The sequence below is a fragment of the Oncorhynchus masou genome, chromosome 9, assembly GCF_036934945.1.
Source record: "Oncorhynchus masou masou isolate Uvic2021 chromosome 9, UVic_Omas_1.1, whole genome shotgun sequence".
Classification (NCBI taxonomy): Eukaryota; Metazoa; Chordata; class Actinopteri; order Salmoniformes; family Salmonidae; genus Oncorhynchus; species Oncorhynchus masou.
In genome coordinates this window covers 35,306,405-35,450,583 of record NC_088220.1, presented here as the reverse complement: position 1 = coordinate 35,450,583, position 144,179 = coordinate 35,306,405, and the positions used below count along the sequence as shown (strand labels likewise).

Below are 144,179 nucleotides of genomic sequence, written 5' to 3'. Positions count from 1 at the left end.
TGTCAGTGGCCGTCTGCAGGCGTCCTACCCAACCTGGCTTGCAGCAGTACCACCCAGCGCTGTCGAAGGCTCTAAATCTCGTCTGCTGCTCTGCTGATGAGCCAAAGGCGTCCATCTCCCACAGACAAAAGCTATTAGGTTTCCACTGAATCCCCAGTATACTGGAGGACAGGAGTTTGCCTCTCTCCATCCAGCTCTGAATCAAACTCCATCCTGTCAGGCAAAGGGTGGTGTGTTTGTGTGTGTATGCGTGTGTGTGCGCGTGCGCACGCTAAGTTCATAGCCATTAGGGGCATTCTCTGTGTTCTGTCATTTCACTATTACGGACAGTAGACAGAAGTAGGGCAACAGGAAGCAAAACATTTTTGGCCAAAAACACTGGTCTGGCTTACAGGCAGAAGTAACGTTTTTGGTTTGGTCCAAAATCTGAAATGATGTATCTCAGAGAGTATTTTCTAGGCCAGTACTGTAAACCAGAGTCATAGCAAAACACACTAGGCCTGTAAGGAAGCAAATCCATCTTGGCATTTCTCTTCCTGCAACACCAGCACAAAGCCTTACTCTATATGTTCTTGTCCACTCTTGCATGTCTAATCGGTTCCAGAAGTTCAGAAACATCTGCTGTCAGAGGTTAGCTTGTGTCAAACTAGGCTGGCTGCAGTGAGTATCAAACAAAACGTCCGAGTCGAGATAAGCATGGTGCTGGGAAATGAAGAGCAGTAGAGGTCCACCAGCTGACACATTCTCGATCAGAAGGACTGGGCTGTAAACAGGGGTTAACTAATTCAGATCTACTGATAGTGCCCATGAGAAATGCCTCCTCATTGAGGTTGTTCAGAGGGAGAAAAAACATGTCTCTTAACGTTAGACACTAATATTTGTTGAACATACTATTTTTACATGGTACGGGCAAAGCATCACATAGATAACATGATACGACATATGGGCAGCACACCAGAAAGTAATGGACCAGCTTGCATTTAATTAAAACCTCTACAGGATCGGTGGGTCCCCCTCGGGACAGTTGAGCTAATGTAGGCTAATGCGATTAGCATGAGGTTGTAAGTAACAAGAACATTTCCCAGGACATAGACATATCTGATATTGGCAGAAAGCTTAAATTCTTATTAATCTAAGTGCACTGTCCAAATTACAGTAGCTATTACGGTGAAATAATACCATGCTATTGTTTGAAGAGAATGCACAGTTAGGAACTTGAAAAGTTATAAATAAACCAATTAGACACATTTGGGCATTCTTGATTTAAAAAAAATTGAACAGAAATGCAATGGTTCATTGGATGAGTCTAAAACTTTGCACATACACTGCTGCCCTCTTGTGGCCAAAATCTAAATTGTGCCTGGGCTGGAATAATACATTATGGCGTTTCTGTTGCATTTCAAAGATGATGGTACAAAAAAAAACACAAACAACTGTTGCTTTTTTCTTTCTAAACTCAGCTAAAAAGAATGTCCCTCTTTCAGGACCCTGTCTTTCAAATATAATTTGTAAAAATCCAAATAACTTCACAGATCTTCATTGCAAAGGGTTTAAACATGGTTTTCCATGCTTGTTCAATGAACCATAAACAATTAACCTCTTACACTTATGGTGGCGCTATTTCATTTTTGGAAGAAAAACGTTCCCGTTTTAAACAAGATATTTTGTCACAAAAAGATGCTCGACTATGCATATAATTGCTACTGTTCGAAAGAAAACACTCTGACGTGTCCAGAAATACAAATATCTTCTCTGTGCGTGCCCTTTAACGTGAGCTTCAGGCAAAACCAAGAACCAAAAAGAACCAAAAACTTGGCATCCAGGAAATGACAAGGATTTTTGAGGCTCTGTCTTTCATGATCTCCTTATATGGCTGTGAACGCAAGAGGAATGAGTCTGCCCTTTCTGTCGTTTCCCCAAGGTGTCTGCAGCATTGTGACGTATTTGTAGGCAGATCGTTGGAAGATTGACCATAAGAGACCACATAAGAGGCCAGTATTTTTCTATGGGGCACAGAGAGAGAAGCAAGCTTCCATGAACTGCATGTCAATGAAGAGATATGTGAAAAAACACCTTTTAAATATTGATTCCAAACAACGTTTGCCATGTTTCGGTCGATATTATGTAGTTAATCCGGAAAAAAACGTTTCACGTTGTAGGTGACTGCATTTTCGGTTCGTTTTTATCTTTAGCCAGGCGCAATGTAGAAAACGGAACGATTTCTCCTACACACAGACGCTTTCTAGGAAACACTGCGCATTTGGTATGTGGCTGGGAGTCTCCTCATTGAAAACATCAGAAGCTCTTCAAAGGTAAATGATTTTATTTATTTGGTTATCTGGCTTTTGTGAAAATGTTGCGTGCTACATGCTACACAAAATGCTATGCTAGCTTTGCATACTCTTACACAAATTAGTCAATTTCTATGGTTCAAAAGCATATTTTGAAAATCTGAGATGACAGTGTTGTTAAGAAAAGGCTAAGCTTGAGAGCAAACGCATTATTTTAATTTTATTTGCGATTTTCAGAAATCGTTAACGTTGCGTTATGCTAATGAGCCTGAGGCTTAGTCACAATCCCGGATCCGGGATGGGGAGTTTCAAGAGGTTAATGAACATGCACCTTTAGAACGGTCGTTTAGACACTAACAGCTTACAGACCGTAGGCAATTAAGGTCACAGTTATGAAAACTTAGGACACTAAAGAGGCCTTTCTAGTGACTCTCAAAAAAACTAAAAGAAAGATGCACAGGGTCCTTGCTCATCTGCGTGAACGTGCCTTAGGCATGCTGCAAGGAGGCTTGAGGACTGCAGATGTGGCCAGGGCAATAAATTGCAATGTCCGTACTGTAGACGCCTAAGGCAGTGCTACAGGGAGACAGGACGGACAGCTGATCATCCTCCCTGTTGTAAGGCAGGTCCTCACCAGATATCATCGGCAACAACGCCGCCTATGGGCACAAACCCATCGTCGCTGGACCAGACAGGACTTCCAAAAAGTGCTCTTCACTGACTATTCACGTTTTTGTCTCACCAGGGGTGATGGTCGGATTCGCGTTTATCGTCGAAGGAATGCCCATTACACTGAGGCCTGTACTCTGGAGAGGGATTGATTTGGAGGTGAAGGGTCCGTCATGGTCTGGGGCGGTGTGTCACATCATCATCAGACTGAGCTTGTTGTCATTGCAGGCATTCTCAACGCTGTGCGTTATACAGGGAAGACATCCTCCTCCCTCATGTGGTACCATTCCTGCAGGCTCATCCTGACATGACCATCCATCATGACAATGCCACCAGCCATACTGCTCGTTCTGTGCGTAATTTACTGAAAGACAGGAATGTCAGTGTCCTGCCATGGCCAGTTTAGAGCCCGGATCTCAATCCCATTCAGCACGTCTGGGACCTGTTAGATTGGAGGGTGAGGGCTAGGGCCGTTCCCCCCAGAAATGTCTGGGAACTTGCAGGTGCCTTGGTGGAAGAGGGGGTGTAACATCTCACAGCAAGAACTGGCAAATCTGGTGCAGTCCATGAGGAGGAGATGCACTGCAGTACTTAATGCAACTGGTGGCCACACCAGATACTAACAGTTTTTTAAATATTTTGATCCCTCCCTTTATTCAGGAATACATTTCTGTTAGTCACATGTTTGTGGAACTTGTTCAGTTTATGTCTCAGTTGTTGAGTATTATTATGTTCATACAGATGTTAAGTTTGCTGATAATAAACGCAGTTGACAGTGAGAGGACGTTTCATTTTTTGCTGAGTTTATTATCTTTTACCAGATTGAATATGTTATATTCTTCTACATTCATTTCGCCTTTCCACAAACTTCAAAGTGTTTTCCTTCAAATGGTATCAAGAATATGCATTTCCTTGCTTCAGGTCCTGAGCTACAGGCAGTTAGATTTGGGTATGTCTTTTTGGTCGAAAATGTAAAAAAGGGGCGGATCCTTAAAATTTTATTTTTATTTTTAAACTAGCTAGCTACCAATCCCACCTGCTGTGTACCTGAGTCCTATCTTGCTCACTAGCTAGGTAGAACCCAGTGTCCTAAAAGCCTGCCAAACTACAACCCTCACCAACAGCGGGAGCGAAGAACACTGTTTACCGTTGTCCTAGCTAGCTAGTTATCGTTGTCGCCCCGCCTCTTCTTGTGTGGGATTTATCATGGTTGGTATCCAATGTTATGGTGCATTACCGCCACCTACTGTACTTGAGCATCCCTGCCTCTAGCCTGTGTACCATAGTCCTAGCTTAAAAATGGACCAATAGAGTATAAAGAGGGGCTCCTGCAGATGCAGGAATGCCCAAAATTGCTGGAGGCAATTGCACACTTCTCAAATTTCTAGGCAGGACGTCAAAATTGGCATATCCCAATCCCATGTATCTTTTGCCGATTAGGCTATCGCATAACACCTGGAGGCGCAGCAAAAATGCTGAAATATTTTCCAGAAGAATAAGGAATAACTTTGTGAAGTGTTTTTGTTCACCAAATTATGTTCAAATTACTTTTGTATGAAATTTGAATTCAAATGTTGAGCAAATGGTGTTAATCAGCCCGTTCCCAAGCTAGCTAGCTAAGGCAATCTCATCGTGAAAATTGGCTATTTACAGATGAACAACTAAACTAACTAATCAGAGTTTCTGCAATGTGTCAATTGTCAAGACCCGGACAGTTTTTAAATCATGAATCAGTGAACTTGCTAGCCAGCTAAAGACATGTAGCAAATAGTTTTTTCCCCCATTTGTTTTCAGGGACTAAAGTCGGCACCTGATCGCCTTTCACTCTATTGCATTGGCTTGGTGGGAGAAAACATTCCTACCCCACTTATTGTTTTAGGTAATACATTTAAACAACATCTGATGAAAAGCTTATGAAATGCAGGCATCTGTGTTCTGTTCAATCTAGGCTTACTAGCCAAGTTATTATTTGTGCATTCTGTTGATGTGTCTGTTTTACTAGCTGCATGCAGTGTCTGTTTACCTAGCTAACGTTAGCTAACTTTCTCTTGCCACTTTCCCTTCCCCTATTGTGTTGCAAATCAAATCAAACTTCATTTGCCACATGCGCTGTAACGGTCTGAGTGTAGTGGGTGAGGAGTTAGGCGCTGGAAGCAGAGAGTTCAGGGGAGTGCTATTTTAATGCACAGAGAAATGGCAAACATAAGCCAACCCCCACGAAAACACAGGGTGTAATGAACAAACAAATGCCCCAAACAGGGGGACTTAAACTGTCCAGAAAAAAAAACACAAAATGGGAAACCACAAAACCCATAGACGTGCACACAAGTACACCAAACAGACGGTCACAATAATTAATCCCGCACAAGGAACCAGGCAGTCCGGCTGACTAATAAAGCCTTACTACTAACTACCGAACTCAAAACAGGTGCACTCAATAAACACATAAGGAGGGGGAGGAAATAATCAGTGGCAGCTAGTAGGCCGGCGACGACGACCCCCGAGCGCCACCCGAACGGGAAGGGGAGTGTCCTTCGGTCGGAGTCGTGACATGCGCCGAATACAAGTGAAGACTTTACCGTGAAATACTTACTTACAAGCCCTTAACCAACAGTGCAGTTAAAGAAGAAGAAAATATTTACCAAGTAGGCTAAAATAAAAAGTAATAATAAAAAGTAACACAATAAAAGTAACAATAACGAGGCTATAAACAGGGGGCACCGGTACTGGAGTCAATGTGCAGGGGTACAGGCTAGTTGAGGTAATCTGTACATGTAGGTGTGGGCAAAGTGACTATGCATAGGTACCAAACAAACAGCGAGTAGCAGCAGTGTACAAGAGGGGGAGGGGGTGTCAATGTAAATGGTCAGGTGGCGATTTTTATGAATTGTTCAGCAGTCTAATGGCTTGGGTGTAGAAGCTTTTTGGTCCTAGACTTGGCTCTCCTGTACCGCTTGCCTTGTGGTAGCAGAGAAAACAATCTATAAATTCTGTGACTGGAGTCTTTGACAATTTTATGGGCTTTCCTCTTACACCGCCTATTACATAGATCCTGGATGGCAGGAAGCTTGGCCCCAGTGATGTACTGGGCTATTCGCACTACCCTCTGTAGCGCCTTACGGTCAGATGCCGAGCAGTTGCCATACCAGGCGGTGATGCAACCGGGTAGGATGCTCTCCTTGGTGCAGCTGTAGAACCTTTTGAGTATCTGGGGACCCATGACAAATCTTTTCAGTCTCCTGAGGGGGAAAAGGTTTTGAGGTGCCCTCTTCACAACTGTCTTGTTATGTTTGAACCATGGATAGTTCGTTGGTGATGTTGATACCAAGGAACTTGAAACTCTTGACCCGCTCCACTACAGCACCGTCAATGATAATGATGGCCTGTTCGGCCCGCCTTTTCCTGAAGTCCACGATCAGCTCCTTTGTCTTGCTCACATTGAGGGAGAGGTTGTCGTCCTGGCATCACACTGCCAGTTCTCTGACCTCCTCCTTATAGGCCGTCTCATCGCTGTCGGTGATCAGGCCTATCACTGTTGTGTCATCAGCAAGCTTAATGATGTTAAGGATCAGTATGGCAGATGTGTTGTTGCCTACTCTTTCTTACCAACTGGGGGTGGCCCGTCAGGAAGTCCAGGATCCAGTTTCAGAGGGAGGTGTTTAGTCCCACAGTCTTTAGCTTTTTGATGAGCTTCGTGGGCACTATGGTGTTGATCGCTGAGCTGTAGTCAAACAACAGCATTCTCACATAGGTGTTCCTTTTGTCCAGGTGAGAAAGGTCAGTGTAGAGTGAGACTGAGATTGCGTCATCTGTGGATCTGTTGGCGCGGTATGCAAATTGGAGTGGGTCTAGGGTTTCCGGGAGGATGCTGTTGATGTGAGCCATGACCAGCCTTTCAAAGCACTTCATGGCTACTGGCGTGAGTGCCACAGCGGGGGTAATCCTTTAGGTAGGTTACCTTCGTTTTCTTGGGCACAGGGACTACGGGTGTCTGCTTGAAACATGTATGTATTTCAGACTCGGTCAGGGAGAGGTTGAAAATGTCAGTGAAGACACTTGAAAGTTGGTCTGCGCATGCTTTGAGGACACGTCCTGGTAATCCGTCTGGCCCAGCGGATTTGTGAATGTTGACCTGTTTAAAGGTTTTGTTCACATCGGCTACCGAGAGCGTTATAACACAGTCATCCAAAACAGCTGGTGCTCTCGTGCATGTTTCAGTGCTGCTTGCCTTGACGCGAGCATAAAAGGCATTCAGCTCATCTGGTAGGCTCGCGTCACTGGGCAGCTTGCGTCTGGCTTTCCCTTTGTAGTCTGTAATAGTTTTCAAGCCCTGCCACATCCGACACGAGCGTCAGAGCCGGTGTAGTAGGATTCAATCTTTTTCCTGTATTGAGGCTTTGCTTGCTTGTTGGTTTGTCTAAGGGCATAGCAGGATTTCTTATAAGCGTCCAGATTTGTCTCCCGCTCCTTGAAAGCGGCAGCTCTAGTCTTTTGCTCGATGCGGATGTTGCATGTAATCCATAGCTTCTTGTTGGCATATGTACGTACAATCACTGTGGGGACGACATCATCGATGCACTTATTGATGAAGCCAATGACTGAGGTGATGTATTCCTCAATGCCATTGGATGCACATTTGAGCAGTGAAGTGAATTTCTCTCCCCTTGTCTCTGCTTGTTCCAGGTTGAAGGACGTCCCACCCTGACACCCTGTAGATGTAAACAACTTGTGAATCTCGCCGCCACCAGGATAATCCCAGGATATTACTCAGGAATGTGCACCAACATCACAAAGTTAGATAGAAATAGATTCACCCATGTTATTGTTTATCATGCAGATTTGTCAGGACATTGTAACTTAATAAACTCATTCTAAAATACTGACATTATTTCTGTCCCAGGGATTGCACGGTGTGCAAGTCTTCAATTTCAACCACAATTAGTTGAATTTGGTGTTAGTGAAGGGCTGGAACAAATACCTGTTAACTCCTGTCCTGTCTATTAAAAGAAAACTGCTGGTCATGATAAAATTGTGCCTCATGTACCGAACAAGATTATGAATGTTCGAGGTTGATCTCCTTGATATACCTCACTTGGGAATTACTTATTTTGTGCAATGGACTGTGTTTTAAGGACTAATGCACAGATACAGGAAAATCAGTTCAAATATTTTAATTTCTAAAATAGTTGATGTCTCCACATTTTTCTGGTTTTGAGGCTTGGGTATCTGGTGACTGCAGTTCCGAAGCGTGCTGCTCAGACCAATGCACTATGGCAGTTCACAATGCTCTTGCAAGCCGTGAGAATACTTGATGACACCCGATGGTATGAGGTCGGTTGGTTTGCAGAGCCTTCCCCAAACCATAGCCCCCTAAGGACGATACTGCATTGTATAGCCCACAAACACTGCTTCCAGCTGCTCCCTGGCAGCAATTCTAAATATTAAAAATGAATTCTCCTGCTGCAGGACTATTTTCCTCCTGCAATGAAATGGGTCATATTAAGATCCAACATCTGTAATGCGTGACTCATGCCTCTTTGATGTCTATTTATGCAGATCGTGATCTGGTCTTGCCAGTCTGTGTGATCTATATTTCCATGCCTAGAATTGTATAATTGCAGGCTATGCTGTTTCTATTTTAGATGCCTCTTTAAGCCGTGATGGCCCAGGGAGAACAAATGTAGACCATGCTGTAAAGAACCACCCAAACTGACTGAATAGGGAATATACTGAAATTGCTGTACATCAAAACACAGCTTCAACATAGAAATGTGAGAGTGCTTTATAGTGATTGAAATCTTTGTTGGCTGCCATACATTCTAAATCCTTTCAGTATTGCCATTCAACCTTGGATGTGCCTCAGCACGATGTTTGTTTGGACTACAGGAGAGAGTGTTTTGATGTTTGTCTTGACTACAGGGGAGAGCATTTTTAATGGTTTACCCACTTGGCACAGACATCATTTCCATATCTAGTTTTGATTTAAATTTGGTTGAGTTGTCAACTAACATGAATTCAAATACTTATGGTAATATATATATATATATTTTATATACATGTAAATAGAAGTTTATATGTATATAAAGTAGCTATAACCATATGTCAAGAATCAACGAACATCAGTGTAGTGGTAGTAATACATTTAATCTATAATCATTTTAGCAACAGCATATGTGTGTGGGGGAGCAGTAGTTCTTAGCCAACAGTCTTATGGCCAGGGTTAAGAGTCTGTTGGTCTGAGCCTTGATGCACCGGTACCGCCTGCTGGATGGGACCATGGAGAGCAATCCATGTCTCGGATGGCTGGAAATGTTGTGATTTTTTGTGTCTTTCTCAGACACGGCCTGAGAAAGAAAGTCCTGGATGGCTGGGAGATCACCCCCAGTAACGCGCTGGGCAATCCGCATCACCCTCTGTAAGACCATCGAGGGCTGTGCAGTTGCCATACTAGACGGTGATACAACCAGTTAGGATGCTCTCCATGGTGCAGTTGTAAAAGTTCCTAAGGATCTGACAGGACATGCCAAATTGTTTCAGCCTTCTGAGGGAGAAGAGGCACTGCTGTGCCTTCCTCACGAGTGTGCTGGTGTTAATTCCTCAGTGATTTAGACACTAAGGAACTTGAAGCGCTTGATCCTCTCCACTGCAGCCCTGTCAATGTGGATGATGGTGTGCACCTGCCCCTGTTTCCAGTGGTCCACGATCAGCTCCATGGTCTTGAGGGAGAGGTTGTTGTCCTGGCACCACACTGCCAGGTCTCTGACCTCCCCCTCTCATCGCCGTTGTCATGTCATCAATAAACTTGATGATGGATTTGAAGTTGTGCATGGCACATCATCTTATGTGAATAGGGAGTACAGGAGGGTGCTAAGCACACACCCCTGGAGGTGCCCGTTAGGAAGTCCAGGATCCAGTTGCAGAGGGAGGTGTTCAGTTCCAGGGTTGTAAGCGGGACTTCTTGTACGCTTTTGTGTCCACAGCCGTAGCCCAGGGGTTGGCTGCGATTGCCCTGTGATTGGTATCTCTGTCCTTCAGCTAAGCGCGTACCTCTGACTTCAACTGTATATGAACACATGTCTACAGCCAATTGCTGGCTTACAATACAGGACGTTAGTATGAGCCTCCATATCAACATTGCCTCCGGTTATACTCTATGTAGAGAATAAAACGTCAGTATCCAGGTTCTTCAGACACCCTGCTATAACTCTTGTTATGATAAACAGTCTTGGTGTGTCATTGTCAGGGAATATTTCATTCAGCTCCAAATCTCCCCTGGGACCAAAACAAATCTTCATCTTTAGATTTCTACTATTCAGCAAGTTGTTTGTGTTTTCCACCACAAACAGATCCAATTCTTCTCAGAAAACCGCTCCAGGGCATTTGTCAGATGAACATTCAGGAATCCCATTGTTGCAATGGCATAAAACAAAATTCAAATGCCCTAATGTAAATACATGGCACTTTATCTATGTATTATGTATTATTCCCCTTTATAATGAGCCATAAAGTCAACAGCATCTAGTGAAAAGCCATTGGAATACTAAGGGAACAGGGTTTGTATTCTAGAGCCTACACCTGCTGCTCTTTGCTGAGCTCCATCATGAATGAGCTGGACTCAGACACCACAGGACCAGGCACGTACTGTAGAGATGAATGTACATCTCACACAGTGCATTATCAAGGCCAGACCTCACTCGATTGAATTTCAACTCGGCACTCGCTGATAGTGTCTGTCAGTTTTAATTGAGTTGTTTAGTATCTTCAAAATGGCAATTTAATCCTGGTCTGGATGTGAAAGGCTCGAAATGAGGAGCCTGGCCTAACTCACCGATTAGGAAATTAGGTATTTCAGCTATGTTTTAATTGGATATAATTCTAATTACGGGCTGAACTCTTAGGGGGGTCAGGGGATTAACATTTTTGTTGAGCATTTAATTGAAATGGTCACTCTTCGTACGTTCACACAGAGAATAAGTCTAAATTGATTGTGGAAAACAAACAGAACCTTAATCCTTCTTAATTATACAATACTTCTAAATAAGATATTGGCCAGTCAATTTGATTGAGGGCAGTTGCTTCATGCGGTGTTATTCTCTGTGACAGAACCACAAGGCTTTTCCTTTCAAACTGGATTGCTGGTGCAGGATGTTAGCCATCTTATTAACGTGGCGTGTCCAAGCAAACAGTGAATTGATCCCACCACTGCAACCTCCCCAACACCCCACCGACACCCTCTCCCTCACCTCTGGGAAATGTAATTGGCTGGGTGTCAGGTTTGCTTACACTCCTCTGTGGGCTGTGGTAGGTGTATATCAGCTGAGAATTAATAGCACACGGAGGTCAGCCCATAATCACCCTGATGAATATGGAAGAGGACCCTTTGGGTTTACACGGGATGGCTGCCAAAAATGATAATGACCCTCTTTGTGCCTCTTCTGGGGTCTATATGTCCTCATCTCAAGGTTGGGACTGACACACAGCCACTGGCTTAAGAGGAATGGACACTGTTGCCTTTTTAGTCATCTGTTGGTCGCCATTTTGTTAATTTGCTAAGAAAATGAAAGATATCTACCTGTAACAGAATGTGTTCATAAAAGTATTAGCCATGCAAATCTAATAACTATCTCATGGTCGGATGAGCGAAGTGTAACAGTCTATACATCTCTCATCACAGGTTGCGAGGAAAACTGTAGCATACCAAAGTGGTGTGATCAGGGGTCCTTCATTTTTCGGTTGATTTTGCCTAGCTACCGGTAAAGTAGGCGGCTGTGCCAGATCAACTGTGAGTTATACGGGCTAATTAATGTGGGCGGCGTGCTGTGACAGGCTGAGCGATGGTGTCTCTGGGCACAGTCATTCCCCCTTATCTCCATCAGCCACTCCTGGCCACTCATCAACTTCAGCCTGCTTATTCATGCACCCAGATGAGAGATATATTAGGCTGAGTGAAAGCGGTCACAGCTGTCCCAAATAGCTCCATGAAGATACTACTTAGCTGCTACCATGCCGTTCCTCTGTCAGCCATTTTGAGACGTTGACTTGTTGGAAACAAGAGGGCTGGTCAAACTGACTAGACTTCTCCTGACCGGGTAAACGGTTAATTTCCTTCCAATTCTGCAACTTCATGAGGTGAATTAGAATTCAGTTTGCTTGCCAGCCATATTCACATATTAAATTGCCTTCACTCTGCTCCAGACTATCAAGAGAAGCATTAAAGATGTCGAGGTCAGCACCTGCATGACCCACGTCGCTTTCCATTTGAAAATTATTCTCAAGGAGAATGTACCAAGCTTCAAAGTCCGACAGATGAGACTCTGATGGAAGAACTCATCACCTTCCACTCTGATTAGGGAATGAACTTTATGAAGTATATGGCTGCCAATGTCAATAAATGATGCACCGAGGAACATGACTATAATCAATATTATCAGCTGATGGAAGTGGGGCATTTGAAGGGCTAAGGTAGCACAGTATGTGCACCAGTGGATTTACTCTAGGATAGCTTCAAGCCAATATTGTGCCAGGGAGGAAGGTTATAGACACAGGAGAATAATTTTGCAGTAGTTGACATAACGTCAAAGCAGTTAGGTGACATGCTGCAAAAGTCCCCATGCATTGGGACCATCTTCTTTTTTTGTGTCTGGTCGGAACATATTCTCACTGTGCTTTCGGGGGTGTCCCATCTGACTACTATCACATGGCTTGGTATGTAATTAGCTCTGAGGAAATGAAAAGGCCTGGCCCCCATCAACAGATGAGATGCCCTGTCAGGGTCGACCACACACAGTCCTCCACCACCCCACCCAAAACAAGCCCTAGTCACACTAAACATGGTTGCTTTTTTGCTTATGTTGTGATATTTCAAAACACTTACTCTGTCAATTATTAACTGAATTGTCCTTGTTGCTGACTATACTGAACAAAAATATAAACTCAACATGTAATGTGTTGGTCCCATGTTTCATGAGCTGAAATAAAATATCCCCAAAATGTTCCATACACACAAAAAAGCTTACTCTAAAACTGTTAGGGAGCATTTCTCCTTTTCCAAGATAAACAGTCCACCTGAGAGTTGTGGCACATCAAGAAGCTGATGAAACGGCATGATGATTACACAGGTGCACCTTGTGCTGGGGACAATAAATGTGCAGTTTTGTCACACAACGCGATGCCACAGATGTCTCAACATTTGTGGGAGCGCACAATCGGCATGCTGACTGCCAGAGAATTTAATGTTATTTCATAAGCCTCCTCCAATGTTTTTTTTTGGAGAATGTGTACGTCGAACTGGCCTCACAACCGCAGACCAAGTGTAACCACTCCAGCCCAAGACCTCCACATCCGGCTTCTTCACCTGCGGGATCGTCTGAGACAGCTGATGAAACTGTGGGTTTGCACAACCAAAGAATTTCTGCACAAACAGAAAACATCTCAGGGAAGCTCATCTGCGTGCTCGTCATCCTAACCCGGGTCTTGACCTGACTGCAGTTCGGCATCATAACCAACTTCAGCGGGCAAATGCTCATCTTCGTTGGCCATGGCATGCTGGAGAAGTGTGCTCTTCACAGTTTCAACTCTACCGGGGCAGATGGCAGACGTCGTGTGGGCTAGCAGTTTACTGATGTCAACATTGTGAAGAGAGTGCCCCGTGGTGGCGATGAGGTTACGGTATGGGCAGGCATAAGCTAGGGACAACGAACACAATTGCATTTAATAGATGGCAATTTGAATGCACAGAGAGATCGTGATGAGATCCTGAGGCCCATTGTCGTGCCATTCATCCGCCACCATCCTCTCATGTTTCAGCATGGTAATGCACGGCCCCATGTCACAAGGATCTGTACACATTTCCTGGAAGCTGAAAATGTCCCAGATCTTGCCTGCATACACACCAGACATGTCACTGGATCCATCTGCTAGATTGATGTGTGTGACAGCGTGTTCCAGTTCCCGCCAATATCCAGCAACTTCGCACAGCCATTGAAAAGGAGCGGGACAACATTCCACAAGCCACAATCAACAGCCTGATTAACTCTATGCGAAGGAGATGGGTCATACTGCATGAGGCAAATGGTGGTCACACCCGATACTGACTGTTTTTCTTATCCACGCCCCTACCTTTTTTCTAAGGTACTGTATCTGTGACCAACAGATGCATATCTGTATTCCCAAATCAAATCAAATCTTATTGGTCACATACACGTGATTAGCAGATGTTACTGCGAGGGTAGCAAAATGCTTGTGCTTCTTGCTCTGACAGTGCAGTAATATCTAACAAATTAAACAACATATACCCAATACACACATCTAAGAAGGAATGAATTAAGACTATATGCATATGGACGAGCGATGTCAGAGCGCAACGGACATAGATGCAGTAGAATAGTGTAGAAAACAGTATATACATATGAGATGAGTAATGCCAGATACTGTATGTAAACATTATTAAAGTGACTAGTGTTCTATCCCTTAAAGTGGCCAGTGATTCCTAGTCTATGCCTATAGGCAGCAGCCTCTAATGTGCTAGTGATGGCTGTTTAGCAGTCTGACGGCATTGAGATAGTAACTGTTTTTCAGTCTCTCGGCCCCTGCTTTGATGCACCTGTACTGACCTCACCTTCTGGGTGATAGTGGGGTGAACAGGCAGTGGGCCGGGTGGTTGTAGTCCTTGATGATATTTTTGGCCTTCCTGTGACATCGGATGCTGTAGGTTTCCTGGAGGGCGGGTAGTTTGCCCCCGGTAATGAGTTGTGCAGACTGCACCACCCTCCGGAGAGACTTGAGGTTGCTGGTGGTGCAGTTGCCATACCAGGCGGTTATACAACCCGACAGGATGCTTTCATTTGTGCACCTCTAAAAGTTTGTGAGGGTTTTAGTTAGCCTCCTGAGGTTGAAGAAGCTCTGTTGCGTCTTGTCACCACGCTGTCTGTGTGGGTGGTCCATTTCAGTTTGTCAGTGATTGTGTACGCCAAGGAACTTGAAGTTTTCCACCTTCTCCACTGTTGTTCCGTCAATGTACATAGGGGGGTACACCCTCTGCGGTTTCCTGAAGTTCCCGATCATCTCCTTTGTTTTGTCGACGTTGAGTGAGAGGTTGTTTTCCCAGGCACCACAATCCCAGAGCCCTCACCTCCTCCCTGTAGACTGTCTCATCATCGTTGGTAATCAAGCCTACGTGACTTCCCAGTCATGTGAAACCCGTAGATCAGGGCCCAATACATTTATTTCAATTGATGTATTTCCTATGAACCGTAACTCAGTCACATCTTTGAAATTGTTGCACGTTGCGTTCATAGTTTTGCTCAGTGTAAATTATCCTCTGTTTATTTTCACAGCAACGAAACAACCCATGAAGGAAGCCAACTGATCCTGAGAGCATAGGAAATGAATCTGACATCCGTAAATGATCAAATAAAAGTTCTGCATATGATAACCATGTCATGTCTCCATGTTTGATATTCATGTTACATGGTGGCTCTTTATTCAGCTACTCCAGTAACAACCACGTAGGCACAGCTGTCCTTTTCACGCAATTATCTATTCGACCGCTGTTCAACTGTTCGATGTCTCACCTGCTCTCCAGTGGTTACAGCACCTGGTATCTTCTTTCATCATGCTACACAACTTGGTATACCCCTCCAACTCACCTTCGTTGTGTTGTACAGGAACCATTAAACTTGAACGCAAAACCGCCTTTTTCCAAACAAGCCCATTTTAGGGCTCGAAAAATGCCTTAATTCTTAGTGTCATTGATTACTATTTCATCAACCTATGGATCAAATATATTTTTACAAGCAGTTCCCTTTGCTCTAAGAAGTCATGTGTCCTCAACAACATGTATTTATTCAAGTATCCAGAGTCAAAATCCTTTAGCGTGTTTAGTAGGCTGAATGTAAACATATCAGACATGCAGCTCATTTGAGATAGGAAAAAGAGCCATTCCAATAAATCACTCATCTGTATCCTCTCCTCGTCCCTACCCCCATATGCACAGAGCACACAGTAACCTTCCTCTGGGAAATAAAGGAAATGCTAAGAAAATGAAGACGTCATCAGGTGTGCTCTCTGTAGATCAGGCCAGTACCATTGCTTTGGCATTATTTGTACAAATATGTATCTTTCTTTTATGAACCCCCACCCCCCAGATCATTCTACAGTGCCCTCAGAAAGTATTCATATCCCTGGATTTATTACACATTTTGTTGACCTACAGCCTGAATCAAAAATTGAATAAATTGATTTTCTCTCTCTCACGCATCTACACACATTACCCCATTATGAACAAGTGAAAACATGTTTATAGAAATATTTACAAATGTATTGAAAATGAAATACAGAAATTTCTCATTTACATACAGTAAATGGACACACCTACTCATCTTTATTTTTAATATGTTCTTCCTTGTAGAATAATAGTGAAGACATCAAAACTATGAAATATGGAATCATGTAGTATCCAAAAAAGTGTTAAACAAATCAAAATATATTTGAGATTTGAGATTCTTCAAAGTAGACACCATTTGCCTTGGTGAAAGCTTTGCACACTCTTCGCATCCTCTCAACCAGCTTCATGATGTAGTCACCTGGAATGCATTTCAATTAACAGGTTTGTCCTGTAAAAAGTTCATTTGTGAAATGTCTTTCCTTCTTAATGCATTTGAGCCAATCAATTGTGTTGTGACAAAGTAGGGGTGGTGTACAGAAGATAGCCCTATTTGGTAAAAGACCAAGTCCATATTATGCCAAGAAAAGCTCAAATAAGCGAAGAGAACAGACAGTCCATCATTAATTTAAGACATGAAGATCAGAAAATAGGGAACATTTCAAAAACTTTTAAAGTTTCTTCAAGTGCAGTCACAAAAACCATCAAGTGCCATGATGAAACTGTCTCTCATGAGGACTGCCACAGGAAGGGAAGACCCAGAGTTAACTTTGTTGCAGGGGATAAGTTCATTAGAGTTACCAGCCTCTGAAATTGCAGAAATTGCAGCCCAAATAGATTCTTCACAGAGTTCAAGTAACAGACACATCTCAACATCAACTGTGTGAATCAGGCCTTCATGGTCAAATGTATGCAAAGAAACCACTACTAAAGGACACCAAAAATAAGAAGAGACTTGCTTGGGCCAAGAAACATGAGCAATGGAAATCTGTCCTTCGGTCTGATGAGTCAAAATTTGTCATTTTTGATTCCAACCGCAGTGTCTTTGATAGACACAGACTTGGTGAACAGATTATCTCTGCATGTGTGGTTCCTACCGTGAAGCATGATGGTGTGCTTTGCTGGTGACACTGTCTGTGATTTATTTCAAATTCAAGGCACACTTAACCAACATGTCTACCACAGCATTTTTCATTGATACGCCAGCCCATCTGATTTGCTTTTTATTGATTTATTATAATTTATTATTATAATTCTTATTTACAATGACGGCCTACACCGGCGAAACCCGGATGATGCTGGGCCAATTGAGCGCCACCCAATGGGACTCCCAATCACGGCTGGTTGTGATACAGCCTGGATTGGAACCAGGGTGTCTGTAGTGACACCTCAAGCCTGAGATGCTCAAGCACTGAGACCGCTGCGCCACTCTGGAGCAGCTTAGTGTGACTGTCATTTATTTTTCAACAGGACAATGACCCAACACACCTTCAGGCTGTGTAATGGCTATTTGACCAAGAAGGAGAGTGATGGAAATCTGCATCAGATGACCTAGCCTCCACAATCACTTGACTTCAACCTAATTGAGGTTTGGTAGAAGTTGGACCGCAGAGTGAAGGAAAAGTAGCCAACAAGTGCTCAGTATATGTGGGAACTCCTTCAAGACTGTTGGAAAAGCATTCCAGGTGAAGCTGGTTGAGAGAATGCCAAGAGTGTGCAATGCTTTCATCAAGGCAAATGGTGTCTACTTTGAAGAATCTCAAATATAAAATACATTTTGATTTGTTTAACACTTTTTTGGTTACTACGTGATGTGTGTTATTTAATATTTTATGTCTTCACTATTATTCTACAATGTAGAAAACAGTAAGAAAAAAAACAAAAAAAACAACCTTTGAATGAGAAAGAGATTCCCACACCTGGATTGTGCAACATTTGCACATAATTTTTTCAAAATCCTTCAAGCTCTGTCAAATTGGTTGTTGATCATTATTAGACAAACATTTTCAGGTCTTGCCATGTATTTTCAAGTAGATTTTTGTCAAAAACTCCAGTGTACATTTGGCCTTATGTTTAAGGTTATTGTCATACTGAAAGGTGAATTCATCTTCCATTGTCAAGTGGAAAGCAAACTGAACCAGGTTTTCCTCTAGGATTTTGTCTGTACTTAGCTCCATTCTGTTTCTTTTTTATCCTGAAAAACTCCACAGTCCTTAACAATTGCAAGCATACCCATTGAATGATGCAGCCACTACTATGCTTGAAAATATGGAGAGTGGTACTCAGAAATGTGTTGTATTGGATTTTCCCCAAACATAACACTTTGTATTCAGGACAAAAATGTTAATTGCTTGTCCAATTTTTATTGTAGCATTACTTAAGTTCCTTGTTGCAAACATGATGCATGTTTTGGAATATTTTTTATTCTGCATAGTCTTCCTCTTTTACACTCTGTCAATTCGGGTTAGTATGGTGGAGTAATTATGCCTAACTATGCCTAGCTAAATAAAGGTTACAAAACAAATACAACAACAATACAACTAAAATTTTGTTGATCCATCCACAGTTTTCTCCACAGTCTTTAAACTCTAACTCACGTAAATGTGAAAGTCACCCAGTAAAATGACCTGGAATGCCCAGGAATATTCTCTTGATAAGTGTGTGAATTTGACAATTTTCTTGTCCTGCTAAGCATTCGAAATGTAACAAGTACTTTTGGGTGTCAGGGAAAATGTATGGAGTAAAAAGTACATTATTTTCATTAGGAATTTAGAGGCGTAAAAGTAAAAGTTGTCATAAATAGTAAAGTACAGATATCCCCCCAAAAAACGACTTAAGTAGTACATTACAGTACTTTTACTTAAGTACCTTACACCCCTCCATCTACCAATAGGCGTCCTTCTTTGAGAGACATTTGAAAACCTCCCTGGTCTTTGTGATTGAATCTGTGTTTGAAATTCACTGCTCGAATGAGCAGCATGTGGGGGTACAGAGATGAGGTAGTCATTAAAATATCAAGGTAAATACTATTATTGCACACAGAGTGAGTCCATGCAACTTATTATGTGACTTGTTAAGAACATTTCTACTCCTGAACTTATTTAGGCTTACCATAACAACGGGGTTGAATACTTACTGACTCAAAACATTTCAGCTTTTCATTTTCAATTAATTAGTAAAAATTCCAGTTTGACATTATGGGGTATTCTGTGTAGGCCAATGGATTTTTAAAATATTTTTTATTAATTTTACATTCAGTCCTGTACCACAAAAATGTAAAGTGTGCATACTTTCTGAAGGCACTGTATACTTCCTGCGTTCTACTCTATTGACTGAGCTTCTAGAACATCTGAGTTGATATCATAGTAAATCTCACGAAAAATACTGTTGACAAATGACAACATCAGTTTCAATTAGCTCACAGTTTTCACGTATCATATCATCATATGTTTCGGTGCATTTATTAAGTGTGTGTAAACCCCAAACTGTATGACAACAGCAACCACAACATGTCAAGGATGGTTAATGGATGATTGGTGAATTATGAGATAAAACTTTTTTTTTTATAATAACTTAACATTTCTCGGATTGTAAAATGGTATCCAATAAAGGGAACTGTAATTTTATTTCCAGCAGTCGCTGTTCTGATTTTCTCCCTCTATGAGTTAACGAGGAGGGCGGTCTATCGAGGCAGTTTCTACTACTGCACTTACGTATTGATCCTCTTCAATAAGTACTTAAAGATGTGTCTTTGAGGCAAGATAGACTCAGGAAGCTGTGGGTTTGACATGGACGGGCGGAACTATTTGCTGTGACTGATGAGACATAGCGAATTAAATAACTGTTGGGAGAGATTCGATAGATTGGTGGCAGCTAGGTCAGATGAGAGTAAAACAACATGTCTGTCCGTATTAATGTCTTATAGGATGTGTGTATAGGTGTGTGTGAGAGAAGCATAGCTGGTGACATTAGCAAACGTGATTTCACTGACAAGTGTATTAACTGGAGAATTGCAGAATTGATCAAAGGAGACATTCATTATTGGTAAAGAGGCAAGAGAAGGCCTTAACATCATAGGAGCATGTACAGCGTCCTTAGTCATTTTATTCCCTGTGAATCGACTCCTTCACAAGACCGTTGGTGTTATAGCTGAGTGTCAGTTATAAATTGGGCTCTGTTTTGATCAAATCCAGCTGTTTGCTCGTCTCTAGTAACAGGCGTGCGACATCAATCTTGCGAAAGGACTGAAAAATCGGATGCCGTTAGGGGCTGATTTAAGAAGGGAAGTCTTTGAGCAGCTGTCTTGCCCGAGGTACGTGCTGCTGAGTACTGGATGGGCAATCCTTGACAAATGAATAAATGATTTGTGCATCTCTCTGTACGCAGCAGTCGGGAAGCCTTTGCATATACAAACTGACACACAAGAGTCCACAATGAAGCACCGCAAGAGAGAAATAGTGGATGCTGTGTTGTCCTAGTCAACCACCACACACACACACACGCGCACGCGCACGCGCACGCGCGCACACACACACACACACACACACACACACGCACACACACACACACACACACACACACACTAACACACACACACACACACACAAACACACACACACACACACACACACCATCTACTTCATTTAGACCACTCTCCATCACTCTGAAAGAGGAATGCTTTTGGCAGCTGTTTGAGTAGGCTTGAATCTGAACATTCGACATTTACTGAGATAAGAGACAAATGGAATGTATGTGCTGTTGTTTTGAAATGAGCACTCTGTGTTTGCTCTGCCATTGAGTAGATTATTGCTAACACTCTACAATGTAGGCCTGTCGTGTGGGCCTGCACAATGCATATGTGAAATTGTTCTCTTCAGATAAGGAACAAAATAATACATTCTGTGTGAAACAGAAGGGAGTTTGCTAATATGGTAGTCCAGTCCAAATGTATGTCCTTTTGAATCAAGACAGATAGCCCACCTATAGCGCAGAAGGAATATCAATTTTGCTTTCCCCCTACACCTGTTAACTGTGTTTGATTCCTCCAATCTTTGAGGATGTTAAAAAGGAACATGAGCAGGATAAAAGGTGCACTGTTCGATATCTGAATAGTTACCTCTGTTCACGCTGCCTCCGGGCATATGCACCTGGTATTTCATTACACTCGTTTAATAGACGGGCTGCGTTTTCTTTCTCAACCTTAGGTGTTGCTGCCATGCTAGCAGAAGTGCAGAGGTGTCACATTGTTGCGCTGAGGGCAGAAATGATCTCTACACCGGGTTCCAGAGACCACACAGTCTTGTTCACCACATTCCACTTGCAGCGAAGCTGGTTTTGATTGACACCTGAACCTAGTGAGTCACAGGTAGCCCGGGTCTCCCTTGGTCGTCCACACAAAGACAGCCTCAGACTGCGGTAAGGTAATCTGACAGCCATCTACCCAGCCTCCCCTTCTCCCCTCCTTGCGTCACCACCACCCCGCTCACCTGGGCTGCCAGCTGACCTCAGGCTATCTTAGTCACGGAGGACTGACAAACACACACACACACACACACACACACACACACACACACACGCACGCACGCACGCACACACACACACACACACACACACACACACACACACACACACACACACACACACACACACACACACACACACACACACACACACACACACACACACACACACACACACACACACACTCACACACACACACACACACACACACACACACACACAGAGGCAACTGCGAGTCATACACTTCAGACAACGCGTGTCTCTCATCGCTCCTCTTGACAACACGAGAGATGCAGGAGACTTGTCGTTTTGAGTCCTCAATCAAAAAGCGCTGACAAATGTTGATGCCTAAGGACCCGCACAACGGCCTTAGGGATGAAAGAACACTTTCCTGCTATTCACAGGGGCCACTGTTCCTGAATACTTTATCATGTTTTGTGTAAACAATGGGAAAATCTCTCCTTTAATTAGCAAAGGAGCCTGATTTGCCTTGATGACAGTTGGCTCAATGGACCTAATTGTGAGTAATTTCACAGAGGAAAAATGAGTTGCTTGGCTGATGGCCCAAATGCGTCTATTTTACACAATTATGAACTCTCTGTTCTCTGTAATGGAAAAATGATAATACAATAGTGTTTCTCCGGAGTACACCATCTTGATAATAACCCACATCCTTCTTTCACAGAGTGAAGAAAACAATGCCATGCCATGAGTTCAACGCTCGTCACTTAAACAGTGATTAAGTCACTTAATCGACTCCCAAAGGCAAATGTTGTATAATGGCAACACTGTATCAGAAGATATGCTTTGAAGGACATATTTTTAGCCATTTGATTTGTGTGGTCTGGTCAGATTGCAATTGCTAAAATCCATGTGTGGGGTAACAAGAAAAATGCTGACTATAAATGTCACGGTATAAAATAAATAAAGAGAGTCACACACACTATATATATATATATATATATATATATATATATATATATAGAAACTCCTAGTAATTTATTGAGTAAAACACCAACGTTTTGGCATCACTGTGCCTTCTTCAGGGTTATGTCATGAATGCTTGAACCACAATAGTGAGGGGCGTGTCAAGGTATAAATGTCACAGCAACAACCTAATAAACAGGTAACAACCTAATAAACATAATACTAGGATTACATTTCACCAGTAATTACATACTACACATACTGTACAATATTGGCATTAACCTACGCTGACATATAATGCTACACAAACCCTAGTTCCTCAAAAGAAGTTTAAGAAACAAGGGATCATTTACTGAGACTCCATCGGAGCAAATATGATAAATGTCCTTGTTTCAAGAACAATAGCTGAAAATCAAATGTATTTATAAAGCCCTTCTTACATCAGCTGATGTCTCAAAGTGCTGTACAGAAACCCAGCATGAAACCCCAAACAGCAAGCAATGCAGGTGTAGAAGCACGGTGGTTAGGAAAAACTCCCTAGAAAGGCCAGAACCTAGGAAGAAACCTAGAGAGGAACCAGGCTATGAGGGGTGGCCAGTCCTCTTCTGGCTGTGCCGGGTGGAGATTATAACAGAACACGACCAAGATGTTCAAATGTTGATAGATGGCATTCATATTTCCCAACAGTTCATAATGCACACTCTAATGTAGCTACATATCACTATGCAGATGTTTCTCAAAGACGCACAACAAGAACTTACATCCGATACTTAGTACTATTGAAGCGGGACATGAAAGCTGAATTACTATGGAAAGCGCTTTTCTTCAACAGCTTTATTATTACAGATTACAGCTGTATGAAATGAACTATGAAAATAGTGCAGCGAGGTAAGATATCTTGCTGCATCACTGAGGCGTAAAGAAGCATCTGATAGAGCACAGCTGTTTTCACATGTTGGACATGAAGAATGGGACTGAAGATACACTCAAGGCAAGAGGGTCTACACCTTTGATCAAAGAGATTCTGTACATGCAATGCATTCATGTGATTAGAGGGTTTTGTGTTTGTACAGTGACATTGAATCGCAGTTTAGGGATTTTTCCAAGGAATGTGAGAGAGATAAAATGAGATTTGTTACATGATACCCATCTGCGTTATGGTGGGAGTATTGCATGTTATTGCCCCCAAACCAAATGAATTTCTTTCACAGACAGGGGTGGAAATGTCTCTTCAAATTCTTATCTGTTTTCCAAACGAAACAAAACAGGCTGTCATTAGCATTGAATTCTATTCACCCAAATTCACCTTCTGAACCTGTTCTGAGTCACAGTGTTCTCCATTAGCTAGTGAAGTCAGTCTGTCAACGTCATTTAGTTCAGAATAGACATGAGGTTGTTCAACTAAGCATTCAGCCTTATAGCCACACTCTACAGTATATAGCTTTTGGCAGATTTTGTGCCCATAAGTTCTCTATGTCCAGGGGTTTGTCCCTATGTCGACAAACATAAAGTGAAGCTAAAGAGGAGGAAGCCCTCACAGAGGCCATTATTGCACCTTACCCAGTGACTTCTGTGGAGCATGTATTTAATTAGAGACATGACAAGGAGGACATGGGGGAGTTCAAATGCACAAGTTTGTCATCTGAAGTGGAAATCACACCCTCACCACAGGGCAGGCTGAACACATTAGCCGGGGGTCGGAAATTACAGAACATCTCCCAACCTCAATGGAACTCTGCATGCGCTTGCCAAACTCCTGGACCCACTTCCTGGACTCACTGAAACTCCTGTTTCCTTCACATTTGGGTAAATAGAGGGCTTTGTCCAGACATTATTATTGGCTTATTGACCAGAAATGTGATATTTATTTTGCTTCGTACAGTAGCATGCCAAATTTGATCTTATTAATTGATTTCTATCCTAATGGCACTTTTAAAGTTCATGGGATGTTTGGCAGAATGTCCCGTTCATTCTATCTTTTAAAAAATGTGTTGGGTTGCAGTACATTTGACACCGGTGAACCTCCAAAAATGCTTACATGGTTGAACATGGCTCAGTGGAGTGCCTCAGGGATCAGTTCTTAGCCCAGCACTTTTTCACTCTGCCACCAGTGAGGATATGTGATCACTGAATCAGGGGAGACAGATCAAAGGATCCTTTCTTTCCTATGAGACTTGTGTGCTTGCCCCCACAGTCAGCACATTAAAATAAGGCTCTTGGGCACAGCTTTTCCATGGGTGTAATATTATCAAAGATATTATATTCCTCCTCGAGAAATATGTAATGCATTTGTTGGGTGATTGTAGAACTGTGGGACATTATGAAAAGGAAAAATGGTGGAATAAAATGAAGCACAAAATAACATGAGGCAATATTTGAATTACGTGAAGGCTTTTAACCATCATAACACCCACATAGAAAAATACGAATTGCACATTTGAATACTGAAAAGGTGGAAATATGGACACAAACAACACAGCGCTTCCATCTGGGTGAGAATGAAATATTTCAAGCTCACTGCCATTGATAAATAAAAAGTGCTGTAAACACCAAAGGTGCTGTACTTCTATCATCAACAGTTGAATTGTAGACATAATTGCTCAGACTTATACACTATAACTATAGCAGCCTTAATCATAACCTGGTCCCCTGCCACATTTCAATCAGAACCTAAACGCAGCGTTAAGATTACAATCAAAGATTTGTATCTGTCATTAAACAGCCCTAAAAGAAAACCCCTTAATGCAATATCTTTATGGCTTGCAAAATGATGCCCTCGACATGGCATACTACAGGTCCACTGCAGTTTTCTTCATATCAAATATATGTGGTAGTGGAGGGTAAGGGTGGTGGTTTATGAGACCAAGAACTAATTTGTATTCCTGCAAAGTAAAGCATTTACGAGCTGCGCCGAAGCCTGAAACCTACTTACAGATGGGGGGGGGGGAAAGACCCTTAAAAATCGATTTACATGTCTCCTGCGATCACTCAACATCTCCAACAACTGATTCAATTTGCAGATACTATCCTCAAACAAAATGAATACACATAAAAGGAAGCATTATCACGCTCTCAACTGGATTGAGAATACTGGGAAGACAATGTCTCTCCATGTACAAGCTCTCCGTGTACAGTTTCTCGTCTGTAGCGCCTACTGTGAGGTGCCTTTGAAAATGTTACTTTCTCCTTCTTTTCTGTCCCATTGACTTTGTAAATACAATTCCCATTCGTCTCATTATCAAGCCACTAGCCCCGTTTATACCTGCCCGCTAACGTGCGTCCTTCATTCTGATCTTGTCCCAATTATGTCCTGATCATGCCCGTTTTTACATCAATATCAGTTCACAGTTTGTCTCTCAAGTGTCTACACCTGTCTACAAATGTGGGCACAATCAAAATGTGGACAGGATCAGGACAAAGGACATGTTGGAATGTGTACTTGGACACTGGAGCTGCATACATTAGAACTTGAACATGACAGTTGGTAAAGCTAATCCTTACGCTGCACCTCAGGTTTTTCTAAACGGAAGTTCTACTCGGGGTTTGAAGTTTGAAAGGACATCCAAGGAATCAATATTATCCACCCCCAACATGAGTGTGAAATGGATACGTACTTAAAGAACAGAACCCCACTCCAACTGAAGCAATTTGTCACTGTCCTCCTAAATCCTTTGAGGCTGGCTTTAAAGTTTCAGATGATTATTCAAAGGGATAACATACTGTGATCTGTATAATCGTTGTCATTATCTTATCTTGAAATGTGATCGTTCTTGTGAACGGAGCAATTCAAATGACATTTCTGTGCATGGATGGAGGCCTGATAAAGATGACAAAAACATTCCAAGCACACCACCCTCTCCGTTATTGTTTGTGGAAGCATGGAGTTGTTTTGCATGGTGATACAATGGTGACATCTGGTGGGTAAATGCAGACATAGTGATTTAAAAAAATACATATATATTTAACTAGGCAAGTCAGGTAAGAACAAATTCCTATTTACAATGACGGCCTATGAACAGTGGGTTAGGGGCAGAACAACATATTCTTAAATTGTCAGCTCTGGGATTCGATCAAGCATCCTTTCGGTTACTGGCCCAGGGCTCTAACCACTAGGCTACCTGCCGATTTTGGTACGATATGGATTTTCTTTAAGATATGTAGGCCTATATCAAGGGAGATCTACTAATCAATAACATTTATATATGAATGGACACTAAGGCTCTTGCAACAAACAAACACAAATCTACATATTTCTATATCTCCTCCAGTCCACAGAACAAATGTCTGTGCAATGTTAGACAACACAAGTGGGATATCTCTCCAAAATATGACCACGATATTGTGGCTGAGGAGCTCTTATACCTGCAACGCACATGTATTCCACCGAGTTGGCTGATTGACATACACACGTACAGTATATCCCGGTGCTGAGACCCGCTAAGCACAACCGGCCAGGGAGATGGAAATTCAGAGCTTGTTGGGTAACAGAAGGCCCTTACATTCTACTTATCAACGAGGGGTCCGGGGAAAATCCCTGATAGAGCCTGGATGACAATTTAAAACCTCCAGGTATGATAAACAAATACAGACACGCAATAGATCCACTGTCAGCGTTAGATCCTTGCCATTCACAAACGGATTTGAAAAGAGGGACTGCTGTTTCACTGGCTCGCACTTCCTGGTTGTACAACATTTTTTTTGTTGTTGTTGTCATACAGTGCTTCAAAAAGTAAATTAAAAGGACTTTCACTTGAATTTATTCGGCCCTTGCCTGCATAATAAAATAGATTATTCTACTGTGCAAAGACTGTGTCTACTTAAAGACTGAGTTGAAAGAAAGCCTTGAAACTATGTTCCAGTCATTTGAATGGAAATACTGTGAATAGAATCTTATGAACAATACATTTGCACTGTATCTGTCGTTCTCCCATTGAGTTAACTCCTCGCTTTCATTCCCGTTCTGTCTGCAGCTTTCAATGAGGCACATGTCTGTTTTGGATTACGGCACTCTTTCATCCTCTCATTGACTGCTGCATTTGATCTTTATTACTGGGCCTTGGCTTTACAGTATGTTGACAGATTTTACGATTACATGTACTGCAGGGTTGTGCTCATGCACCTTTTTTTTTTAAGGAAACAGGCTACATTATTCCAGTCCTTGAGGGGGTCCAAGGTAATCAGATTACGGGATTTCACTTTTGATTCTGAGACGATAGCTGGAGAAACATCTGTTTTAAGATGTCTACAAATATGGTGGTAATGTGTTTAGATTCAATAGCCATGACGATCAAACAAATTATCACTGTGATAAGATGATATTGCCTGTGCTTTTCCAAAAAGTACACAATAAATTGTGCACATTTGGATTGAAAAGTCACAGAAGCCAAAGTCAACGCTCAAATAACAGAATCTGCATGTTGCTTGAGGTGTTTAAAAGCATTTAGCAGCCAAGAAATGTAGCCAAATAGTAATATATATTGTCAAAGGAGTACATTTTTGTTGGTTTGTTTGGGTCTTTGAACACTGAGCCATCTGAAGCATTTCTGCTAGGCCGGATTTCCAATATTAAGAAGGGGGATCGCACATTTTTGCGTTTGGAGTTGTTTTTTTGATCGTGGACTAGACTGATTGGATTTTAAGACTAACTTATTTATTTTAGATTTGAACTTTATGAACTTTATTTTGGACTCTAATTTTTAATTGCATGTTTTACTTGTCTAAAACTCTGATTGGTGACAATATGCTTCTTTTGCTCTTCATAACACTTTGTCTGTTTTGTTTTTGTTGCTCTAATATTGACACAGTATTTCCTTGAACTTTAAACTTGTAACTCAGTTTGAGATCCAATCTGATTGTTACAAGAGGTAAGACTTGGGTCAATTGGTCATCTGGTTTTGGATTGAAAACCGGCAACTCTGAAGTAAAAGATGAACACATCAATCTGAGCTAAAAATGTTTTGCATAAACACAATAACAAGATGATTTTTTTTAAATATAAAAAGCATCCTGCCAGCTTCAGGCTTAAGCATAATCAAGTTAACTGGCTGGCTGGCAGGGCAGGAAAGACAGCGTGGGATGCTAATCTGCCTTGATACTGTTAGTCTATGTCTGTTAGGCTACTGGAACACTGAATGGGTGCGTGCATTGGCTGTCGGTCCATGCTGTCTGTGCCAACCTTCCCCTGTCTGTAATTCAATTAAGACGGTTGAGTCATGTCCTCTCTGATTCTGCTCCACAGCGATGTCCTGATCACGACCTCATTGTGCAAAAAATGGTCATTGGTCACATACGACTGCCACAATTGAGTAGACAGTTATGGTTGAAAATTAAATGTTTTAGATGTCATTCAGACATTTTGAAGATATATTTAGTCACTGACAAGCTCATTTTTTTAATTAATTAAAAAATCGGTTACACGCCATTTACGTGTTGGAGTCATTAATCTATTGGAGACATCTATTCCGTCACTTAAGAATTCAATTGGAACGTTATTAACCTGCAGTATATGCGATATTTTATCTGCATTTTGCCTTGTATCATCACCCATAGGTGGAGTATCATTGTCCAAAACATTAAGGCTGCTTGATGATTAAATTAAGACACTAGAGGGCGCAATGTACCCATATGTAAAATACACCGCATAAGAAGACACATGACACTGATACATTTCCAAATTGCAATCCTGTTTCGCATTTTCATCGTTAGGAGTAACAACAAACATAAAACCGTTTGCGATGCATTACGAACATCTCTGTTTAAAACGTGTGACAATGAGAAAGGCTATTGGTAATCTTTCTATTCAGAGTTTTAAACTAGATACCTTTCTAATGAACCTGGCCTATGGGATTCAGCTGGGTAAATACATTCCAGATTGAAACCTTATAGGCTGCATTTGTTATCAAGTTACCGGAACGTGATAAAGTCAGAACAATGTAACAAAATGTAGGCCTACATTTAGGCTACTTTGATGAATGACCACATTTTGAAGTAACTATATTAAAAGGAAATACATTTTTTTAAGACAAAACTTCTACAACACATTTTAAGTAGACCTGTGTTGCAGTTATCCTAAACCTGTCACTTGTCTCACATGCCACAATGACTGATATTTGCTTTGATTGACATTCGCTTCTACAAGCCACGACAAAGGCTCCGGTTTACAATAGTAAGGAATGGCAAGTAGGGCGAGCAGAAGCACTGTTATCCAATGGGATTACAGGTGGGAGGGAGTTTGCCTAACTCTAGTTTTGTTCTAAATTACTAGGGACCAAAGCGTATGGCTGAAGCTTCTGCACCGTTATTCCATGGGACATTGCATTGGTAGCCTACAGCTGAGATATTTGTGCCTGGCTTTCCCTATTCTATCAATACAATTATTGAATTACTTTTAACTTTTGGATACACTTTTGACAACTGAGAGGAGATATTCACATGTATGTTTCACTTTTGTATTTCCTATGCATCGGGAACTTCATTGCGCAAATTAACCATCCCGAATTGCCGCTCACAGATGCGTTTTGCTACATGGGAGCGCAGTGGTGAAACTTCATTGACAAGCAAGGGGACAGAACACTGCAGATTCAATTACAACATCAAGATATTCTAACACGGGACAAAATAAGAGTCTAACTTCAGGGAACTCAAACTGTGGAAATATCCTTAATCATCGCTGGAAATATGAATAATTAGTGCATTTTTGGAATACAATGCTTTAGTGTTGGCCAAACTCGAATAAAGTTGATGCATCTTCGTCATGGACTTTTTCTAATAAAGGTGGACTGGGATTTTGACCATGGCGTTTACAGGTAGGGGCTTAGGCCGGTTCCATTTGATTTTATTAATGCTATGGACTTTGTCGCAATATTCTTCATCCAGTCAAATCCGTCAAGAGTTTCGGGTATTGGAGGAGCAACCGATTGGTACCTACGTGGGAACGATAGAGACGAAGCCCAGCTTCGCCTATCGCTTCAGTGAAAACCACAAACTTTTTGCAATTAACGGCACCACTGGAGTCATTTACACCTCCTCTGTGATTGACAGGGAAACTTTGCAAAGTAATGTCATCAATGTGGTGGTCCTCTCCAGCCAACCTACTTATCCTACCGAAGTTAGGATTGTTGTACTGGATATAAATGATAATTCGCCAGTGTTTCCCGACTCATCAATTGTAGTTTCGTTCAAAGAGGACGCCAGCAGTGGCAGACAAGTGATTCTGGACACGGCTACAGATTCAGACATTGGGAGTAATGGAGTGGATCACACCACCTACAGAATAGTGAATGGCAACGAGCAAAGGAAATTCCGTTTGGATATTACAGTCAATCCTAGTGGAGAGGGGGCATTCTGTCACCTCGTTTCAACTGGAGGCTTGGACAGGGAAGTAACTCCCTTCTTCCAACTCTTGATTGAAGTAGAGGACAAAGGAGACCCTAAGAAGTTTGGGTACATGCAAGTAAATGTAACTATCCAAGATATCAATGACAACCCCCCTATGTTTGATCATGATCAATATCAAACGAGTGTTTTTGAAGACACAGCAGTTGGTTCTAGTGTTCTGCAGATAATAGCATCAGACCGAGATGAGGGCGCAAATGCAGATATCAAGTACTTTTTAGATGAGGGAACACCTTTTCAAATCGACCCCAAAGCAGGGACCGTCATTATAAAAGAAAGTTTGGATTATGAGCGTAAGAAAGAATACTCTTTGACTATTCATGCTATGGACAACGGGGTACCTTCTCTGTCAGGTAGGTCAGAGGCCACTATCAAACTACTGGATGTCAATGATAATGACCCAGTTGTGAAGTTTAGATATTTTCCCACCACATCTAAGTTTGCCTCTGTTGACGAAAATGCTCAGATTGGTACAGTAGTAGCTTTATTGACAGTCTCCGATTCCGACTCGCCCACAGCTAATGGTAATATATCTGTCTCAATATTGGGGGGTAATGAGCAGAGACACTTTGAAGTGCACACTTCCCCAGTTCCCAACCTAAGCTTAATCAAAGTGGCTAGTGTTCTAGACAGGGAGCGCATTTCCTCCTACAACCTGACTGTGTCGGTATCAGACAATGGCAAACCCATGGCCAGGTCCTCTTTTGCCAGCCTGGTTATTTTTGTGAATGATATCAATGACCACCCGCCCATATTCCAGGAAGCCCTGTACAGAGTAGATATCAGTGAAGACATTCCAAAAGGCAGCTACATTAAAGGGGTCTCTGCAACAGATGGCGACTCCGGGCAGAATGCCAACCTTCGCTACTCCCTGGTGTCTGGAAACGGTTTGGGCTGGTTTGCCATCAGTGAAAACAGTGGTCTGGTTACCAGCGCCGCTTTGTTGGATCGGGAAGTAGCATCTGAAATAGTGCTCAACATCAGTGCAAAAGACCAGGGGCTGCAACCCAAAATATCCTACACTAAATTGATAGTCAACATAACTGACGTGAATGACCAAGTGCCCACATTTACACAGAGCACATATCATGTGTCCCTGGTGGAGCACTCTCCAGCCGGTGCTGAGCTCCTATTGTTGTCAGCGTCAGATGATGACCTTGGAGCCAATGGAACTATCCGGTTCTCTTTTGACCCGGAGACCCCATCGAATGTACAAGAGTTGTTCCGCCTGGATGTTGTATCAGGCAGGTTAAGCACAGCCACAGAACTGGACAGGGAGGACCAGGGGAGTTATTTACTTTACATCCAGGCTACAGACTCCGGTTGTCCCCCTCTCCACTCCATTGGTAAAGTAAACGTCTCCCTGAGCGATATCAATGACAATAGGCCAGTCTTCTACCCAGTCCAGTACTTTGCCAATGTGAAAGAGAACGAGCCCTCTGGCTCATTCGTAACCACTGTATTAGCCACAGACCCTGACCTGGGGAGAAATGGCACTGTAAAGTATATCATAACTGCTGGAGACACATCTAAATTCCACATTAATAGCAACTCGGGTCAAATCACCACCCAGGTGCCGCTGGATAGAGAGGAGAAGACCGCCTACCAGCTACAGGTGACAGCAGCAGATGGCGGTGGACTCCGTTCACACACCCAGGCCATCGTCACCATTAATGTCATAGACACACAGGACAACCCCCCTACCTTTAGTCAGAACGCCTACAGTTTTGTCATGTTTGAAAATGTGGGCATTGGCACAGTTATTGGCACTGTATCTGCCACCACTGTCGATCTGAATTCAAACATCACATATTTAATCACCTCAGGGGACCAGAGGGGGCTGTTTACTGTCAGTAGTGCAACAGGTCAAATCAAAGCATCCAGTCCGATAGACCGAGAGGAGCAGTCTTTTTATCAACTCAAAGTCATTGCCAGAGGTGGGGAGGTAACAGGCGAGGCCCTCGTCAATGTCACAGTGAAGGATTTAAACGATAACGCGCCCCATTTTATCCACGCCGCCGAGCATGTCAGTGCCGTGGAGAACTGGAGCACAGGGCACCTGATATTCCAGGCCAAAGCCTCAGACCCTGACGAGGGCACCAATGGCATGGTGCTCTATAGCCTCACGCAGAACCCCAAAGGCCTGTTCCACATCCATGAGAAACATGGGCTTATCACACTGACCGGGCCACTGGAGCTCACCACCAGCTCCTACCAGGTGGAGGTTCTGGCCTCTGATCTGGGGGTCCCCCTGCTCACATCCCGTCTACTGCTAACAGTCAGCGTGTACGATGTCAACGACAACGCTCCCGTGTTTGATCAGCTCTCGTACGAGGTCATTATTTTAGAGTCTGAACCTGTCAACAGTCGCTTTTTCAAGGTGGAGGCCACTGACAAAGACTCCGGCCTGAATGGGGAAGTGATGTATGACATAGTTGGCGGGAACACAGGCGATGTATTTGGGATCTTTCCGGATGGGCAGTTGTATATTAAAGCTGAGCTAGACAGAGAGGTCCAGGACAGATATGACTTAGTGCTGGTGGCCACAGACAGGGCAGTGGAGCCACTAAGTGCCAGTGTCAATGTCAGTGTAATTCTAGACGACGTGAATGACAATCGCCCCCTCTTTAACAGCACTAATTATCTGTTCCACTTTGAGGAAGAGCAGAAGAGAGGGTCACTGGTAGGGCGAGTGTTTGCAGTGGATAAGGACTTTGGCCCCAATAGTGAGGTCAGGTACACATTTGAGACTCCACAGCCCAACTTTGAGCTGAACGCCATCACGGGGGAGTTGACCAGTACTCTGCAGTTGGACCGCGAGTCTCTCATGAGACAGAGAGGCGCCACAGTGTTCAGCTTCACAGTCATCTCCTCAGACCAGGGGCTCCCCAAGCCCCTGAGAGACCAGGCCAAAGTGCAGGTTTACATCCAAGACATCAATGACAACCCGCCCAAGTTTACCAAAGACATTTACCAGGCCTCCATCTCCGAGTCGGCCCAGAACCTGACGCAGCTACTGAGGGTGTCTGCCGTCGATGTGGATGAGAGCAACAACGGACGGGTCCTCTACCACATAAAGGAGGGCAACGAGGAGAGCCAGTTCACCATCGACCGCAGCTCTGGACAGGTCACACTAGTGGGAAAGCTGGACTATGAGGCGACGTCCTCCTACTCATTAAAAATGATTGCTGTGGACTCTGGAACCGTGCCCCTCTCCTCCTCCTGTATGCTCAGCATTAGCATTCAGGATGAGAATGATAACTTTCCCTCTTTCCCCAAATCTGCCATAGCCGTGGATGTTCTGGAGAATATGAGGATTGGAGAGCTGGTGGCCTCTGTGACAGCCACGGACTCTGACTCGGGTCATAACGCTGACATAACATACAGCATCACAGCCACAAACAACCACGGGACATTTAGCATTAGCCCCAACACAGGGAGCATCTTCCTTGTGAAAAAGCTGGATTTTGAAACTCAGGCTTTTTACAAACTGAATATCACTGCAAGAGACAATGGGAGACCACCAAGGTCCTCAACAATTCCTGTGGTCATCCATGTCAGAGATTTCAATGACAATCCTCCTATATTTACCCCCGGTGACATTTTTAAATCCATTCCTGAAAATATGCCCCTCTCTGCATCAGTAATGACAATCACTGCTCATGACACAGATGCAGACATCAACGGACAGCTGGAATACTCCATAGTTCAACAGACACCCAGGGGAGGTCACTTTAGCATTGACCCCAACAGTGGGCTCATATGCACAAATAAGGAGATTGACAGAGAGTTCTCAAATCTCTTTGAGTTGACAGTTAAAGCCACCGACCAGGCAGTTCCTGTGGAATTCCGGCGCTTTGCCTTGAAGAATGTCACAATATGGGTGACAGATCTGAACGACAATGTCCCCACTTTCGTTTCCCAGAATGCTCTGGTCGCAGAGTCCACCATCGTCATCGGCTCCATTCTCACAACGGTGGTGGCGTTCGATCCTGACGAGGGCTCTAATGGCGAGGTGGAGTATGAGCTGGTGAAGGGAGACTCAGACACGTTCATCATGGACCGCTATAGCGGGGATATCCGGTTGGCTTCCCAGCTGGTGCCGTCTTGCCTTATCTACAGCCTGACCGTGTCGGCCACCGACCACGGCTCGGACAGGAAGACCTCCAGGACCGAGCTTACCATAATCCTCCAGGGTGCCGATGGGCCCGTCTTCTCCCAACCCAAGTACATCACCATCCTGAAGGAGGGCCAGCCTCCGGGTACCAACGTCATCTCCCTGGACGCCTCCAGCCCCAGAGGCTCAGCTACCAAGGTGGAGTTTTTCATAGTGTCGGTCCGCGGCGGCGGCAAGGCCGTGGGACGCCTGTTCACCATAGGCCGTCATACTGGAGTGATCCAGACCGCAGCCGAGCTGGACCGGGAACAGGGCTCTGACCTCTACCTGGTGGATGTGTACGCCATCGAGACAGACGCCAGTCAGCCCAGGACACAGAGAGCTGAGGTTAGTAGCCTGTTTATTTTTCTTCACTTAATAGAGTTCAATGGCTCCTTCGTATTGTGGTCGATTGCTGCCAGACAGCATAAATTGAACCCGTACAGATGTTGAAGTCGTTTAGTGGGAATAAATGAAATGAGATCAAGTTTTCGACTGGAAAACCCGGGAGTGAAAGGAAAGTGTTCAAGTCACACCTAGTCTACCTAGTGCATTCGTATGCACATTAATTACATTCCTCTTTTTTTTTTACTATATTGCTAAAAGTTCTGTGTTACATTACATCTAAATTGCCTTGGACATAAGTAGGCCTTGTTTTTTTGGCAAGATAATTGTATTGTTTCAGTTCCAAAAAAGGGCTGGCCATAATAATCCGTCTAGCGTTTTGTCTGTGTTTTCTGGGAAAGGGCCTGCGTATCCTGTGTTGTTGCTGTGCTCGTGCTGTTATGAACTTTGATATTCTTATCAGTGAATAAGAACGACACAAATCCAAATCAAACACTTTTTTTTTTTTTGTTGCTGCTCATTGCAGGCGTTAATCATGCTGGGTTGCTTCTTATGATGGGCTTCCGTGATAAATTGTTCTTGGTTTCTATAGATAGTAATCGAGCACATAATGAAAATATCCGGATGACCTAGTGCATGTAGACTATACTATACCAGGGTCAGTATTACGTTGGTGTTTGGAGCCTGAGGCTGTTTTGGTTTAAGGATGGTCCTGTTGTACTCTCCGCTACCACTGGGCCAGGTTCTGCTTGAAATAAGTGACCATCAAAATTGGGTGACCTCTTTAGACTCTGTGAAACGATTTTTTGGGAAGAGGAAAAAGGGGGGAAAATCTGGAAGACTGAAACCTAAGCTCTCTATTTCGTATGCATTATGTGATGCTGCACCTCTTGGGCTTCGTTTTAACTTTCCGTTGGGGGTGGAGTTAAATTCTCTGAAGTTGAGCGCTGAAACCCGAGACCCAGTTTTGGGTGGCTAAGCTCTAGCCACCCCTCAAATGAAAAACAAATGTGATTCTATAGACTGTATATGTGTTTTGGGAAATTTCAACTGGAACCAAGAATTCATGTTATTACAGGCTTGATGACACAGGTTTATACATTTGAGTTTTCTGAGTGCAACCAAAAAGGAGCCCAATGCTGCTTTTGACAGTTTTTGTGGATACCATTTCAATCATAACAAATACTGAAATTGAAATCCAATCCAATAATAGGTTATTTGGAGGCAAACTCAGATATGATTAAAATCAAATCAAATCAAATTTATTTATATAGCCCTTCGTACATCAGCTGATATCTCAAAGTGCTGTACAGAAACCCAGCCTAAAACCCCAAACAGCAAGCAATGCAGGTGTAGAAGCACGGTGGCTAGGAAAAACTCCCTAGAAAGGCCAAAACCTAGGAAGAAACCTAGAGAGGAACCAGGCTATGTGGGGTGGCCTGTCCTCTTCTGGCTGTGCCGGGTGGAGATTATAACAGAACATGGCCAAGATGTTCAAATGTTCATAAATGACCAGCATGGTCCAATAATAATAAGGCAGAACAGTTGAAACTGGAGCAGCAGCACGGCCAGGTGGCCTGGAGACAGCGAGAAGTCATCATGTCAGGTAGTCCTGAGGCATGGTCCGAGGGCTCAGGTCCTCCGAGAGAGAGAGAGAAAGAAAGAGAGAAAGAGAGAATTAAATTCACACAGGACACCGAATAGGACAGGAGAAGTACTCCAGATATAACAAACTGACCATAGCCCCCCGACACATAAACTACTGCAGCATAAATACTGGAGGCTGAGACCGGAGGGGTCAGGAGACACTGTGGCCCCAACCGAGGACACCCCCGGACAGGGCCAAACAGAGATTATTTGCAAAGAATTATGCTGTCATTTCACTTAATGTTAGTAGGGTCAAATGGGGATGTCAAATGCTCTCTCACTTTGCCTGCAGCACCACAGATACGAATCTCTTCAATGGAGGGAAATAATACACGTCACATTTCTTAAGTTTTCCCTGTACAAATCCTGTTCTCAAAGTCCAGTGAAGTTTTTCACCTTTTCAGTCGTCTGAGTGATGACTTTAACATACCCTATGACTGTCACACTCTATTGTTCATTCTTAAGTGTAATAGCTAAAGCCACTTTGATGGTTTTAAACGGACTTTCCTTTGGGTGAAATGGCCTTCTCGATTTGCCCTGCTTTAAAGCAGTCTCAGGTACTGCTCGGCAGTGTGACATAGGAAAGGCTAAGGTTTTGGGCTTAGACTGACACATTTCAAATCAAAACGTCATATTTAAGGGCCCTTTCAAAGGGCTCTTCGTATTGATTGTTAAAAAAAACGTTGACCCTCACTTTTCTTGTGCTTTGCACTGTGTACAATGTTTAGGAATGACTTAAACGGAACAGGATATATATATACAGAATGAGTAAGCCTTATCAATGATTGCTATCATAAACAACCTGACATGGCGCTAAGCTTGCTATGAAACAGAAGTTGCCGCTGAAACAGAAGTTGCCGCTGACTTGTCTTGGAAATGCCTCTTGGTATCTGATTAAGTTAGTATAAATACCATTGATTGTTGATTGGTTTCCGTCTTTTGGGATTTGGAGTTGGCTTTGATAGCAGAACATGATGTAACAACCTGCTCTCGCTCTTAACCTGTCAGCCAATATTGTTCAGGGTGTCTGGCCCGCTCTCTCTTTCTGTCTTTCACTCACTCTCTGAATCTTCCTCCATCTGCCAACCCCCCTCTCTTTCTTTCTTTCTTTCTCTCTGTTTCTTTTCATTCTCTGGCTCTGCATCTCCCTCCCTTACCCTCTGCCCTCCTCTCTCTCTCTCTCCACTCCCAAAACCACTCCCTCTCCAGCTCCAGCTCAATTGTTTTATTTTGCTATTGGTGAAAAATAATGGAGCTTTTAGGAGAGTGCCTGAAGTGCTACATCACTTATTTCCCCTCGAAAGCATTGTTCCTCCTGGAAATAAACACTGCCGATTCACAACAGTCCTTCCTTTGTTTTGCCTTCACAGATATAGTGTTGCTCCCCTCTGGCATTGGTTCAGTGGGCTCTGTTGTCTTATGGACTGTGCCAGCATCATTCACTGACAGATTTAGGGTTGTGTATGGGACCCCCTCCTTTCTGACAGAGGAATAGGGAGGGACTTGGGAGAAGTTTCGGATCATCTCACAAACTGAGGAGGGGAGCATCAGCATTCTGCCCGCTGGCCTGATGTTCTTGGACTGGACATAGCAACAGGGGAATACAGATGGCTAGATAGATGCCTCTTATTAGTGCTTATCTTACTCTAGACAGCGGAGTTGACCGACTTCTTTCATTTCTCTCTCTCTCCCATCTTTAGCTCCCTCAAACTTTCTGTCGCCCCCCCCCCCCTCCCACTGCAAGGCCACTCCAAAGCAAAATTAAACAAAGCAAAACCGTCTACCCTCTTGTAAGCGTTGAGACAGTTGGGGAAAGACAGTTTATTTATGTTATGCTGCTGTTTTAAGCAAGCTTATTGGGCGTTAAATGGATTGCGACTCAACCTAAAATGCCTTACCACGGTTGGCGTCACTGCAAATACTCTGAATACTTTAGCTGTGTTCGGATTGAGGTTGCCTAGCACAATGGAACCAATGGAATAGACCAAAAAGTACAAACCCCGTCCACCTGGCTCTCCCGGCAGGCTTGGTCAAACGCTCAACGTATTTGAAAGAAAACAAATGCTATTTGAACCCATAAACTCCTCTACCTTGAACCCTGAGGAAATGTGAGTAGGGCATTAGTGGAGTGCTTGATGTAGTGTAGAAGCACTATGAAACACAAAACCTCTACAGGCAGGTCAACAAGGTAGAGCGAGGGCTGCGCTGCCCTGATACCATATGATATGTTTGTTGGCGTGGGGGGGGATGAAGGGTTTCTGAGGCGAGCGAGACAGTAAATTCACGGGGTAAATTGGCTGGATATGTGTTTTGTAGCGGCCATCACCAGGGTTCCTCACAGCCTTCATGGAGTTGATGCATATGTTGGTCCTCCCATGGTGGTCCCGTCTGAGGTCAAAGTTCAGACAGGCCAACAGAGGATTCTCTCTAAGTGCCTGTGTCTTTTACGAGACAACCTATAAACCCTTCCTCACATACATGCAGCGGGAAAAGCAGACACACACACACACACACAGCTGCCCTATTATTTTGTTGTTAATGTTCACAATTAAATAGCTGGATTACAAGGCGCGAGGTCAAGTTCACACACAGTATCTTCCATGCCAGGACAGCAACACTCCAGTTTTCATGCTACCACTTTAAAGCACTTCCCCTGGAAGAATGACTCTAACTGTTACAATATCAATGCTGAGACAGTGATAGCATCGTGGGGCACGTCCGTGGCTGTCTCTGTCCAGAGACCTCACTTGTTTTCTGAAATGTTGAACTTTTTGTTTCTCTATCTCGCCCGGTTTCAAAGCTAACGGCCACATTGGCTCACAATGAGTGTCTGTTTAGCCACGATGATACCCTCAGGGCTCAGGTTGAAAAACAAGGCTGTGGGGTCGTTATCCAGACCATGTGTCACTATGTAGGCAAGTTGTGTCAACTAACGTCATGACACCCTCCCCTCCACAATATTCCCACTCTTTTCCTATTCTTTCTTCCTCCCTCTCCCTCCCGTCTCTCTTTCGCTCTCTCCCTCTTCCACTACAGTATATACAGCAGAACATTTGCAAACACATCAGCGCATCAAACAAATACATATATATATATATATATATATATATATATATATATATATATATATATATATATATATATATATTTGTTTGATGCGCTGATGTGTTTGCAATGTTATGCTGTATATACTGTACAAGATATACACACACACACACACACACACACACACACACACACACACACACACACAGTGGGGCAAAAAAAGTATTTAGTCAGCCACCAATTGTGCAAGTGCTCCCACTTAAAAATTTGAGAGAGGCCTGTAATTTTCATCATAGGTACACTTCAACTATGGCAGACAAAATGAGAAAAGAAATCCAGAAAGTCACACGATTTTTAGCATTTTTTATTAATTTATATGCAAATTATGGTGGAAAATAAGTATTTGGTCAATAACAAAAGTTTATCTCAATACTTTGTTATATACCCTTTGTTGGCAATGACAGAGGTAAAATGTTTTCTGCAAGTCTTCACAAGGTTTTCACGCACTGTTGCTGGTATTTTGGCTCATTCCTCTATGCAGATCTCCTCTAGAGCAGTGATGTTTTGGGGCTGTTGCTGGGCAACACGGACTTTCAACTCCCTCCAAAGATTTTCTATGGGGTTGAGATCTGGAGACTGGCTAGGGCACTCCAGGACCATGAAATACTTCTTACAAAGCCAGTCCTTCGTTGCCCGGGCGGTGTGTTTGGGATCATTGTCATGCGTAAAGACCCAGCCACATTTCATCTTCAATGTCCTTGCTGATGGGCGGTTTTCACTCAAAATCTCACGATACATGGCCCCATTCATTCTTTCCTTTACACGGATCAGTTGTCCTGGTCCCTTTGCAGGAAAACAGCCCCAAAGCATGATGTTTCCACCCCCATGCTTCACAGTATGTATGGTGTTCTTTGGATGCAACTCAGAATTCTTTGTCCTCCAAACATGACGAGATGAGTTTTAGCCAAAAAGTTATATTTTGGTTTCATCTGACAATATGACATTCTCCCAATCTTCTTCTGGATCATCCAAATGCTCTCTAGCAAACTTCAGATGGGCCTGGACATGTACTGGCTTAAGCAGGGGGACACGTCTGGCACTGCAGGATTTGAGTCCCTGGCGGCGTAGTGTGTTACTGATGGTAGGCTTTGTTACTTTGGTCCCAGCTCTCTGCAGGTCATTCACTAGGTCCCCCCGTGTGGTTCTGGGATTTTTGCTCACCGTTCTTGTGATCATTTTGACCCCACGGGGTGAGATCTTGCGTGGAGCCCCAGATCGAGGGAGGTCTTGTATGTCTTCCATTTCCTAATAATTGCTCCCACAGTTGATTTCTTCAAACCAAGCTGCTTACCTATTGCATATTCAGTCTTCCCAGCCTGGTGCAGGTCTACAATTTTGTTTCTGGTGTCCTTTGACAGCTCTTTGGTCTTGCCATAGTGGAGTTTGGAGTGTGACTGTTTGAGGTTGTAGACAGGTGTCTTTTATACCGATAACAAGTTCAAACAAGTGCCATTAATACAGGTAACGAGTGGAGGACAGAGGAGCCTCTTAAAGATGAAGTTACAGGTCTGTGAGAGCCAGAAATCTTACTTGTTTGGAGGTGACCAAATACTTATTTAAAGTGTACTTATGATGAAAATTACAGGCCTCTCTCATCTTTTTAAGTGGGAGAACTTGCACAATTGGGGAGCTGACTAAATACTTTTTTGCCCCACTGTATATATATTATTATTTTTTTACATAAATTCAATAGTCAATAAAGAAATGTCATTGGTAATGAACGCTCTGAGCACCACATTAGGTCAACTAATGTCGACCAAGAGTCAACCTCAGACGACAGACTGGCCAAACGTTTCAAAACGGTCTTCAATAATCATTCTCCTTTCTCTGTCTGCTGCCTATCTCTGCTGTTTGACTCGGTCGTCTTCCGGAGAGAGAGCACACGTTTTCAGTTGGAATAAGAAATGAATGTGGCGGGAGCTCCAAAGAGCTATCATATGGCCTTTTTTATTTTTAACTCCAGAGATACATTTCTCTGGTTCTGTGGATTTGATTGTCAGGCCTCATCACTCCTCGCATATGTTGTCTGAACACGGAGGCTGAGCTAGTATCATGCCCACTGGGGGACGCCCTGCTGCTTTGGACTCTGGGACAATTGATCAAACAACAACAGGACCGGAGGCTTAATGAGTTTGTTCTCTTGACCGGAACCTTGATGAGAAATGCTCCTATCGAGTGCACAGGAGGTTGGCGGCACCTTAATATCGGGAGGACGGCTTCTTGGTAACGGCTGGAGTGTAATAGGTGGAATGGTATCAACTATTTCCCCCCCAGAAGCCTCCACTCATTTGATTGGCCAGCAGTCCAGGAACTCCGGTTTACTGGGTGACTTTGAGTAGAATGTCTTGACTGGCTTTCCGGCGTAGGTGTTACAGGTTGTTAGCATCCAGCCGACATTGAAACTGGTTCAAGCAGATAGGCTGTCTTCGGGTGTTGTTTACTTTATTGACGTTGCATTCACGTTAGTATTGTGTAGTACTAGGATCTACAATATCTAGTCATCTGCAATATAGGTATTGTAATAGCTGTGCTGCTCAAGTCCACCTAACTTGCCTGGTCTATGAAGGAACGGTTAAAATTTGTTTCCAGCAAAAAGATTCCACTACTTAGGCTAGTAAAAAGTTAGAGGAGTCAGACCCAGAGTGTGCTTGGGAGATTGGGAGGAGGGGAAAGTCGAGAGGGGAGTTGATTTTGGCACATTTTCACTGCAGTAATAATGGTTTCCAGCTACGGAATGATTTGTTCTACACGTGACACACACACACACACACACACACACACACACACACACACACACACACACACACACACACACACACACACACACACACACACACCAAATGTATACAGCTCCCCCGAAGCCTCTATTGTTTTCTCTGGACAAAAGTGCACTGCAGCAGTACCTTTAGGCACATCTTCATTTCATCTGGGAAAAAAAAGGCTTTTAGGGATTTCGATTGACAGACCCTATATCACCACCCTGTATCATCAGCACCAAGTGCCATTAAAGGAATTGCAGGAAACGGGATGTGCGTTTTTTTTTTTGCGCCCTCTGCAAAGTCTAAACCCCCTCCTCTTTTCTTTGAGCCTGCGGTTAGCAGAGATGACCCCAAGGCAAGAAGGCTATCTCCCACAGGCAGGCAGATAATTGAGGAGCAGAGAGAGAGAGAGGAGGGAAGGGAGGAGGAGGAGGAGGGGGGAAATGAGGTTTGAGCTGTGAGAGGGGGTCAGAGCAAGCTTCAGCACCATCAGGCCTAGAAACAAGGAGGGATAGATTGGCACCAGAGAAGAAAGTTCACGTTATTGTTGTCTTCCCTCTTATTTTATGAGTTTTCCATCAAGAGAGGGGGAAAAAGTGCAGAGCATACTGTATCCTGGCTGGTCGAACGGTTTTGACGGGAAGCGTGATTTATGTTTTACCTGTTTATTTTCAATTATGTATGGCGTAGTGTGCGTGTGTGTGTCTCTCTAGAGTGCCTTGAAGCATCTCTCTAAACTCTGGAGAACACTTTTTTTATTAGGTTTCATTATACATGCACACCAGCGTGTAACTGAATAGTTGTGCCTTGTTTGGCACTTGAAAAAAAGAGGAACTTCTCTTGAAAATATGTTGGCCTTTTCATATCATATCTTACATAATGCAGTATTCAAAGTGAACTGAATTCAGCAGACAACTTTGGCTCATGAGATATTTTCAAATTCCGACAGCTATTCTCCCAAAACAAGTTTGTGGTGTCCAAGAGTTACTAAAAAGGATTTGCTTGTGTTTTAAGGATGGCAGCACGAGTTCCATTCAAATAGTCTCATCTACATTTTTCTAAATCTAAACAAATGTATTACATTTGCACGGCAACAAACAAAACTTGCTTTAATAATAAAACAACACTTTTGTTTACACAAAACTGAAGTCTCCAGTTTGAGAGAGAAAAAGAGCTCTCCTCTTTAGCTGGCCATTTCGGTGAGTGCGGCCCCCTCTGGTAGGGCTGGCTAATTGAAAACATCTGGGTGTACATTTTTTGGGGCAAGCGATGTTCTGGCCAGCCAACGTGACTCAAGCTCTCATTTTTGATTGGGTACCTGAGCAGCTCTCTCTGAGCTTTGTTGTCAGGCAAAAGTTCTGCTTTTATTAAACCTGACGATATCTCAAGGAGCAATGGGAAACGTTTAGCTGTTTGTGCTCTGTACATCGGGACACAGAAACAGTTTCTCTGGTTTCGATTACACGCATTGACATTGTGCAAATGTTACTCTTCCCCCCCCCCCTCTCATCTGTTTCTCCTATGCAAATCGCTGGAGTGGCCTAATTAGACCAGCTGTGCTGTATCTGATTCCTTTACCGTAATTTAGTCTCACGTTGAATGTTGTCATATTTGCCATTTAGCTGTGTGCGCGTGTGCAGTTGTGTGGTTAAGTCAAGAATCCCCTGTATTTTGGCCAAAGTTGCATACAATGTCCAACAAGCAAAATGGAAAATATGCTGGCTACTTCATACTGAAACACTGTGTTCTGATACCCCCCTGGTGATAGGGACGTCCTCATGAGGTTTGCTCTTAATGGGAGTAGCTTCCCTGAACATCATGCACTGTAGTCATGCATTAAAAGTGACCCCATACAGTATGTACTTCGATCTACTCTACAGGTCTGTGCTGAACTTGCTCTGTGGTAGAACACACAGCAAAAACCTACAAGTCCTGGTGCATTGAATTTGTGTCATTTCTCTGCAATGGAGCCTCCTCTCCATTGGAGCCAGGTGATTTATCAAGATCAGGCCAAGAATGGGATTTCCTTCAATATTTGTTCCTCTACCGTATAAACAGACACATACTCCCATTGCGGTTGAGTCTTCATTCCGCGTGTTGGCGTGAAATGGATTACGTAAAACTTTTCATTAACATGATTCTGGTCACGCATAAATGAGAGGGAGACGTATGAGTTGGCTCAGTCTTGGTCTGATAACGAGTTAATTCCCTGAGGGAAGGTGATGAACGTTCACACCGCAAAGGGTCAGGTTGCCAGTGAACGTAGCGACGTTTGACTTGCCCTTGGCAGAGCCTGCAGAATTTGCAGAATTAGCGGAAGCAATGTCCCTTGGCAGCTGAACCACTGCGCCAGCTGTGTGTGTGTGGTCATTCTTGCGTGTGTGTGTGTGTGTGACATGGCCCTACAGTGCTGGAGACCCTGACCTCCCCATGACGTCTTTATGCATCTGAGACGTGTGACAAGGCTGAGACGCTGTAAATAATGATGTGGTTATTACGTCCCATCACGCCTCGCTGCAGGCCGGCCTATGAAATAGCTCCTTGTGCTCCTTTTGTCTCTGATTGGTTGCCCATGGAGCAAGTAACGTTGTCGTACGCACATCACATTATGCTCATACTCAGGGCCAGGTGCTGGGTGGAAACGTTATGAACTTTATAAAGACCTACTCCTTATTCCTTATACATTGATGATGTCATCCTGACATGTGTTTCAACTATGTTGTTTTGTTTATGGTTGCCTTGCAGAAGTTCCCTTTTCGATTGAGTAAAAGCACAGGTATTTACACCTTTCTAAGTCTTCAAACCTTTCAACATTGCATTCTGAGTGTGTGACAACTTAAAGTATTACAATTGTTTGTACGTTCTGTAGATTTAATCATTGGAATGTGTGTTCCTGCTAGGTTAAATAGCGCACATGCTAGTTATCCCCAGGTTGCTACTCCATATATCATTCATATTCATTTTTTTTATTTCATCTTTATTTTACTAGGCAAGTCAGTTAAGAATTAATTCTTATTTTCAATGACAGCCTTGGAACAGTGGGTTAACTGCCTGTTCAGGGGCAGAACGACAGATTTGTACCTTGTCAGCTCGGGGATTTGAACTTGCAACCTTTCGGTTACTAGTCCAACGCTCTAACCACTAGGCTACCCTGCCGCCCCTCATTGGCTGTCTATTTCCGAGGTATGAGGTCTGGCCACAATAGTAAACGCACATCAGATTCAGATTTATCTTTAAAACCTAATATACCATCCTACTGTCAAGTTTCTCGTAAGCAGGCCAACAAGTGGTTGCCCTAGCTTGATGTCTTGGCATTATCGGTCATATGGAGTCAATCAGAGAAGGCTCGTGTTTTCCCCCCTCTGTCTGTCAAATGCCCTGTCTGACCCCTGCAGTAGGTTTCATAGCAGCTTTAAAGACACTGTGCTGTTTGGCATTAGAGCCATTGGGGACTGTGGTGCTTCTTAAGGTCGGGATTGTAAACGTGCCTGCCTCTAAGATTTGCAAAAACTAACAGGGGAAATGTTTTTCAGTGCTAATCTTGGACATGTGGTTTTGACTATGCTGTTGTCGTGATGTTTTCACCCCGTTCACTTACGCAACTGAATAGGACTTTAAGAGGAATTGTGACATGGACCTACAAAAGCATTCGGTACGAAACTCTGTTGCAATGTAGGCTACTACAATGTTTGGCGAAGTATAAATTATGCAAAGATTATGCAAAGATTATGCAAAGAACAAGCCGTGGATACAGTAGCAACCTTCCACCTCATTTTAGATCCACTTATCTTCAAAAAGACTTATTTTTCCTGCTCATTAAGCATGCTAGTCTTCGGATATCCCATTCATATCATTATTACATAAATTAGCCTCTTGGATCATTATCCTGTTGTTGTTGTTGATGTTGTTTTTCCACTCCGCATACATCATTTTGAGTACCACTTTAATTCATTTCTTACCCGATTCAGCTCTAATAAAATAATCCCAGGATGATTAATTTAGGGTGGTATGATTAGGACAAGCAGCAAAGATCAGAAGCTCTTTTTAATCCTTAGCACCAATGTTAATTCATCCTCCCCCCTCAACCCCTGCCTTTTCTCTCCATAGCTTCATAATAGTCAATTCCGCGGTCTGGTTTTTATTCTTAGCGATCACTAGACCTCCATCGGAGTTGGATGGAAATGAGGCTGGCTCTCTCCGTCGCTGGGGATTTGCTGGTCGGATGGATGGATGGATAGACTCATCTGGAGGTCTCCTCTCCAGGCCTGTGGCTCGTAGGCCATTGAGAGGAGATTACATAGCCCAGTCGGTGGTTGTAAAACGCCGGCCGCCCTGGCAGACACCAAACGGGACTCGCAGGAGTCCTTTCAAACATCACTATTGTTAGCCAGGGATTATGCTTTGAGTTGTTATCCCATTAAACACTGTAATGGTAGCTATTTTCTGCTTAGGATCCAGAGATTGTTGGGGAGCAAAACATTCTGGAATGTTCTTGAATCATTTATATGTCATCGACAATCTGTAAATAAATAGCAGGATTAGATATTCATAAGTCATTATTTTGTTTCCAGTTTTAGACATCAGTATTCCTGCTTGTTTTCCGCCAAATCCAATGAAATATGTTTTATTTGTAATATATGATAATATCGACTGGCAGTTAAACATTGTAGAATTAGCTGTAAGTCTCTTACTTGACATAAGAAGACCTTGTTTAATATTCTTAAAGCAGTGGGAATGGATAATTTGCTTAACTCCAGACTGAAAATGGAATTCCTTGGAAAGTCAAATTCTTGCCATTTTCAGGGTAATAATTTTTTCTCCTCTCAAAGTGAGCGATACGACTCTCTTTCTTTTCTTTTTTTTATTAAACTCTGCCGTCAACAAGGCTTTTCAAAGTAATGCTCTTAGCAGGTCATTAAGCTTTTTGAGAGTTTTTCTGTAAGTTTGCCCAAACACTAAAACCCTGTGTCTTTCACTTCTGATTAGTGACACTTTAATAAAGTCGTTTAAAGTTCAGTGGTCTGAATTTCCCACCTTTTTCGAATGTTTCTATGGTCACAGGGGAACGACCTGCATTCAGGCATCTATGCCATCTTTTAAATGCAAATCCTTTAAAAGTAACTGTGTAATTCTGTGTATTGGGGACTCTCCCGACTTGGCTGCGAGAGAAAGTGTTTTTAATTTTTTTTTATATAAAGCAACCGCGGCTGTTTTTCTTTCTGTCTTCTTGATCTGACAGCAATTGACTAAACCAGCCCTTAAAGCGTGACAAAAGCTTGGCAAAATCTTTACATTTATTTTCCTTTTTTCACTCTCACTGCTGCACTTTCCTTGGTCGGCCAAAGGTAGACAAAAGCTGTCTCTCTTCCACTTGATTGGGTCGTAAGGCTGAAGTGAATGTTTGGTTGAAAATCTTCTTAACATTCCCTGCATTTTGTTTTTCCTCTTCTGGGGAAGCCAGGAAGACTATGTCGAATCAGCCACAATCAAATCATTTACGGTGAGCTCACAGAGAAGGAATTAATGCATTTTATATTGGTTCCCTCCGTTGGAAATGATGGCTGTCATCCACTTCACAAGGGGAGCAGGGAAGCAGGTCATTGACTTGATTTTCATGGGAAGGCTGGTTCGGCCATTCAGGGCCTGATAGGTCCAGTATTGACAGCCTCGGAGAGGGGAGGTGAGCACGCCGCCTTCATTGTACCATGGTTTGCTGATGAAAAACAAGAGAGGTCCAGAGACAAAGCGCTCAATGGGAACAGTAGCCCCTGTGTCCCCGCTTCTGACTGCTGCCGGGGCTTGTGTCTCCCATTCGGCTGAAGTGCTACTCCCCCCCCCCCCCCCCTTCCTTTTTCACTCACTCTGTCAAGTGGCTGCAGAGGTGTTGCAGTCGCTCTCCCTGACACTGAGTGCAGAGGTTGTGTTTGCCTTCCTCATTTATAGGGAACTTGGCATTCTTTAATGAGGTTGTACTGTTCTCTGGCTAGACTAGCCGTATGTGTATCAGCTCTTCTTCTCAGACACTGGCACTAGTTTCCAGCGAGTTACTGTTAGCCACCGCTCACCTTGGCTATATTATAGTTTGGGTTATCAGTCCAGGTTTATCAGGCCAGACTTTGAAGTTAAGTGGTGGCTCTGTTTGCCTTGGATAAATACATTGGTTTGCTCGGGGCTTTGGGGCAGGACTTGCGATACATGAAATACTATCTAGTAAATGTTTTGATGTTTTAGGAAGTATCTTTATCTGATAACAAGATAAGGGTTACATATATTCTCTAATATCTCTAATATATATTGTAGGCAATCAGAATTACTTTATTATTGAAAAATACCTTTTTTTATAATGGGGTACAAACTCGATACAATTGTAAGAAGTTGGTCTACTCTTCTCACAAGTGATCGGCTGCATGCCGTTTTCTATTACCAAAGCTGCATCTTTGTTCTTGTCAAACAAAGATTAGGATAATGGTGTTACAGTAAACAAACGGGGAGAGTTCTGAGATTATAAGAGATGATAGAGGATGACAAGAGATCACATTATTTATTTTTTTTGGCGGTGGGGTAAACCAAAGGGCTTAAACCTTGTGTTTTTTAACTGAGGAGGATAAATAACCATGACTGTGTGGGATGAACTCTGACCCTCCCTGACAGGGCTTCCGACCTCTCGGGACACTCTTTGACCTTTTTAGTTCTCTGGCCAACCCGGGAAACTGCGCTTCCCACTGACAACCAATCAACACAGACCCTATTCCCTTGCTTCCCTTTCATTCATTTGGTTAAAGTTATTACGACCCAACTGATAGCAATTAGAGGCCATTCAAAAAGTCACATTTTCAAAGAGAAATAGTTTGGGAGAGAACATACCACATACTATTTCAACATCCTAGGTCCCTGTAAGGTTTTTTTTAGATCTGAGGACCACAGTGGCATTGTGGACTTGAAGGACACTGCCCCCCCCCCCCCCCACACACACATCCCCCCCTACCCCCACCTCCCACTCCCACTCTGTCTAAGAAGGGGGTTCTTTTGAAGTGTGGATTTTATGGAGAAGTGTCCCCCCCCCAAAAAAATCTGTCGATTGATGTATTGAGCCTGGCTTTCAAATGGGGATATAGTTCTCTCTATTTGGTCGTGAGCTCTTTATCATAATATACTGTATAAGGGAGTGCTTCCCTCTGGTATGTAAGGATTTGAGAGGGCTGGTCATGTGCTGGACTGATTAAGAAGTTGGTGGTGACCCAAGGTTAAACCCTCCAAGGAGGGGGTGGGGGGAACACGAAAGCAGAATGAATCAAGCAGTCCGAGGGAGAAGCTAAAGATGGGTCAAACCCAAACTGATCAGGAAGATGTGAAACTTCACCAGGACACGAGGGGTTCCTTTCACCTTCCACCTTTACTGTCCCTCTGTCCATTTACTTCGAAAAAAGGGACTCTGTTTTAGATAATACCATTCAAACTGAACCTCAAGCCCCTTTTGAGTTATCAACGAGGCCCATTTTTCTAAACACTATTACTCTCTTCTTATCAAATTCCATTAATCGAAGATCACCTCTCGCTTTTTTTTATCCCTCCTCCGGCTATGGGTGTAATTCAAGTCACAGCCGGGTTGTGTTCGTAGCTGTTTTATCTCTGCAGACGATTTGGACGTCCTGAATGGTGACAGGTTTGCCAGCCAGGCTGTTGCGGTGCAGTGCGTCTGTATTGAGTCTAGCCTGTTTTTTTTCTCTCCCCTTTTCCAGTGTCTGATGGGAGTCAGACGAGCCAGGGCTTGAGTAAGTACAGAGGCCAGCTCTGTGCTCAGGCGCTGCCCGCGCTAGTGGCACAGCCTGGGACGGCCCAGATTATGTGTTACCAGGCCGAGATGTCACAAGGTGATGGGGGCTTTTGTTGCCTTCCAAGGGAAACTTGGTCATTCTTTTGCACTATTCATTATCATCAGCATGAGGCGAACGAACGACACGGCCAAAGAGAGAGCATCATGGACGTGCAACCTCTGTGCAAATGCAGTTGACATGCTCATTCATTTTTTCCATTCATTTTGTTGTTACTGGCCAGAGACAGGGGCTCAGCTAGGAGCTCTTTTTTTTTAGGATTTCCGCTTTCTTTCTGACAGTTAAATGAGTGCTGCTGTCCTTCCTGGCAATGCATTGGCATTAAAAGTCATTGACCCGTTTTGATGGTTAACGCGACCCAGCTGAGCGACGCTTGTTTCTTCAAGCAGATGTCACGGTATGTTGCGTTTCATTTGGAAAAACCGTGTTAAAGGCTAGTTTATTTTAACTTAAATCGTTATCGTCAGAACTGGATCGGAAATACTTATCCAAGACAAAATGGAACTATAGAATCACCTTTTTACTGCGTCTACAACATAAGGTTTACAAAACCCGGCATTACGTGTGTTGTGTAGCAAAGAAGAAATACGTGTTAACGCTGTCTTCATGAGCCGTTTCTGCCTTCCAATAAGCACTGAAAACCTTGCAAAATGGAGGCACTGTAAGTGGAATTCATTAGTGACTTTTCCCTAGGAGGCCCTTCCCCCTAGCCTCTCTCTTTGTCTGTTAAAGTGAATGTCTTGCACCACGGCCCCTGTGCCCTGGCACGGGCTCGCCAAGCTCTCTCAGGTCCAACAGGTAATTCCCAGGCATTTCCCCCCCTTGTTTGGCTAAGGGAAAAAAATGCTCAGCTTCATCCCTGTGTGTTTAAATCATCAACGGGACAGGGGGGGGAGAAGGAGGTTGTGGTTGCTCTGCTCAATCCTTAATGCTCATTACTTCATTCAGAAAGGACGTATCCATCCTGGGAAATGTTTCAAACTGAGACATGGTGAAGAAGAGACGCCCCATATCTAAATGGCGTAGTCTTTTTGATGTCTGTCACGATGCACTTAGCTCTTGGTAATGGGAATACGGTTTACACAGACTGGAAAATGTATGCGTTAATCGCCCAGCGTTTCCATTTGGATTCTGTGTATATTTAGAAATAAACAGTACTTTTGATACAATCAGGCCTATATCTCTAAAGCACTGAGATGGATGACCACTCTTTAACAAAATAGCATTATTAATCCGACCAAAGGCTCAACGTTTTGTTTACAGGATCCCTTGATGGTCCATCCGTTTTACGAGAACCGCTCATGCCGATTTATCTCCTGGACTGAACATCCCCTACTCCATCGCAGACACACTTTCACCGCAAAGAGAGGGAGAGTGCTCTTCCTTCAGTCTCCCGGTCATACAGATACTATAGATACTTGCACCACCACAGTCTTGGACACTCTCTGTGTGACGGCAATTGTTTTACCATACGGCCACTGTGTGTGTTTGCGCTTGTGGGATGCATATGTTTGTATGATGTGTGGCGTGTATGTACGTGTGTAAGGCGGAACAGCGGGGGTCCTATGGGCTATGGCTGGGATCCACCCGGGGGCCCGGTGGTGAGAGGAGGATGATAAAAGCTCCTTGGTGACACTGAGCCACCGCTTTCGAGGATTTCCAAGGCCTTGAATGGCAACTGTGATAATGCAGGGACAATTCTGCCCCGGTGGTCCCCCCATTGGCACCCCTTAATAACTATATTAGTAATTAAAGGACAGATCCCCACGGACCCTCCTCTCGCCTCCGGGAGACACATTTGGTTAATGAGCTGTGGGAAGACTTTATCCCGTGTACCACTCTCTCCTTTTCTCTCCGTAACAGATAACCCATGCACAATAGATAATGTCCGTTCACTGTGATAATGGATATGTGCACTGTTTTCTTTCAGTCAACTTCAGTCATAGATTGGGGAGTGTTATGTACAAAGGGGGGTGGTGGAATGAAATATTGAAACTGGGTGTGAGAGTTGATATCTTCAACCCCCTGTTTCAACACATGGAGTCACCATGAGTGATGAACTCTTTGGCCCGAGGGGATATTTTGTGGAATTGTGGGTAACATTCTTTCAATATAGTAACTTGAACAATTTTAACGTTGGCTAAATCTGCAAGAGGATCACTCGCAGGCTTAATGGATGCTCAGGCTTTTGTGTAAGTCTACCCTGTTGCACTCAAACCCCTGGTAAACGTCACGTACATTAGCTGTGTGAGCCAAAGTGTGTGTCTAATATTACACTCATGGTGACCCCTTGGCTTAGTCTCCAGTGAATAACTATTTTGACCAGTCTTTCCCCTCGTGTCTATGTCTACGTGAGCTAAACAGTCTCATTTAAAAACAGTCTCACTTTTATGGGTGTAGGGCCTTTATGTCTCTACTTGTCTGGTTGTGGCGATACGGTTCAAGGATACATGATGTGTGATTTTTGGGACATTTTCTTTGAAAAAACTACGACTTTAAAAGCTGTTCTGTCGTCAGCGTCAGGGGGATATTGTCATTGCTCCTCTCTGTTGCTCTGACACTTTTTGTCCGCGACCCAGACCCTCTCACGCACTCCCCCCATCCCTCCCCACCACCGCTCTGGTCAGCGAGAGTTAGAAGTTATGGATGAGCATACTGATTATGCTGACAAGCCCCCTAATAGGAACAGAGGATTCTATCCTCCTCCCCTGGGCCCGTGATTGGGTAGGGGAACAGGGATGACAAATAAAAGCTGAACTCTTGAATGGCAAGGTTCTGCTTCCCGTGGTTCTGTTTGCAGCGTGGACCCCAGAGGCCATAGCTCTGCCGCCCAGGGGGTTGTCAGTTACTGATGGCACTGTTGTTGGTTCCAGTGTGAAGGGGGCCGAAGAAGCCCCCACAATCCTGCTTGTTAAATAGCATGAATTAATGAAGTGGAGGAGCTGGGAACTTCCTACCCCCGAGCAACAAAAAAAGAGCCACTTCCTTAGCATTTCTATGGGCCCCCAACTTCTTTTCATCCTGTCGGTGTTTTTTTCCAACCCCAAACTTTTTATTTTTTTTAAAAGTCCTTTAATCCTCGGGATTTATGCTGGGTGGAGAACGGTAACTGATAAGCAGTTCTCAGTAAGCACAAATAAAACCGGGTCTTTTTGCAGATGGAGTCGTATGTAAATGCTAATGTGAACAGTGGTCATGGCTATCGGCATGAAAAGCTGAGATGAAAGAAGTCGCCGATGTGAGATTTAGTGTGTTTCTATTTTTCAACCGTACACAGCCCACTTCATACTCCTAATTTATTTTGCAGTTCACTAAATGTTCATGCTCAAACTTTAGTTTTAGGTTTTTTGTTTTTTTTGTGTGCATGGTTCTGTGGTACACTGGACCACAATCCAAGCATCTTATGGTCATAGTCAAAACAACTGCAAACCTTATGCCCATGACTTTCAATAATACATTTAAGTTGCAGTTGTAATGCTCGGAGAATTAAAACGAGCCAGGCTCTGTAAGAGATATTCCCATGGCACATTGCTCTCTTTTTTTATGGCCATCTTGCTTTCTTCATTTACTTTATTTATGAAAGTCCTTACATTTTACTTGGCAGTTTGCAAGTTTTATGTAACTTATGAGCTGGGGTCCTAGACACCTGATTTACAGACAGGCAAAGACCGTGGAACACTTTTATAGAACTGTAAACTGGTCCAATGATGCTGATGGATTAGACTAGCAGCAGACCATCTTCAGTGTAGAGCAGACCTGGTTGATTTAGTGTGGATTTAATGCAGTCAGTATCTAGCACACAAACTATCAGGGTGGCAGGTAGTCTAGCGTTTAAGACCGTTGGGCTGGTAACCGGAAGGTTGCTGGTTCAAGTCCCAGAGCTAACTAATTTCTCCTGTAAGTCGCTCAAACTACAATGTATTACGCACCAATGTGGTACTTGAAGGAAGAACACACGGCTCAACCAATTCTACCACCCCATTTTTTTATTTTTTTATTTTGGTGTCATTTTTATGAAGCTGGATTGGCCTGAGAGGCTGTGACTATGGCTGACGATGGCCTGCCACAATGGCCCCAAGTCAAGGGGTAACAGAACAGAAGTCCTGCAGTGAATCTGTCCAGTGCAGACCCAGGCGCTGGACAGATAACACAGATCCCTTTGAGGTAATGCTGGTTGGCCGCCAGAGCCTAATGGGATCATGTTTATACTTTGGGTTTATCTCCCGTTTTCGACTTGCGACGACCCTCCAACGTACAAAGGCTGGAATTCGCCTCGTAAAGCGGATACCGTGCAAGCAAAATAAATAAATAAATAAATAATCACAAGGTCGAGAGAGAGAGAGAGAGAGGGGGAAACAATGCGGCACGGGACGAAACGCTCGATTGGTATCTCGCTCTGGACACATACACATGCACGCACCGTGCATTTTGCCATGGCGAGGGTTGTAAACATCATCTGAGGCTCACATCGGTTCCGCTCTGGCAGGGGAAAACACTTCTCCAAGTTTCAGACGCCGATTGCGAGCCGCGATAAGGTTTCTATTATGCTTCCTTTACGAGAGCGCTCTCTAACTGATGTAGACGAGCGGCTGTCTGGCTGCACCAATTTCTAAGGCGCGCATTAAGTGCAGCCATCAAGCAATTATATGCTGTAGAAGGATTGCCTTCGTGCTACACTGTACAGCCATGGTTTGTTAATCATGTGTTATTTCAAGCATATTAACTCTTCTTCCAGTACCCACATGGACGAAATAGCTTGATCTGATACCAAGCAAATATTCAGACTGTAATATAACTGGAAATGATACTACGCAAAGATACAGACTTGTGTGCACATAGGCTATGCAAATTTTCCATTGCAGTGTTCATATCCATCCATCCAACCCACTCCCTGGAACCCATGGTGTCACTTCAGGCTGAAATGACAAGTAAGGCAATGGGGTCTTGCCCCTGGACAAAGCACTGGAAGTGACCAGCTCAGACTCCACACAGACTTCCCCGTCTGGCCTGTGAAACTAGACTCTGGCCATTATATCCTCTCTGTTTCTCTCCAGGCTCCCCCGTGGTCTCTGTCTGACTGCCCCCCCCCCCCCTCCAACAAAGACCCAAGGAACTGCAGGTAGCGATGCTTTGCTTCCCCTCAAAGCCCTCGCTAAAGCAGGGCCTTTTCAAAAGGAAGCCTCATTGAGGCCTCTTTTTTAAAAAGGTTATGAAATTAGTCAATTAGAATCTGCACAGGGAAGATAGAGAGACAGAGCGAGGGAGGGAGAGAGAGAGGGATGGATGGAGGAGAAAAGCCTCTCTTACTCTCCCAAAGCCCCAGCATGGATTAATCACCCTGTCTGGAGAATGAATGGCCGCTCACATCCCCGGGCCTGTTATTTACAATTAAGTAGTTAGACAATAAAACTCACGCCGCAGAGTCTGCTCAAGCCCTGCCTGCCAGCTCTCTCTTTTAATTTTTTTCCTCCCTCACCCTCTTCTTTATTTCTTTCTTTCTTTCTCTCTCTCTTTCTCTCCCTCTGACTGGCATTCTGACTGCCGAGAAGTAACAGAACCCGTGGAACCAGATAATGGGGCGAGGAATGTCCCGGGCCTTTATGTTTTGACTTGTATACCTTTTTTTGTCGTCGTTGCATTTACTTCGAGCCCTGTAAAAGTCACACACCCTCGTGCACACATTTCTACTAATACACTCCTCCTGGTAAAGCTCGAGGGAAGGCGGTGTCAGAAGGTGACTGGTGTCAGACATGCAGGGTCAGTCTAATCCCCCTGGAGGGAATCAGCATTTACTACAAAACAAATAACAGGAAAGCAGGCCGCTCTGCAACATTTCCAACCGTGGTATTTCTCCCGCCCCTCCTTTCTGTCTCTGTGGTGACGCTTATTTTTAGGACTTCCATAGACTCATATCCTTGTTGTCAAATAATGCACGTCTCAAGGTGTGGTCTAGATGTTTTGACAGGAGGCTGCATTGTACATTGTTTATTGTTTTATCCAGTGCGATACAGTTTCCTAGGCCCAAATTTGGGTCTAAAATGGCATAGAAATCAAGTAGTTATATGATGTAGTGTCAACATACTCATCATGGGCAACCCTGAAATAACAAAGACACTAGAGGGAATGTATAGTGAACCCCACAATCTCAGACTGGTAGCATTGGTTACAGCATGAACTAAGTCAAACTCACTCCTGTTTATTCTCCTGATTTGGATGCAGCTTTGCTCAAATTAGCATCAATAGTGGTTTCATTATTCCATTTGTTTTCATGTCAGAGGTTAAGTGTGGCATAGTGCGTAACGCAAATAACAAGTGTTACACTTGTGGAAAATGACCAGAATGCACTACCCTGTAATTTGGAATCCCCACACTCAAGACAAATGAGTATACCCTCCTTGATTAACTGGCAGAAGCGAGTTAATTCTTCTCTCTGTGTTTATCTTACTCTAAATGTTGTTACCAGAGGGCTCACTCGTCTCGGTATTCTAATCATAATACGAAACCCAAAAGTTTTTTGGGGGAGGCCTAATGTTTCATACTTAAACATAAAGGAACATTGGACAATGTCATCAAGCTCGAAATAGACGGTCGCTGCTGGCAAAGCGGAGGCGGAGAGGGTTTGGAAAACTGATTACAGGCCTTAGATTTGAGCCCACTCTTGACCAAAGAATCAACATATTCAATGTATAACGTTTCAGGAATAGAAGAAGAGAAAAAAAAAGACAAAAAAAGGGGGGAAAAAGCGAGAAGAAAACGTTCAACAGGAAATAGCATCACTCTTTTCGATTGCCAGTCCAACGGTGTTCGCCAAGAATAACAACGAGGGAGTCTGTAGTTAAGAGGGAGAACTCCTCGCTGGGGGGAAAAAAGAATAATATTATAGCCTTTGTTGAACTCCACCCAAGAAATGTCTCCTCCTTCTGTCGCGTTCTCAATCACGATGGCTCCACTGTGTGAAATGGTTGTGGCAAAGCTCCGTTTATCTCATCTTTTTCACTTACAGAGTCTAGAGTTACCTCTTAAAAACCATATCTGCCATCTTGTGTGTTTCAGAGTTAATGTTTTACAATGTGTGTATATTTGACCTCGGTTTGACTTATAGAAGAGTAATTGCACCTGTAAACAATGGGGAGTGGACCTGGGGGAGAGAGTCAGAGATAATGCAGACTTCATCTAGACTGAGAACTCAGATTAGGTGGAGGAACCATGTTGAGAGATCCAAATTCTGTGTTGTCTTACGGAATGGTGTTTTGGATCGCTGAAAAAAAAAATTCTAGACTACAAATGATTCTCCGCATTCCCATTGCGGCCTCGAGTGTTAATAGATTATTATTATTTGGATAAATAACGTGTACAGCATTGTAATGGAACAGAAGTTGTACCCAAAACAAGCCAAGCATAACTTTGAGGTATGACGGTCATTGGCAGACATTCACCACTGTGTTTCATTCCACTTTGGATAGAGACTATAATGGATAGTGATGAACTTTGGTCGAGGCTTCAGAACATGATCTATTGGCCAAAGACAAATGTCATGACTGCTTCTTTTACAGTACTTACCATGGCCAAACTATAATGAACACCTGTAAAAGACAACATCTTCATATCCTTTTCCAGCACGTTCCACCCCATACAGTAAGTGAAATCACCATAACCATTCTCCTTCCCTCCCTTGCTCCATTGTGCCTCAATGACATGTCTCCGTTGGCAGTGACGAGACACAATTCATTAGTTCGCCAGAGTTTCTAGCGGTGTGGAGTCTATTGTAAACACAGAAGATGGAGGGGAAAACCGAGAGCCGTTTTCATGGGCTTCCCGGCTGCCAATGCTCTAAATTTGTAGACGGAGGCCTCCGTTTGGACAGAGTAGCTGTCTCGGACCGGGTAAGTGATGGATCTCTGCAAGCAGAGCTGACGAGACAACGTGAGCTAGCTGGACCCAGGTTCGAGCGGAGAAACGCCATATATCACTCCCAGTTAAAAAAAAAACAGTTTTCTTTTCCAAACACAGCTGGCTCACTGAATTCGGCTTATTTTTTTCCCTTCCCTCACATCCCTTCTATGAAAGCAAAGACCCAGTTGGATAAATGTTAGCATCCCACCTGAAAACATTCAGTGGAGCGCAGAGGGAGAGGACGATCCAGTATGGGAAGTATTATCGTCCGGGTCCACCTGCCTAACACTTTTTGACCTCCTGATCTGTCAATTACTACACAGTAGTCTAGAGTTTATTTCAGCTCCGAAATGACATTTTCGACAGATAATGGTATTGTTATGGTCTTAAGACCATCTTCCTCTAACTGTCCTCCATATTGGTCTCTCTCTGCATGTTGCAGTCGGTTCAGAGGACCTATTTGATGCGCTTAACACATTTTTATTTTCTCACACATGTCCAAAGAACATGGCGTAAGTCTCTCCAGATGTCCCATGTTTGCACTGCATCCATGAACAGAAATGACATAAGCCCGTAATATTCACTGAGACAGATTTTCGCCAGACCAAGGGTGCACTATTACGGCGCTATGTCAGTCAGCAAAGTGTGTTTCTCACAGTGAGGTGTGTGTGTGTGTGTGTGTGTGTGTGTGTGTGTGTTTATGTGCGTTTCACAGAGGGACACAGCTGTCTTGGCCTATGTCTTGGAATGAAATTGATACCGCTGTGTCTAAATGTGCTTGTATCACTGCCTCTGGCGCTATTAATTGACAGAGTTTGGCAATGTTAGTGACAACAGCTCAATCCAACAATTTGTGTGTAGTAATCACTAATAGACTTTTATTCATGAATGAATACAGTCACACATTTTCCACCCAGAACCTTTCGCACACTGCGCCTTTGTGCACCAGCAAACAAACAATTGCTGAACCTCAATGCTCACATGCGTCTCAATTTTCTGGTGTTTATTTCCTACAAACTTGTTTGGCCCTACATTTTATGTCCGAAGTAGGTATTTGTCTGAAGCCGAAAAAGAAAGGCAATTCACATGAGCACATCAATTCCTACTCCACCCATGTTCTACCAAGGTTTTCCAGCACACAGCTTTGACCTACTACAGTAGCTATGTTGATCTATTGTACTTCAAAGAACGTTGCTTAGGATTCAAGCCTTCTCAAACAGCCTAGGATTCAAACCTTCTCAAACAGCCTAGAATTCAAACCTTCTCAAACAGCCTAGGATTCAAACCTTCTCAAACAGCCTAGGATTCAAACCTTCTCAAACAGCCTAGGATTCAAACCTTCTCAAACAGCCTAGGATTCAAACCTTCTCAAACAGCCTAGGATTCAAACAAACAGCCTAGGATTCAAGCCTTCTCAAACAGCCTAGGATTCAAACCTTCTCAAACAGCCTAGGATTCAAACCTTCTCAAACAGCCTAGGATTCAAACCTTCTCAAACAGGAGGCGCTCCCACAGCAATGTGACTTGTTCCGCTTGAAAGTTAAAGTATTGGACTCTTCACACACCACACTAATCCCATTCCACTACTTTTTAATTTTAAATTTTATTTTATGAATGCAAGCTTTGCTTTTATACTTACAAGACCATCATCCTTGATTGAGCAAACTGTTTTGTGGTGGTGTAAAGTACTTAAGTAAAAACACATTAAAGTACGACATAATAAGTAGTTATTTGGAATAGCTGTACTTTACTATTTATATTTTTGTCTACTTTTACTTAACTACATTCCTAAAGACAATAATGTACTTTTTCCTTCATACTTTTCTCTAAGATCCAAAAGTACTCATTACATTTTGAATGCTTAACAGGACAAGAAATGGTCCAATTCACAAACTTATCAAGAGAACAGCCCTGGTCATCCTACGGCCTCTGATCTGGCGGACTCACTAAACACAAATGCTTAGTTTGTAAATTATGTATTGGAGTGTTGGTGTGTGCCCCTGACTATCCGTATTATATAAGTATATTTTAGCAATTACAATTACTTTTGATACTTAAGTATATTTAAAACCAAATACTTTCAGATTTTTACTCAAGTAGTATTTTACTGTGTGACTCACTTTTACTTTAGTCATTTTCTATTAAGGTACTGTATCTTTGTCAAGTATGATAATTGGGTACTTTTTCCACCACTTTTGTTTTGTCTTGTAGTAATGTAATACCTACCTGTATTTCCTTAAACCTTTATTTTAGCAATACATGTCTTTGAGAAAATTATACAGTACCAGTCAAAGTTTTGGACACACCTACTTATTCCAGGGTTTATTTCTTAAATATATTTTCTACATTGTAGAATAATATTAAATACATCAAAACTATGAAATAACGCATATGGAATCATGCAGTACACACAAATGTGTTAAACAAATCAAAATAGATATTATATTTGAGATTTTTCAAAGTAGCCACACTTTCCCTTGATAACAGCTTTGCACACTCTTGGTATTCTCTCAACCAGCTTCATGAGGAAGTCACCCTGAATGCATTTCAATTAACAGGTGTGCCTTGTTAAAAGTTAAGGTGTGGAATTTCTTTCTTTAATGCGTTTGAGCCAATCAGTTGTGATTGTCAATATTATGGCAAGAACAGCTCAAAAATGCAAAGAGAAACGACAGTCCATCATTACTTTAAGACATGAAGGGTGGTCAATCTGGAAAATTTCAAGAAGTTTGAACATTTCTTCAATTGCACTCGCAAAAACCATCAACCATGAAACTGGCTCCCATGAGAACCGCCACAGGAAAAGAAGACCCAAAGTTACATCTGCTGCAGAGGATAAGTTCATTAGAGATAACTGCACCTCAGAATGCTTCACAGAGCTCAAGTAACAGACACATCCCAACATCAAATGTTCAGAGAAGACTGTGTGAATCAGGCCTTCATTGTCCAATTGCTGCAGAGAAACCACGACGAAAGGACACCAATAAGAAGAATAGACTCGCTTAGGCCAAGAAACACAATCAATGGACATTTGACCGTTGGAAATCTGTCCTTTTGTCTGATGAGTACAAATTTGATATTTTTAGAGTAGGTGAACGGATGATCTCCACGGGTGGTTTCCACTGTGAAGCATGGAGGAGGAGGTGTGATGGTGTGGAGGTGCTTTGCTGGTGACACTGTCGGTGATTTATTTAGAATTCAAGGCACACTTAATCAGCATGGCTACCACAGTATCATGCGCCACCCATCTGGTTTGCACTTAGTGGGACTATAATTTGTTTTTCAACAGGACAATGACTCAACACAATTCCAGGCTGTGTAAGGGCTTGTTTGACCAAGAAGGAGAGTGATGGAGTGCTGCATCAGATGACCTGGCCTCCACAATCACCGAATCTTAAACCAATTGTGATGGTTTGGGATAAGTTGGACCGCAGAGTGAAGGAAAAGCTGCCAACCAGTGCTCAACATATGGGGAAACTCCTTCAAAACTGTTGGGAAAGCATTCGTGGTGAAGCTGGTTGAGAGAATGCCAAGAGTGTGTAAAGCTGTCATCAAGGTAAAGGGTGGCTGAATGAACACTTTTTTATATTTAGATTCGTTTTTTTTGGTTACATGTGTTATTTCGTAGTTTTGATGTCTTAACTATTATTCTACAATGTAGAAAATAGTTTAAAAAAAAGAAAAACCATTGAATGAGTAGGTGTGTCCAAAACGTTTGGTACTGTAAGTATTCAAATCAAATTTATTTATATAGCCCTTCTTACATTAGCCGATATCTCAAAGTGCTGTACAAAAACCCAGCCTAAAACTCCAAACAGCAAGCAATGTAGGTGTAGAAGCACGGTGTCTAGGAAAAACTCCCTAGAAAGGCCAGAACCTAGGAAGAAACCTAGAGGAACCAGGCTATGAGGGGTGGCCAGTCCTCTTCTGGCTGTGCCGGGTAGAGATTATAACAGAACATGGCCAAGATGTTCAAATGTTCATAAATGACCAGCATGGTCAAATAATAATAATCACAGTAGTTGTCGAGGGTGCAACAAGTCAGCACCTCAGGAGTAAATGTCAGTTGGCTTTTCATAGCCAATCATTAAGAGTATCTCTACCACTCTTGCTGTCTCTAGAGAATTAAAACAGCAGGTCTGGGACAGGTAGCACGTCCGGTGAACAGGTCAGGGTTCCATAACCGCAGGCAGAACAGTTTAAACTGAAGCAGCAGCACGGCCAGGTGGACTGGGGACAGCAAGGAGTAATCATGCCAGGTAGTCCTGAGGCATGGTCCTAGGGCTCAGGTCCTCAGAGAGAGAATTAGAGAGAGCATACTTAAATTCACACAGGACACCGGATAAGACAGGAGAAGTACTCCAGATAACAGACTGACCTTAGCCCCCCCGACACAAACTACTCAGGAGACACTGTGGCCCCATCCGATGATACCCCCAGACAGGGCCAAACAGGCAGGATATAACCCCACCCACTTTGCCAAAGCACAGCCCCCACACCACTAGAGGGATATTTTCAACCACCAAGGTCACAAGGCCGAGTATAGCCCACAAAGATCCACGCCACGGCACAACCCAAAGGGGGGGGCCAACCCAGACTGGAAGATCGCGTCAGTGACTCAACCCACTCAAGTGATGCACCCCTCCTAGGGACGGCATGGAAGAGCACCAGTAAACCAGTGACTCAGCCCCTGTAATAGGGTTAGAGGCAGAGAATCCCAATGGAGAGAGGGGAAGGCAGAGACGGCAAGGGCAGTTCGTTGCTCCAGAGCCTTTCCGTTCACCTTCACACTCCTGGGCCAGACAACACTCAAACATATGACCCACTGAAGAGATGAGTCTTTAGTAAAGACTTGAAGGTTGAGACTAGAGGTCGACCGATTAATCGGAATGGTCGATTTAATTTGGGACGATTTTCAAGTTTTCATAACAATAGGAAATCGGTATTTTTGGGCGCCATTTTTTTAATTTATAAATATTTTTTTACACATTTATTTCATCTTTATTTAACTAGGCAAGTCAGTTAAGAACACATTTTTATTTTCAATGACGGCCTAGGAACGTTGGGTTAACTGCCTCGTTCAGGGGCAGAATGACAGATTTTCACCTTGTCAGCTCGGGGTTCCAATCTTGCAACCTTACAGTTAACTAGTCCAATGAAATAACGACCTGCTTCTCTCTCGTTGCACTCCACAAGGAGACTGCCTGTTACGCAAATGCTGTAAGCCAAGGTAAGTTGCTAGCTAGCATTAAATGTATCTATAAAAAAACAATCAATCATAATCACTAGTTATAACTACACATGGTTGATGATATTACTAGACATTATCTAGCGTGTCCTGTGTTGCATATAATCTGACTGAGTATACAAGTATCTAAGTATCTGCCTGAGCTGTGGTAGTCAGAAGCAGGTGCGTAAACATTCATTCAAACAGCACTTTCGTGCATTTTGCCAGCAGGTCTTCATTGTGCGTCAAGCATTGCGCTGTTTATGACTTCAAACCTATCATCCCCCGAGATGAGACTGGTGTGACCGAAGTGAAATGGCTGGCTAGTTAGCGCACGCTAATAGCGTTTCAAACTTCACTCGCTCTGAGCCTTGGGGTGGTTGTTTCCCTTGCTCTGAATGGGTAATGCTGCTTCGATGTGGTGGCTGTTGTCGTTGTGTTGTGGTTCGAGCCCAGGGAGGAGCAAGGAGAGGGACAGAAGCTATACTGTTACACTGGCAATACTAAAGTGCCTATAAGAACATCCAATACTCAAAGGTTAATGAAATACAAATGGTATAGAGGGAAATAGTCCTATAACAACTGCAACCTAAAACTTTGTACCTGGGAATATTGAAAACTCATGTTAAAAGGAACCACCAGATTTCATATGTTCTCATGTTCTGAGCAAGGAACTGAAATGTTAGCTTACTTACATGGCACATGTTGCACTTTTACATTCTTCTCCAACACTGTTTTTGCATTATTTAAACCAAATTGAACATGTTTCATTATCTACTTGAGGCTAAATTGATTTTATTGATGTATTATATTAAGTTAAAATAAGTGTTCATTCAGTATTGTTGTAATTGTCATTATTACAAATTTAAAAAAACATTATTCTGTCAATTAATCGGTATCGGATTTTTTGGTCCTCCAATAATCGGTATCGGCGTTGAAAAATCATAATCGGTCGACCTCTAGTTGAGACTGAGTCTGCGTCTCTCACATGGGTAGGAAGACCATACCATAAAAATGGAGCTCTATAGGAGAAAGCCATGCCTCCAGCTGTTTGCTTAGAAATTATAGGGATAATTAGGAGGCCTGCCTCTTGTCACCGTAGTGTACGTGTAGGTATGTATGGCAGGATCAAATCGGAGAGATAGGTAGGAGCAAGCCCATGTAATGCTTTGTAGGTTAACAGTAAGACCTTGAAATCAACCCTTGCCTTAACAGGAAGCCAGTGTAGGGAGGCTAGCACTGGAGTAATATGATCCATTTGTTTGGTTCTAGTATTCAGCCCCTTTACTCAGTCTTTTTGGCATAAATGTATTTGGAGTTTCTCCCATTCTTCTCTGCAGATCCTCTCAAGCTCTGTCAGGTTGGATGAGGAGCGTCGCTGCACAGCTATTTTCAGGTCTCTCCAGAGATGTTCGATCAGGTTCAAGTCCGGGCTCTGGCTGGGCCAATGCATCCCTGCATTGTCGTGTCTGTGTGCCTAGAGTCATTTTCCTGTTGGATACCTCTGGAGCAGGTTTTCATCAAACATCACTCTGTACTAAGGCTTCCGTCTGAAAGCTAAGGCTTCTGTTTGTCACCACCATGGTGCTAGGTTCCTCCTCCGAATGCTAAGGCCTGGCCACTCTACCATAAAGGCCTGATTGGTGGAGTACTGCAGTGATGCTTGTCCTTCTGGAAGGTTATCCCATCTCCACAGAGGAGCTCTGGAGCTGGAATTATGAAGGCCACTGTGTTCTTGCGGACCTTCAATGCTGCATACATTTTTTGGTACCCCTCCCCAGATCTGTGCCTCGACACAATCCTGTCTCGGAGCTCTATGGACAATTCCTTCCACCGCATGGCTTGGTTTTTCCTCTGACATGCACTGTCAACTGTGGGACCTTTATATCGACAAGTTTTTGCATTTCCAAATCATGTCCAATCAATTGAATGTACCACAGGTGGACTCCAATCACGTTGTAGAAACATCTCAAGGATGGTCAATGGAAACAGGATGCACCTGAGCTCAATTTTGAGTCTGATAGCAAAGGGTCGTAATACTTATGTAAATAAGGTATTTCTGTTTTTTACTTTGAATACATTTGTTAAAATTTCTAAAAACTAGTTTTTGCTTTGTCATTATGGGGTGTTGTGTGTAGATTGATGAGGAAAAACATTTATTTAATACATTTTAGAATAAGGCTGGAACGTAACAATATGTTGAAAAAGTCAAGGGCCTGAATATTTTCTGAATGCAGTGTGTGTGTGTGTGTGTGTGTGTGTGTGTGTGTGTGTGTGTGTGTGTACACTACCATTCAAAAGTTTGGGGTAACTTGTTTTTTAAATTAAAGCACATTTTTTTGTCCATTTTTAAAATAACATCAAATTGATCAGAAATACGTTGCAAACATTGTTAATGTTGTAAATGACTATTGCAGCTGGAAATGGCTGATTTCTTTAAAATGTAATATCTACATAGGCGTACAGAGGCCCATTATTAGCAACCATCAGTCCTGTGTTCCAATGGCAGGTTGTGTTAGCTAATCCAAGTTTATAGTTTTAAAAGGCTAATTGATCATTAGAAAACCCTTTTGCAATTATGTTAGTACAGCTGAAAACTCTTGTGCTGATTAAAGAAGCAATAAAACTGGCCTTCTTTAGACTAGTTGAGGAAATAGTACCTGCAAAACGCCAGTCTCAACTTCAACAGTGAAGAGGCGACTCAGCTACAATAGTCATTTATAACATTAACAACGTCTACACAGTATTTCTGATCAATTTGATGTTATTTTAATGGACAAAAAATTTGTTTTTCTTTCAAAAACAAGGACATTTCTAAGTGACCCCAAACTGTCAAAAATCCGGGTATGTGGTTCTCGGTAACAGCCGGAAAGCTCATGACGAGAGTTGGAGATTGTTTTGTGTGCCTCCAATCAAGTTGTTTTTCAAATTTCCATCGACATTGGTGTCATATTGGCAGAGATATGATAGGTATATTTCAATTTAGCATTGAGCTTCAACCAATAATATCAGTAATGAGTGTATCTCAAAGGTTTCCTATGTATGCTGCTTTCAAGGTGGGTGCTTTTGACAATTCCATTCCCCGTCTGGCTGACCTTAATCTGGATTAGTCGTTTCCTTCCTTGGATTACTTTAGTAGCTTCCCATTTAATTGAACAGCATGTTGTTTATTGAGTTTGTATCAAGGTATTGCAAAGAGCCAACAGCTGCATAAGCTTTCAGAGAAAGACGAGGTAAGCCACTTTATGCAGTTTAGCCATCATATTAAATCCACTTTATGCAGTTTAGCCATCATATTAAATCCACTTTATGCATTTTAGGCATTATATTAGGGTTTGGCGGTACCCAGATATTCACAATGTCATACTGTACTTCTCTCATTCCAGGATTTATGGTATTACTGGTTTAGTACACCAAAAAAAGCCAAAAAACACAAAAAACACCATTGGTCATCTATTACCAGAATGCTAAAAAAATTTGTACAAGTAATAGCGAATTTCCATGGAGGCTGCGTGTGGAAATGAAAATAAACAAATTGCAAAGAAAGGCAATCCAGCTCATAAAGTTATACATAGGTAGGAGCTACCGAATGCCATGTTTGGTGAGTTTGGACAATGTGAACAAGAGACATTGTCAAATGAACCAAGTTTGAACACATGCTTGTCTGAAGGAAGAACAGTACTGGCTCTGGAGCAGCATGTGTACACGCTGTGTCTGTGTGTAGTCTTGAGTTGCTAGGGCAATGGGCCTTCCTGCTCTGCTCAAAGAAGACAGAGGAGGGAAGAGGAGTAGACAGACCGAGAACGGAGAGGAGATAAAACGCAAGGAAACCAAGATGGCAGTGGCAGCTTTACATATAACGAATCCAAATGGCCCTGTCACCCCGTCACCTTATTAAATTCAGCCACTTGGCCTCCCGAGTGGCACACTGGTCTAAGGAATCGCAGAGCTTGAGGCGTCACTACAGACCCGGGTTCGATCCCAGGCTGTGTCACAACCGGCCGTGACCAGGAGTCCTATAGGGCGGCATACAATTGGCCCAGCGTCGTCCGGGTTAAGGGAGGGTTTGGCCGGGAGGGGCTTTACTTGGATCATCATGCTCTAGCGACTCCTTGTGGCGATATGGGTGCCTGCAGGCTGATTTCAGTCGTCAGTTGAATGGTGTTTCCTCTGACACATTGGTGCAGCTGGCTTCCGGGTTAAGCGAGCAGGTGTTAAGAAGCGCGGTTTGGCGAATCATGTTTCAGAGGACGCATGACTCAATCTTTGCCTCACCCGAACCCGTTGGGAAGTTGTGGGGATGAGACAAGATCAAAATTGTGGAGAAAAAGGGGAGAAAATACCTAAAACAATATATAATTTATGCCACTTACTTAAACAACTAGTAAGTTAAACTTCAGGGTTGCGTAAAACGCATGAGAAATATCTTGCTGCATTTGCAAACGCAGATCTAAAATGCTTCTTATTGTAATTTCTGCTCGCAACTGACACATTTTGAGCTTCAGTTGCACTTGTACACTCGGATGAGAATTCACGAACAAGCATATTATCAGCAGACTAATCGCTTGGACTATTCTCCAGTACGTTACAGTGTAGCCTACTTTTCTCCCGAAAATTTTAAAGATTAACTTTAGGCATAACATTAGGATATGTAGCTGGTTACCAGTGGTCTGAAGTCCTTAAGTAAGAATACTACTTATGTAGTTTCTTGGGGTATCTGTACTTTACTATTTCTATTTTTACTTTACTATTTCTATTTTTACTTACTTGTATTTCACTACATTGCTAAAGAAAATAATGTACTTTTAACTCCATACACCTAAAAGTACTCATTACATTTTGAATGCTGAGCAGGACAGGAAAATGGTCCAATTCACTTGCTTATCAAGAGAGCATCCCTGGTCATCCCTACGGCCTCTGATCACTTAACACACATGCTTCGTTTGTAAATGATGTCTGAGTGTTGGAGTGTGCCCCTGGCTTTCCTACATAGGATCATCAGCTAGATTCAGCCACAGGTAAATTAATTTTTGAGCGAATGGCCGCATGAAGCCTAAAGAGATATACTATTTGACCAATGTAATTAGTGCGCTGAGAGTTGGGAAGCAAATCAAATTTTATTTGTCACATACACATGGTTAGCAGATGTTAATGCGAGTGTAGCGAAATGCTTGTGCTTCTAGTTCCGACCATGCAGCAATATCTAACAGCAAGTACAGGGAGTGAGTGTTTTAATAAATAAACACTAAACACAAACAACGCACCGACATGAAACAGAGTCAATAACACCCGAGGAAAGAACCAAGGGGAGTGACAGATGTAGGGAAGATAATCAAGGAGGTGATGGAGTCCAGGTGAGTGTCATGAGGCGCCGGTGCGCTTGGCGACGGTGACAGCAGCCTGATGACCTAGAGGCCGGAGAGGGAGTATACGTGACAACTAAAGCATCATTTCAAACCTCGATTACATTTGGGGACATTGACCTGCGTCGGGTTCCGTCTTTCAGATGGGACGTTAAAACGGGCGTGCTGACTCTTTGTGGTCATTCAAAATCCCAATGTTAAGCCTAAATTCCCAACCTGGCCATATTTCCATCATCGCCACCTAATTATCCCTTTCATGCCTAATTGGCATATGTCACTCCTCACCTCTCCATATGATAGCTGATGTTTTGCGTTCTGGGACAAACATGGTTGCCGTGCATCACTGCGGTGGATGAGGTGAGTTTCCCCCTGCTATGTAAAGTGCTTTCACTACCTAATTTGGTAGAAAACCATTATTTAAATCCAATAAATATATTATGAATTATTACTATTTGTTTACGATCACATACGGCATGTCCCCCTATTAAGCATGGGAATAATTGGGAAGTGAGTTTCAAAAATTAAAATAGCTTGGAGCCGATTTCCTGGTGTTTTTACAGTCTTCAATGTACAACAATGAAAATGTTAAATAAATGTTATTTTTCAAGAGTAGGTTGAGTATGCAAACCTTCGTAATAATACGTTGTCATTCAGTTATGCAAACCTCCTTGTCAGCATGTAATGAATAACCTTTCCATATTATTTTGATGCATTACCAGCTCTTTTGTTAAACCAAGGATGAAAAAACCAGGCCCTCCATTGCTGTTGGGAAAGTGAAGGTTTTGCTAGGGATATCCCAAGTGAAAGCAGAGATCTACTAAAGTGGAAAATAGTACAGGGTTATTAAAGAAGGGAAGGGGATGAAGAGTAAAAAGGAAGAGAGGACACTATTAAGGAGAGGAGGGGACAGCTGAGAGGAAAAGAGAGAGGGAATAGACAGGAGAAAAGAGGGTTTGAGGACACAAAAGGCGAAAGGACAAGAAATAATGAGAAGGGTTAAGAGGGGAGGGGTAGGGGGGAGGAAAGAGAAAGGAGGCTAGGGGACGAAAGAGGAGGAGGGCCCATGTATATGTGTCTCTGGGCCTCTCTCCCTCCCTTACTCTCTCTCTCTGGCCAGTGCCAAGTAGTGGTTTCGGGCTTTGCGTGCCGCGGTGTGGGGGAGGTGGAAGTGGTGATTGCTCCTGTCTTTGACTAGATCATGTGTGACACTGTTAGCTCTTTTACCCCAGCGCATCTCTTATTAAACCCTCTGCCCTCGACTGATTGACAGCGACCAGACGATCGGATTAAACCAAACCTTTTTTGTGTGTTTCCTCGAATGAATGAAGTGCAACTTTCTGCTTGTGTCTGCATCTTAGTGTCCTTAACTTTGGGTTACATAGATATTAATATGGTGTTAATTGTTGCAAAAGTCATTTTTGTGTCAGTACAGTCATGGTTGTAATGCGACATGAACATGGTAGCCATCTTTGATTTGGAGTTTTCTCACAGTATCTCAAAAACCTGATTGTTTTTTTTACAGTAAATAATGTAGTGGAATACCCCAGCCTTTGTCCAGCCTCTAAAGACACATACTTTATTTTGTCTTATCTTAAGACCAGAGACTAAACATACCTCTCAAAGGTTGGGGACAAACAATAATTGGTCATCCTTTGTGTGTACTGCCGTGCAGGTTGAGTAAATGTTGAATTAATAAGTAAATGACCGTGGTCCATTTGTTTGTGTGGGGCGTGTACATAACAGTGCATGTTGGGATATGCTTTCTCTGTATCTTGGATTGCATATCCCAAGGAACATTCTCTGTCATTGTCATTGATAATGACGTTCCGTGTTTGTTGCCAGACTAAACAATTCCTTCATTACTAAACACAACTTTATTTATTTGTGACGGATTAGCCTCCCCGCTACGGAGTCACCAGAGGGACAATTGGAATGAGTCTTTTGTTGTCTGAATATTTCTGCTTAAATTCTCTGTAAACCACAAACCATTCCTTTTGTGTAGTTTGTCTACATGCTGAAAGAAAGGGGGATGGTTTTGGTGAATAACAATACAAATGAACATAACCAGCCCACCACCCCCCTTTTCCTCCATCCTCTGGAAAACTGGAGAATGGAGGAGTGGACGCACAATAGGAGACACAATATAGATGTCAGGGTCGGCATTGAAGGTCAACTAACACATGACAGCATTTCGCTAAACGGGGGTCCTGACCCCCAACTACCCAGGAGCTCCCACAATGCCACTGCTCCAAGGGATTAATCATCACCTTCTGACCCCCTGAAGTGACCCCAAAACCCCCCAGGAAGCCCATAGGTGTTATGGGATGATAGCAAAGACATAGCGAGGAGAGCGGCAGCGAGCTAACGCTCAGTAGGAACTTATGGAACATATGGGTGGCTTCCTCCCCTAAGGATTGTTCTGTGGGTTTATGAGTTCACAATTAATCGTCTGTATACGTTTCTTGAATGGGAATTGAGATGGATTGTCTTGGGGCCATTTGGCTGCAGTCAAGCACGCCACGAGACAAAACAGGGTGTCTGTGAAGCTGGATCTTTTTGAAACGTTTCCTTTTTGTTCCTCAGACAGGCCCAAAGGGAAGCCCCTACAGCGGTGGTGACCAAGTATGCCAAACTCAACATGCTAACGAATGCTAACTCAAATAATCCAACATTTGGCTTCTTCAACCGTGTTTTCTGGTTTGAAACCGGTCCAATTGAGTCTGACATATTTATCCTAAACAGACATGAATTATATTTACCTATTTGAGGGGTTCCTACAGGACATGGTGTACATGATTTATTCATGCTATAGAGACAGTGAGCCCTTCATGCTACAGACAGTAAATCAAAAGCAGAGTCCTTCAAATTAGGGTTTCTCAGAATAATTTAGAATGGATGGTATAGTGTGTTTCAGTATGTGGAAGATGTGCATCGTGTCTTTATAGGAACAAGGATTTACATTTTACAAGGCTTATGTATAATTAAAGTTATTGATAGTACTAAAGAAGATAATGAAATGCACAGGCAACATGATGGGGCCGTATACATTTTAATCCGGTAACGATTTCTCCGTACTTTGAGAGCTCCTCTTTAGCCAGTCAATTGCTTTCCATGCTAGCATTCACTGCGGCTGATGTGCATACAAATGGAAAGTTAATCAAGACGGATGGTATTCCGAGCGAGTCCGTCTTCACGATAAAAAAAAACAACAAAAAAACAAGTGAACATTAAACATGTGAAGCTTACAAATCTTCCTTGTGAGGGAGGTTTGTGAGGGAGGTTCAAAAGCAGTCTTCAGTGGATAGGAGAGGCTAGCTCCAACCCTTAGTCTGTTCCTATGAATGGTCTAGGTGGGGGGAAACCATCTCTTGTTGTCAAGTTATTTGGCAGAAGTATTTTATATATATATTTTACGCAGCCTCATGTTAAATGCATCAACATTTCCCTTTCCTTTTTTTTGCACCTCTCAAAATGTCTTTGGATCAGACCATCTTGCCAAATGTTTCCTGTCAGGTTTCTAAATGACCGACACAGATGTATGGGACGCAAAATGAATGATAGCTGCATGGCCACGGAAGAGGAGAAAAAAAATAGGTTATTCTTTTGGATCAGAAATGACAATGTGGGATTTTATGATCGAAGCAGTGTTCAACTCGCGCTAGCTCTTCAGTCGTAGCTGCAGTAGTAGACTAATGTTCCCTCAAACAAAAATCTCAACCCTCAGTGCACATTTCTATCTGCAGTTTTGTCAAAATGCAGTTATCGACATAGCCTTGTTCCGTTCAATGTTCTGTACCTGTGTAGTACTCTAAGTATCCCAATTGATGATGTTAAAGGGGAAATGAATAAATACATTAAAGATATGTACCCATTTGATTCGTACAAATGGATCACGAGCTTCGTTCAACTGTCGTACCCCATCAGAACACAACATATAATAAGCTTGTTCTACTTCCATGTTTGTAAACGAAGCGAATGTAAGACTGTATTGCCTAACAACATGGTTAAAACTACAATGTTGATATCATGGACGGTCAATTGCATCCATAGTTCTGTCTTTGAATTTGAGAGTGGTTACCTTTCTTTTTACTGAAACAGTGGTGGGGAGAACACTTTGTGTATTGTTTTAACTGCTGAATGCCACTTTAAGTTCATAAGAATACTCGCTAAAAATTGCTGACACCATTGAAACATTGAGGGTTTTGGAACTTTCAAGCCAATTATCTCAGAATCATCTTTTTGCAGATATTACCTTCGTGTCCCAAGCTCTCGATGTTATTACTGCTGTGTGCAACACTAGTATAGTGTGAGAATACTGTCGCACATGAATGCTATGTACTTCAGTGGTATTTCTTTACCAAAACGTTAGCAGCCTGTCTCTCAGAACTATATTTCATCAACAGTTACTACAACCCATTAGTAGTGGTGGAAAAAGTACCCAATTGTCATAAAGTATAGATACCTTAATAGAAAATGACACATGTGAAAGTCACCCAGTAAAATTCTACTTGAATAAAAGTCTAAAAGTATTTGGTTCATAAAATTTGGTATTTGGTTCATTTTCTCCACTCCAACACTCAGAGATAATTTGCAAATGAAACATTTGTGTTTAGTGAGTCCGCCAGATCAGAGGCAGTAGGGAGGACCAGGGATGTTCTCTTGAGAAGTACGTGAATCGGACCATTTTCCTGTCCTGCTGAGCATTCAAAATATAACGAGTATTTGTTGTCAGGGAAAATGTATGGAGAAAAAAGTAGTCCAAAATATAAAAAGTAAAGTACAGATACCCCCCAAAAAACTACTTAAGTAGTACCTTAAAGTATTTTTACTTAAGAACTTTAAACCACTGCCTGTTCGTGTCTAGTAAACACATAAAGGTGCATGTTTATGTTCTTGGAGAAACTGTTGGCCAGAGAGTGTGTGTGTGTGTCTGCTCAGTCCGACCTCCCTCTAAGGCTGTTAAACAGTCGGGGAGCTTGGAGTGTCGCCGGCATGCACAACCATTCCTGATTAGGTACCGACCATTGTTACTGTTTTCTCGGTTTTCACATAAACAGAGGCTGCAGGGGGTTCCCAGATCTGTTCTCACACAGAGTTGGTCCTGTTTTAGATTTAATCACACAACACACACACATACACATTAATGCACGCACACACACACACACCGCCCTCCATTCACCCGTGTAGAATAAAATGCACACAAGACTTCAGTAGGCTGTCCTTCCTTCCACCCACCCCAAGCCCTTGTCCCTTTTCACCTTCTCAATCACGTTCTGTTAGTGGACCATGGAAAGGTCATGAGGTCAACTCCTGCCTCCCCTGGTGCCCTCGAAGCCTCATCAGGGCCCTTACTTTTTAATGACCTTTTCTTCCTTAATAGTTTAACAGAGTGATGTACGTCACCGAAAAGAAATAAGCAACCTCTGCAGATTTGTCTGTCTTTCATGCGTAGTTTGGCCAACTCCAGATGAGCATATCACCAGTGCCTTTTCTGATCCCTGTGCCTTAAAGTTGTACACATTAATCACTGGTGGACAGCTACTATTAAATGGATGCCGGAATAGTCTTTAAAGCCAGGCCTTCTCCTTCCAGAAGACTTGGAGACCGACTTTGGCTTGAAAGAGACAAGCCTTGTATCTGTATCCCTTAGATTTAGTAGTTCTCTTGTTGAAATCCCCTGGGTTGAACTTCAAACTGCAAGCAGGGGCACTCCGCATTATCTTCCACTCTTCCATATTTATGATGACTCTGAATCATACAAATCACATCAGTTGGCAATGGAAAAGACAATTGTATTGTTCTCTCGTTCTTTCTTACCAGTCAGAAATAGTTTTTTTGTGAGTCTTTTTAAATGATAATTTAGCATAGTGTTTTATTACCCCTATTTTTACTTGATTACCCCTATTTCCTGCATGCTCGATGTGGTTTAAATGCAGTAATGGACGGTAATGGTGGATACACTGTAGTGATAAGGCCATAGACTCACGCAGGGCTTGTAGCTCCAAGATGGAGATGGACTCCCGTAAAGGTCTCTTTCCGTTTTGCCAAAGCATACTTTTCGCAAATCTTGTTTTACTTCTTTTTTTTTTACCTTACCGTTCTCTCTTGGGGAGAAATGAGGTGTGCTTGTCTGATGTTCTTAAGTTCTCTCAATCTTTTTTTTTATATATATATAGTAGTTAGTTGGCTATGGTTGTTATGAGGATTGCTTTGTATTGGGCTGGAGTCTTGAAGAGGTGAACGTTGTCTCTCATCTGTTCCATTAGCTCTGCTATAGCTCAACTAATAATTCAACTTTCCACCCAACTCTTCCTGGTATCAACAAGAGGGAAGAAATATTACCACATTAAATACAACGACAATTCATCATGATTTGTTTCAAGGGTTTATGTGGGGAGATGTCAACAACGAGTCCAGCAACTCCGTGAAGAATACTCTGGTCCAAACAGACTGTGGGTTATTAGTTTTGCAGGGTTATATATTCCTCCTGAACATATTGAGGGTGACCTTGCTTGACAGAGGCTGCAGGGGGCTTGGAGGACCAACTGTAGACAAACTATCTTTTAGCAGTTCTCCTTTGAGAGGACTGTGATCCCATTTATTAAAACCACTTGTCCGGCATTGTCTCTCCTCCACCCGTTGGTTTCATAAGAACTAGGTGCTTTGTGATCGTTTGCAGGCACTCCTATTTTGTTTAGTTTTGTCTCTGCATGTTTTTTTTCTGGCTGGAGAAGATTTGGAAGCTCGGGGGACAGGACCCTATCCTGACTTCTCTCCGGCACTGTTCGTTGGGGTCTGGCAGTGTTCCAGCTTTGTCTAGCTTTTCCCGAGCACATTCCCCATCCCAGCACGGTCAAATTCTCCTCTCCAGAGCACACACTGCCGACTGCGGTCAGGAAGATTGATTGTTGCGGGGGGCTTTTGTTTGACAAATCAAGCGGTTCAATGATTGCGTATGTGTAAAACAAAAAAAAAAGCAGGTGGATCAGATAATTTATACCTGATCCCATTGCCTTTTATTTTTTTGCTTACATTTCCTTTTGCTCTTAAAAACGGAGACTGGAATGGTACTTGGAGTTCTTAAGCCAGCATCACCATATATCTGAGGCCCAAAAATCCCTGACGTTATATCTAAACAGTTAAATGAGTAAAGGAGAGATGGAGGGAGAGAGAGAGAGAGAGAGAGAGAGAGATAAAGATGGTCTTTGTAAGCGAGTCTCAGGAGCCCCAGGAAATGAATAATGTTGAATGTGCCGTTATATCACCCCAGTCCGCCTTTACATTTCTCTGAGCTATAGCAGGACATTCATCAGACTTGCACGGATCATGCCATACGCTTTTCAGATTAAGCAATGCAAACATAGACATCGGGCCTGGGTTTTTTCTAGAGGGTTCATCCATTCCTCGATTCAGGAAGTTGACAGATCCCTTCAAACAATGCAGTGCCTCTTAAACACTACTGGATCTTATGGAAGGGTATGATTTTACCCACGCATAGGGTTGCTTAGAGCTTCGGAAGGTTTATCCATTGTATGAAATGACCAACTTTGTTTGTATAAGTGTCCTGGTAGAACTTAGTGATGGGTGTGGTATAGTTAGAAGGTCTTAGATTTACTGAAGTGAATTGTGAGAAGCTCCAGTGAAGGCTCCTTCCTCTCCCTCTGGGAAACATGGCAATAAATTGGATCCCTTCTCTGTAATGTGTTTTCCTGGGGACTACCTGTCACATAGAGCAGTGGTTTCCCAACTTTTTCACTCAGGGCCCCTCCACCAGCATTGGGGAACGTCCCGCACCACACATTTTTGCAGCTTTGGAGCTTATTTCTTGCAATACTACACATTTTGCCATGTCTAATGTGTGTTTATGTGATATTTGAGTGACTCAAAAGAAAAGGAAAAGGAGAAAATCGATAGCTGACATGGACTAATTGATCTGGACATTTCTGACAAGTTATAAATGTCTCTCTAAGGTATGCAATAACTAACATGAAAAGAGGAACCGATGATGCACTATACAATTGCACCTTGTGCAATCTACTATTGCAACTTTTAAGAGTACGTTTAAAGCTGGACTGAGTTTCTTTAAAAAATATATATTACAGTACCATTCAAACGTTTTAGAACATCTACTCATTCAAGAGTTTTTCTTTATTTTTACTATTTTCTGCATTGTAGAATAATTGTGAAGACATCAAAACTATGAAATAACACATATGGAGAAACCAAAAAAATACATTTTATATTTGAGATTCTTCAAAGTAGCCTCCCTTTGCCTTGATAACTGCTTTGCACACTCTTGGCATTCTCTCAACCAGCTTCATGAGGTAGTCACCTGGAATGCATTTCAATTAACAGGTGTGCCTTGTTCAATGTTAAGTTGTGTAATTTCTTTACTTCTTAATGCGTTTGAGCCAATCCATTGTGTTGTGACAAGGTAGGGGTGGTACTGTGTACAGAATATGTCCCTATTTGGTAAAAGACCAAGTCCATATTATGACAAGAACAGCTCAAATAAGCAAAGAAAAATTACAGTCCATCATTAATTTAAGACATGAAGGTCAGCCAATCCAGAAAATGTCAAGAAGTTTGAAAGTTTCTTCAAGTGCAGTTGCAAAAGCCATCAAGCGCTATGATGTAACTGGCTCTCATGAGGACCACAACAGGAAAGGAAGACCCAGAGTTACCTCTGCTGCAGAGGTAACAGACACATCTCAAAATCAACTGTTCAGAGGAGAATGCGTGAATCAGGTCTTCATGGTCAATTTGCTGCAAAGAAACCACTACTAAAGGACACCAATAATAATAAAGAGCCTTACTTGGGCCAAGAAACACGAGGAAAGGACCGTTGAAATCTGAGATTTTTGTTTGTCTCTGTGAGACGCAGAGTAGATGAACGGATGATCTCTGCATGTGTGGTTCCCACCATGAAGCATGGAGGAGGAGGTGTGATGATGTGGGGTTCTTTGCTGTTGACACTGTCGTGATTTATTTAGAATTCAAGGCCAACTTAACCAACATGGCTATTACCCCCATTCTGCAGCGATCAGCCATCCCACCTGGTTTGCACTTAGTGGGACTATCATTTGTTTTTCAAAAAGACAATGACCCATCACACCTCCAGGCTGTGTAAGGGCTATTTTACCAAGGAGGAGAGTGATGGAGTGCTGCATCAGATGACTTGGCCTTCACAATCATCTGTCCTCAACCCAATTGTGATGACTTGGGATGAGTTGGACTGCAGAGTGGAGGAAAAGCAGCCAACAAGGGCTCATGTGGGAACTCCTTCAAGACCGTTGGAAAAGCATTCCAGGTAAAGCTGGTTGAGAGAATGCCAAGAGTGTGCAAAGCTTACTTTGTATAATGTAAAATATAAAATATATTTTGATTTGTTTTACACTTTTTTGGTGACTACATCATGTGTTATTTCATAGTTTTGATGTCTTTACTATTATTCTACAATGTAGAAAATAGTACAAATTAAGAAAAGCCCTTGAATGAGTAGCTGTGTCCAAACTTTTGACTTTTGTCTTCTGCCAACCCCTCACGCCCCACTCCCAGTGGAGATGCCCCACAGTTTGGGAACCACTGAGATTGAGGACCCAGTATTAATCTTTCCCAACATGCTCTCTGTCCGTACGCCAGCTAACTCAAGGCCCTATCCAATGATTGGCCAAATGTGATCGCGGATAAATGCTGTGTCACTGCAAATAAATAGAGCATTCTGCCTATCATTTTTATCTAATCATTTTTTTTTATAGAATCAGCATGTTTTAATGGTTTTAGTGTTGAGCTCATTTTCTGGCGTTACAAACATTCTTTGTATTCTTTTATTTAATTCCGAGCCAACGTCTGAGTAATTTCTTGTAATGGCTCGTGATTTTGGCCCTATGCTATGATGAAGTGTTACAGTAAAATAGCTCTGGTGATCCAGGTTTTGACACATTAGTTCCAAGTACTCTGCTGCTACGAAATCCTTTTTTGGTGATGCAGAATGGAATTGTTCAATTTTCAGAAGGCCAATAGATAATTAGTGTTGGAAGTTGATACTTCCCCGAACTTTCACCTCAAGTCGTCAACAAGGTCTAATGACACATGTAATCATTTTGAAATGATTATTCTCTATATGAGACGCACCCTTTTCCATTTTTTATGATCACATGAACCAGATTTAGCTTTCCGACATGTTGCATCAGAGGTTATAATGTGTTTTGGTTTTGGAACTCCCTCTTAGAAAAGAGACCTTTGTTGATCTCCCCATCTTCGTCACAGCAATGTCATCTTGGCATGGCTAATGCAGACCAGCATTGAGTTAATTAATTGGCGCTACCCACTGGTAGGAAATGCTGACTGACTCAGTAACTCACTGCCAGTGCATTCCAAAGACTGCTTTTTCCAAAATAGGAGTCATCTTGATGGCTGCGAATAAGGGGAAGGTGCATGTTTAAAATACCGGGGGAAGGGCATGTGCACCGGGAGGGAGTGGCCGTTTCAGTACATTCTGTCACTGTTAGGGGAAGAGAAGTGAGACAGTTGGGAGTGTTCAGTGTCTGCAGCCTGAGCCTTTTTTTGCTTGAAGATATGGCTTGTTGAGACGGCAAACTGAGCTTGTGAAGGGTCTCAGTCCCACAAATGCCGGTTCCTACTATCAATGGATGACGTGTGTGCAATTCCTGACTTTTAATTGGAAGAGGGCTGGAAGGTTTTGCCAGGAAGTTGAATGCAGTGGTAGATAAGGAGGACAAGGATGATTTTATGAATTAAATCATCTAGGGGTATATTTAGTCGAAATCAGAACTTTACTTACACCTTAGCCAAATATATTTAAACTCAGTTTTTCACAATTCCTGACATTTAATCCTGTCTTAGGTCAGTTAGAAAAAAATTCCCTGTCTTAGGTCAGTTAGGATCACCACTTTATTTCAAGAATGTGAAATGCCAGAATAATGGTATAGAGAATGATTTATTTCAGCTTTTCTTTCTTTCATCACATTCCCAGTAGGTCAGAAATGTACGTACACTCAATTAGTATTTGGCAGCATTGCCTTTAAATTGTTTAACTTGGGTCAAGCGTTTTGGGTAGCCTTCCACAAGCTTCCCACAATAAGTTGGGTGAATTTTGGCCCATTCCTCCTGACAGAGCTGGTGTAACTGAGTCAGGTTTGTAGGCCTCCTTGCTCGCACACACTTTTTCAGTTCTGCCCACATATATAGGATTGAGGTCATGGCTTTGTGATGGCCACTCCAATACATTAACTTTGTTGTCCTTAAGCCATTTTGCCACAACTTTGGATGTATGCTTGGGGTAATTGTCCACTTGGAAGACTCATTTATAACCAAGCTTTAACTTTCTGACTGATGTCTTGAGATGTTGCTTCAATATATCCACATACTTCTCCTTCTCATGAAGCTATCTATTTTGTGAAGTGCACCAGTCCCTCCTGCAGCAATGCTTCACAGTTGGGATGGTGTTCTTCGGCTTGCAAGCCTCCCCCTTTTTCTTCCAAAAATAACGATGGTAATTATGGCCAAACAGTTTTATTTTTGTGTCATCAGACATTTCTCCAAAAAGTACGATCTTTGTCCCAAGGTGCTGTTGCAAACCATAGTGTGGCTTTTTATGGGGGTTTTAGAGCAGTGGCTTCTTCCTTGCTGAGCGGCCTTTCAGGTTATGTTGATATAGAACTCATTTTACTGTGGATATAGATACTTTTGTACCTGTTTCCTCCAGCATCTTCACATGTTCCTATGATGTTGTTCTGGGATTGATTTGCACTTTCGCGCTAGGAGGACAGAGTGCGTCTCCTTCCTGAGCGGTATGACTGCTGCGGGGTCCCATGGTGTTTATACTTACGTACTATTGTTTGTACAAATGAAAGTGGTACCTTCTCAGGCATTTGGAAACTGCTCTCAAGGATGAACCAGGAGGTCTACATTTTTTTTCCAGAGGACTTTGCTGATTTCTTTTGATTTTCCCGTGATGTCAAGCAAAGAGGCACTGAGTTTGAAGGTAGGCCTTGAAATACATCCACAGGTACACCTCCAATTGATTCAAATGATGTCAATTAGCCAATCAGAAGCTTCTAAAGCCATGACATAATTTTCTGGAATTTTCCAAACTGTTTAAAGGCACAGTCAACTTAGTGTATGTAAACTTCTGACCCACTAGAATTGTGATATAGTGAATAATAAGTGAAATAATCTGTCTGTAAACAATTGCTGGGAAAATGACTTGTGTCATGCACAAAGCAGATGTCCTAACTGACTTGCCAAAACTATAGTTTGTTAACAAGAAATTTGTGGAGTGGTTGAAAAACGAGTTTGAATCCAACCTAAGTGTATGTAAACTTCCAACTTCAACTGTAGGCATCCCACTCACAGTATCTTAGTCGATTTGACAGACTAGACTTTGTGAACAATTCCTGTCGGATAAGAAACCCCCTGGCCATGTTGCAGGCGTAGACAGGCTTAGACCCTGGCAAATGGTCCTTGATCACTTAAGGTATCATAATCGACAGCACTCGGGAGCCGTTCGGCCTTTGAATCATTCATGTCAGGCATAAATAATGGAGCCTATCAGCCAGTTATAGCAGCTGCAACTCGAAACAGTAGTGGCCTGAAACACAATCTTTTCCCCTGTAAACTAATGTGTTTCACCTGCACCACACTGGGGCGTCTGGGCCTGAGTGACAGGTTGAGCAAGGGAACTAAAAAAAACTCATTCCTCCCTGCCTCCCTCCCTCCTGACCTTGCTTCCTCTTCCTCCGATGAAATGTTTCACCAAGCCTCTTTGATATCTCTCCCCCAGGGGAGCTTGGGTAATGTAAACTATAAGCGCAAGGCGTAATTATTTCTCATAACCACACTTCTTCTCTAATTAGTTCACTCCTCAGAAATGGGCCGTGCATTTTTTACACATCAAGAGGACACGGGTTGGAAGATAAATATTCATTGTTTGTTGACTTTGCCGAGTCCCTCGGCTCTGGAAGTGCTGTCGTTTTCCGTCTTGTTTTTACATGGTACATAGCGCCCCGACCGGGATGGCCGGCAAGGCCCCGCGTTAAATCTGATCCGTCTTTTTTTTTCTCCTAATCATCTGGATCCAGGGTCAGATCCACCACATCCTCATCCCAGACAGCGACCACTGAACAGCCCTAACCACTGATTCAGGATCAGATTAGTAAGCGGTCACCGTGGAGACACGTTGTAATCATAGGCTTATGAAAGCTGCTCTTAGTTTTGGACAGTGTTAGTACATATTCAGACTTTAAAAAATGATTTTCATCTGGCTGGGAATGAAAACAGTTATAGAAAAGCAATTATAGCGCTTAAGTCATCAATAAGAAGATTCTCAATTCAATTGCCATACATGAATCCCCTCTCTCTCTCTCGGCGTCTCAATGGCTTTCCTACTGGGTCAGCTTTAATGGACTGCCGCGCTTGAAAAGGGTCTGGATGTTGGCATTTGTTGGTAGTTCCAGCATGCTGCTTGTTTCAGAGTGGATTTGCAGGAGCACGTAAGGTCTGTTTTTCCTGTCAATGGCAGACCTGAATAGACTCCTGTATCTCACCCCTCTTGGTGGTCCTGTGGCCTTGAAGCTCATTGTCTGCACGGTAAATGCATGTGAGGGGAAACTTGGGTTGGTTAAAAAAAACTCAGCCAGTCCCATTGTGGACGTGACACAGCTGTTCCTTTTCCCATTTCCTATTGCGCCTCAGCAACCCACATCAACCCGCACAGCGGCAGAACCAACTGGAGGACTGAATAAGACTGAATAGGCATGCTCAGGAGAAAGCAACTCGCGGTTGAGTTTTTATGTCTAGCGAATAATTACCATAATCACTGTCAACATTAATGGAGATTGCAACGCTGGAGAATTCAAACCTGGCTTTTTATAGAAGCCCTAAACAAAAATGCAAAGGCAAATGTCTGTTGTGATTTAAAGCAAACACTGTTTACTGGCGTTGAAATGCATATTTGGGTTAGGGGATGAGATGTGATTGCGGAGTATGAGTGGAAAGGCAGTATTCCTGGGCTAGACACAATTTGACACCGTAATGTGTAGGTCTCTTATCTTTATTTATCTTTCTCTGTTAATCTCTGTCTCTCTGTCTGTCTTTGTCTCTCTCTTTCTCTGTCTCAGTCTGTCTCTCTTTGCCTCTGCCTCTCTATCTCTGTCTCTTCCTCTCTCTCCCTCTCTCTCTGTCTGTGTCTCTTTCTGTGTCTCTCTCTCTGTCTGTCTCTCTTTGTCTCTGTCTCTCTCTCTCTCTGTCCATCTCTCTCTCTGTTTGTCTCTCTTTGTCTCCCTCTGTCTGTCCATCTCTCTCTCTCTGTCTGTCTCTCTTTCTGGGTCTTTCTGTCTGTCTCTCTCTCTCTGTCTTCTCTGTCTTTGTCTGTCTGTCTGTCTGTCTGTCTGTCTGTCTGTCTGTCTGTCTGTCTCTCTCTCTCTCTGTGTCCGTCTGTCTGTCTGTCTGTCTGTCTGTCTGTCTGTCTGTCTGTCTGTGTCTGTCTGTCTGTCTGTCTGTCTGTCTCTCTCTCTGTGTCCGTCTGTCTCTCTGTCTCTCTCTGTCTCTCTTTCTGTCTCTCTTTCTGTCTGTCTCTCTTTCTCTGATCAAATGAGGTAGATGCAAATAAGAAGTGTGTCTCCAGGCAGTAGTTAGACACTGTCTGTACACTGTGTAGACTAAAGTAGGTTTTGGCAAGGGTCCACAGATCCGCAAAAAGTACTGACTGGTGGGCATCACCGGCTGGTATGGCAACTGCTCGGCATCTGACCGTATGGCGCTACAGAGGGTAGTGCATACGGCCCAGTACATCACTGGGCAAAGCTTCCTGCATCCAGGACATATATACTAGGCGGTGTCAGAGGAAGGCCCAAAAAATTGTTAGACTCCAGTCACCCAAGTCATAGACTGTTCTCTCTGTTACCGCACGGGAAGCGGTACCGGAGCGTCAAGTCTAGCTCCAAAAGGCTCCATAACAGCTTCTACCCCCAAGCCATAAGACTACTGAACAGCTAATCAAATGGCCACCCAGACCATCCCCTTTGCTTTTACACTGCTGCTACTCTCTGTTTATCATCTATGCATTGTCACTTTACCTCTAACTACATGTACAAATTACCTCGACTAATCTGTAACCCCACACATTTACTCGGTTCCCGGGCCCCCTGTATATCGCCTTGTCATTGTTATTTTAATGTTACTTTTTATTATTTTGTACATTAGTTTATTTGGAAAATATTTTTCTTAACTCTTTCTTGAACTGCATTGTGGGTCAAGGGCTTGTAAGTAAGCATTTCACGTTTCACAAGGTCCACACCTGTTGTATTCGGTGCGTGTGACAAATAAAATTTGATTTTGATTTCAACTTAATATGATCTGTCTGATTTATAATTCTAACCGTGACGTCTATGGTGTGTTCGAACACACAACTGCGTGCTCTGGATGGAACTGTCCCAGTCGAACGCATTGATAAGTCCATTCTACTCTTGGCACCGGACTAGCGTTGATCTCTACAGTGCACCCGGTGTCAACGTAAGACGATGATGTATACAGTATGTGACTATGAAACACATGACATTTCTGCAGCTCTCCTCTCTCTGCAGTGTTCTGAAGAGGGGTCGAAGCAGGACTTGACCCCTGCTGGGCGCGTATCTGTCAGAAAAGCCGGCTAGGACGTGTCGCAGTGAACCGACCGGCTATACTTGTTGTTTCTGTTCATGGGAACGGTTGTGTTCTTTGTTTCCCTCCAGGTGGAAATTACGCTCCAGGACGTCAATGACAACCCACCTGTTTTCCCAAACGATCTTCTTGACGTGACCGTCGAAGAGAATGTCAGCGACGGCTTCAAGATAATGCAGCTAACAGCCACAGACGCAGATGAGGTAAAGTATCCCAGGATTGGCCTTTTTTTAAATATATACATATATACAACTCTGGGAGATACGTTCCCTCAGTCCCCTTTACACAGCGATACCATCGTTATCTCTGTGCTACCATCAAAATGTGTTTTCTGATGTACATTCTGACTAGTGTGTAAAGACCACCAGGGCTTAAGGGTGCATGGGTGGTGTACTTACACGTACAGCGCCCAACCCCCCCAAATACATTCCAGTGCTCTTATCTGCGTGTATTGACCTCAAATCTGGAAATGAGCTGATGTGATCCTCTGTTGGGGGATTTTCAAAGAGACAAAAGAAAGTGGCTGCAGGAAGATTATTTTTCTTCTTCTGATACCCATCATTTTTTTTCAGTCCAAGTCATGCGCTCTGCAATTCTCCTACCAAGGATTTGACCACAGCTTGAAGTTCTCTTGAAGCAGTTTGAGAACTTTTGCTTTCCCTCTCTCTCTCACACACACGCACACACACACACACAAACACACAAACACACACACGGCCCCCAGTGATCGTGAGTTTTGACGTTACCTCAGAGGGGCCACGAGTGTCACAAAGCCCCGAGGAGAGCGGCTAAAGATTGTCTCCTCACACCGGGCAGATTGTCCCTCCGCGGCCTCTGTAGTTCACATTACATCATTGGCTTCGCCCTCGATTAGAAAAAGGCTCCATCTTTCGCAGCTTAGGCAGGATGTGGACATAAAATCCAGCACTGAGCGAAAATCAGGCCCTCCCAGCATCTCCAAGGCCTGCGGTTACTCAGACCTGCCAATGAGACAAGAGAACTGAATGGAAAGAACTGGGGCCATTGTGAGGAGGGATTAGTGTGTGAGAGAATATGGACTCATACTTAATGTTAACTTATGAGGCCACACGTTTTTATTGCACAGCTGTTACCTCACCAACCTCGCCAGTTAGAATGTGAGACAAATCATGCACAATCCATTTCTGGAATGGTCATTGTATTCGGAATATAACATTGACTGTAAATCCTAGATTTAGGTCAATATTTTGACTAATAGGGCATTTTAAGGGCATCATTTGAGTACATTGTTTTGGACTCTAGTGAACTTGACCTCAGAGCTCTGATCTTGAAGGATGTGATATATGGTATCGAATTGGACGGCCGGTTTTTGTGCGTTTCCTCCTCACTTTTTCCTCATAGTCAAAATCAAAGGGGAAGAGGGACTTGAGCTGCGTTTCAGCTTCCTTGCCTTGCTTCCTCTCCTTCCCGAACACTTATCCAAAAGTATCTTCAGGGAAAAGCAATATGATGAAACCTATCCAGTCCTTTTACCTATTATGAGACAATTATAGAAAGGAAAAGGCACTAGTTAGGCACTAGAGTATTGGGACGCAGCCTCGGACGAAGTAGTTGCACTCCGATATGATCATTGAACAAACTTCGATACAATATGGACTTACTATGGCGAAAGAGACGTTTATCCAGAACTTAAAGACAGAAATGAATAGGTCACTAAATAGTAGGAACATAACATTTCGGTTCCAGCTATTTCGGTCCAGATAGGGCCGGCCAATTTCTGCCCACATCCTAAAGCAGGAAACTTAAGTTGCCCTGACACTAAGCGTACGGAATGCATTCGGGCCCGATTCAGAAAGCCACATGTGTGATCCACGGAGGCGTAGCCAAGCGCAGCAAGCTGTTGGCCAGCTGACTGGCTGATTTCAGACATCATAATGATCCCATCCAATTTAACAGTGCTACATGTGGGATTCATGTGTGAGCGTATTAAAATGCTGTTTCTATGCATCCGTTTTTTTTGCTCCACCCATTTCCACCCTGGGTTGCAATTCAGTTTGGAAAATTTAAAAAAATGTGAGCGCTTTGCTCGCTCCCATAGTGGAGGCCTCTCTCGGAGAAGAAGAGAGAGAGAGAGAGAAAAAAAGCTTTTTGTCTTTTTGTGGAGAGAACATTCTCGTTTTATTAGCATTCTGACATAGTGGAAAATATGCAGGTACCAGGAGCAAGCTTAACTAAGAAAAGTATCTAGAACAATGGGTGCTAAAGAAGCCAAACAACACAGGACCAGCCAAAAAGACTGTTGGAAATACAAATGAGTGTGACTGAAGTGGGTTGCTACAAGACACCGTTACTGTGGCCTTGAATGATGCATCCCAAAATGTAAATATACATAGACTCATTTCCTAAAACAACAGCTTCAGAGTACATCGTTATGCTATATGTACATCATTAGATTGATGCGTTGTAAATAGGGGCATTAGTACACATCACCTCTCAACACGTTACTGTGAGTCAGACTTAACACCTGTGTTGTGGCTGGCTCAAACGGCCTAGTCGTGTTTCAGGAAGCTCAGTCTCCCGACAGCTCTATGAGCCTCTCACCTTCCCCTGAGCTGCTGCTGCTGAAACTCATCTGCTAAATGAGTTTCCTTGTGCCCAAGACTGGCCCGGAACCCTGCTCTTTAATTGGTTGCCCCCCCCCCTCTTCCCACTGTGCCTTGGGATGGCTGTAAACTAGTCAAAGTCTTTACTAGGGAAGGTCAGGGGAGCGGTCAGCGTCAGGGGGAGACGATGGACCCCCTACTCCTTTCCCCTCTCCTCCTCTTTTCCCCTGTCCTCCTCTCTCTCCTTTTGAATCCTAAACGATAATTAATTGGCAGACGAAGGGTGTCGGGTTCTGTTTTGCAGCCCAGGTGGCTGATGGGAGTCCCAGATCCAGCATTCTGATTGAAAGGCCTGTTGGATAAAAAAAGAAAAATCGAAACACACTCTCTGGGTCTGAGGATGGGCTCTCTGGAAATGAATCTAACTCACAATTATGGGGTTTTGTCCTTGGTAAACTAGTAATAACCTATAACTACTTTTTATTGTACATTGGCAAGATCAAAAGTATACATGAAATTAAAAATGCTTTTAGCTTTTGATCAGTCGAAACTAAAGACCCCTGTTGACTACTAAACTAAAGACCCCCCCCCCCCCACTTAGCATCAGACATCAGGAGATGGTGGTCTGCTCTGGTATTGTCCTCAGCGCCAACCTAAATGTCAAGATCTGTCGCCACTGTTATTGGGTTTTCATATCACGTCCAGTCCTCTACTCCAATTGCAAAGGACCGCTATGGCTTTCACATGTGTACTGGGTTGTACTTGTCTAAAGTATCAAGGGATCTATTAGTTGCATTTATAGAAGAACCCTATAGCCCCAGAGTTCAAAGAGTAAGGCCCCAAGAGAATACTGCCATTCAGCTCCTGTGAGTTTTTTCCCTCACCAGTATGACCATTGTATTCTGAGGGGAGCATGCTAAGTGGAAGCATTTGCGTAAACTACAATGTTGTAGTGTTTAAAAAGAATAATATTTCACTCATTGAGATGTATAGTATTAGAATGTCTACTCTGCATTTATCCCTAGAATAAAGTATTTGATTCAAGTGTGAAAGCAAGTAGTGGATGGTTGTGAACATGAATTTCACTCTCACTAAGATTCATCATATGATGTCCCTCTCCCTTTAGGACTGAACATTGACTAACCCTATGTTAATCATAAAAGTCTCACGTTAAAACTTCATAATATAGGGGCGGCAGGGAGCCTCGTGGTTAAGGCCGAAAGGTTGCTAGATCGAATCCCCGAGCTGACAAGGTAAAAATCATGTCATACTGCCCCTGAACAAGCCAGTTCACCCACTGTTCCTAGGCTGCCTAGTTAAATAAAGGTCAAATATAAAGTCTATATGGCGTCTTTATACTCTTAGAAAGAATAATTCACGTTTGTATTTCTCCAGGGTCCAAATGCACTGGTGACCTACACCATCATCAGCGGTGCTGATGACAGTTTCCGGATCGACCCGGAATCGGGGGACCTGATTGCCACCAAGAGGCTGGACCGGGAACGTCGCTCCAAGTATTCCCTGCTGGTTCGAGCTGACGACGGGAAGCAATCCTCGGATATGAAGCTGAACATCACCGTCAGTGACGTCAATGATCACACGCCGAAATTCTCCCGTGGAACTTACTCTTTCGACATTCCCGAGGATATGGCGCCAGGTAAAAGGCTTACTGTCACACAGCGTTGCTTGTTGACTTCCAGGTTATTTCATGCTTACTCAGATTGTGAAAGGTCCCTAATGAATTCCTGCGAAACTTTATGCCATTCCGCTTGAATGCCGTGTGTCTATCCAAAAGGCTTTTAGTGCAGGACATTTTCTAGTTAGCTTGGTCAACAGGGAATCAAAATGTGGCACTTTTGAAATATAAAATAAGTATTTTTTTCCCAATATGGCAGTTGAAGGGGTTGTTTGGCAAACGTGAGGGAATCCCAATTCAGCCATTCAATAAGCCCTCTCAAATCCTCACTGTCTGACTGACTGCATATTGACTTGTCAGGCTCCATCGTGGCGGCGATCCTGGCCAGTGACTCGGACTCGGGGGTGAACGGTGAGATCACGTACTCCCTGGAGGACGACGACGAGTACAAGACCTTCCTGCTCAACCCCGTCACGGGGGTCTTCAACGTCACGCGGCCCCTGGACTACGAATCCCAACAGTACTACATCCTGACCGTGAGGGCTCAGGATGGAGGTGGTCAGGCCAGCACAGTCAGGGTCTACTTCAACGTCCTGGACGTCAATGACAACCCGCCCGTCTTCAACACCACCGCCTACAGCACCTCGGTCACCGAGAGCCTCCCCCCTGGCTCCAGTATCATCACTGTAGGGGCCAGTGATGAAGATGATGGTATGTTTGTACTTTGTGTCAGTTGCTAATGTCCACAAGTGGGTAATTTGTCACAGCAATGACGTCAATGGATGGTTCACTGAAAACACTATAAAAGCCTGGCCTTTGAGGAACCCCCATTTGGGAAAATTATGCCTCTTTTGGAAGTGAACATTTTAACAGTCTAATAAATAAATGGCATATATGCTATCAGGAAAATGTTCCTTTGGTTGTGTCTATGAAGGTCTTAGGTAACATTGGACTACGGGAATACAATTATTTCAAAGAACGTAACAGTATTTTCATTAGATTATGTTACTGTAGGTTATATGGAAAACTAAAAAACACTAAAAACACCACAATTCAAAGGTTAAATCAATCCATCACAAAGAAAATATAATTTAATTTTGGAAGGTCTTAAAGGGGCAGTGCAGTTAAAAACGTGACCCCCCCCCCCCCTTTTTTTTGGGATGATATTTCCTCTCTGAGGTCGAAATAACACTCTGAAATTGTGAAAACTATGATAATGCCCTTTTAGTGTAAAAGCTTTTTGGAGAGAAAAAAATGCCTTGGAATTTCATCCTGTTCAGGTGGAATGGAGTTTTTGTCCCACAGCAAAAACCACAATCTGATTATTCTGCATAGAGGTCCTAAAATGACGGATTATTATCTTTCCTAATTCTATGTTTTTCTTACCAATGACCAGTCATATCTTTTATTTCCATGTGTATTCTGCTTTGAATGGGTAAAGGGGGGTAGGCCCTAGAGTCTAGACAATTCTATCTGGGCTGTGTATGTCAATATATTTACAATTGTATCAACACGCCCACACGATCAAACGGAGTATTTCAATGGCTAAGGAAGCTTGGGGAAATAAATGATAAAAAATATATTTGTTATTTTCATGAGCAGTTATGATTTAAACATACAAAGACTGCATGGGGGCTTTGAGAAACATGGGAATAGGACATTTCAGAAGAACAGAGTAATGTAATCACTCTCAAATTCAAAGACTATGGACCATCCACTGTATCCAAATTCCGTTGTTAGGCTATACAGTGTTTGTTTACATTATTATTATTTATTTTTTGGAGAACATTGGAGTAAAACAAGTTTATATTTTGTGCTCTGATGGGGTACGACAGTTGATGTCAGCTCATGAGGCATTTATATGTTATCTTTTTCAAGAATCAATGGGGCACAAAAAAACAAATTTACAAGTTCAAAAATAGATGTAGCAACTGCTGACTGCCCCTTTAAGTTGAATTACATCACTAGTATTTTCTGACATATGCTCATGTGTGGAGCGCATGGAACAGCGGTAATTCTAGGAAATGATATTCTGAAATAGAGCTCACCTCTTGAATGTTGGCATTTGACACAGGTAAGTGTTTTAGGGATTGCAGAATCTGCTCTTTATTATGCTATTTAGACCTCAAAGAGTCTTACCTGCATTTAACTCTGCAGGAGGATTAGAAAAAGTGCATTTGTGGTGCTCTGTTTTCTGCCACTGTGTCAATTCCAAGCAGCGCCCTTCTCTTCATATACAATTTGACAATTGATAATATATATTTTATTTATTTATTTAACTTTGTTTATTCAGGGTAGCCCAATTGAGACCAGGGTCTCTTTGTCAGTAGTGCCCTGAGAACAAACCATTGACAAATTGTCACCCATCAGACAATTGTTAATGTATTATTGGGCTCTATTCAATCCACATAGCGGATGTTCAGCGTTACAGCGTGATGATTGACATTTGAAGGCAATGGGTCCCGCTTTAGTGGAGACTGCATTCACGATGAACACAATGTGGGCGGCAAGTAGCCTAGTGGTTAGAGCGTTGGACTGGTAACCAAAAGGTTGGAAGATCGAATCCCTGAGCTGACATGGTAAAAATCTGTCATTCTGCCCCTGAACAAGGCAGTTAACCCACTGCTCCCAGGCCATCAAGAATTTGTTCTTCACTGACTTGCCTAGTTAAATAAAATCAGAATATGTCAACACAATCTGACTTTCCCTTCAAATTGAAATCCTACAGATTAATACAGATTAAATAGAGCCTCTTTCCTTTATGCTTACTAATATTATATATGTGAAACAGGTGTCGATATAGTTTAGGTTTAGTTTCGATGGGCCATCAGCTGTGCAGGCGTACTGCCCGGTGAATGACTGGTGTTGAATGAGGGGCAGAAAACAATGACCTGTCCTCTAAAAACTGCACGATGTTAAGATTCTAAGAAGGACCGTGCGTTATCTAGACGTATTTATGAAAAGTCAAGGGCGGAGGGGAGCGTGACTTGAAATGGCAGAGTAATTAAAAATGTAAATGAGTTTTGTGTCTCGGCATTTGTAATGTTCACATGGTTTTCCAGCATGTTGGTCATTGTAGCTGTGTGTTACAACATTTTGCGGATGCAATTTCATCCACTCTAGGGGGAAATATATAAACCAACATTGCATATACAGTACTATGCAAGGTCCGCAACTCTCTTTGCATGACATCAACACCTGTAATGATAATGCTGTGATGATAAGGCAGTTCACTAAACAAAATCTTCGCCATACATTTATTTCACATCTTTATTTCCTGTCACATTAGAATCACATTGTGAAATATGGTTCATTAGGCCTATAAGTGGCTTGAGGTATTCGTCCATTTCAGGTGGTTACGGTTAGGCTGCTTCATGCCATTATAACAGCCCTTACCGTCCCTCTCCGACTGCAATTACCGCTCCAACCAGACCAGGCCTAATGTGGTTACTGTAACCCACATTCCTGGGGCAGAAGTCTGTCTTGTTTTTTCCCAACGTCAGGCTTCCTCTATTCCACTGTCCACTCGCTCTCATTGACCCTCACTTTTGATTGTCAGTGTTTTCTCAATGTTCTCTCTGTGTTATCAGCACCACTAAACGTCATTGTTAGCACTTCCTGAAGTTCCTCCATCCTTGACCCCCTGTAGACGTGGTTGTAAACTGGGGACTTGGCCTTTTGATAAGGGATTGCTTGTGTACAGTAAACTCAGCTGGAGTGTGGGAAGGTGCCAGGCCGCTCTCCACATGAATACCCCAATGACTTGAATTACAGCCGCTCAATTTAAGTTCAGTTTTCCCCGGCTCCAGGGGAGGACTGAGGATTAGACTAGATTTCAAGGTCTGATAGTTTGCATTTGTGCAGTTACTGTAGTTAATGATGTAATTGAAATGAATGTTTTGATTGTGAGGAAAATCTGAAATTATAGAATGCGGCGAGCTTTCAGTTAAAGGGGATGATTTTTAGTTGCTGTGCTGTGTCTTACGCTGCATAAAAGCATTGTCTGTTTGAAGGAAGAAAGTGGAAGGCTGCTGAGCTGTAGTTGTTTGTGTGAAGACAATTTGTGGAAATGCATGGCGATAAGCAATTATAAACTGGGTGGTTCGAGCCCGGAATGCTGGTTGGCTGACAGCCGTGGTAGATCAAGCCTTATACCATGGTTATGACAAAATATTTTTACTGCTCAAATTACGTTGGTTACCAGTTTATAATAGCAATAAGGCACCTCGGGTGTTTGTGGTATATGGGCAATATACCACGACTAAGGGCTGTATGCAGGCACTCCGTGATGCGTCGTGCTTAAGGAACAGTCCCTTAGCTGTGGAATATTGGCCATATACCACACCCCCTTATTGATTATTGCTTAAATATACAATTCTAATCCAGACATACAGTATGTAACAGTCCTATCTAAGCCACCCAATATCAGTAGATGCCATTTAAAATCTTCTAGGAACAGCGCAGTATATCACGTGACATGTTCTTGGGTCTATTTTAAAATAGTCTAATCCCACGTTTTCCAGATGAATACTTTGTCTTGAAACACAAGGGTCCATTATACTGTAACAACCCCCCTACCATCAAAAACAGCTGAAGCAAGCACTCAAAGCTTCTTCAGAACTTCACATTTTCTAGTACAAGTAACTTCAAGATCACTGACTCAAAATCAATTGCTATTGCTTGCCTTCCAGGTCCGAATGCCCAGCTACTCTACACCATTGCATCAGGAGATCCTCAGGGCCAGTTTGACGTCACCAAGGCGGGGGTACTCCAGACCAGAAAGGCCTTGGACCGGGAGGCCCAGTCCTTCTACAACCTGGTGGTTACTGTCCATGATCTGGCCCTCGCCCCCATGACCCGCTTCACCAGCACAGCCCAGGTGTCCATCATCCTGCTTGACGTCAACGACTGCCCGCCAACCTTCACCTCACAGAAGAGGACCTATATCCAGGAGAATACTCCAGTCGACACGGTGGTCTTCACAGCCCATGCCATCGATGCAGACAGCGGGCCCAACAGCTACGTGGAGTACTCCCTGAAAAGCCCCTTTGGGAATACGTTCAGCATAGGAACTATCGATGGAGACGTGAGGCTGGTGGGCGAACTGGACCGGGAGGAGATGTCCAATTATACGCTGACGGTGGTAGCCACGGATAAGGGCGAGCCGCCGATGTCTTCAGCCATGGATGTGACAATGCTGGTGCTGGACGTTAACGATAATACGCCCAGTTTCTCCCAGAACATCTACGACATCGAGATCGAGGAGAACATGCTGACGGGCACCGACGTCATCCAGGTGTTTGCCAGCGACGCTGATGATGGAACCAACGGGCAGATCCGCTTTTCCATTGCTGGTGGAAACACCAACTCAAATTTCCGTATTGATTCTGTCACCGGGGTGATCTCGGTGGCCAAGCAGCTGGACCGCGAGGTGCAGTCATCTTATTCATTGGTGGTCCAGGCGGCCGACCGCGGAAGCAGCCCAAGGGTGGACCGCTCCACGGTCAACATCGTGCTGTTGGATATGAACGACTGCCCGCCGGTGTTCGAGCTCTCTCCTTACTCTGTGAGCGTTCAGGAGAATGTGGGGACTCTCCCCAGGAACATACTACAGGTCAGTGTGGTCTTTCACTTTCAGTCAACCATTCTAAACTGTTATGGTTAAACGTTATTCACATTTCTGGACTGGACTTTTGAGCCATAAACAAAGCACTAATTGATATGCCAGGCCTAAGACCTTCAATGAGCTAATGGCTTAACTACATTTGTAGGAATATTAACCCAATAAGTATGTGTATGGTATCCATTTACAAAAACATCAAGCATGGTGGTCCTGTTCTTGCGGATTAAATAAATGATATATGATACCAATCAGTTTTCTTGTTTCACTCTTTTGAGATAAAAAATAATTGCTTAAGAAAATATCATTGGTATATGAAATTGTACAGACTTAACCTGTTGGACCCATTACGATCTAAAAACCAAATTGAACTAAATGAGTTCTCGAAACAACCTGTCTCCACTTCAGTGAGCAGCCACAAAAAAAATGAAGTGTAGTTTGCCTGTATACTGTACAGTACCTACGAGGAAATGAGTCTGCAGCTATGTGGGAACAGCTCCAGTGGGGTGGGTCGCCACCCAAGAACACATCCCTGTGCCAACCTGGCTGTGGCCCTCTATCTGTGCCCCAGCAGGCAGCGCCCATACTGCGCTGGCACTCACAAATGAGTCTTTTCAGTCTCAAGATTTATGCCCAACCTCGCAGCAATAGGAGCGTGGGGTTGGGAAAGACCAATATCAGATTTGAATGGTCCCATTTTGTCAGGCAGTATTAGGTATTGTCATATTTTTTGGGAATCTCTGAAATAGTGTCTATTTTTACTCTAGGTTATGGCGAGGGATGATGACCTGGGTTCCAATGGCCAGCTGAATTACATGCTGAGCGGTGGGAACGAGGAAGGAGCCTTTAGTCTGTCGTCCAATGGTCAGCTGATCCTCACCCAGACCCTGGACCGCGAGGCGCAGGGAAAATACACCCTCGTCATCACGGCAACCGACTCGGGTAAGAACACAGCAGAGAAACCTGTGAGGGGAGGTCAAAGCAAAATCCTCATGAAATGTGTCTAGTAACAAGACAAGACAACATGAAGATGGATAGCGGCTGCAATGTTTTATTACGTCTCATTGGTGTTCTGAAGTATGGCGCTCCTGTGCAAATGCATACCATATTCAACATGTTAGTGTCTATCATCTCCTTGAAAAGGGAGCATATATCTGGCGAAGGATGAGCGCTCCTCTTTAGGATCCATCTGTGTTGCATCACATGGTCATAGAGCAAAATATCCTGACATAGAACACATACCTGAACAGTCTGGATTTCACACTAGAAGCTACGCATTGTTTTTTTCCCCCCAGAGTAAATTCATCTAAACATGCATTCTTTCAGGCTTTTTATGTACGCTGAGTGCACAAAACATTAGGAACACCTACTCTTTCCATGACTTAAACTGACCAGGAGAATCCAGGTGAAAGTTATGATCCCTTATTGATGACGCTTGTTTAATTTACTTCAATCGGTGTAGATGAAGGGGAGGCGACGGGTTAAAGAAGGATTTTTAATTGAGACATGGATTGTGTAGGTGCCATTCAGAGGGTGAATGGGCAAAGCAAAAATATATATATACAGTGGGGCAAAAAGGTATTTAGTCAGCCACCAATTGTGCAAGTTCTCCCACTTAAAAGGATGAGAGAGGCCTGTAATTTTCATCATAGGTACACTTCAACTATGACAGACAAAATTAGAAAAAAAAATCCAGAAAATCCCAAACTGTTTGACAGTTTCCTGTGTGTATCAAGAATGGTCCACCACCCAAAGGACATTCAGCCAACTTGACACAACTGTGGAGTCCACATGGGCCAGAATCCTTATGGAACGCTTTCGACACCTTATAGAGACCATGCTCCGACGAAATGAGTCTGTTCTGAAGGCAAAAGGACTGGGGTGTGATCCTAATGTTTGGTAGACTCAGTGTATATCCTGCATTTGACAGAATAGGGCCCTTCTCTGTTTGTTTGGATACGGTGGTGGAGCTTGTTTTATCCAGATAATAGGTCAGGTTGTCATTCCATAGAGGTCAGTAAATGTGCAGTTAAGTTGGTACATGTGTATCCTTGTTGGAGCCAAATCACATGGTATGGTTAGTTAAGCATATGTTTCTTTGGGCTACTCTGGCATGGTCATCATGGTCAAAGGGTTGTTCTGTTTCATCCCTGGACTGACCATGTGACCAGCAGAAATGCTGGATATTTTTGACTTGGTGTAGACTTTGGTGAGTAATTAAGGTTGAGATTCACTCTCTGTACTCCGCGATAATATGCGTGTATTGGGATATTGGATTATAATAAGGGGCTTTCCTGATTGCAAGGTCTGAAATATATATGGTGTCAGACCTGGGTGGCATCTTGCCCTCATGGTTGTTTTGGAAGTGACAAGGGCTTAAAAGCACAATCTGTACCTTTCATCTCCAGTCAAAATGGTCAAAGTCACGAAATGTAACACAACCTTGCTGATTTTATTTTATTTGTGACTTACTCTAAAATTCAGAGACATTGAATACTATGATTCAATTATAGACAATTCTAAATGAATTATGGCAATTATTGTGGTCCTTTTTGAATGCTCCACAAGATTCTATTACTCAACAAATCCAAAATATTTGATGGAACACTTTGGAAGTTTCCCCATGAAGAAAAAATTATGCATGAAGAGGGATTTGAGTAGAATATCAAAATATCGAAAAACCCATAATCATAGTGCAGTCTAAATTACCCTCACATTTTTGAGGCCGAGACACGGAGGGAAATTGTTATCCCATTTACTATCTGGCAGGACATCTTTAAGGTACAGTACATGTTGAAGACTTTATCCCATGTTATCACTGTCAAGTACAGCTCATTTTAACTCTTTCTTTACTGCAAGAAAAGGAAAAAGTTTTTTAAAAAGTAAATACTTAAGTCGTTTTTTAAAGTTTTTTTGTTATTGCACATTTCAGAGCTAGCCTTCTTGTCAAATCAATGATGTCTTTGGGTGACACACAGTAGGACTAATAATAGTTGTGTCGTTGAAATATGGTTGATATGGATCATGGATCATGGAATGAATTCCACTTATTTGGAAGGGGTTGTGTTGCTGCTCTATCCTGTGGCTGCCACTGTTCCAGGGCCTGTCTGAGCGTTTCGACAAAGGTAAACTCGTTAACCAGTGGCTGAGTGGAGTTTCAGGCCTGACTCTGTTGAGTGAAATCTGTCATGAAATGGATGGAAACAAAAGAGCTCTCTGGTCCTGGTTCTCATAATGGTTCCTGGCTGGGGAGCAGGGAGTTTGGCACGCTCCTGTCATTATTTGGAAATCTGCGCTCCGGCATGAAATGTGGCACAAATACAAGCTGCATAAAGGTGTTTTACAAGGAGGCTTGTTGAAGGGAAACTTGAAGATCAGATCCGCTTGCAGTGGAAAGTTGTTGGCATAATTTCTGAGGGAAAAGTGTGACCAAAAAAAGAGAGATAATAGAACTGTTGAGTTTCAGGCAACTGTAATAGCTATATGGGGCAAACATCTGGGATCAACTGAAGGAAAATCCGATTTGTAACCCACTGTCTACCAACATACCTGTACAAGTAATTCCCCCACATAGAAGGCTGTAGGACAATAGAAAATCGTAAAAAGGAGGTACACACGAGACACGTGTACACACTCACCAAAAAAAATGAACATTTACTGTATGACATGTTGGCCTTGTGCATGCATCGTGAACTGTCATAGCATTGCTTCTCACAAAAAATATTTTAGAAAGCCATATGTTTACAGTGCAGTACGTATATTAACTCTGCAGATGTTAAACATCTCCTAAAGTAATTTGCATCAAACTATAGCTGTGTCGTCTGCGGGGTTGGATGCTAGCATTTTCTAACCATCGATATAACGGGAATGTGTTTTCAGAAAATATTCACACCCCTTGACTTTTTCCACATTTTGTTGTTGCAAAGTGGGATTTAATGGATTTAATTGTCACTTTTTGTCAACGATCTACACAAAATACTCTGGAATGTGAACGTGGAAGAAAAATTCGAACATTTGTAAAAAAAAAAAAGATTTTTAAAAGTTGTATGAAAAAAATCATGTTTGAATCACCTCTGGCAGCGATTACAGCTGTGAGTCTTTCTGGTTAAGTCTCTAAGAGCTTTCCATACCTGAATTGTGCAACATTTGCCCATTTTTATTATTTTCAAAATCCTTCAAGCTAAGTGAAATTGGTTGTTGATCATTGCCAGACAACCATTTTCAGGTCTTGCCACAGATTTATGTCAAAACTGTAACTCGGCCACTCTGGAACATTTAGTGTCTTCTTGATCCAGTGTAGATTTGCCTTTTAGTTTATTGCCCTGCTGAAAGGTGAATTCATCTCCCAGTGTCTGGTGGAAAGCAAATTGAACCAGATTTTCCTCTCAGATTTTGCCAGTGCTCAGCTCCATTCTGTTTCTTTTTATCCTGTAAAACTTCCCAGTCATTAACAATTACAACCATACCCATAACATGATGCAGTCACCACTATGCAATGGAGACTGGTAATCAGTAATGTGTTGTATTGGATTTGCCCCAAACGTACCACTTTATATTCAGGACAAAAAGTGAATTGCTTTGACACATTTTTTGAAGTATTAATTAAGTGCCTTGTTGCAGACAGGATCCATGTTTTGGAATATTTGTATTCTGTACAGGCTTCCTTCTTTTCACTCCGTCAATTGTATTGTGGTGTAAGTACAATATTGTATTGATACACCATACAAAGTATAATTAATAACTTCACCATGCTCAAAGGGAAACTCAGTGTCTTTTTTTTCTTCCCCCATCTACCAATAAGTGCCCTTCTTTGGAAACCTCCCTGGTCTTTGTGGTTGAATCTGGGTTTGAAATTCACTGCTCGACTGAGGGATCTTGAAAATAATTGTATGTGAGGTATAGGTGTTGATGTACCCATTCTAAAATATTGTGAGTCAGTGCAACTTATAATGTGACTTGTTAAGCACATTTTTACTTAGTCTTGCCCGTTTGTACTTAGCCTTGTCATAACAAAGGGGTTGAATACTTGTTGACGGAGTCTTAATTCATTTGTAAACATTTCCAAAAACACAATTCCACTTTTGACATTATGTGGTGTTGTGTGTAGGCTAGTGACAAACCATCTCAATTTAATACATTTTACATTCAGGCTGTAACCCCACAAAATGTGGAAAAAGTCGAGGGGCGTGAATACTTTCTGAAGGCACTGTACATGCATTCATTTAGGCTGTCCATCGAGCCATGCTCCTTTATGAATGCTTATAGCAATAATTATAATGCCCATTAGACTATCCCCTTTGTGTAACGCTGTATGACGTTGGAAGTTAGCTAGTTGTGCTCACCCTCATTCTCAAGAATATCTCCATTGCCTTGAGGACAAGCTGTCAGTGGGGGCAACAGTGCTAGGAGTTGGACTAGTCTAGTGCATGCGCGTGTGGTAAAACGTCCCCGGAGGAACATTGACATGCACGACGTTTGGTCCCGTTTATTAAAGAGGCACAGTAAATCCCCCTGCCCATGCCTGTGGTGGCGGTTACCGTCGCATAGAGATCCCCTCTTTCACATCTCGCCATTAGGGCCGAAGTGTTTTTACTTTCTCCTTTTCAGGGCTAAAGGACGCCTTAGTAGATAAAGGATTGTAATGGCCATCCCATTTGAAGACAGGATCTTTTATGTTGTTCAATGGCTTCTCATGAATCTGGTCTGTACATTTTCTTAGGTTTCTATACTATGTCCCAGCATAGGATTCATCCATTAGGAATGAGCGGTCTGGTCGTCTTAAAAATGATCTCCATCTTGGAATTATTTCTAGATCCTTTTTTAAAAATGTTTTTTTTTTTAAATGTTTTGGGGAAATATCTCTCACCTATGTCCTTACCTAGCTTGACCGCATTATTGTTTAGCTCCTTAGACTGATTTCAACAAAAAGTGAAGCTGACAAAGTCTTGAGAATGACTGATAAGTAATAGGTGTTGTAAAAGCTTAGCAGGGACCTTGCCAAATCACTGTCTAAATCTTGCCACAATAAATCTTTAATGGGACCATTTCTGAAGTCCTCAGCCATGCAGACTAGTGGCAACACAAGACGAGGCCAAATAAAACATCAGCCCCCCCAAATGAACTTTAACAGACCTGTAACATTCTATATCAACTCTTAAAAACCAGCGCAGTAATAATGTGGAGGAGCTTTTTCCCTATGCCTCTTTTTCCAATCATGGTTTATGGTCCGCTTAACAATTTCTGGAACTTAATGTTTGTGCAAAATAGCTTTCGTGTCTGATAAGAGTTAAAGAGATGGTGTGGGTTGAATAATTTGTGCTCTGCGGCAGCCAGGAGATCCATGTTTTAAAAACTCTGGCTCTCTGTGACCCTGAGCAGGTCTTTTCAACCGTGATCACAGTTTGTGTTATGTGGTCTAAGAAAATATCCCAATGCCCCAGGGCAATGATTGGGGATATTGCCCTGTGTAGAGTGCCGTCATTCGGATGAGACGTTAAACGGTTGTCCTGACACTCTGGTCACTTACCATCCCATGGCACTTGTCGTAAGACTCCAGTGTCCTGGCTAAATTTCCAATCTGGCCCTCATACCATCATGGCCACCTAATCATTCTCAGCTTCCAATTGGCTTCATTCATTTCATCTCCCCTTCTCTCCCCTGTAACTATTCCCCAGGTCTTTGCTGTAAATGAGAATGTGTTCTCAGTCAACTTACTGGTAAATTTAAGGGTAAAAATAAAGAATCAGTTAATCCCAAATGAGCAATTAGCTGCCAAAATAATGCATTGGCATACAATTTATGCCAATAGGCATTAGAAATTAGTGGCATAGACAGATCTTTTACAGTTGTTGTCACTCTTTTTGACTTTTGGAAACAACAGTCATTGTCATTTGCACTAAGATGCATTGGTAAGGTTGTGTTACAATAGAATGGGGGGGAACTCTGTACGGGCTTACTGGTCGACAGCAAACACTAAACATGTTATGGTAATAACAGCACAAAAGGAAAATCACTTCATAAACTCTTAGTATGTGCCCTGCAGTAGTAGAAAATGGCAGTTTGTCTGTGAATGGACTTTTCTTCTCTGTCTGTCTGTCTGTCTGTCTGTCTGTCTGTCTGTCTGTCTGTCTGTCTGTCTGTCTGTCTGTCTGTCTGTCTGTCTGTCTGTCTGTCTGTCTGTGTATTTTGCACATTCTAAGGGTAACCTCTCAATTCACTTTTGACAAAAGAATACAGGATAAAGACATGTCAACTGTACAACTCATTGGTTTCAAGGTACCTTTTTTGAGAGAGACAGACATACAGACAGAGAGACAGACAGAGAGACAGACAGACAGACAGACAGACAGACAGACAGACAGACAGACAGACAGACAGACAGACAGACAGACAGACAGACAGACAGACAGACAGACAGACAGACAGACAGACAGACAGACAGACAGACAGACAGACAGACAGACAGACAGACAGACAGACAGACAGACAGACAGACAGACAGACAGACAGACAGACAGACAGACAGACAGACAGACAGACAGACAGACAGACAGACAGACAGACAGACAGACAGACAGACAGACAGACAGACAGACAGACAGACAGACAGACAGACAGACAGACAGACAGACAGACAGACAGACAGACAGACAGACAGACAGACAGACAGACAGACAGACACCAAACCCTATCCATAACATATGGGGAACAGTATGTCAAACCTTTCAGACACGGCACTCCATAAATAATTGGAAAGTTCTATAACATTTTAGATATAATTTGATGAATACATCTGAGATTGAAATTGGGTTTTTGAAACAGGGAGTGGCATGTTCTGTTGTTTTATAGCTGGGAATAGCCTTTTAATATTCTCTCACTCATTATCTGTGAGAAAAATCCCTGTTTACTTTGTTACGTCTGGCAAACGCAGCGGTGGGATAGCTCACAACCTACACACACAGCCTCACCATCCCCATTCAGGAGTGTTGGAGCGGGCGCATTAAAAGGAGCTTTGTCGCAAAGCAACAGGTTCTCAGAAGGAGAAAAATGTCAATTTTGGGGCGAGATGGCGGCCAATTCACTGTGAGTAATGATGTGTTTTATTTACGCTGTCCCAAAAGAACACAATCTAGCTGCAGTCCATAAAGCGTAATTAACCATTTAGCCTTAAGCTCCCAGCTACAGATGGCTGTCTCATAAATTTACACATTCATCCATCTTCCTAAGTCAACCTGTCCGGGAACTTCCAACTTTAATGAACCCAAGAGTTTGGACAACGATGCTATTCTTCTGATGAAGTGTTCAACAATAGATCACTGGATGATATTGAAGGAAGAGATTATCCCCAGTGCCAGTAAGACATCCAAAACCTCTCTCTTACCACAGCTCAGACTGACCAATCCCTGGAGGTTACAACACTTCTCAGGGTGTTGCAGCCATTTCCTCCAAGTCAACCCCCTGCACAGATCTCCATGTGTGGCATATGCTCTCCCACCATCTTCAGATAGTTTAATTGTAATTACCTATGTATTTTGTACCCCCTCCAGCCCCGAAAGTATGGCCCATGCCACCTTTTCCAGGGCTAATGTGATTTGTCCACTGGTAATGTACACTAATAAGGTGCTTAGACTCGGCCATATGTTTATGCTAGACATTGCTTACAGGGGAGGGCTTATGGCCGGCTTACAAGGAAAACTGTCTGTGTGTGTTTAAGGCCGAGCAAGCTGAGCAGATGGAACACAGCACTCCCAGTGAGTCTTCGGAGCTTGTTATTTTGAACGCTGACACCTCGGGTTATTTAGGGTTCTCCCATTCGCTCATTTGACCCCACCAATAACAGACCTTTAAGGAGCCCAGGCTCAAATGGAATAATTGCATATTAGGGAGGACCTGAACATCGTTCTTCTCATGACCATTAGGTATAATTTCGAAATATCAAATAGACAGTTATGTTTGGTCTCAGCTGCCCACATTTTGTCAGTGAACAAAGCCTAGGGGAGTATGCTTTACGCTTAAATGGTATTGCTTTTTTGATTGAATTAAAGGGGTGAGGAATCCTCATACTGCGCTTGTGCTTAAGGAATTTAGCTGAGGTGTCGTGTTTCTGCGTGTGAAATGGGCCATAATGACGCAACGTCTCGATCTTTTGTTTTTGTTTTCTCCCGTACTCTAATGGCATCTACAAGGTTATCTGAATATCATCAGTCTGAATTCTTCCGTTGGAAACTAAAGAGTTAACTGTGGAGACAAGTCTCTCGTCAGGACTTAGCTTGGGTTCATCGTGTCTCAACACTATTGCAGAGCTTGCTGACTCCACTACGAGTCTCAGGGGGCAATCTTTGTCTTGGAAACACGGTACCACGAGATGAAATATTTTCTTTACTGATTGAAAGAGCACATTTCTTGGGTCCAAACACCATTTCCTCATGCTGTAATCTTCAAGACATATTTTGATTAAATATATACACTTTGAGCCAGTCAGCGCTTGCTGGCAAAACATTTTGTAATCACAGCAAAGTCCCCCATGTAGCATATACATTGTATCGCTATGTTGTTGATATGTCCCAGTGTGACGTAAATACTCATGTATGAAAGTGTAATCATCAGGACAGGGGCACGTCGGGTCAGAGCAGTTTGTTTTCCTACACAACCTAAGATGAACCCCTATAGAAGATTATGCTAACGAGTCAAACTCGATTCAAATAGAGCAGAAGTGGTGTCAGATGGCATTATCTGGTACCTTATCAGGCACCTTTCCAACTGCTCAAGCGTACCCATGGTTCCTGAAGCTCAATTTCAGCCATGTTTAATTTTTCAAAATTAATTTCTTTTAGTCAAGACATTTTTGGGATCATGTCTACCGAAACAGTGTGTTCCTCTAACTATGCACCATGTGATAGATTATCAAGCCTTTTTTCCCCCAGTGGATGTAATGAAGTTAGGGCCTACCCTGGGGTATCACCGGAGATGGCAGGAAAAAACATGTTGCGGTTTCATACGAACTCGTAAATAGTGTCAAATACACAGAACTGCTGGTGCAGCAGGATGAAAGAGCTTTCTGGGAACACATTTTGCCTATGGAAACAATACTTTTGAACCACAATGCATGGCAGCACAACCGGTTCTGCAGACGTCCCGGTGATACTTTCCACCGGCTTTCTTTCCATGGAACAATGATTGCATTTGTCATGTGACCGGTGGGCGAGACAAGGTTTGCTTACAGCCAAACCTGCTGTATGCCTAGCTCTGTCATATCTCTCCTGCCATTGGTCACAAGTGGTGGTAACGTTTGCCATACAAGTCAGCTGAAAAGAAATCATTGACCTTTACACGCTTAATGGAGTGCGATTGCCATTTGAGATTGAGATTGAGATTTGGGTGAGATGCTGATATTTTCAACGACAATAATGTTGGGGTGAAAGAGCTTTCCTTTGAAACTGCATAACCTTCTCGCTGTTTCATTCGGCAGTCACAGTCAAACTAAAGGAGTCCAATTATTAACTTGCCTTGTTACCAAATATGGGTGAGAATTAGGAATTTAGCGTTGTAAGTATTGGTGTGGGTGATATCTATGGTCTCTTCCTCCCCTGATTCAATGTCACATAAGCAGTCATGGAACGTTTCCTCCTCACCAAAACTATGCATAATCACCATTATTTGCGTACATGTGCATACCGGCGAAGATATTGTATTCCATGATGACTGAATCTGTGAGCCCACAGAATGTAACGAGAGAGATTTAGAACTATGTACACATTTTGACAGCAGATCCAAGAAACAGCTGCTCTTGTTATGTGATCGCAATGATCCCCGGGAGGTTAAGAAGCAGACTCTGGAGAGAGTAAGATGGTGTGAGACTGATCCACACAGAAAGATGTGGAAAATGCCTTCGTTTGAACCCTGGCTGTCAACAAGGGTGAGTTCAGTGCAGTGTCAGGGTCAGAGAGAGGAGTGTTTCATGGGGTTTAAGGCAGGGGGGGGTGGGCTTCCTTCAGGCTTACCCACAGATTAGCTGGGGTAACAGAGTCTGTCCCTAGCGCCCAGCCCATGATGCGCTGGGCGCTTGGCATGGGGTCAAGGGTCACACAAGTGCAACGGCTGCTTCGGTTCTCCGGTGGCGGGGCGACAGGCCGAGTCTTTCTTCTCTCCCAAGCGAGTAAACAGGTTGTGACTTCACATCCTACCAAAAAAGTGAAAGGTTTGGACGGAGGCCAACAGTATCCCACCTAAAAAACAAAAACACGTTGCTCCAACCCCATTGTCTTCCGTTTTTTTCCCAAAAGGGGAACAATGCTATTGCACTGCAGTGGCTCCACTCTGACACTCAGGGGCCAATTCTATGTGCTGGGAAAACATGCACTCACCTTGGCTTCGGAGAACACGGTGTATTTCAACTGAACATGTCTGCATTGCACTACGTCTCCATAGGTTAAACAGATATCCACGCTTCACTCAGTTAGTGACTCGGAGACAAACACCAATTGGATTTAAAAGCCGTTAAATCAGTCGAGGAGCTGCAGACCAGAACATCCTTAGCCGGCGACGTTGCAGGGCTCTCGCAAGTTGTCTGTCAAACAGAGCTTGCCTGATAACATTGGCTCAGCGTTCGCTACCTTAAACTAATACAGATACTGTCTGACATGGAATGCTGCTGAATAACCTCCTTGATTAAGAGGATCAGTTGTAGAGTGACGGCCATTTGATCTGCTTCAATCAATCAAATTGTATTTGTCACATGCTATGTAAACAACAGGTGTTGACTAACAGTGAAATGCTTACTTATGGGTATTTTTCCAACAATTCGGAGTTGGAAATAAAGATTTAAAAAAATACCAAATACAAATTTAAATAGTGACACCAGGAATAATACACAGTGATTTAATGAATAACAATAACGAGTAAAACATTTTTATGGTTATATACAGGGAGTACCAGTACCGAGTCGATGTGCAGGGAAACAAGGTAATTGAGGCAACTATGTACATATAGGTAGGGGTAAAGTGTCTAGGCAACAGGATAGATAATCGACTGAGCTGTAGCAGCAATGTAAGTTGTGTGTGTGTGTGTGTGTGTGTGTGTGTGTGTGTGTGTGTGTGTGTGTGTGTGTGTGTGTGTTTAGCGTCAGTGTGCATGTGTGCACATGTTATCTGTGTGGGCTTATGTTGAGGTGTCAGTATAAGTATGTGTGAGTGGAGTCCAATGTATGAGAGTCAGTTTAAAAAAGGGTCAATGCAGGTAGTCCGGTTAGCCATTTGATTAGCTATTTAGCAGCCTTGTTTAGCAGTCTTAAGGCTTGGAGTTGGAAGCTGTTCAGGGACATGATGATTCAGGGCCTGGTGCATTGGCACCACTTGCCGTGCGGTAGCAGAGAGAACAGTCTATGGGCTTGGGTGGCTGGAGTCTTTGAAAACCATTTTGGGCCTGGTATAGAGGTCCTGAATGGCAGGGAGCTCGACTCCAGTGATTTACCGGGCCGTACTCACCACCCTCTGCTTCCATAACAACCCGCGAAAACAAATTGATGACTCATTCCTGTTAATCTCATCACGTTGTATGGCATTGGGTCCCGCGTCCTCATCACGATGTATGGCATTGGGTCCCGCGTCCTCATCACGTTGTATGGCAATCACATCGCACCGCTACTAGGCAGTTTGCTGACTCATATGTTTTGATACTGGTGCCACTGGTTATGTAATTGAATGAGGACAATCCAACTTAATGATATTTATAGTTATCAGTGTTCCATGCATTTCATTTGGGCCTGGGGGGGGGGGGTCTTAAAAAATCTATTGCCTTTGAATGAGCGAATATGTAAGCAAAGGCTGCCTTATTTTCTACTTTGAAACACCTTCCTTGAAATGATGCACAGAATGATCATAAATTACCTTGTCATATGTTCCTTTCAAAGTCTAAGGCCTATAGTTGGTAATAAATACAAAATTGTGAACATGGTCTACTTTTCTGAAGGGACAACAACGGATGACTCATCTTTGTAATGACTCAACAGTATAAAGATTAGAGCTTGTGGTTTCTGAGCCCGGTATTTTGGGATAAAACCTGTTTACTTTTTCCCTGTGTATGTATAATTTATTTTGTGCTGGAATGCATTTTTTGTTTGGGGCGTTGAACTATTTTAAGTGTGTTTGTGCTAACTGCTGTGCTAATCATTGCAGCTGGATGCATTAAGAATTGAGTTGAATCTGCAGGAATTAAATGCAAGTTCTGTCTTTGGAATTATTTGGAAAGGGTTGTTTCTCACAGGAAGGTTCTATGACAGCAGATATCACCCCACCGCTCATCCCTTTGTCATCCAAACGAGCAGATAAGTGTTAGTTATGCGGCAAAGAGCTTATGAGCACATGTTTTGAACGATCCTGATCTTTACAAATCAGGAGAGCCCTTCCTGGCTCTAAGGGATAAACTACATCTTGTCCCTCTGCGTGAGATCCTGGATTTTGATTATGTACAGGTTCCAGACCAAGAGAGATTATTCATGGTCACTTTTTCCAAATGTTTTTGATTATATTCTTATTAATCTGTGCCTCCGCATTTTATGCAAGGTTCAAGTATTTGATGCTATTAACAGCTGAATATACATCTGCATGTGAGCCGCGAATTCATTGGTAACACTTTAAATTAACGTGCTATCTAAAGAAGGGTTTGTGAAGTGGCACTTCAAGCCAGCAGATGTTTGGATCTTTTAGAATCTCTGCATTGGGGATTCATTTTCATCTGCTATTGATTTAAATCCATCCCTCAGGGCCCAGAGAGTCTTATTTCGTCACTCGCTTGGGGAAAGAACGGTTAGATTTCTGCTGAAAATAGCATTTTCTGTTCTCGAATTCCACAGAGTAACTCACCGAGTGCTGCTTGCCTCAAAATAGATACTAGTACCTCAGCAACCAGATTGAATCTATGATATGCAAGACCCCAGGAAGCACACGTTCTAAAGATTCTGTTTCAGAGTTATTGAACTCTTCTGACGTGTTTTGTGTTGATGTGGCAGTATGGCTCAGGAAGTCGGACTTGTGGTGACCGAAGACGTTTGCTGGATTAAATGCAGGGATCTCTTGCTTGAGTCCCTGAAAGGACATAAATTGCTTCAGCATGTAAATGATAAGCCAGCACAATAAGTCATCTCATATGGTACTTTGTTGGTCTGCACTTATCCCTTAGGTCTTTCAAATAAAGCTCTTGGTCTTTTGATATGCTCTCATTCCCTCATTCTTTTTCTCTCTCTCTCTCTCTCTCTCTCTCTCTCTCTCTCTCTCTCTCCTTTTATGACCAGGCTCTCCTCCCCTGAGTGGAACGGGTACGGTCACTGTCCTGGTAGATGACGTCAACGACAACGTCCCCGTGTTCACCTCGGCCACCTTCCACACCACCATCCCCGAGGACGCACCCACCGGCACCGACGTGCTCCTGGTCAACAGCTCCGACGCAGACGTGGGCCTCAACGGTGTTGTAAGGTACAGTCCCCCACCCCATTCCATCCCTAGGGTCATAAGCGGGGCTCCTGTACCCCAAGCCGAACATTTGATTCGGATCCCCCCTCGCCCTGGTACCCCCAATGGGGAGGCGCAGGGGGGTACGTCAGTTTGCCCCACTTTCCCAAAACATCGTAATGAAGATGTTAATTGGCTATGACAGAACTAGTATCAGGGGTTCCATGGGTTCTGGAGAGCATAACCAGTTGCCATCCGTTATTAGTTTCTATTCTCACAGCCCATTAATTTGGGCTTTTTTGAACTTCTGCTTCTGAACCACTTCTGGTTGTAGACAGCTTGGTTGTCTGTGGTCCCAATAAGTCTGTGTTCCATCTGTGTTCACACTTTATTCCATAATTTGTCCCCATTTTTATAGGAAGCGTTTTCAAAATATGTGCTCTTGTGAGCTGTTTGAATTAAAGCCTCTGTGAGAAGCATCAAAACACAGGAGAAAATGGAATGAGATACAATATTAAGATGAATACCTTAAGAATTGGGTAATGCTTGGCCAATGGTGCTTTCATCAAACAAAAACCACAGAAAATGTATTAAGTTATTTTATGTCTGTGTTTTTCAATGAAATATACTCTCTGCCTCTTTAAAGCTTAAAACAGTGCCCTCCGTAGGATTATTTTGATAATGCTGATCAAGATATTTGAATCTGGGCATGTATAGGCAGTAGAAAGCTTACCAGTATGTGCTGCATATTATCACAATATCTAATGTAATGTATGTAGGAAACTGCTCCTCCTGGCGACAGTATAGTAACAGTATTAAGATTGTATTGACTAAAACTAATGTTCAAATGTTGTCTCGAAGTAGTGTATAACGTATATACATATATGTTCCATTGAAAATAAATTAAACATCTCATCTAAAACCATGCTGTACAAATCCTATCATTTCCCCACTGTGTGTTACTAAAACGTGTCCTCTTCTATGTATCCCTACAGTTACAGTTTGACTGGAGGCAATGGTCAGTTCTCCATCAACCCAGCCACAGGCCAGATCATCACCAGCTCCCTACTGGACCGGGAGGCTAGAGCCAAGTATCAGCTCCTAGTTGTGGCCACAGATGGAGGGCCGCTCCTGGGCACGTCCAGCTCTGCCACTGTGTCGGTGGTGGTGGCAGACATCAACGACAACCCTCCCCATTTCCACCACCACCCCTACGTCACACACATCCCCGCCTTCATCTCAGCAGGTGGGTTCAGATTTTATTCATGAATATCCATTTCAAATATTCATGTGCTTACAGTATATGTCTAATGATATTACGCTTGTATAATATGTGATTATATAACTAAAGTATCAACAGTATTTATTTTACCTCCTATGAAATGATTTACTTTTGTGGAAAATATTGATGATTAAGCATACATCTGCTGTAAAAGTTATTCTGAAGCATTTGGTCTCATTTTGTATTTTTCAGGCAACTTGGTATTCGCTGTGACAGTGACAGATGAGGACGCGGGACCCAATGCTCAGCTCCACTACTCTCTAACTGGCCGCAACTCAGACAAGTTCAAGATTGACCCCTTAAGAGGAGCCATCACAGCCAATGAGAGGTTGACAGGCAGCTCGGAGGTTACCCTCACTGTCCGAGTGAAAGACGGAGGAACCAATCCCAAAACAGACTTGACCACCGTGACCGTCCGGTTTGTGACTGGGGGAGACTTCCCTGTCATCAAGCTGAAGGATACTACTTTCACATTTCCAGAGAGCCAACCCACAAACACGATCATTACCACAGTGACCGGGTCCTCGACACGTGGCGGGGCCCTGTCATACTACATCGCCAGTGGAAACCTGGATAATGCCTTTCACATCGACCAGTTGACTGGAGAGCTGTCAATCAAACATTCACTGGACTTTGAACACATTCAGAAATATGTGCTCTGGATTGAGGCCAGGGACCAAGGATTCCCCCCCTATTCCTCATATGAGAAAGTGGAGATCACAGTGCTGGATGTAAACGACAACCACCCCGTATTTGACAGGGAACCATTACATGCAGAGATACTTGAGAACCTGTCCCCTCAGCGGGTGCTCATTGTCTCTGCTGTGGATCAGGACAGTGGCCTCAACGGCCAGCTGGAATACGCCATAATCGACGGCAACAAGGAGAACAGCTTCAGCGTCAACCGGGCCACTGGTGAAATCCGAACGACCAGGCCTCTTGACAGGGAAAAAGTAGCTCAATATGCCCTTAAAGTGAAGGCCACCGACCGTGGCAACCCTCCCAAAAGCACGGCTGTTAAAGTCCTGATAAATGTGCTAGATGTGAATGATAACGCTCCCAGGTTCTCTAAGATCTTTAGCGCCACAGTGCCCGAAAACGCCCCAGTGGGGTACACTGTCACCAGGGTTACAACCACAGACGAGGACGCAGGTGCTAATGCCATAAGCAAGTATTCAATCACAGACACAAGTCTACCGTTCACTATCAATCCAAGTACAGGAGACATAACAATCAGTAGACCACTCAATAGAGAAGACACTGACCATTACATTGCCAAAGTCTCTGCCCATGATTCTGGCTGGACAGTTAGCACGGATGTCACAATATTTGTAACAGATGTCAATGATAATGCCCCCCGATTCAGTCGGCCATCTTACTATCTGGACTACCCTGAACTTACAGATGTGGGGTCACTTGTTACTCAGGTGTCTGCGACAGACCCTGACGAGGGCTTCAATGGCAAAATATTCTATTTCATCAGGTCCCAGTCAGAATACTTCAGAATCAATTCAAGCTCTGGAGAAATCTTTATCAAACAGCATTTAAAGTATAAAAACTCAACTGGCAGCAACATAAACATAAATCGCCATAGTTTCATCGTTACTGCTTCAGACCGTGCTCCAAAGCCATTGATGAGTGAAACTACAGTCATTGTAAACATAGTAGATAGTAATGACAATCCACCCAAGTTTGAATCGTCTAGCTACTTTACACCTGTCACTAAAAGCGTCAAAGTTGGCACCAAACTTATCATGGTCATAGCTCTAGACAAGAAAGATTTTGGCCTCAACTCTGAGGTGGAGTACATAATATCAGGAGGGAACAGCTCTAGCAAGTTCAAACTTGATAAGCAGAGTGGATGGGTCACTGTCGCCGCCTCACTCACCTCAGACATGAACAAGGTGTTCCTCATGGATGTTACAGCCAGAGACAAAGGCAACCCCCCTCTGACTGCTAGAACCACAGTGAAAGTGGCAGTCACTGAGGAGAACCACCACACACCAGAGTTCTCCCAAAGCCAAGTCACAGCTACCATACCGGAGAGTCTTGCTGTGGGGACAGCCATCAGGACTCTCTCTGCCAGGGACAAGGACAAAGAGATGAATGGGCTCATCGCATACAACATCACTTCAGGCAATGACAAGGGCCTATTTGCCGTGAACAGTAAAACAGGAATCCTGTCTCTGGCCAATCATCTGGACTTTGAGGAAAAGCAAAGATATGAGCTCAGAGTGACAGCCACTGACGGGGGATGGATCGCAAAGACTAGCTACGTCATGGTTACAATCCATGTGACCGACGTGAACGATAACCCACCTATATTTGATCCTGATGAGTATTTCCCTGTGGTACAGGAGAACGTTCCCAGTGGCACCACAGTGGTGAAAATGAATGCCACAGACAGAGATTCTGGGCCCAATGCTGTCATGGCTTACGTGATCCAGTCTTCAGACAGTGACCTCTTTGTAATTGATCCAAACACAGGTGTAATCACCACCCAGGGTTTCCTGGATTATGAGTCCAAGCAGGTCTACCACTTAACAGTGAAGGCCTTCAATGTCCCAGACGAGGAGCGCTGCAGCTTCGCCAACGTCAACATTCAGCTCAAGGGGGCCAATGAATACGTTCCCCGCTTTGTCTCCAAGCAGTACTACTTTGAAGTCTCTGAAGCAGCTCCAAGAGGCACAGTGGTGGGAGAGGTGTTCGCCAGTGACCGCGACCAAGGACATGACGGAGTGGTTTACTACCTAATTTTTGGGAAGAGCAGAAGAAAGGGCTTCAGCATCAACAGGAAAACAGGACAGATCTACGTCACAGGTCCGCTTGATCGTGAGAAAGAGGAGAAGATCTCCCTCAAAGTCCTGGCGAAGAACGCAGGAAGCATCCATGGGGCGGATATCGACGAGGTCTTTGTGAACATCACCATCCTGGATGCTAATGATCCTCCTGTTTTCAGTCAGGAACTGTATGATGTTCAGATCAGTGAGGGTCTCTCCCCTGGCGGCTTGGTCACCTTCGTTAGTGCCCAGGACTCTGACTCTGTCCCAAGCTGGAGCAGATTCTCTTACTCCATAGTCTCAGATTTCAAGAAAAATGTCTTCAACATCAACCCTCAGACTGGCCAAGTGTCTGTTGCAGCTGAGCTGGACAGAGAAACCACTCCTCTGTTCAGCCTGACTCTGCTAGCTGTGGACTCTGGCTCACCCTCGGCAACTGGAAGTGCAACCCTGATCGTGAATCTGGAGGACATTAATGATAACGGTCCAACACTGATGACCGTGAATGCAGAGGTCATGGAGAACCAGCGAGCCGGGACAGACGTTGCAACTCTTACCTCAATCGACCCAGACCTTTCACCTAATCAAGGTCCGTTCTCATACAGTCTGCTCAGCGCCGGCTCAGCCAACAACTACTTCAGCCTCAGCCCCGCTGGAGTGCTGACCACCAGTCGAGAGATCGACAGGGAGCAGATCAGTGACTTTTACCTCTTGGTGGTGATCAAGGACTCCGGCGTCCCTCAGATGTCCTCCACTGGAACGGTCCACATAAAAGTCAGTGATCAGAATGATAACCCATCAGAGCCGCGCTCAGTGGAGATCTATGTCCACTATTTCGGAAACATGTTCCCCGGAGGGTCCCTCGGGGTTGTGAAGCCCCAAGACCCAGACATCCAGGACAGCTTCCATTGCTCCTTGACCCCTCCTTCATCCAGTCTGTTCACCATCCCAACGGGCACCTGTGATCTCAACTCCAAGGCCCGCTCAACAGACGGAACATTCGAATTAGCTGTCCGGAGTAGTGATGGTGTCCATGGGTCTGTCAGCAGTAACGTCCGCGTCTTCTTCATGGGGTTCACCAACGCCACTGTGGACAACAGTATCCTGATTCGCCTCCGCACCCAGGGGGTCACCACCTTCCTCACCAATCACTACCTCAGCTTTGTTCGCATTGCAAACTCACAGCTGGCAGGGCTAGGCACTGGAGTACAGCTGTATGGTGCATTTGAACTCAACAACCAGACTTTCCTAATGGCCGCCATAAAGCGCAGCCATGGACAGTATGTCAACCCCAGTGGAGTTGCCACCTTCTTTCAGAGCATCAAAGAAGTACTGCACAGGCAGTGCGGGGTGCAGGTAGACTCAGTGGATCATGACCCCTGCACACGTAACCCATGTCAGAACGGGGGCAGCTGCAAGAAGCGCCTTAGTGTGGGGCCAGATATGAAGACAGAGGAGAGTGTCCCGGTGATCCTTGTCACAAACCACCCTCTCCAGCCATACGCTTGCAGTTGCAGACCAGGGTACGCGGGGGCACTGTGCGAGACGGATATAAACGAGTGCCTGCCGTCCCCATGCCACAACAGTGGGACCTGCCACAACCTGGTGGGGGGATTCTCCTGCACCTGCCCCGAGGGATTCACGGGCATGGCCTGCGAGAGGGACGTAAACGAATGCCTCTCCAACCCCTGCAAGAACGGGGCTCTCTGCCAGAACTATCCCGGTGGCTTCAACTGCCTCTGCAAATCCGGCTTTGCAGGTACTGTACAACGCCTTAGGAGTCATTTGGATTTTATGAGCAACACAACCACAGATGTTCAGCTAGGCTCAAGTATACACACACTGCACATGAATCCTGCTTGTCCAAGTAAAGTATTTGCCTCCAAACGATTGCAAGAGGTGTTGTAACCCTAGCATACAGGCCTGACTGCCAAACATTTTTGGGTTTTACGATTACTAGTTGGGGGGTATCAGATTTGATGCGTATCATCTTGTCATGTTTACTTTAATAAAAAGGATGATGCGAAATTGAACCCAGTAAGGGCCTTAGTCTCATATAGACTCATATTCCTCTCCATGTATTTCTTTCTACAGTACTGCATATTTGAGATGTTTAAGGTTCTTTCTATCTTTCTGTTGGTCAAGCATTTAGAGGTTTAATATGTATTGAAGATTGCTCTCCCTAATTTCGAAAAGTGAACTAAATAGTACTAGCCACTGTGTAAATCACCCCCTCCCTGCTTGAATGTAATGCTAAGTTGATGATATGATGAAGAAAGTAATATTACTCTTCGTGAAGGGAGAGCACATGGAGAAGCAAAACGAGAACAGTAGTTTGAATCATGTCTGTTTGGTCAGCTGCTGGCTGTAGTTGCTGAAAGACATTTCCAATGATCAATAGCAGATGTTTAGCCTTTTTTACTATGACCTTAACAAATGACCACAAACCTTTTGCGTTTCATCAAGACAAATGGCCCTCCTGAAGAATTGCACCTATTGACATACAGTAGTCTGCATGCCCTCACATTGAACTCCACACTTCCTGTTTTCCCTGCCTGGTTGTGGTGAAAGAATGTATCTCCTTTAAACTATTTGTCTCATGTTGCAGGAGTCAGTACCTAAAAATACATGACGCTGCAGGTCATTGTCAGTCTCGCCCCTTGCATACCTTGTTCTGTCTGTGTCTATTAATATTTTTTTTCCTTAAGTCATCATATTTTCATCATGTCTCTTGGCCCCAGAGATCCAGTAAAGAGGCTATAGTTGTCAAATCTAAATATAATCTCCCAATTTATTACTTTTTCACTCATCTAAGTTTCAAATAGATTATCCTAAGTTTGCAATAGCATAGACCCCCTGTGATTTTAAGTCCCCCCCCCACACACACATTTTCCTTTGTCATCCCCACCTCGTTCATTTGAATTTGTGTTGTTTTGTGAACCCAGGCAAAACGTGTGATTCCATCATCAATCACTGTGAGTGTAACCCATGTTTTAATGGCGGCTCCTGCCAGAACAGAGTGGATGGATATTACTGTCATTGTCCATTTGGTGAGTATTAACTTAGGGGCAACTGCTAGATGATTGAAAACTATCTGGATTGGCAAAAATGACTGTTGCTATCCCCATTGTTATTTATTGTATGTCTCCATGTCACATTTATTCACATGTTGTTGAACTGTTTCTCTCTTCTTAGCATGATTAGCGTTAGCCTAGGATGGCAGATGGCAACAGATTCCTAGCTATGTGCTGATTTAGTAGATGCAGCATGGTGAATTATTCATGACATCCCTGTTTGATTTGTATTCATTCCTTTCGTCCTCAGGGGTCTTTGGAAAACACTGTGAACTCAACAGCTACGGCTTTGAGGAGCTGTCCTACATGGAGTTTCCTAGCCTGGATCCCAACAATAACTACATCTACATCAAGTTTGCCACACTGAAGAGCAACGCTCTCCTCATGTACAACCATGACAACCAGACCGGAGACAAGGCGGAATTCTTGGCTCTGGAGATCTTTGAGGGACAGATGCGCTTCTCGTTTAACTTGGGTAGCGGGACCTATAAACTAATGACCATGATAAAGGTTGCAGATGGACAGTTCCACACGGTTATTGCAAGGAGAGCTGGAATGGTGAGAGTCATTTCTATGTTATATATATGGCTGTACCAAGATGTCTTTATTTGGTTTTGCACCATAAATGGTTGGAAAATATATTTTATTGTAAGTTTTAATGGTTTGATGGGACCTTAATTGCAAAAATGTAGAGGGGAAAATCCTAAAGCCACCAGATGTACATAGAAGATTAGTTTATGATTCAATAGCAGTTATGACCTCCTGGGTTTTTATAGCCGAGAGCAGCGTCCACATTTGGCCTCGTCGTCTTTTTTTGCACCATGAGATGATAATTAAACTGCCCACACAGTGGTAGTTCTGTATAGGGTTTTCATAGTTTGTAATTATATTTGATTGCTTGTTGTGATTTACAATATAACCTCCAAAATAGCGTCAGACACTGAAATTCCTTGTATTTGAATCTAGTATTTTCTCTGCCAGTATTTCAATGGCGGGGAGAGAAAAAATCAGCAGCCTGTCCAAAGTTTTACAATGTAAGTCTCCTGCTGGACATCAGATCTGTCATTTCTCACCCTGCACTGGGATTTCATAGGAAACTGGTAAAATCGTTCAATTGTCCGCTTTGAGATGTGCAGAGTGACAGACTGGAAAGGTGTGACAGAATGGCAAGGTACACAACATGCATAGAGAAATGCAATGCTGCCCTTACTGCACTGCAAATATTACGCGTAGGTTGAGGAATGACCATGTTGAGGCTCTTAGCCGAGCTAGAAGAATGGAAGCAGAGCGGGCACGAGTCGTGCCTGAAGTGCCAAGTCCCTGAGGCGGTGTAATGCGAACCTCATCAGTGTGATTGGAGAAGGTGATGTGGGTCATTGAGGTTGTCCCTTGAAGGACTTTTGTTTCTCTCCAGATCCTCCACTTTTGGATTCTGAGCAGATGAAAACCAGACACCGTTCGTAGTAATGTGTGACGCACCGAGAGTCAAGGACACTGTTGTTTATATGAGAAGCATATTTTAGATCACCCTACTGAAATCGGCACCCCAACAAGCATTGTTTCATTGTTTATACTCTGTTGTTATAGCTTTATTATTACAGCAATGGCAATGAGAATAGTATGACCACTAAGTTAAGAACACTAATGTAGTTTACGAATGTTATACAGTCCTGTCTCAATTTAACTGCAACAATTGTGGTCTCATTCTTCTCAAGGCTATTTTTGCCTTATTTCTGTTTGTCTTGTCATGAATGAGAGTGGTTTTAGGCCTCACATAAAAAAATCTACAACTGGTTTACACCCTTTAGCATCTACATTCAGTTGTTTTCCTCCTCAACAAGTGTTAAACTTGACCTTTTCACACAAATAATCCAACAATAGTGTGTTTCTGTAGACAATGGCATGTTTCTGTAGTGTTCAACTGCAGCCATCTTTCTGGATTTGTCATCAAGAAGGTTGGTCATGAGAAAATGATGCTGTCCAGTGACAGCACTGATTTCGTTTACCCTGTTTCATTTACCTTGTTCCAAGTTAACCAAACAAAAATAATGCTCCTGGTAGTTATTTTTTTTTTCAAAGTGTTTTTCCTTGAGAAAAACCCTTTTCCAATCGTGTGAGACACTTGACAGTGTGTGTATGCTGCGGTTTGGCTGCAGGGACTTTGATCTGAGAGAAAGGCATTAATAAAATGCCCATCTGGCTCTGACGTGTAGGTCTAGCCCTTCAACAATAGCGACAAAGCCCAGAGACAAATTACTCTTGTTTCCCTTGTTGCTTTTTCGCTTCGTAAAACGTTTCTGTGTTAGCAATTACCTCAGGAGACCGAGAAGGGGAGGGGTCACGCTCTCCGCCATCTCTTGGATGATTTGTGCTCACGCTCCAAGCAGGCCGCTCCGTGTTTACCTAAGATCCTGGTGTAGGTGGAGCATGCTGTCATGGTTTTTCAACACGTTCACACACTTTCCTTTTCTCTTGCCACCTCTTTTTTTTTTCACATCAGTCAAGCTTCAGAGACACATAGGGAAAGTAGAACAATTATTAGCATTGGCTAAGGGTGAAAGTTATATCTTAAGGGAATCTCAGATTAATATTTAAGTCTACTGTACCTCCCATCTTCATAATGATGGCTTCAAATACGGTATGATATCAAACGAAATTGATTGTGACGTACAAAATCAGTCATGTAGTTATCTGTAAACTGGAGTGCTCGTCTGAGTAAGATATGACCGTCTGAGCTGGTACAACTATCAGGAAGGAACAACGTGTGTGGTGATTTGTTGTGTGCTACTACAGTATATGTACTGTACAGTCCAAGGAGAATAACGTGTGTGTGTCTGCTCCCCTCGTCATGCAGGCTGCGTCCCTGACAGTCGACCTGTGTGGAGATGATCAGGAGCCAGGCTACTGTGCTGTGAGCAACGTTGCTGTGCATACTGACTGGTAAGAACACATAAAGCAGAGCTTAGCACACACCCTGGCAGAGTACATACAGAAGAGAGTTTAGGTATAGAGGAAGTATTTATTTCCATATGCAAATGTTCATAGTATACTGTATCTATAGTAACGAGAGAGAAAAACCGAATTCCATTTGAAGCTGTTTACTTTCAGAGTGGCTTACCACCTTCAATGTATGCAAATATCATCATTAGTCACCATCTAAACAATGCAGCAATATCTCAAATCTCAAAGAATGGAGCAATCTGTGGGCACATCCATCACCTTGACTGTTCTCAATGAACCCTTGCATATCCAGCTAGCCTAGTGTAAATCATAGTGTATGTAAACACGTATATGGACATAACTTGTACCGTTTAGCATTGTGAGAGGCCCAGAGTGAAAAGCCGTCTGGACCCAAGGGGGGGACTCTGTGCGAGCGATCTGGCAGATGAGGAATGGTCCGGGAAGGTCATTGTCATTGTGAGAGGTGCTGACCTCCAGCGGCTTCTCCTTCTCCTTCTCGCAGGATCCTGGACGTTGGGCCCAACAGGCTCTCGGTGGGAGGCGTCAGGTCAATAGAGCCCGTCCTTCACCGCCGCGGCCAGGTTGCCACCCACGACTTTGTAGGCTGCATCATGGAGTTTGCTGTCAACGGCCGCCCGCTGGAGCCCAGTCAGGCCCTGGTATCTCATGACATCCTTGACAGGTCTGGTTCTCTCCCTCTCTCCTTCTCTCCCTCTCTCCCTCTCTCCCTCTCTCCTTCTCCCCTTCTCTTCTTCTCTTCTTCTTTTCTGTCTTTCATGACAACCCCTCCATCTCTCTCAATCCCCCGAAAACCCCAAACTCTCCCAGCAGGATATCTGGTCATTCTCTGAAGCTCTCAACCCTCAAGAACAGCTGAAGAGACATCTTTGATATAAATAGCAGATGTACAGTTTTTTGAAATAGTAATCGTAGAATGGAAATTCTTTCACTTAGTTGGTTGTGAATAGTGGCGAGGATAGATCTTTTAATATGCTAATTTCCTGAATCTTTTATGGGTTTTTTTGTATTGCGGGAATCTCATCTGCCGTGTCCTATTGAGGGCCAGCTGTCCACCAGGGGGGCAGACTTGTGTGTGCCTGTCTGACTGTCTGTTTGTTTGTAGATGTCCCAGACTGGAGGGAGCCTGCACAGCCAACCTCTGCAGACACGGGGGCACCTGCATTGACTACTGGTCCTGGCAGCAGTGCAAATGCATGGAGGGCTTCACCGGAAAATACTGCGAGAAATGTACGAATAATTTGGAGGGGAATTTTGTCATACACTTCTGAATTTGACCATCACTCAGAAGGCAGATGGTATCATTTCCTTTGACTTGTGCTTTTCATTCTTTCATAGACATCACGGCCGACACGGCTCTCTCACTGGATGGGACTGGACGCCTTGACTACGCCATGCGCCAGAGCCCCAAACGGGACATCCTGCTGCGCCAGAGCCTCATGGGCTTGACCTCTGACCTCTCTGTGCCCAGCAGCCTCAAGGTTAAGTTCCGCACCCGCAGCAAGAGTGGCACCCTGCTCCACATCCAGGAGAGCAGCAACTACACCACCATCAAGGTAAAGGAAGTCTCCATGGAGCGAAACCCTGTCGGGTAACAAGCCACACACAGTACAAATACTGTATGCATGCAGAGATGCACTTCTAGTGCTAATGTGTTTGTCTGTTTTGCTTTTCCCAAACCATTCTTCGATACTTAGATTTCTCACTCACACGCGTTCATTTGTGTCTGTTTCTCCATCTGCCACTCGGTCCACACTTAAACATGTCACACGTATGCACAATCCTCCCTTTTAACCCCCGCCCCCTGAGTCAAAGCTATAAGGGGATCTGTGTCTTTATCACCTCCTCTCATTACCCTTACATATACGCTCCTTCATTCTGCTGATATAGAGTTCAAGGCTTTGACTGATCCGGAGCAGCTGTCCGAGGGCCCAAGCTCTTATTCATCCTTTTCCTTTTTCCCCCAGTCCACTTCCTTTCCCTCTAGGATCCACCGGGTCTCTCTGGTTGTGTTTTCCGGTGCAGTGCGTGTCCCCCAGAATCCCCCCTACCATTACTACTATACGGCCCAAAGAACAATATTGAATGTACTGCTTGACCCCCCCCCCCAAAAAAAGAAAAGAAATATATGCATAGGGTATAAATAACGTGATGTAAAAGAGATGAGTTAAATTGGTTCTCCAGATCTCGTTTCCTGTGTTTTTGGCTCGTGTGATTTTTTCTTCTTCTTCCATTTCCAGATTTTCGTCGTGGGCCTTTAAAATCAATTCTTCCTGAAGCTACATACCATTGCTGATGTTTAGTTTCTTTGAAGGGGAGGCAAAAGAGGTTACTTTAGGCTGAAATATATGAGATTACCATATACAATGCCTGGCACACTGTCATTTTGATTAATTATTTCTATATGATTCACTCTGTTGCGTATGGATATAGTTTATGCATATTGAAGGTAATAGTATGAAAGTCCCTGCATACCTAATATGATCATCATAATAATAGCTGGTTTACTGGTATTTGGCATATGCAACCTTTACCTCTGCACTGCAACAGTCGTTGTTGTAAAGGAAAATGTGTTTTCAATCAACGTAACCGGTATAATAACGGTACTGTAAATTAAATAGATTATTAGTATTACAAAACAAGAACAGCTCTCCAACTGAAACAAAACATCAACAACATCTCTGAGATGGGAATTATCAGAGCATACAATCACATCATCATGCTTATCACATTTCTCCACTCTTTCCCTCTCAACAAACATGTACAATACAGTATCAGTCTGTCTGCCGGGCCTGCATTCCTGTCTGTCTGTGTCCATCCGTCTGTCCAATCCATCCGTCTGTCCTCGTCTGCCTATCTGTCCATCCATCTAACTCAGTCTCTTGTCTTTTCCCTCCCAGCTGAAGAACGGCAATGTCCACTACATATCTGATGCTGGTTTGGGGGGTAAGGTGGAGAGGACCCTGGGAGAGATGGTCCTATCAGATGGCCAGTGGCACGTCCTGCAGGTCTTCAAGAACGGCTCTTCAACCTCCCTCCACGTGGACGGGGCACTCCTCAAGCTCATCCAGCACCCCACGCAGGACTTCGGGGGTCTCAACGTCCTGACCATGTCCCTCGGTGGAGTCCCCTCTGGGCCCACCCAGCAGAAAATTGCATCAGGTGAGATGGTGGTGTGTGAAGTTTCTGTTATTGTCATACAGTATGTGAATGGTAGATACCTTTTTCAATTAATATAAGGTCTTCTGTTGAATCAGACCATATTAGGTGATGTTGCAGTCCTGCTCTCTGGAGCAAGTGTAAATTGTGTTTTATTTGACATTGGACAAATTGTGGAAGAGAGTTAATGTTGCTCTCTTTTACAGATCATTTCTAGACAATAGCTAATGTGAAAGTAGTTTGATAAGGTGGGGAGCCCTGCCTTTGATGCTTTCATGTTTTCATCTTATTGCCATGGAATCTTGTCTTGGATTAGATCTAAATCAGATCAGATGTCACATATCAAATGTTTTTGGACTTGAAAATAGTTTGGATAGGGTGAACGATAGAGCTTCCAGGGGGAAGGGATACACCACTGTACATTTCAGACTTTTAATGGAAAGAAAATGACTTTATACTATGGACTAACATGGTAAAAAAAGAAGTCATTTTAATGATTTGTTGGCCTCTTTCACACAATAAGGTAAAGATATACTTCAAAATAAATGTGCATGCCTATGGCAGGCTGTCTTGCCTAACATGAAGATTATCTGGTCCCGGTTTCTTGGGGCCACACCTACACCAAATAGGAACTGACCCTCGCTTAATATGCATGTAGAAGCATTTGTGGTCTGGTGTGCATTCAACTAGTAAGGATCTAATGAATAGAACAAAATGGGATAAATTCAATAAACATGTGTTTACATCTGTGAGGGAACTTTGTGAAGCAAAATGAAAGCGAAGGTTTGAATTAGTCACCAAAACATTTCTTCCAGATGGATGTCTTGAAGCGATACGAGGTCTGAAGATTGTCTGGCATCCACCTCCTATGTTTTTGAAAAGAATTACATTGGCTTCTCTCAGAGTTGCCAACGATTTATTTACGCGTTTGAGAATGTGATTTGTCGAGGTGTTTTCAATGAGGACATTTCATTGAGATTTGGCCGATGCTTAACCAATTTGCCGACTAAACAAAATTCCTCCAGTTCTGATTATAGCTTTCAGTTCCTGTTATTTACAAGTTGGCGATCCCAGCCACTTGGCACATTCTGAAAAGCGCTCAAACTTAATTCGGAAATTATCACTGTGTTGTCTTAATAGCCGTCCAGGAGTGCTTCCTGTTATTTGAACACCTCTTCCTCTCCCTATTCTTCCCACAGGCTTCGACGGCTGCCTGGCCTATGTGAAGTACAATGGGGAAAATCTTCCCTTCAGCGGAGATCACAGCACTGTCACCATCTCCAAGACCAGCCCAGCCGTCAAGATCGGCTGCAGAGGGCCCAACCTGTGTGAGAGCAGCCCATGCTGGGACGGCCTAATGTGTGTCAACCAGTGGTACACCTACCAGTGCCTCCCGCCCGGCGAATGTGCCTCGAACCCCTGCCAGAACCGAGGGAGCTGCGTTCCTGGCCCCCACTCTAGTTACACCTGCGTCTGCTCTGAATTCTACACTGGCAAGACCTGCGAGACCCTGGTGGCGTGCCTGGGGGTTCAGTGCCCTCAGGGCACACTCTGCAAGACAGCCAACAACGGCGGCTTCATCTGCAGCCCGAGCCCCACGGCCACGGAGCTGACCTTGCCCATCTGGGCGGTACCGGCCATTGTGGGCAGCTGTGCCACAGCCCTGGCCCTGGTGGTGCTCAGTCTGATCCTCTGCAACCACTGCAAGGGCCGCAACAAGACCAACGTGCCAAAGGAGGAGAAGCAGCCCAAGGAGAAGAAGAAGAAGAAGAAGAAAGGGAGTGAGAACGTGGCGTTTGACGACCCAGATAACATCCCGCCGTACGGCGACGACATGACGGTGAGGAAGCAGCCTGAGGGCAACCCCAAGCCAGACATCATCGAGAGGGAGAACCCCTACCTGATCTATGACGAGACAGACATCCCCCACAACAACGAGACCATCCCCAGCGCCCCGTGTGCCCCCTGCCAGATGCCTGAGGCAGATATCGAACACTATGACATAGACAACGCCAGCAGCATTGCCCCGTCCGACGCCGACATCATTCAGCATTACAAGCAGTTCCGCAGCCACACGCCCAAGTTCTCCATCCAGAGACACAGCCCTCTGGGCTTCGCCAGACAGTCTCCCCTGCCCTTGGGGGCCACTAGCTACAACTACCAGCCCCAGTACAGCCAGGCCCTGAGGTCCACCCCTCTCAGCCACTCAGCCTGCCCCACACCCAACCCCCTCTCCAGGCACAGCCCGGCTCCCTTCACCAAGCCCTCGTCCTTCTACCGCAACACCCCCACTAGGGAGCTGAACCTGGCCCGCCGGGATGGAAGCCCCCTGGACCTGCACCACAACGAGATAGGCCAGCCAGGCGCCATGTTCAACTACGCCACCCGGCTGGGCCGCCGCAGCAAGAGCCCCCAGACCATGGCAGGCCACGGCTCCCGGCCGAGCAGCCGGCTCAAGCAGCCCATTGAGCAGATCCCTCTGGAGACGGGACCCCCTGTGGGACTGTCCATCGAGGAAGTGGAGCGGCTCAACACGCCGCGGCCCCGCAACCCCAGCATCTGCAGCGCCGACCACGGCCGCTCCTCATCCGAAGAGGACTGCCGGAGGCCCATGTCGCGGGTCCGCAACCCGGCCGACGGCATCCCCGCCCCCCCGGAGTCATCATCTGAGAGTGACTCGCACGACTCTTTCACCTGCTCCGAGATGGAGTACGACCGGGAGAAGCCCGTGGCCTACAGCTCCAGGGTTCCCAAGCTGTCGCAGGTCAACGAGTCGGACGCCGACGATGAGGACTACGGCGGGCGGCTCAAGCAAAGGCGTTACTCTAGCCGGTGGGCCGAGGGCGGGCCCGCTGCACAGGCGCCGATGACGGACCATTACACTTTGCCCCACAAACTGGGCCAGCAAGCCGGGGGCTTCAACTGGGACAACCTGTTGAACTGGGGCCCCGGCTTCGGCCATTACGTGGATGTGTTCAAGGACCTGGCCCTGTTGCCGGAGAACGCAGCTGCAAAAGAGATGGACATTGAGATGAACAGTGGGGACGGGTCAGTGACCATTCTGAATGAAGGGGAGGCCGAGCAATATGTATAAGACTATTTATTACAATCCCGTACAATATGGTATGTTCTCTGAAAGACAAACTAAGACGATGTATATAAGAAGCAGAGAACATTGGACTAGCAGTCTCCATTAATGTCTTTGTGCAGTAAGGCAGAAAGGGACACCTGTAATATTACTTTGAACGGAGTGTAAACCTCCTGGAAGAGTTTACCAGTCCTTTCCAGACCTCATACTGTAACTGTACAATCATTCATCTCTTTAAGGCGTCATTATGCGAAATACATTAACACCAAATGGTTGGAACAAAGAGCCTGTGTCTGAATTCAATTTAGGTACTGCAAAGCTCCATTTTATCTTAATCAAAATGATTCTGGTCTGTATTACCAATAATGCCACTCCTTTGCAAGACTTCTGTTACATTCACTTGTGAGAGATAAGCGATAACGTTGAAACACTTTGCAGGAGAAATTCCAAAGGCCATAGCAATAGAAACCCAGCCGGGGTCTTTTTTTTGTCCCGATTCTCATTTTTAAAAGGAAGCATGTGTGTTTTGATCCCATTGCACCTGTAAGCATCAAGATACAGCCCTCGGTGCGAAAATGAGCGCACCACTTTGTTCGCACGGTAATCGAGGCCTGCCAATGTTATGACACGAGCACGGTAACCACTTTCTCTGGCTGTATGTGCTCACAGATGACCGGTTAAGCACTCCAAGACCTAAGATTAATCAAGTCCCTGCCTTACCGACATTTGAGGATGGAGAATGGGGAGGTTACTGTTGGTTCTGTTGGCTGGTGGTGGGAAGGTTCTGGGGTGAATAGTCTGGGTCACAATCCTCCGAGCTGGAGTGTTATTAAACCAGCCAAAAGGTTTGGGCAAGGCTCGCTGATCCATCCCGTCTTGACGTGACCCCCCCCCCTACTAAGACTATGAACTTGTGTACATTTTTTTCATTCATGGGAAATCATGGAAGTTATAGTTGTCAGTGTTTTTGTCCATTATTTTTAAATGTATTGTTTCTACTTTTTGTACTGTTTTATTAACTTAAGTGACTTAAGCAGTGTTTTTATGGATATGTTCACCTGCTCAAGTGTATGATCTTACTTTCAGGGAAAGTAAAGATCGAAGACGTATTTTTTACATTTGTTACGTATGTAACATCAATATTTTCCACTTTTGATAAAACTATAACATGCTTTGTAAATGTAAAAAGCCAATAACAGAATAAAAAGTATTTATTTAAAGGGTCTCTTTCAATACAAGGTGAGCACACCATGCGGTAAGCAATCTCACTGCAATCCTATGGGGTCTGTCTAAAAATAACGCAAGCTTAAAATAGGAACATTTGAGCTTATATGGCAGCTCAATAAAGTGGATGGTAAGGTATTTTATACTCTAAGGACTCTAAGCCTGTTGTGGGCTGAATTGAACAAAACATTTCAAAAGGCCATTGAGTACCTAAATGAAACTGAGCCACGTTGTTGGCAGCCAAGCACAACATCCAGCGGACTTTGCGACGCAGGGCCCTGTATTGCTTTCAACAATTATTTACATCTGGCTTATTCAGCAGAACAATTTTTTCGTAGCCTGGTGATCCGGTATGCAACATGCTTATCTTCTCTGTCATCGAGAAAGAGAGAGAGGCCATGAACCAAGCGAGGAGTGACAACCCAAATCTGGTGGATTACTGTGGGCTCCTGGAGAGGTTCTGTCCTCCCGAGGCCAATGTTGACGAAGCCTGCTTGGGAATGCTGTACCATGCTGATGCTGAAACAATAATGACACTCATAATGATAATGACAGCAAGTGAAAAAGAACCTTGAGTAAATACAAGAGAAGATGAATTCAAATGAACCTCACAGCATCTCTCTCTCTCTTTACTGTTTGTGAGATTGGCATGGCAGGGTATCAAATTGAATAGAGGAGTCAAAGATTGCGTAGCAATGCACTCCAACTATATGTGAATTAGAATGGGAGACAAACCCCTATAGTTGAGAGGGAAACAGGGCTGCATTAAGGAGTATTGTCCTACTAAATAAAACTAGAGAAATGGGTAGACACTGTATACTTGTCGTAGAAGGATTTGTTGTAGTTGAAAAGTTGCCAAAATTGTGTTGTTGAATTATCTTATCGTAATAATTGCCACTAGCTGGTTATGAAATGGAATTGCTTCAGTGTATACCGTATATTTCTGAGGAACATAATATAGAACACTGGATAAACACAGTTAATGTTATTTCAATGGAGTCAAATGGACAAACACTCGTAGGGCTTTATTCAATCCGTTACGCAGAAGTTCAGCGTTACAGCGCGATTGAAAATTAGGGGGTCTCTCCAACCCTTAACACTGACGCGTTACAGATTTCGTGACAGAAATGTGAAAGATAATTTCCGATTGAGGTGACGAATGCAGCGTTTGAATGCCGGCTCCGCGGGAACATTGGCTTTAAATTTTAATTGGGCTTTACGGCTGAATTTCCGTGATAAAGATTGAACAGGCAATGTTTCCGCGTTAGCCGAGGCTGCGTTCACAGTAAGCAATATATATATATGTCGGCTCAATCTGAAATGACCTTTACATTTCTAACGCGCAATCCGTAACGCTTCAGAGATACAGATTTAGTAGAGGCCCCTAGTCAAGCACAACTTCACATGATTACATTTGTTAGTTTAGCAGTGCAGGGTGACTTAAGTTATCAACGTTCGCCACATGAAGTTATCAACGTGTCAAGTTAAAATTGGAACAAATTGTTTTCCAAGCGAGCGATAATGACGGAGATGCCAACAAGGCGTTCCTGATGTTCTGTGTCTCCCCGTGCCAAAACCTTTTTTGTCTTGACTGAAGGCGCGAAAGGAGCTAGAGGCAATTTCCCATGCAGCTTAGTGGTGAACGAAACCATTTTAAAGTCAACAAGTGTCATCGAAATAAAACTGCCATTAAAATGCTTCACTATTTTAAAATCCACAAGTGTCATCGAATGAAATTGCCATTAAAATGGTTTTGATCTACTCTGTTTACTTTGACTTGTCCTCAATGTTTATAAGAGGATGTGGTGTGGCAATATTATTGACTTTCTTAAATCATCCAGTTCGTTCAAAATCCTCCCAGAGCTTGTTTATAAAGATTGATTATTCCTAAGACTCCGGCGTCATGAGGCACGATGAAACTATAACAGCTTTCCTTTAGGCTTAAATGATGTGGCTTTTAATTAAAAGCATTGTCAGAGGAACATAAGCCTCATTCACTAACAAGACTCAGAGTTGTTGGCTGATCCTAAAATCTATTCTGGGAAGTGGCCTGCCTATCTTGCATGTAGTTAAAGCGCAAGAGGATAATCTACTGACTGGAACATCATACGAAGAGTTCAGTTCCAAAATGCTATATCCATTCACTTTTCACATTTGTTTGTTTTATTATCAGAAATGATTGCTTCTGGGTACCTGTTTTGTCTGTGAAATATATTACTGTTCTCAGATTTTTAATTCCTAGATTTTGAATGTGTATTAAAAAATGGATTTTGTTGCAAAACGCTATATGCTGTATACATTGCTTAGCTGGAATAGAATGTTTGTTTCCTGTATACTTTACATACATAACTCATATTACTGTATTGATTCATTTAAATAAATTATTTTGTTAAAATATTGACGTCACAAATGTATCATCTGTACCGGTCTTTGCTAAAAATGTGACTATTTGTCTGACTATGTCAAACCTATCAGTGCAAAAGAAAATTCTCAGAGTGAGAAGTATATGTAGCGTTTTGCAACAAAACATTGATCACTCTGAAATGAAATGATCTAGTGATAAGTTTCAAACAAATACATGTCTGTCATTGAACAACCCCATTGCCACGATTAGAAAGTGAGGTTATTTAAACAATAAAAGCTCATTTACCAACATTTCCGAAAATGGATATATAGCTTTTTGCAATTAAACTCTTCATTAATGACTAGCTTTTTGAGGCAGGTGTTCATTTATGCTTACAGAATCTTAAGGCCTTGATGGATAAAATGGAGGACAATCGCTGGCTCATTGGTGAAATACTTGCACGTGAAATAACAGCAAAAGAGATCTACATAATGAGGAGTGTTCAAGTTCACATCTGCATCAAAGCTGTGTCGTTGCCTTCAGTAGTGTTCCTCAATGCTGTGCATTAACGCAGCCAAGTCGATGCCTTTCAACTGACATGAAAGCATCAATGAAATAAACTTTGGGTGAAGAGAGAAATGGTTTACATACTTTTGTATGTCTGCATCTTTGGAATATAATATATTGTTTCTATGACTTGCTGGCACATTCTCTCGTCCAAAGGGAAGAATTATGTAGGCGTATACAGTATGCAGCGGCGTGTCCAGAGGGCGGCTACGTCCACCCCTGAATTCTGATTGGCCACCCAAGTGCCCCCAGCCATAATTCTGAGATCTGATAGATTGTCTATGAATATATTGATCATTTTGACCAAGACGTTAAAAAAACTATGTCATATATGTCATATATTTTCTTTTGGGCCAGACAGCACCAGATACATGGGCTACAGATACCAAGACAGAGCGGAACTGTTTGCCTCGCGAATTGAAGGAACATTATGAAACACGGATACACACGCATTGGGAAATCATTTTTTACGTTTACGTTTCTTTTTTTTGTAAACATTTCATGGATACATGCCACTTTGTAGGCCGAACGTAGTGACACTGACGGTGTTCGTAATTGATGTCCCTTTCCATTCAAATGGCGGTGGCACGGTGCGCTGTTGGGATGCTGGATTTATTTTGAGGTAGATGAAGGTGCTACGGTAGCCTACTTTTTGAAGTGATTAGTTTGCCAATCAGATGAAAACATCATGACTGGTTGTGTTCACGACACATGAAAAGGTCATGCATTTTTACAGTTAAATAACATCTTTACTATAAAGCCCATGAAAAAAAGATGGTGCACGTGCACGCATAGGAGGTCCCAATAAATAAATAAAAAGTCACGGTAGAATTCACACTCTGGATGGCACTTTCACAAAGTGAATTTACTCTTGTATGATAATGCCCTCATACAAAAATCCTGATCTTGAACGCAAACAATTTAACAAGACTTTTCAAGTTGATTTATGATTTACCTCAACAGGGAAATGTACCAAAACTAAGCATTTAAAGCATCAAACTATAACAATTATATTGAAAAAAATCCATCTTGCATCGATTAAGGTTCAAAATGTTATGGCCCCCCTAAACTGGTTCTGTGCCCCACTTTGGTCACCCCATTCAAAATGCTCTGGACAAGCCACTGCTTATATGCCACCCTCTTGAAAACGCTACCAGAAGCGTCTGATACGTGCTAAGCAGCAAACATCAACTGGTATCAAACGTCCCGTTGCAGTGCCACTACACGCCCTGTTTCATCTGCAGACGCTAAAAGGACAACACTTCCCATCTGGTATGAGTTACGATGTTAAACTGCTGGCTCAGCATTTTGTTTTATTTTGTTTTGTTTTCTAATTCAGGGGGATGCTGACTTAATTGCCGCCTAGCTCTCTGTGCTTGGCTAACGGTTGAACTAGTGTCCTGTCCCCTGGGGAAAAAATAACACACTTGTCTTAGATTTGGAAAGATAGTCTGGTTGACATTGATTTGGGGTGAGATAAAGGCACATTTAACTCCAGTAACAATAGTGGACATTTACAGTGCCTCCAACCTAAATGTTTGAGTTCAGAGGTTTTACTCAGAGTCGGCTATCCATCAGACAGAGGGGTCTCCTTCAAATCATCCATGGTCTCAGCTTCAAGACACAAACATGGAAAAAGTGATTGTCTACAAGCAATGGTCAACAAGTAATCCCCAGTCAGGCCAAAGCCACAGCACATAGCACTACACACACAAACATCTGCATGGGCCAAGTCCTTACACTGCCAAGTATGCATCTGTGGGTGGGTCGCCTATCTAAATGTTTACTCACTCTGCTGGCCACCACCTCATCATATAACATTGAATGCATACTGATAGTCATTCCTCCATTTATGGAGTGTATGCTAAATCCGCTTTCATGAAATCTCTATAGAGCAAAGAAAGACAACTGAGACCAAATCAATGCTGCTACTGGTGCCAAGACCTGCCAAAGTTGGCAAAAAACACAGAACTGTAGAAACTTCTCCATAAAAATTGCTTCACAGAGTTCCCTAAGTAAGTCAAGCAATTACTCTGAATGCACTATGGGAATTGGTTTATTTCATTAATGCGAATTGAAAAAGACACGTGTCAGTTATCACACTCACAGGTAGTCATTTCCCCATAACTATTTCCACACTAACACTGGGGAAATAAGACATCCGTTTTAAGTTGAGGTGCACACAGTCTCAGTGTATTGCCAATCTTTACAATATTCCCCTTTTTCAGTGATTGTGAAGCCCAGACCCGACAGCGCTGAATTATGTGTTGCTGATTCGTTCTCTCAACTACAGTAAGAAACGTAGAAACAGCTGCCTTCTATGTAGTTACCACATATTTCAGCATGGCTATTATGTTTATGAAGTCATTCTGTAGGGGGATTTTTACACAAAATGACCTGCTGGCCAGCAACTATTCCAGAGGACCTTTTCAGTACTTCATGTGCACTTGTATTTTATAGACTTGTAGTATTGTACTCTGAATGAGGATCATAACGTAAAATACCACCACGGATCATTTGTTTCCTGCGTTTGAATTTGACTGCAAGGGGTTGCATCCCAAGTTGACCTAATTCTGTACCTGAGGGAATTGTGTACTTCTGTAGTTGTCTACTACTTCATCAGTCCTTCTTTGACAGGCTTGCATGTATATATAAAGGGGGGTAAACAAAAGCCACGTCCAAATAAATGCCTCTCTTTAGTATGGAGGAGTGCACAGACACTTAGCAGCTGTTTCAGGCCCATACATTTTCACAATAACATTCATTGCCTAATTGTCGGCCTTCACTCATTGGGCATACTTCAGTCGCTCCGTATCCCCTATGGACTTTCCCATGCCCCCTATATCTTTCCCCATGTCTTAATCTTTTCATTCTGTCAAGCGAGCTCTCGGCAGCCTCAATGCTATTTCCAAGGTCTGGGCTTCATGCTAATTGTGTGTCAATGGTTTGGTTACCTCCCACCTACATAATGCACCTTGTTTCCTCAGCTCAAATCTGGACTGGACCATTTGCGGTCTCATTAGAACGTAGGGGGAGAAGAAAGAGTCTGTATAAGCTATGCCCCGAGCATTTGATGTAAAGTACGATACAATAAAAACGTGATTAGGGGTCTTGTTTTTCAGGGAAACGGGTAGCTTAGTTTCGGATGGGAGTCAATCACTGCATTGAATTTAAATGAGTTACTTTATTTCTCCAGAAGGAACTTCAGTTGGGGCAAGTCAGATTGGATACAGATAAAGATATATAGTAAACATATGAACAGCAACATTCACACATGATGGGGGGGTTACTAAGCTAACAAATGGAAATGTTTTAAGATGGTCATAATATGGATCATTTAGCAATTTGAATTTTAATATAAGGACCCTATAGGTATATATAAAAAAAAACATTATTTGATAAAATATTACATTTGGCCATTACTACTAAAGCCCATAGAAACACATTGAATAATACATTCATAAATGGCAAATCATAAGAAACAAGGTTTTGAAGTGTCTATGCTATAGAAAAGAAAGCTTCTTTTTTTTTGAGACATATTTAACCATTTTTTTGTTGGTACAAAACTACTTCCATAAATTGTTTTAACCTGTAACGGTTACCTTCAGACGAGACACTCGTAGAGCAAAACGGAGAACCCCATCGTGTTAGTGAGAGTCTCCTATTCCCATAGTAGGGTCATATTAGTTTGCAGCCAAATTGGTTCAGATGCTACAGACTCCTGGTCTGACAAACAGCGCTGTAGCTCTGCCACTTTCGACAACAGATGCAGAAGGCAAACGGATTGAGACGAGGCACCATGCAAAAGAAAAACATCTCTCTCGCTTAAACAGATGGATTTCGAATGGGGATTATGCTTATTATGCTGATTCAATTTACACACGGTTGAATTAGCATAATTGACAAAAACCCGTCAGTTCAAATGGCAGTGCTGTCATGCAGTTTCTTTTGGCATTATCCTCAATGACACCTTACAAAGTAGCACAACGACTCTATTGCTAGCAGTGTAATGAAAAGACACAAGAGGTTTTAAGGTTATGAAAATCATAGCTCAGAAGTGGATGCTTAGCCCCTTCCGTGGGTTTAGTGAAAGTACCTCAGTGAAAGGCGCACATAAATTGTGCTAATTGTGTCCACGTAGACCCCAAATTGGCTGTTTTTCTTCAACCATTCGGCACTGAGACTACAGCCACGCACCATTACCATCTATTCAATTGGAGTTCCTTTGATCTTCGCAGAGGGAACAATGGGGAGCACACAGCGATAGAACCAATAGAAGAGAAAAAACATCATCAACAATTCAAATGTGCCCAATTATTGGACCATAAATAAAAGCCTAATTAGCATAAATTGCTCCCACATTATTGCTATTTTTACATTATATATTAGTTCTTGTTTTTTTTCTCCGAATTTTTGGGTTAATGTTCACTTTAAACAATTCAACGTTGGTGTAATGTTTGCTGTGTTATCATGGAGATGCTTAATTTCATAGCGAAATAGCGGCCTAATTAAAACTGGTGGGTAAATATTTACTTTACTGCAATATCCACGTCTGCTTTTGTTTTTTTGGGACACATAACTCATGCTGTCTCAGTTGAAAAAACCAGATGATTTTGTTTCTCTGATTCATGGTCAGAGTGCTGTCGGCGAGGGCAATTATTACAATATGAAGTTAGGTATTGATTTTGACTCCTATCAGGGAGCCCTCAATGAGACATCAGTGACTATGATGTATTTCTCCTCTGATGTAATGAGCATCGAGGCAATTATAGAATGTTATGAGAGAGTCTGTGTTGACTCAATAAATGTTCCTGATTGTAGCTCTTGCCAATTAATTAATGGAGCACAGGAGACCTGACCAAATATAGATATGGAGCAATGGAAAAATACCTCTCTTACCAAGTAGACTTAGAAGTAGGTGTGAAGTTAATTGTAGGCAGCTATTGAGATGAATGTCTTCTGAGCATGATGTCATGACCATTCTAGGAGAGGACAGTAAGAGTAAATGAAGGGTTACTTGTTTGGGATGTGAAGATACCCATTCTATTGAAAACCAAAATACCATTGTAACAGATTTTTATTTTTTATTTTTTCAAATACATAAGCCTGTCCAAATGTAAATGTCCTCAGTTAACCTCTTGTTTTCACAGACTAAACTACGTATCCAAAAATGTATAAAACAGATTTGAAAACAGCTCTATTTCCTGATGATTAATTGACCTGGATATCATTAATGATAGGGCTATATTGTTGGCTCTCCTCAAAAAGCGCGGAGAATAGCATTACGTTCTAAGACTTCCTTTGACGCCTTTCGGTTGAAACCTCAACCTAAAAAGATGGTCAAATGTCTACTCCCACACAATTAGATGGAGTGAGTTGAAGTTTGAGCCTTTGACTTCCAGTCTCTTTTGTTCTCTTTTGTGGGTTTGGTTTAGTTTTCATTACACACTCCGATTCATGTAACTCCAATTTATAATAACCAGTTCCAGCATGGAAGGTTACAATAATAAACCGTAATTCTTTTCTCAAGTTTGAATGTTTTCCTTGGTCACTGTTGAAGTCACCGTGCCATTAAAACGCCAGAAATGACTTCATTGTGATTTCTATCCAACTTTGTCAGGAAAAAAACGTATTGTTGTCTATTGCTCTACTGACATGATAATTCAGGTCATTCTGTGGTGTAAAAAAAAAGCCTTTCTAAATTGTGGGATGTGTTTAAATGTTGCATGAGGATGTTGAGAATGCATATCATACAGTGCCTTCAGAAAGTATTCACACCCCTTGAGTATTTGCACATTTTGTTGTGTTGCAGCCTGAATTTAAAATGGATAAAATGTTGTGCCACTGGCCTACACACAATACCAAATGATGTCAAAGCGGAATTGTGTTTTTCCAAAATATTCCTAATGAATAAAAAATGAAAAGTATTCAACCCATGTGTTATGACAAGCCGTTCAGGATTAAAACTTGTACTCGCTCTATGTGCACTAATAGTGTTCAACATGATTTTTTAATGACAACTTACTTCACACATACAATTATCTGTAAAGTCCCTCAGTCGAGCAGTGAATTTCAAACACAGATCCAACCACAAAGGCAAGGGAGGTTTTCCAACACCTTGCAAAGAAAGTCAACTTTTGGTAGATGGGTAAAAATACAAAAAAGCAGACATTGAATGTTCCTGGTGAAGTTATTAATTACACTTTGGATGGTGTATCAATACACCCAGTCATGACAGAGATACAGGCGTGCTTCCTAACTCAGTTGCAGGAGAGGAAGGAAACCGTTCAGGGATTTCACCATGAGGCCAATGGTGACTTTAAAACAGTTACAGAGTTTAAATGTTAAACAATGGCTTTTGTTTTGCGTGAGAAATAAGAGCCAAGAAATAGAATAGGGGTTAGTTAGACCTTGTGTACAGCGTCTATGACACTGTTACAGGTTTTGGTTCTTCCATTTATGTTTTGAGGTTGCACTTCAGGACATATAGCTCTTTAGCACGTAGGACGCACCAATTGGTATCACCTTGTTAGTCAGTATGTGTTACACATGTGCTGGTTGCCATCTCGTTAGTTGGAAGGCGTTTCACCTGTGCTGGCCCAGTTGCTATTTAAGAATGGCTGGCCCAATGCTCCTGTGGTCTTGAGAGATATGGAGGGTCAGCCCCTTTAGGTAGCTCGCCTGTTTTGATTTCTAGAAAAACATTTCTTTGTCTGATTTCCCTGCTCCACCTTTTTTGGTTTGCTTCCTGTCTTTAAGTTTGGTGTGGGTTTTTCTTTTGTTTGCCTTTTCTTGGGCAAATGAAGTGGGCGCCCATGGTTGGTGTCTTTTAGGTTCCAGTTGTGGTTGCTAGTCAACTTTCAGTGGACACCCCAATGAGTGTATTTCAGAAACCCTTCTAAAAATCCAGTATGTTTTTGTTTTGGTTGTTGGTTGTTGGTCAGTGACTCTTTGTTAGTTCCCCCTTCTTTTTGAGCAACATTTTTGGTGGGGAACGTAACAAGCACCTCCAAATGTTTATCAACAATAATGTGAATAAATGAGTCTTAATGCTTTAGTATAGATGTTTAAAGTTCAATGCGTCTCTTGTAGCCGTGGCTGACCTGAAGCTGATCTTCTCAAATCTGTCCCATCGCGATTGCCAACATAAACAGATGACTCTCAAGACATAGTATAACTCTGCTATTTCAGAAGAGGGTGATAAACGCATATCCAATGTGGTACTAAAACAGAAGAAATTACTTAATAATAGCTAATGAGACTCGTGCTATAAAGAGCATTGCTTTCTGTGGATTTTGGTAGCCATACAGGGTTCACAACACTAATGTTAAGGCTTGACTACACAGTTTGGAGTGATGCTTGGTCTTCAATCTGCTAGTCCTGGTTCAGGTCTTCATGTCTCCAGCTGTGAACACTCAGTCGTCCAAACTGCTTATGCGGGCAGCTTTGAGAAGATCCGTAAAACAGCATACGAATAAAATCCTCTTGAAATGGTTCAATAACACAGGTTTTATGGCATGAAAAAAAGCATCAGTCTTTTGTTAGTGCTGCAAGGAGATACTCTTATCAAAAGAGTACGCTAAGCTATAAATCAAAGACATGGTTATAAAAAGTCCCAATTAGAAACGCATTGTAATCGTTGCACAGAGTTCTAAAGTATGATACAGGGCTAGGAAGATGTACTGTATGTATGCTTGAATGGTCGCTAACAATGTGAAATCCTTGTTGACGTGTTTATCCTCACAATGCACCCCTCACCAAATGAATTGTCGAAACGCATTCGGATTTTGGCTTCTCTTGGCAAGGTGAAACAGCCTTCTCTATTTCAATTCATATTTCCTCAGCAACATTAGAAAGCCCTGATTCGCCAACATTTTTATTGAGCAATTATTGCTGAACAATTCCAAATTCATAGCAAGTGTCATTAATTACAGTGCATTTATATAGTTGTTACACCGAGGCAGGTACAATGTAACCACATTGCATGTGGACGTTGTTGCTTGTAACTGAGAAACCTTTTTTGTGTTTGAATAACATTGGCATGTGTACCTGCATTGTGCTGTAGTTACATTCTACATACTTATGTAATTATTTAGCGACACTTAATGTAAAGTGGGACCAAATGGGGTACTAAAACAAGGATACCACAGGTACAGCAGAGGAAATTATTTTGGATTCAGTGTTGTCTTTGGCTGTGGTATGGTTCTGAAAGGTAGCTGTTCCTACAGTAATTATCAAATGACTGGGTAGTGGCAATGAGCAAGTAAGAGGTTTACCAGGGAGTGTCTCGAAGTTCAACCGGTTAGTTAAGGAGGCCTACCCTGAATATTTCCACGCTATTAAATTCAGTGGTGAGATTCTTGTGAAGAGCCTCCAAACTCTGCACCTGGTTCATATTCCGTCTGCACAATCTGCTTTCTTTGGACACCACATCTTCCTCTTATTTGATTTCAGCTCTTTGAGATATAAAATACACGCTGATACTTAAGTGTCTTAGGGGACGTCTCGAGGTAGAAAGCAGCATTTTGAACCGTTTGGAAAAGTGATTTATTATATGCCTTTGGCTTCAGCGTACAGAATCTCAGCATTAGAACTGTTCCGGACGAGACAGAAACGCACAATGTCTGCGTTACTATACAATTACTGGGATCCATTAATGCTTTTTTGAACAAGTAAACCTTGGAGCCTGTTCAGGTATTTTTTATAGACTAGATCAAAAGATTTATGGCACCATATTTACATAAAAATGCAGAAATGGAGATGTACATATTACTGTATCAGTCTGTCAACGTTTACATCCTCTGTAATTTCCCTCGGATTTAGTGGAAGTGGCTTCGAGGTTAACTGATTGCACTAAATGATGGTGCTCGGTGTTGTTATCTTGAGTTAGACACTACAATATGTTTGGTTATGCTCCCTATAGTTTATGTGTCTATGGGGTGGTGTATAACCACTATGAAACCAATTCAGTGACCTTGTGGGTTAGCGTGTCTGCCAGAAGGTTGGGAGTTCGATCCTTGGCCGAGTCATGCCAAAGACTGTGAAAATGGGAACCAGTGCGTCTCGGCTTGGCACTCAGCATTAAGGAGACAGATTGGGGGGTAAGGACCTGCAATACACTAGCGTCCTGTTCAGGGGGTGTAATTTTACATCAAGCTGCCTCACGCTACAGAAACAGGAGATAGGCTCCTGCTCCTATGAGCCATTCCGGCTCGCTTGTTCAAAGCTACATACTTATGTCCACCATGATAATCACTGCAAAGTGAATAACTAAATTAATGCATGTATGTGCATTTGTACAAGTCAATACTGTCTGTTGGCCTTGGAACTGCAGTAACCTGCTCGACTAGATGTTCAGTGGATTGTAACTACATTCAGTATCTTCTACAGACATCTGAGAATTGTTTACAAAAAAATAGTCCGTTCAACCTTTTGTGGTTTAGTTCTTAGAAAATTGAGTTGTACACTGACCACAGTGATGCAATCATAGATATTTAGTCCAATAATTGGGGATACTATGCCCCCTGAAGATTTAGCGCTTTTCCTAAACTCTGGTCCTTTGGCTTCTTCGACAAATCTGTACTAGACGCTGAGATATAATCCAGCTGAGTACCCAGACCAGGCCCAAGTCCTGAATCAGTAGCCTCCTTTGACGAGGCACAGCAATCAGATGTTTCCTCATGAAGACACTGTAAGGAAAAGGGACTGCTGTTGTTATGAGTTGTTTTCTTCTTAGCCGTTCAACTTTCCCCACAACATAGCCTTTCCGTGATAGAATACACTTGGTTAAGACTGTTCAAGTGATTGTTTATCTGGTAATGTAGTTGGTGGTAAGAACTACTCCTCTGAGAAGTGTGTGTGTGTGTGGGGGGGGGGGGGGGGAGCGGCAAGAGGGGCAGGAAGTTTGAGAGCAGCCAAGAGGCCTGTTTTCCTGGCACACAATGACAGGAAACGCTGCCACACTATAAATGGAAGCTGAAAAAGTGGTAAAACTCAGTCAGCAAGGCCTCGTCCACCATTCTATAGGATTTATTGGTTTCTGCCTCTCTGACAACAGTTCCATTGTGATGATGAAAAGACATAAAGAGGGAGAGAACAGAATACCAGGAATATTGGGCATGCCGACCTGGTTACTCACTCTCAGTGGCCATGTGTGAGTGCAGATCCTCACCTTGACTTCGATTTAATAACAGGGCCCTATGAACGTTGTTATCAATCTCACGAAGTCTAACCATGCACATTGGGATTACTTACAGCCATGACCTTTGATTGACTCTGTCTTACCGTACATAAACAACCAATTCAGTTTTGAGGCTTTTTTTGTGTTTTTTTTTTTTGTGGAGTAGTCTCTCTGGCCGCCATCTCTGTTCTACAGTTTAAAGGTTGACACTCCTGCTAAACGCATCACATCCCTCACCTTGGAGAAGCCCTCCCTGTCTGATGTTCTGTGGCATTCTCCCAGGAGTACATGAAAAATCTTAGAGCCTCCCCAAATGTCAAGGACAACCATAGTGAGGGGAACAGGCTGAGGGAGAGAGAATCTCCTTGGCCGAGTAGCAACAATTTAAAAATACAAGGGCGAAGACAGTTCTAATGACAAGTTAGAGGGTAACAATGATTCAATGCAGAAATCAACACACTTTTGAAGTAAGACTGCATCGGAGGGATGCTAAATGATGTTTATGTTGCCAGTCAGAGAGGTCTCTGAGGTGAAAACAAGTAAATCGATATTTTGTTTGGATATGTGTCTCTCATCTCTATCCCCGGGATTAACCTTTGACCTCTTATGAAATGGACAAGAAATGGAGGGGGTTTTGAAGACAGATCTTTGTCTTGGAATTTTGACATGCTTGACAACATACAGTGCATTCGGAAAGTATTCAGACCGCTTTACTTTTTCCACATTTTGGTACGTTACAGCCTTATTCATAAACTGATTAAATTGTCAATCTACACATAATACCCCATATTGCCAAAGCAAAAACAGGTTTTTAGAAATGTTTGCAAAATTATTTTAAAAAACACGACTGAAATATCACATTTACATAAGTATTCAGACCCTTTTACTCAGTATTTTGCTGAAGCACCTGTGGCAGTGAATACAGCTTCAAGTCTTCTTGGGTATGACAATACAAGCTTGGCACACCTGTATTTGGGGAGTTTTTCCTATTCTTCTCTGCAGATCCTCTCAAGCTCTGTCAGGTTAGATGGGGAGCATCGCTGCACAGCTATTTTCAGGTCTCTCCAGAGATGTTAGATCGGGTTAATGTCCAGGCTCTGGCTGGGCCACTCAAGGACATTCAGAGACTTGTCCCGAAGCCACTCCTGCGTTGTCTTGTCTGTGTGCTTGTTTTCCTGTTGGAAGGTGAACCTTCGCCACAGTCTGAGGTCCTGAGCACTCTGGAGCAGGTTTTCATCAAGGGACTCTCTGTACTTTGCTCCGTTCATCTTTCCCTTAATCCTGACTAGTCTCCCAGTCCCTGCTACTGAAAAACATCACCACAGCATTATAATGCCAGCCCCATGCTTCACCATAGGGATGGTGCTAGGTTTCCTCCAGACGTGACGCTTGGTATTCAGACTAGAGAATCTTGTTTCTCATGGTCTGAGAGTCCTTTAGGTGCCTTTTGGCAAACTCCAAGCAGGCTGTCATGTACCTTTTACTAAGGAGTGGCTTCATCTGGCCACTATGTCATAAAGGACTGATTGGTGGAGTAATGCAGAGATGGTTGTCCTTCTGGAAGATTCCCCCATCTCCACAGAGGAACTCTGAAACTCTGTCAGAGTGACCATCTGGTTATTGGTCACCTCCCTGACCAATGCCCTTCTCTCCTGATTGCTCAATTTGGTCAGGCGGCCAGCTCTCGGAAGAGTCTAGGTGGTTCCAAACTCCTTCCATTTAAGAATGATGGAGTCCACTGTGTTCTTGGGGATCTTCAATGCTGCATCCATTTTTATATAAAAACTGTTTTTGGTTTGTTATTATGGGGTATTGTGTTTCAATTTTTTTACTCCTAAACTACAAAATTCTACTTTGACAGTATGTAGATCTGAAAGCACTGTACACAGAGCCTTCAGAAATTATTCACACCCCTTTACTTTTTCCACATTTTGTTGTGTTACAGCCTGAATTAAATTATCTATTCAATTTAGATTTTGTGTCACTGATCTACACACAATTCCCCATACAGTCAAAGTGGAACTTTGTAGTTCAGGAGTAAAAATGTGCATAACAAATAATATGGGGAGGCAGGGTAGCCTAGTGGTTAGAGCATTGGACTAATTACCAAAAGGTTGCAAGTTCAAATCCCCAAGCTGACAAATTTGTCGTTCTTCCCCTGAACAGGCACTTAACCCACTATTCCTAGGCTGTCATTGAAAATAAGAATTTGTGCTTAACTGACTTGCCCAGTTAAAAAAAGGTTAAATATAATATGGATTAATAGTGTTTTTATGACTTTATGTGTACCCCACACATGCAATTATCTGTGTGGTCCCTCAAACAAATAGTGAATTTCAAGCGCAGATTCAACCATAAAGGCAAGGGAGGTTTTTCAATGCTTACTGTATTGGTAAATTTAAAAAAGCAGATGCTGAATATCCCTTTGAGCATGGTGAAGTTATTAATTATACTTTGGACAGTGTATCAATACACCCAGTGCTACAAAGATACATGCTTTCTTCCTAACTCAGTTGCCGGAGAGGAAGGAAACTGCTTAGGGATTTCATCACGAGACCAAAGTTGATTTTAAAACTGTGACAGAGTAGAATGGTTGTGATATGAGAACTGAGGATGGATCTACAACATAGTTACTCCTCAATGCTACAGACATGGGTTCAATCCCAGGCTGAGTCACAACTGGCTGTGACCGGGAGTCCCATAGGGCGGGCACACAATTGGCCCAGCATCTTCCAGGTTAGGGGAGGGTTTGGATGGGGGGGGCTTTACTTGGCTCATCGCGCTCTAGCGACTCCTTGCAGGCTGACTTCGGTTGTCAGTGGAATGGTGTTTCTTCCGACATATTGGTGCGGATGGCTTCCAGTGTTAAGAAGCGCAGTTTGACGGGTCATGTTTTGGAGGATGCATGACTCGACCTTCACATCTCCCAAGCCTGTTGAGGATTTGCAGCATGAAACTAGATCGCAATTGGATATCACGAAATTGGAGAGAAAAAGGGGGTAAAAGAAAATCCAACAGCTGTAGAACACTTAAGATGACGTCTCGACAGATAAGTGATGAGACAAGATCATAATTGGATCGCAATTGGATATCAAGAAATTGTGGAGAAAAAGGTGGTAACATTTTCTTTTTAAATATCCAACAGCTGTCGAATGTTTAAGATGATGTCTCGACAGATAAGGTGAAAAACAAGGGGAAATGTAGATTTTTTTATTCTTAATTATTTTTACACAATGATGGAGACTTATCTGGGCCATCTGTTTGGGCAGCATACATTCTCTCGGTTCCTCTCTGCAGACCAGAGTTGGATTTTGACTTTGTAACTCAAATGGCTAAGTGACAGTAGCTGCCTGCAACTGGTGCCAAGGGTGGGTCGAGGTCAGTGGGTCAGCTTGCCAAGTGGAGGCGCAGCTTGTCGGCCAGTGCTGTGTTAAAGCCAACAGGTCACCTTGTTAAATAGGAACCTAGTAACCAAGGACATTGAAGTGACCAGGAAACTGCTAACATTCACCAAAAATAACAAGAAACCATAAAAGGTTTTATTTGCTTCTGTTATCACACATTATCTGCAACATCATAGGAAAGCGATATTCTGGCACGTTTTTGCAAAACGGTAAAATATCACAGTAGCTGATGTTTTTCTCAATACATTGCAGTCAATGCGAAAAGATGAGTCTTAAAAGTTTGACGTTTTTCTCATTGATCAAATCTCTCTCTCCCTCGCCCTCACCCTCTCCCTCCTCTCTATCCCCATCCCTCCTTCACCCTCTCCCTCTCTCTCCCCTTGCCTCACTCTCCACCTTCTCTCTCTCTACCTCCTCCATTCATTCACTCTCCCTCATTCTTTCCCTGCCTCCTCATCCTTTCATCTCTCTCTCTCCCCTCCTCTCTCTCCCCCTCCCTCCTCCACCTTCTCCCCATTCTCTCTCCCCATTCTCTCTATCACCCCTCCATCCATTCTCTCTCTCTCCTTCTTTCCATCCCTGGAAGACAGGCAGACAGGAAGGCAGGCAGACATACACAGTTTCAAGTCAATTTTAAAACGTGACCAATATCCTCGTCAGAATTCATTCAATAATTCATAACAAGGATCTTAGTTTCTAGAACTGCAAGACCATTGGTTGACTTCAAATTTCAGCTGCTGTGACACTTTTCCTTTTTTTGCAAAAACATGCCAGGATGACATTTTTAGGCTGATAATTGGCTGCGCTACCGTATCTCTTGGGGGGATTTCTGTCCTCATCTGCCA

General features: G+C 43.1%; 1 protein-coding gene across 1 annotated transcript; it reads left to right on the top strand.

The window, feature by feature from the left end:
- The first annotated feature begins 29,880 nt into the window (after positions 1 to 29,880).
- On the top strand, positions 29,881 to 128,600 carry LOC135545942 (protocadherin Fat 4-like). Its single transcript, XM_064973943.1, has 17 exons — positions 29,881 to 35,467; positions 85,043 to 85,174; positions 88,949 to 89,210; positions 89,550 to 89,900; positions 93,881 to 94,803; positions 95,577 to 95,751; positions 109,097 to 109,277; positions 110,249 to 110,499; positions 110,728 to 115,074; positions 116,261 to 116,365; positions 116,640 to 116,947; positions 119,244 to 119,329; positions 119,853 to 120,032; positions 120,474 to 120,598; positions 120,707 to 120,924; positions 122,269 to 122,530; positions 123,727 to 128,600. The coding sequence occupies exons 1-17, from the start codon at positions 30,362 to 30,364 to the stop codon at positions 125,619 to 125,621; spliced, it is 14,907 nt and encodes a 4,968-aa protein (XP_064830015.1). The 5' UTR covers positions 29,881 to 30,361; the 3' UTR covers positions 125,622 to 128,600.
- The last annotated feature ends 15,579 nt before the right edge of the window (positions 128,601 to 144,179 follow it).

Bases quoted from the DNA above. Each gene is read 5' to 3' on its own strand.
- LOC135545942 (XM_064973943.1), top strand. From the start codon at position 30,362: ATGGCGTTTACAGGTAGGGGCTTAGGCCGGTTCCATTTGATTTTATTA. The intron at 115,075-116,260 runs GTACTGTACAAC...TTGTGAACCCAG, and splicing joins CTGCAAATCCGGCTTTGCAG to GCAAAACGTGTGATTCCATC. The intron at 122,531-123,726 runs GTGAGATGGTGG...TTCTTCCCACAG, and splicing joins CCAGCAGAAAATTGCATCAG to GCTTCGACGGCTGCCTGGCC.